Consider the following 121896-nt stretch of genomic DNA (forward strand, 5'->3'; position numbering starts at 1 on the left):
TTCTTTATATGAATACTAAAAAAAACGTAAATATGTATTATTTAGTACTTTTTTGGAATTTTAAAATAAGTTATCATGAATCTATTAATATATAACAAAAAAAAAAAAAAAAAATTTCTCCTAAATAAAATATCGATATAACAATGTAATATTATAAGTAAAATGTTCCATCATACGGGAAATTATACTTGTTCTAATTGTTAACATATAATTTCTGTATAAATGTTAACAAAAGTTATATAATTATATAGAAAAATTATTTTTTTCTATGCATAAATATGAATAGTATTTTATATTTATTTATTAATATAACTATTTCACTTTTTTAATAATTTTTATAAATAAATGCTTTTACTCATGAAAATTATATTCATTTTTAATTATAAACAACTGTTTAGTGCTTAAATGCATATTTATATACTCTTCTTTATTCATTATATTTTTTATTTATAATTGTTCTTTTTTTTATTTCCTTTATATATTTATTACGTATATATTTATCGTAAAAATATAATATTTTATTTTTACTGCTGATCTCTAGAATTCTATGCATCTTTGGGTATATTTGATTTATTATTATAATGTATATATAAAAAAATAAAAACATTAATTATATATGTAATAGTTAACATATATGTAATTAAGTAGCAAAGATTAAAATTATTGATACATTATGTACCTTTTTAAAGATGCTGATATTTATTTTTATATATAATATTTTTCTGCCATAACATATATTCTTTTTAATGAATAACCTTTAAAATTGAAATTATTTTATACCTATACTTTTGAATTATATTGCAAAGAGAAGTTATTTAACAGACTGTACTAAACATTGTATTATTTTTACAATATTTTATACGTTTTTTTGGTTGTTATACACATCATTTAATTTTTTTAAGTGAATTATATTATCACCCTATTTTTATTGTGTTTTTCCAAGAAAATTATGTGCTTTTTTTTAATGTTTCACAAAATAAATAATTAAGTTATTTTATTTCTTGGTATTATTATGATTATTTTTAGCTATTTAATTATATTTACGATTTGCATAATTTTTATTAAATCTTACAAGTACACACGAATTATGTTACAGTAAAATAAATTCTTAGTGGCATCGATGAAATACATTTATTGCAAAGTTGTTCTAATATTTTTTCTATTATAGTCTTTTTTAAATTTTCTCTTAAATTCTCAGTTTTACATAATAATAATACTTTATTCCTTTTTATGTATAAATTATAAATAAAATGTATTCATTCTATATATATTTTTGTTCTTAATAATCATTATTTCTTTTCATTTCCAATAATTTCCAATGTACTACCAAAAAGTTTTTAATTTAGAGAAACTTTGTCCTGTAAATTAACATTAAATATATAAAAGGATTTAAAATTTCTATTACAAAGATACATTTACAAATAGAGTAAAACTGTTCTTTGTTAATTTAATTTTTTTTTTTAAATTATATATTATTATTTTTAGATATTAATATTAAGTAGAAGAAAGAAGGAATAAATATTTGGGAATATATAATTGAAAATTGCGGTAATAAAATTTTTTATAATAAATAATAGTAATTCCCAATAAAAGTAATATAAATGTTATAAATGCAACTTTATTGTAAAACATACATTATACAAAATTAAATATTTATATTATCAATATAAATTACAAGAATGTTCTTATTTAATACCAAATATTAAAATAGTTATTTTTTTGGTGACAAATTTATTGTTTTCGAAGGAATTACTATTGATATAACTTAGAGTATTTATTTTATACCATATAATTAATTATATTGTACATATATTGTGTACGAATAAATAATAATAATAATCTATTAAATAATATATATTATATTTTTTTTATTGTAATACAATATAGTGTAATATGTTATGTATGGTTTTACTTTAAATTAAATAAAAATAGAAGATAAAAATATTTTTTTTACAGAAATATTTTTATGGTTCTAAAATGTAAACTATTATTCAAGTATAGTCGTTTTTAATTATTTGTAATGATAAATAATTTTTATATAATAAAAAGAAAAACAGTAACTATTTATCGATCATTATTTTTATAAATTTATAGTATTTTTCATCAAAATTATTTAAATTTTAAAAAAATATATTTAATTAAAGAAAATAAAAAAGAGTATTTTTATAAACACTAAAACAAAATATATATAATAATTAGAATTGTTTTATACTTGAACAATGTAACTATCATATGTACAAGAAGCATTAAATAAATGTAAGCAACATCTTTTAAATTTCAGAAAGATTATATAATAAATATTTTAGTATAAATTACATTTTACATCAGTTATGGTAATGTACTTTGTTTTATTATACATCTTTAATAATATTATTATTTGTAGGGTTTAAAAATTAATATAAAAAAAACAATTAAATTGTTTTATAATGTTAAATATTATATTGATTATAATATATAAAATATTAATTTTATTAATTTGAATATTAGAAATGTTTATCTTTGTGATATTCATGATATTATAATTATTATCATGCTCAAGTATAATTAGATAACGGTTTTTATAAATATATAATTACATAGTTTTATATTTTAACATTATAAATTTGGAAATGTGCTAACATACTATCTTCTTTTATTTCCTGATTATATATATTCTAAATAACTAAAATATCTATACTATTACATTTAATTCACACATATTATAATAGAGTGGAACAAATATAAAAAAGAATTGGTAAATGTTAAATATTTATTAGAAAAAAATTATTAATAAATTATTATGTTTATGTTAGGCAGTATCCCGAATATATTTAAAAAATTATTTTAAAAAATAATTTTTTTATTTGTGAAACTAGTTCTTTTTAATTTTTATTAATATGTTATAGGGCAATTAATTCAAAACATATAAAAATTTAATTAATTAGGGAAACCTTATTAAAAAGAAAAATATTGTAAAGTTTTCAATAATTAAGGAAATAATATGAGATATGTTAAAATTCACTCTAAGAAATCTGTAAAAATTTTAAAAGAAATAATTGAAATAAAGAATGTTGAATAATGTAGTATAAGAAGTTAACACTTCACGTGCTTATGGAATAATATTAGAACTTATTTTGAGATTCATGATCGCATGAATGATATTAATAAACTTTATATTATAAAAAATAATATTTATATAGGGAAACTGTATCGGTGGTCGTATTATTATTTGAATAATTTAAATTTAATACAAGCATAAATTGTTTTTCATAACAACTTTTTAAAAAATATAGAAGTATTAATAGTAAAAATATGTTTCATGAACATAATGATAATTAGTTCAAATATCGTGAATACAATGGTACACTATACCAAAAGAACATATTTAGTAAAGAACATTATTGATACCTTTCTATAATTCTAAGAATTACTATTTTAATTGTGATAATATATATATATCAAAAAAATTAATCATCAAACTAAACTGTTAAGATGAGTTATCCTTTGAAAAATCAATATATCTAATTGGATCTAAAATATATGAACAAGAGAAGTGTAAAGATTTAGAATCAGTTGATATTGATGAAGATTATTTAATATTTTGTAGTAAATATAAGAGTATAGGTATAATTGAGAGAACAGATGTTTGAATCACAAAATATACTTAAATAGTTTCTAAATCTTCCAAACGCCTTGATTTATTTTCTCATTCTACAACCACTATAGGATTAGCGACGAAACAGTTGTTTGCACATAATCTTTCATGAATACAGAACATAAAAATAGTACTTATACTTTCAATAATAATAAAAAATTTTACTTATACAATATCTAAATGTCTTTTACTAATTCATATTTGCATGTAAAAGAAAAAAATGAAAAATTAGTAGAGTTTATGCATATAGCAGCAGGAGTTGTAATTCCAAACCTGAAAATTTTGGAGAAAGTAAAATAGAAAGAGATGAAGAACATGATTATATGAAGATATTAACATCATATATATGTATGATACATTCCACTACAGAAACACAAAATATATATGTATTCCCCTCTAATGAGTTAGGAAAAGAATATAAGATAACCATAGATGATACATTATTATTTCTTAAAACTATAACAAGGAAGATTAAAATTATACCAGAACATCAACTTCTACTTCAACATTCTAAAAGGTTACTCAAATTAAATGTTAAGAAGATTAGTACTCTATAAACTTCTAAAATTTTGAGCTTTTCCTTCGTATCTCGTTTAACTGTTAGAATAATTTATACTCTTTTTAATTATTATATAGTTAACATAATTTTTATTTTAATATATAAATACTACATAACGATATATCTATATATTAATAAAATTAAAAACGTATAAACCAAAACTGAATACTTTATAAAATTTTCATTTTATTATTACGTATTTCATTTATGGCATTTTGCTATTTGGATGCACATAAAAATAATATAGAAAAAAAACCCTTTAAAATAATATTCCTAGGAAGTATATAAAGAAAAGCAAGTGAAATAAGAAAGCTCCGATACATATAGACTTGCATAACATACGGACCTATATGCTTTATCTAGTAGAATGAAAATACATATACTAAAAACAAAAAGAAAATGAACTGATTAAATATATTAATAATCAAAATAATAGGCATGTTGTTCTTTAATCAATTATATTTAATAACAAAAAGTAAAAATCTAAATAAAAAAAATATAAAAAACGAATTAAATTAATATAAAATCAGTATCAGAAACTTTATTAAATGTGTATTTCATATAAATGTAATAATACAGGAGAACTTGTGAAAGGTAAAATGATTATACTTAGGCTAATTTATGATATTTTATGTATTAAAAAAACTTAAATTAAATATGATATCAAAAACTAAAGGTTACCGAATGATATACTACAAATATATCATAATAAAATAATATATTTTATTAAAAAAGAAAGGAAAGAAATACTTATAATATTATATAAGAAGAAATATTAAACCATATAATATATAAATAGTTATGTATCAAAATATTATGGAATATGAAATTATTTTTGACAGTAGTATATCTGAAAACAATTATGAATCTAATTATGCTATTTAATAAATATTTTTTTTTTTCGTTTAACTTAACTATTTGACATTTGATTTTTGGTAATTTAAACGTATTATCTTGTATTATTACATTTTATTTACACTTTTTTTTTTCTTGTTTTGTTTTCTACTGTTTTATTCGTAAAATTTTACTTAATAATTTTTTTTTTATTATATAAATGTTTTATAAAACATGTTTATTAATATTTTCAAAGTTACCTTATTACTTCATAATGTCGTTAAACTATTATAAATATAATTACCTCACTACGTAAATAATAATATTTCTAATTATTATATACTTTATATTAGTATTTGCTATTTAATACAAAAAGAATATTTATGTTCGCAAAAAGATTCACAAATATAATATAAAATTATATTAAGCATAATGTGTAAAGATTAATTATACAATAATCAAAAGGATTATTAATTTACATTATAGATTAAGTCATTAATAAAATAATTATTCTTTCCAAAACTAAAATATATACATTAATACAAACCCAATTTTCATGGTATAAAATATAATGTAATTAAGAAAACATAAAATCTTATATTAATATTTTTATAACACTAATAATTAACTAGGGATGCATATATTCATTTACATATATTAAAAATTATAATTAATTTCCATTTTAATATATTTTTAAAAAATTTCTTTTTAAAAAAATTTTAGTAAAATATTAAATAAACTTATATTATTAATATATGATAATACTATATTAAAGAATACTAGTTATTATATATACTCCCTGAATTAATATATTTCAGTTAAAAAATATTAAAAAAAATGTAAGAATAATTATAGAACGTTTTTTTGGATTCTCTTTAAAACTTATTATAATAAGGTTTTCAAGTTATTACTTGGTATAACTTATATAAATGAAATAATAATGGATATTCAAAAATGGTTCAGTATAAGAAAAAACAAATTAAAGTATTATATTGATATATATATAATTGATGTATGTATATTTTTGTATTCGATATATAGCTTGCGGATGAAATAAATTCATTCCCCATTAAATTTACATGAATATTTTTTTATGTAGAATAGTTCAAAATTTTTTTTTTTATTCTTAACTTAACCTTACCAAAATAGTGAATTTTTGAAGTTTTCTAAAATAATTTTATTCCAAATAAACTAAAAGTAAAACTGATTTTATTTATGTATATACAACACGAGTTATTTTTCCTAACATATATATTACATTTTTACCTATGTAAAGTAGAATAAAATATAATTTCATTTTTCCAGAAGAATATTACAGAGAGCAGCACATCTATTTGTTTTAATAACTTAATAAATGAAATTGTTTATATTGAACAACTATAAATTATAATATATTTTTATTATCAAACACAATTTATATATTATTTATTACTTTTAAAAATTTATAATATTTTTCATTTAATATCTATAATTTTAAAATTCTAACGCCCGTTGATAAAAATATCATAAAATACATTATTCATTATTTTAACTACTAAAGCGAAGTAAATGTAATATATAAAACATATGTCTCAACGTTCGAATCTATTTCTTTACAATAAAAAATATTAAATATATATATGTATTTATATGAAGACGATTTTTTAAAAATGAATAATTATAATTTAATGAATACATTAATATAAATTGAGGTATATATACGGGTAATTTAAATTAAAATCTTTTTTTTTTAAGTATCCTTAAAAGAAATATTTAGCAATTTTATAAATTTAAATTTTACTCGATAATAAATTTCCATGTAATATTATATTTATTATGTGTACTATAATATTAATGTTCATTTTATTTCTTTAAAACTTGAGAGTATTAATTTTATGCTGTAGTTATATTATTATAATTATATATTCGACAAGTTGTAATTGAATAATCATACTCACTAATAAATATTTATGCACTTTCTATAATTAATATAAATTATAAATAATATATCAATATTTTACGTTCTATAATTCTATACATGTTATTAATATGCACATAAAACTGATCATTTAATTTAATTGAAATAAGTCAAATAGAAAGAGTACTTCAGTAGGCTTTGTTTTGGTCCATTTTTTATATTTATTAAAATAATTAATAATTATTTGTTTTAACACTTTCTACTTCCTCAAATATGAAATATTTATTTTTGATAAAAGAAAAAATTTAAATATATATATAGTTCATTTCTTGTGATTAATTTTTAGGAATATATAATAAAAAAGTTACCCAATTATAATAGATTTGATGAATTTAACAAAAGTTATTCTACAGCATCAAATGATAATTTCTGTAAATAATTACGTAAGTCCAAAATCCAATGTGGAGATGTAAAATAATTTTGTGGGGCGATTGTAAATAAATTAAATATGTTTGAAAAAAAAAAACTATAGTGAGAGAGAACATAAATATATTTGTTCTTATTTCATTTATTGGTTATGTGATGATATAATCAAAAACTTTAAAACTATTAGGGAAACTACTTTCGACACATGTTATAAATCTGGACTTAATGGTATTCTTCTTCAAGCGTACGAAGAAATAGTAGGAAGAAGTTGTATATTCTATTCTAATGACAGTTTTAATGAATGGAAAGAAAAAAAATACCTATATTATTATTATAAAGTATATGATTATATTATAAAGAATAGTTTTTCTAAAAAAGAAGAAGAAAGGTGCAGTAAATTTCTTGAAAATATAAAAAATTCGTGTGAAAAACATACTAAGAGTTGCTATAAATATTTTTTTCAGAAAGGTAATTATATGAATGAATATCCAAAATATTTTATATGTGAAAAAAAATATACTCCGAATCATCTCTTACCTAAATTAAAATATACATATAACTAACCCAGTAGATATCGGGGAAAATAATTTAAGAATTAACTATTAATAAAAATGTTTTAATTAAAAGTCAAATTTCATTTAAAAGATGAATTAAATGTTTATTAGATGATTCTTTCTACAAAGTAACAATATTCGGATTTATAGGACTTGCAAATATTTTTTGCATTATTCCTATTTTATAAAGTAAATAAAAGTTCCATCTTAAAATATAAAATTTGTTGCACACATCTATGCAATTGATATGACTTAAAAAATATATTGCACAACAAAAATTTTATTCTTTGTATATTTTTATTTTCATTTTAGACTTGTCTCTGCAGAAGAAATAAAAATAAATATAAATAATGGATCAAAATGGATGCTTAGGAAAATTTGATGATGCAAAACGTAGAAATGTAAATTGAGATGGTACAAAAATTAATTTATCATACTATGCTTTATGGAACAGTTCTAATTTCACATGTATTATAAAATATTTCATGGTAGTAATACTGAAATACATTTAAATCTTGTTCTGGAAGTAGATTAGTTTACTAAAACAAAAAAATATATAAATAAATGGTATAGAAATAGTTGTTCATTTGAAAATTATACATTTATTTTTATATTTGATATTTATTTTTTTTTTTTTTGATTTCAGTAGTTATAATAAAGGTACAAAATGATTTTAATTTGCATAACAATAAAACAATTTTTTGTTTAAAATTTAAATCTTATTTTAATGTACCATAAAATATAAAAACGTGATTATATATTTATTTTTCCTCAATTTGTTTATAGATTATACTATATTGTACTTACAAATATATATAGTCGAAATTGTAAAAATCATAATATATTATATATATTTATTTTACAGTATTATATGTACTTATATGTTAATTTAAAATTTACGTACAACTACAGATAACTATAATAAATTAATAATTTTTTAAAGTATAAAAATTAAAAATGTATAAAGGCCTATTATATGCAAGAAAATTATTATAATGATACATTAATTATATATTAAATTGATGCGCTAATATGCTCATAAAATTTTACATTTTGTATTTTATGTGATAAGAGCTAAGGGCATGTAGTTACATTATTTTGTATAATAATTGAATTGAATTATACCAATAATTTTTAATTCAAATTATTCATTTTGTATATCGAAGAATAAGTAAATATAAAATATTTGTTATATCAAAGAATGATGAAGTTTTATAATTATAACTATTGTAGAAAAGGAAAAACTGAAAAAAAATATTTTTAAAATATATATAGATAACTACTCTGTTAATTTTATTAGAAAAATTTAGTTAATTTTGAAAGAGAAATAATATTGACATTATGTTTACTCTTTCATTGTATATAAGTTATTTAAATTAATTATTTTTTTTATTTTCTTTTTTATATAATATTTGACTTTTATATATAACTATCAAATGAAAAATACTAAAGCTCATTTTTTTTTAGTTTAACATATAATAAAATTTTTACAAATAATAAAAAAATAAAGTAATTGTATTGTAAAAGCATTTCTTATTTAGCCATGCGGGACAACTATATTTATGTAAATTTTACTATAAACATATATGAAATATGATAGTATGTGTTAAACTATGTATTCTTTTTTTTGAAATAGTTCATTTATTTTATTATAGTACATAATGTATTCCTTTGGAATTATTTATAACTTCAAAAAAAATAATATTTGATTAAAATATATTTTTACTACAGGCATAACATAATTCATAGTGTACCATGAATAAGTATAAATAACAAAGGCATTTTTGATAACTTAAAGGTAAACAATATGAACTATTAATTTTATATTGAAGATAAAAAGATATTTTAATATAGCACATTGTAATGTTATGTAAATAACATTATTATATAGTAAGTTTATGTGAATCAACATTTTGAATATTTAATAAGAAAATAATAGATATAATGGGCTGCGACAATTTAGTTCATATAATCTGTAGATAAATTTCTCATAATTTTAAGTAAGCTAGAGGAATATAATGTATCTTTTATGTTTTTGCACTTTTGGATTTTTAAATACTTTAAGTTACATCATATATTTCGGAAAAAATATTTAAAATTAAAAGAAATTATCAAATCCATTATTGAATTTGTTTTCATTGTTATTATCTTTTAAACATAACTATTAATAATATATTAGTATATTTTAATATTTTTAATTTTTCTATATAAATATTTTACTAAAAAAATAAATATACCTGTAATTAATTTTCTATGAATATTAATTTCATAATAGGTATAATATAAATTGTATATAAATATTATACCTTGGAACATGTATCAATATTTTCATATACACTCTTATAAAGAGAAACATTTGTTTTTGGAAATATATATTATCTAAAATAATGAAGAGGGTATAGTATTATTATTAAAATTTTGTGTACATATATTAAATCTCTTTTTATTGAAAATCTATTAAGCTTAAATTTTTTCATAAAAAAGGATAAGTTATACTACATATTTAAATTACACGCTCATTATCTTCATAAAATATTATGAATATATATATTAAATCTACTTATTAAAATGTGTCATTCAACATAACAAAAAATATAATGTTATTCTAAGAAAATAACACTAACTGTTGAATTATACAATTCAGCTGTTTTTAATATTCTGATTCGTTAAAATTATCCATGATTATTTTTTACGTAGAAATGTTGTTTTCTATTAAAACAGTAAATAACGTTTTATATTTCTAAAATTATTGTATTTTAATGAATTATTAAACAAAAAGTGTTAATAATATAAAGAACAGAAAAAAAAAAAAATAATAGTTAGAAGATAATAAAAGTTATAACTGTGAACATGTTTATACAAAATATTTATTGGTTCCTTAAGATTTCCAATATGATTACCTCGTTAATTATTTTATGTATTTATATAATGCTACTTTATTTATACAGAAAATATGTGAATTTAGAATTTATGTTTCTATACTATGACAAAATTTAACAGTTAACTAGAAAAACTAATTATTATCTAATATATTAAAAAAGTATTTATTTAATTTACATACATTAATACGATAATATATGTTAAAAAAAAAAAATAAAGACAAAAAAAATAATGAATTTTTAATTATTTGCTTATGTATATTAAAAATTCATCGTATATTATAAAAACAATAATTAAGAAAAATTTTTTTAGGAATATATTTAAAAATACTTAGATGGATTTATTCATCATAGTAAAAATATTCTAATATATATTATTTATGTAGTTTAACAGTACACATTATTTGAACTGTTCCTTTATATATATTTATATATACCTATTAAAACAGACCTTTTGTAACATTTATAATCAATAATTTTATTTTTATTTTCATTAAGAATATTTTTTAACACTAATATATATCTAAATTTTAAATGTTAAAATTCATGCATAACTGTTATTTAGGATTATATATAATTATTAATATCTGTTCTCCCTATAATAATATATATTCATATATTTACATTCGCTATTATAATAGTCTCTTCCATAATAATTATTACTTGATAAACATCATTTATTTAACTTTCTTTTATAAATTTATATATACATAATATCGTGTGATTAATCATTTATATATATATGTTACATATTTTATTTATAATTTCATTTGTAGTAGATTAAAAAAACTTTTTCTTACACATTTCCATTAATATATTTTGCGTTATTTTGACACATTCATATCTTTAACAGTTTGAATTGTTAATTTTTCATTTTTTTCTTATCTTTTAATAGTAATAATATTTTCATATACTTTATAAAATAATTATTTGAGTATTCCACTAATGACAATGTAATATATAATTTCTTTATCATACTTATGTTTTATTCATATAATAATCATGGTTTTCATAGTTGTAATAAGATATTAGGTTGTTTCATAGCTGTAACGTTTTCTTTTTTACTACATCGTTTTTCGTTTTTTTCTTATTAATGAAAATTTTAGTACATGTTACCTTCTTTAGTAATTGTTTACAATTTTTTTTTTTTGTATTATTAATTTATAATATTCTTAAAACTTCCATCATTCTCATCCTCAAATATTTATTAATATTTTCTTATATTTTTGTGTATTTATTTTAAAATTTATACCATTATTCTTCTAAAGGTAAATTCATTATATTCCATTTTTTTCACTGAAACATGTCTTATTTAGTGTACAATAAATCATAACAATTTTTGAATTTTTTTCTATTATATAAAATAGTAAGTGCTAAAATCTTAATTTTATATCCTGTGTAATTATTTTTTTTTCTTCTTTCTTTTTTATTATGTATATTTTTTAGTTTTTGCATATTGTATGTTAACGTTCCTTTCATTTTTTATAATTCCATTAGCTTTATCATTTTGCTTATTTACTGTTACTTTTAACTATGTTTGATTCATTTTCATACAATACATCAGACTGATGTAATAAAAGTTTATAGATAAAAATATATGGTACTGTTTTTGTATTTATTTTTTGCAGGGATACATTTTAGAACCAATAATCTCTGCGTTACTATTGATTTATCTTATAATTTTTTACTATGTTCTTCTTTCTTTTCATTTACGATGAAATTCATGTAATATTTTCCCTTTTTTTCATACAGAGGTATCCCTTTCACATTATCTAATAGTTGAGAGATTTACTCTTAGTCAATTCTACGTTATTTTCTTCTGTAAGATATCCTGATATATGTACTCCATTCTCATTGACTGATGAATTCAAATATGTGTAAACTTCTTTTATATATCCTCATTTCATTTTGTCTAATAAATATGTTTTATTATACTTATAAATTCCATTATTGTTTCCATTTTTCTAAAGGTCGTTATTCGTTTCTTCAGAAATTTTCATTATTTCTGAATTTTCTACTGAATTATTTGAACTATTAATTTCATCTATGATTATCTCTAGAAATAACTGTTTTTTTTGTAAAAACTGTTCGTTTTTATCTTCCTCTATATTCATCATAAATATTTGTATCAACAATTTTGTCATAAATATTTTCTTTTTATAGTTATATAATTCTTCGTAATTCAAGTTATCCCCTAAGTCTTCTGTATTTTTTTCTGTTACGTAATCTTTGTTTCTTAGATGTGCATATTCTACATATACATTCTTAAGATCTTCTATAAAACCCTGAAAGTATTCCTTTTCAGTGTTTTATGTCATAAGCATTCCGTACTTTTTTATTCACTGTTTCCATATATCTGTTTGTCATTCGGTTAAAGAGGTTTTTTTTTCTTTGTTTAAGACGTTTCTTTCTGACTTATCTATACCTTGTAAATTTTCTTGTTCTCTTTTTCATTTATCCTTCAATTAATTAAACCAATCTGCTTTGTTTAATTTCTCAAAAATATTTCTATGTCATTTTACACTTTTGTACCGTATAATTTTTTTCTTTTCTATGCCATTTTTATTTTTCATTATTAGTTCATCTGATATTAAACTCCGATACATTTCATTTTCTTCATTTATAAAATAGTTTAGGAATATTTGTAGAATATCCTCTTTGATTAATTCTTACTCTTCTTACTTTAATTCTTCTAGTATTGCCATATGAATTAGTATAATAGTTTCCCACTTCTCTTTATTTTGCTTCGATATATTTACATGTTTTATCATGCTAATATCATTTATTTGTATTTCTTTTATAACTTCGTCATCATTATATATTTCATCTTTATGTTATTTATCGAATGTTAAAAAGTTATTTTTTTTATTTTAACGTAAAGGTACCATTAATATTTTACATAATTCTAGCTGTTTTTTTTTTTTTTCTTCCTTTTATTTCTAAACATCCTCATTAAAGAGTAAGACATTACTATAAAAGTAGTTATATAAAGTAAATTATTAATATACTCAAAATGTTAGTAATGTTTTTAAGTTTTAATTATTATTTTGCTTTAATAAGGAGACAAGGGCTATATTAATGACCAAGATAACAATAATATTGAATGCATTTTTTAGATATATATCTTGCAGTTTTTTTACCAGAACTTTTAGGTAAGAATGTTTTTGTGTCTACAGAATTTTCACAGGTATCTGAAATTGTTCATAAAATAAATATGTTATATTATGTAATTACTTTAAAGGAGAACAACCTGTAATATTAATGGTTACTGGATTTTTAGGATGGATAAGAGGAAAAGTAGAATTCTGTTTAATACGTGAACAACCAACATTAGATAACAAGTTTCTAACAGTAGTATTGTTTTGTATAGAAGTTTGTGAATAGTTTGAATCATTTTTAGGTAGTAAATTTAATGAAGGATTAACTGATACTGAAAATGTTAATACAGTAGTTGTGAGCGAAGATATAAGTTGAGAAATTCGATGAGTTAAACGTATATTATCAACATAATTTGTTTAATTATCTGTAACTTTAAGAATAGTTGAGGTAACATTATTATGTTAAGAAGCCTTTTTTGAGGATTGAGATTATACATTTGATGCAGATGGTGAAGATGATGTATCTTCTTGAGTTTTTCGTGATAATATATATTCTGCTTGTGTTTTAGATGAATTATCCTCTATACCCTTTGAATGTGCTTTAATTGTTTCTTTTGTTGCAGGCAGTTCATCAGTATATACTCTTTCACCACTTCTAATGTCACCAGATTCAGTAAGTAATGAATTTTCTGGTACAAAATCAATATCCTCTGAATTGATGTAAGGTTGAAACGGAATGATATTTTCGGTAATAGAGTCATTTTAATTATCTGATTATTCATCAGAAGGAGATTCTATTTTTTAAGAAGATATTGCTCTATATCTTGGTCTTTTTCTGTTAACAATCTCCTTTCTGAGCATAGGATTAGGTTTTTTAATATGAATAAAATGCTAACGGCGAGAACACTTATCATCTTTCTTGTCAATTTGTTTATATAAAATACAAAATTTTTCATCACCTCCTGGGAATAATTTATTATTCCATCTACCAGTTGCTGTACTAGAATGAACTCCTATAAATTCTTCGTCATCAAATTCTTACATGTTCTTAAACTTTGATATATAAGTTATTAATAAACGGATTCATTTAGATATATATACTGCCATTATAATACTGAAACATTTATTTGGACCAATGTAACATCGATATATTACATTTAAGAAGGGTCAAATTGTTTTTTTATTAGAAATAACACATTATTTATTATATAGATGTCAGTTAAAATTTATAACACATTTTAAGAAATGTTCTAATATGTTTACTTATTTCACAAATAATTGCGTAAGAAATTATAATATCATTGATAATATACGCATTAATTTCAGAAGTTTTCAACATTATTTAAAATATATAAATACTTCATAATAATAAAAAAATAGCAGTAATTAGAATAAATTAAAATTGTAAAACATATTTTTCATAATGTTATAAAAGCAAAATTATATGACTAATAATACAATTAAAATGTAAAATAAAAATTAAAAAAAAGAAAAAATGTAAATTATTAATTTACTAAAAAAAATTAAGTATTGTTTTTCAAATATAATATTTTGCATGGTGTAATAAAAAATTATTTTTCTTATTTCTGATGAAAAAATACCTACATTAAATAGATATATATATTTAAATATTTCATTACTTTTTTAATATATTTATATATAAAAGAATACATTGTCAAAAAGATTAAAGATGTACACTCTTGTAACAGAATTCTTTACCTTTGTATTCATAATTAGATATTCTGTTAAAATTATCAGAGGTTTCATTAAGTATAAATTATATAAAGTAAAAAGAGATGCTATAAATGAAAATTATTATTTTGTTTACTTATTTAATAATTAATTTTATATATTTAGATTTTATTTAAATATCATTTTCAGAGCTAACTTAAATATAAGGGGAAACATTTAATTTTTCGTGTGTTTTTATTTTAATTTGTCCTTATTCCTACTTATTTTGAATAGGAATATTTTGTGGTTTGACTGCTTTATAATATATATAGGGCATTTCAATGATAAAATTAATTTGTAACACTAACATAAAGTATATCAAATATAATAATTCACATATATAACAATTTTAGAAATAATATCAATAAATTATTTATATAAAAATTGTAAAAAACGAAAAAACTCCAAGTATTTTATTTAATTTTTTCTTTCATAGGGGAGAAAAATCATGGTTCTCGTTAGGTAAAATAGAAACCATTTAACAATATATTTAATTAATAGAAATTAAATATTTGAATGAATAATATGTTTTTGGTAGATATTATAATATATAATAAACATAAATATAAAAATAATATTTTAAAAAAATATATATTATATTATATATATATATATATATAGTTTTATTTCTGCCTACTATACTAGTAAATAATATTATTTAAGAAATTTCAAAGAAATTTAATTAGGATATAGATTTTATTAATATATATATTTATTTATATACTTAAATATGAAAGCTCATCAATGAAACATATATTTACGAATAAGCAAATATTATGAATAGAAGATTAATTTAAATAGTTATAACGTATTTCTTTTTATTTTTTAAATATGCATAAAATGATAATATACGTAAATGTGTCCTACAGAAGCGTAGAAAGGTTATAATATGAAAGAATTATAAGTTAAAAAATTTCAGAAAAATGTATTTAATCATATTTTATACACAATTTAATTAACGTATTTTTATGAGGTAGAATTTTCTAAATAATATTATCATAAAAATTTTAATATATTTCTTACTGTTACATGATAATTATAAACGTAACTTATAAACTAATTTATTTGGTAGTTCTTATAATGGGAAATCAGAATAAACGAAAGTATCAACAATAATTAAGAATATAGTCTTACTATATTCCACACTAGTATAATTAAAATTTTCTATGCTGAATTAAAAATGAAGGATTTTTCTTTTTTACACTTTTATTTATGTTTATTCCTTTTACTTATAATATTAATTTAATTTCCTTTTTTTAGGATATATATTCTTTATTATTTTCAATAATTTATTTTTTTTTTTCTTTAAATTAACTCGTAATTAAGCACTGTTCTCGAATAAGAAGATTATAATTTTAATTTAACGAAATTACTTCAAAATAGAAGTAACAAAGAATGAGTTTTAAAGGTCTCTAAATACTTTAGCTGTTGCATATTATATGGGATTATTAAAATATTGAATTTATTGTCTTACTTTTTACATCTTTTCGCTTTAAGAAGATTAGTAATAAATAACAATAATAATAATAATAATATATATCCCATAACTTGCTTTTCTTATATTACTCTTGAAACAGAACATTTCATTTTTTCTTTGATGTATTATGACCTAGAAGATAGTGAATTATTCATAATATATAAAACCAGTAAATCCCATTGTAAAAACTCTTTAATCATTCCCAAAGTTATATATATATTGGTATTACACAGAGATGATTACTAAATACTGAGCTTTTTTTATGTTACAACTATTCACGTGAATAATAAAACAAATAAAAATATACCTATGATAATATTATTAAATATTTGGATAAATATTAAACTATTATTTATAGAATGACTAAAAAAAGAGTTATTAACATTTATAATTGCTTTAATTTGGTAAATGAATTTAATCAATTACATGGAAACATACATAAATATTTGAGAGCGTAAAAGGGTATTCTGCTTAAAATTTATATTATAAATCTAGTATGAGGTATTCTTAAAATAAATGATTTTTCCTATAAATCTAAAATTACTTTTTGTTTTTTTTTTAAATATTATTTATTCATTCTAATATACTGATTTTTCATAATTTAAGTTCTTTTCTTTTTAGTAATTGGTAGAAATTTTGAATTATTAGTGTCAAATAATATTTTTCGGAAAACATTATATAACTAATTAGTTAAAATATTTCCAGGTTATAAAAACCATATACACGTGACGTTAATACATCAAACATCATTTTTATTTCTTGAAAGAAGAAATACTTTGTAGACGTAATACACTGAGTTGTAACAGTTAAATAATTATATAAGAATATATCCTATTTTTAATTATGCGAAAATATTAGTTTTCGACGCATATAACAATAAGTTAATGTATTAATCATTTTAATAATATAATTTTTACTCTGTTGATATTTTCAAAATTCAAGATTCTATTTTTTATATTTCATTATCCAATCTATTTTTAAGAGACATTTACCAACCCTTTTGTTCGTCATTAATTATAATGGGTTCTATGACATATTGTAATATTTATTTTCGTTATATCAAATAACTCTTTTATTTTTAATTCTATGGATGCATGTTTTATGTATTTTTCAAATTTCCGCACTTCGATTTTTTAAAAATAGTTTATACGTTCACTTATTAATTCTGAAAATACATTTTTTTCATTCTGTATTTACCATGCACTTCTGGGAGAAACATTACAACTTGTATATTTTCTCCAACATTAAGTATAAATATAATCACACGTTTTATAATAATTTTAAGATATTTTGTTAAATATCCATAATTCTTTATCGATTATATAGTAGAAAATTCTATATTTGCGGCTTACATAATCTGTAAAATTCGTAATAGGGTAACTAGATTTATATTTTTGAAAATAAAAAAATACAATTTAAGCTAATAATAAAAATACTCTTTTTTATATTATTCTTTAATTTATAAATAAAAGGTAATTTCTCTTTATAGTGCGTACCTAATTATATTAATTATATTGTTATATAAACTGAAAAGCATTTCTAATTTTATTTGCTATAGTGTATATTTTTTTGAGCACATAAGTAAAACATATTAAAACATAGACATTATAAGGAATGTTAATAGTTCACATAAAAGAGTTTGAAGTTACTACTATGATGTACTAGCTTTTACCTAATGTTGTTTTTTACTTAATATTTTCATCAATTCCTTTCTCAATAAGCTCTTAGTTACTGTGAAATTCAATTATTATATAATCTTATAATTAGTTATGTATTACAAAATTCTTTTTAGAGTGTTATAATAATATACCTTTATGAAGGAGAGTTATAGTGAAATATTCGTTAATAATTTAATATAAACTTAAGATCTAAGAATAAGAATTAATTATATATTACAAGAGGTATAAGTATATTTATTTTGTATGAATTATAAATCATAAATCTTTATAGTTTCCCCCTTTTTTTTTCATGTAAGAATCAATGAATTTAAAACTTTCATTAAAATTTTCTCATTAAAAAAAGCATCAAAAAACTTTAATTAATTTGAATTCATTTAAGTTCTATTCAAATGTCTCCGGCATTTTCTTTTTAGCTATTCTACATTTTTAAGAGTATAAGTGATCATACAGTTAGAATTATAAATATAAGGCATTAAAAAAAAAAATACTAAGTCGATGAATTTACAAACATTTCATTTAGAAATAATGATTTAAATAAAACTTAATTAAAAATTAATATTTTTAAAAGCATATAAATGCAATTAAAAAATAATTGCCTATTATTTGTAGGATATATATTTTATTATTCATTATGTATTATGCTATAAATTCGATTTTTAAAATATATTATATATCATAAAAGAATTTGTATTTTTACATAGTAAATAAGGCTATAGTAGCAAATAATATAATACGAATATTGTACATAATTTTGTGTTCTTCATTTATTATTACTATTATTATTATTATTATAATTAATATTTTGTAAGCAATAATCATTTTCTCAAAATTATAATGTGTTTAAAATTAAAAGTATCATAAATATATTATTAAAATTAGTGATTATACTCTTAATATATATAACAATGAATTCTCTATATTCTATAAATTCTGTATTCTATATTATTTCAATGTTTTAAAATATTAAGGAATTATACCTATTATTTTCCAATTTAATTTAACAAAAAAACAAAAATATATTTAATTAATTTGCTATATAAAATAAATAATTTATAAATACTGAATATTCATTAATGAATTAGAAATGTATTATAAGACTAAAAGTTAATTTTTTACAAATATCATTAATATTAAAACTTTTATAATTATACTTAAAGTTATTTTTCGTAGTCTATGTTATAAAAAGCATCATAGATATATACATTTTATCATTTATTTATGAAAAAATAAAAATAAATAGAAAAAAAAGATTAAATATATAAATATAGTATAATTTATCATTAGAAATATATTATATTATTGTTAATTTATTCTTTACTCTATATATTTCAACATTAATAATCTATATATTGGAACAAAAGATTAAGTTACCATATTTATTAAAATTGCATAATTTATCTTTTTAAATTGGATATATTATTTTAGGAATTTTTTAGTGTGATATAATTATATAAGGACGTTTCTATAATTCATATTATTAGTATTTTACTTTTATTTTGCTGTTTTATTTAACAAAATTTTTTATACTTATAAACAATAAACACTTACTTTGTTTTCTTAGAATAAATTTAACAGATACTTAGGTAAGACTCATACTGTTCATGTGCAATTAGATACAAGAACATATCAAATACTAGTAAAAGGTAAACATCATAAGCATTCAAATATTTTATTGTTAAAAGTAGAAATATAAAATTATGGATTATGATATGGTAAAAATATAACTAAGTGTGAAAAAGAGATCACTATAAAAATGAAACAGTCAAATGGAACTTCATCGAAGAATTCGGGGATAATAAACATGATAAGGAAAATAAACCTTGTGTATTTGAAACAATAATATATTCAAAGATTAATTATATAGTTTTTCTTAAAAATAACAGGACCATTAGTGATGAGATTTATATAAAAGTAATACGTAAAAAATTAACATTAGTAATCGCTTCACCTTTTGAATTATTTCCTTTATCTTTAACAGTACCTATAGTAGAATTTTTTGAGCGTTATTGTATTGTATATGGATTATATGAATTATCAAAGGCGATCACTTGTCAGGAATTTTTGGGTGAATTCCATAAATCGTTAATAAGTGATACTTTAAATTTATTTTTTCAACGTTCATCATAGTCGAATGCTATAACAAGGAAAATGCTCTATTTATTAATTAATTTATTTGGTATTCTAATGTATTTCATTCATTTTATAACATTATGTGTTACTATTATTTCTGTAGTTGTTTATTGCCATAAAAAAGTTAAAAAATATGAAAATTTTAATTTCAGGAAAAGGTAAATTAAATAAAATGGAATAAGTCTCATTCTTTAAAGGTATATATATTATGAAATAATAATAGTAATCTTTTTAGTAATATTTTTATTAAACATATTTTTTAATTCCATAAGTTTTATAAGAATAACTCCATAAATGTGATATTTTGATATATAACTATAAAGGAAGATATACTTATTTTTTTGTGAATTTTAATGTTTTATTGTACTTAAATTTGTATTATAAAATATTTTTTATCATATATAAATATCATGATCATATATATATATCTGTGTATTAAAATATATTTTCATGGAAATTATATATTTTTTTGTTAAAATTAATTTATTATAACTCAATACATATAATTTTATTAATGTATGATAATTTATATTTGCCACAAAAGAATATATTTAATTTATAAATGTTTTTTTTGAAAATTAATCATTTTTTAAACAATTGAAGAAAAGGAATAATATTGTTAAAATGTAATATGTCTTGTTTTGTATATTATGAATTGAAATGAAGTTATTTCGTTTAATTGATATATATGTATATTAAAAAATTTTTCCTTATGTAAAAATTTATATTTTATTGTATAAAAAGTGCTGTGTGAAAAATATGTAAAACAAACACGTTTATAGTAATAATATTTATAACAGATATTTACTTATTAATATTTTTTTTTTTATAATGTATGAATGGGTACTTATATTTATTAATATGACATCATTTTAAAATGTTGCTTAACTATTCCTTTTTAGTGAAATATGTATTCTAAAGTGTTTGAATTAAATGAACTGTTTAAACAGTTATTATTTTCCTTTTATAGTCAATTAGGTATTATTTCAATTTGGTACAGATTATTTAAATATATATTATATTGACAATATATAAATAAATATACATAGTATATTTATTTTTTAATTATATATATATATATATATATATATGATTAAATTAATAAATTTAATTTAATCCGTTATTATTATGTAATTAGTTGAATATTTTTTTATATATTATTTCTTTTTGTGTTTTCATAATGCTAATATTCTAAAAATGTATTATTTACATAGATAAATATTCTTTAAATGTAATGAAATTAATGTATTCTTTTAAGCAATAATATAATTATATATATATAAATATTTGTATGCGTGCTCTATTTTTTATGCTTGTATATAAATATGTTAAGTAAAAATTTAATATTATTTTACAAATGTATAAAAATATATATTTTTTATATTAACAATTAGCAATTTCTTCGAAAAAATAGTGAACAATTTTTAAATAACAATAAGAAAAAATAATTTGTTCTTTATATATTATTTATAGATATGTGCCATATTTTTTTTCTTTTTTTTGTTAGATAAGTTTTAATTAGTTTTAATTAAAAAATCTATCTATCTATTTTTTTTTTTTTTTTATTTATAGCGTTTAATTAAATAATTACAATGTAAATGATTTTACATGAAAAAATTTTGATAGTTTGTTTCATTATTAATTTTCATTTAATATATTTATTATGTTATAAATTTACATGAATATTATATTATAATATAATATTAATATGTGCTTTAGTTATGACATAAGCATAAAATTTGAAAGGTATTCCTTAATCAGTGAAATAATCCATGTATAATTTTTTCTTTGTAAAAGTGTAATTATGCCCTATGAACGGGATATTCGAATATATGGCTAATTCTTCATAATGAAATTAAAAATATTCCTCATATAAATTTTAATTATATAATTAATTATTATCATATTATTTTATTTTATTTTTAGTTAATATTCTGTATTAGCATAATTTTTCAAAATCTTTTAATCCATGTAAAAAAATATGCATATGCATAGGTATTTGAAATAATTATTTCTATAATAATATATCTTTTTTTGTTCTTTTATTTCTCTTATATTAATGTTACTATACTAAATATATATAATTAATTAAAAAAAAAGTAAAATAATTATATAAATAAATTTGTTAATGTTACACTTAGAATTAATATTATAAATTAAGCTTAATTAAAAAATATAATTTTATAAGATTATGATATAAATATCTTCCTTTATGTATCTTTAAAATAAGCATTTCTTCATACATTAGACATTATGTTTTAAATTCCATATTGTTGGTATATTATCGTTTAAAAAATGTTATATGTGTTTCAGGAGGTTCTAAAGCATTTGTTATAATTAATATGATACTATATGTTATTTTTAAGTTCAGTACTAATGTAATAATTAATATATTTTAATAATAATATTAAGTTCTTTTAAAATATAATATTCATAAAATTAAAATTATTAATAATATAATATTCTTAAAGGTAATTATTATCCATATAATAAGATGAGGAATTTATTATATGTATACTGTATACATTTTATATTGTATAAAAACTCAATATTATAATATAATAAGAAATCACATATATTTTTTTATTTTTTTCTTAAAGAGCTTAATAAAATATTATCCAATTAGTGCATTACTTTAAATAATATAATTATATATTTTTATTAAATAAGAATGAATAGAAAATATTTTAATTAATGAATATTATTAGTTTTTTCTTGTATATAACAGTAAGATAAAAATTACATATTGTATATTTAAAAGTAATTTTATTTGTATTTGTTGTATAATGTATTATATTTTTAAATATTTTTTAAATATTTTTGAAGCAATAATAAAAAAAAGATTTTTAAATGAATATGAAGCCCTTTAAAATAAAAGTAGTATGTTATATTATTATTAATTTTATCCTTATTGCATATATTATAATAATATAATCCATATAATGGAACAAAAAATTAAGAAAACTTTATTTATTTAATTTCTTGGTTTTATCCTTTTAGTTTTGATATATAATTTTTATAATGATTAGATATGATATTATTATTTGAAGATATTTTCATTATTCATATTTTTCATGTTTTATTTTTATAAATAAAGTTTTAACCCCTTTAGATTAAATATTGTAATAAATAACAAATATTTACTTTATTTCTTTTTGAGTACTATTAATGAATCATGGTATAAGACTTGAAAATTTTGTATAAGTTTAGATACAAGAAACTATCGATTACTAGCAAAGAATAAAAAAAAAAAGGATTCAAAAATTATAGGTTTAAAAAAGTTATATAACTTAATTGAGGTAAGTACAAACGAAAATAAAATAATATAGGAGATGTACATTAAATAAAGATTGATATTATACAGAATTATGGATTATAACTATAGAATGCTTAATGGAATACATTTCCATCCTGAAAAAAAATTAATAAAAAAAATATAACGATAATTTTATTAAAGAAAACAGAAAATTTTTGTGATATAAATTTAAAAAAAAAAATAAAATTTAAATATTACAATATCGATGTTAATATATTTTTTGAATTCTTCGTGATGATATTAGAATTATACATAATACAAGGATATGGATTGTTGAAATTTCAGGTCATTAAGTCTCCACTAAAATTGAAAACTGTATAAAAAGCTGTATAACGGTTACTAGGTGAAGCAAAAAATTATTTTTTTAAAATAAATATTGGTATAATTATCTATATATTAACTGTCATACTTCTAATATGCATTCCTAAGGTCTTAAAAAATAATGAAAAATATAAAAAAATTAAATTCATGACTAAACAATCAACATGCATACTTTCTCAAGGATTTATTACTATGAAGTAACATCTGTAATATCTTTATTTTTATATTTTTATAAAAATATTTATAATTGCTATAATATTACAATGTCACGGGTGTATGCATGCCCTTTTTTATATATATCAGCAAAAAATTATGTTCTTCGATTATTCGTGAATACGAACGTTTTAAAATTTTTGAATTTGCATTTTAAATTATCATTTAAGTTTAATTAAATATTTTTTAACTAATATGTATAATTATGCAATAATGTGTATTTCTACGAAATATATATATTTACTTGTTCAAAAGAGCATATAATAGGAAAATTCTCATAATTTTATACAACTGTATTAATTTATATCTCTACTGAAATTTATTAATTTATATTTGTATACTCTTCTAGTCTAAAATTAACAACCGTTCATATTATTAAAAAAATTTAATATTATTTATAAATTAATAATATAACTTAATATGTATTTAATAAAAAGTTGCCAATATATTTTCTTGAATTCACATGTATATGTAGAATTTTTTACTTATCAATTAACTTAATAATCATTCTATAGATATGCTTTATGAGAAATATGTTACATAACGTAATTATTATAAGAAAATTTTTTAAATTAATTTAGTTTTTCTTTCATGATATAAATATTAAGTTATATACATATAATAATGTCCTTTAAAATTATGCATTATTAATAATAGTTTACTAACTGCTGAATTCTAAATATTTACAATTAAATTAAGAGTTAAATAGACATTTTGTTTTATTATTTAGCTTAATTGTGGTGTTTAGTGAATTTTGAAAAAATAATTAAATATATGTTATATGGAAAATTTATAAATAAATAAACTATTTATATTTAATTTTCATATTATTAAAAGACCAAATTATTGAATCAAATGTTATTATTTATTAATGGAATATACGAATATATTCTTCTTTTTTCTTTTAGGTAATACTAAAATTATAAATATTTAATTGTGTGTTTAAAAAGCTAAGTTTCCTAAAGGATAATAAAAATAAATATATGGTATCTTCAATTGTACAATAATGTGTTTGTTTTTATTTATTTTTTCTCCCATATTTCTTTGTACTTAAATCCATTAAATAAATTATTAATATTATGTTAATGTTTATATAAAATTTATATTGACAATTATTAATCATTTCTTTTTTATAACACTCATTTTTTAAGTAAGATAAATATAAAAACAAAAAATTATATTCAAAGGTTATTCTTGGATACGTAACAACATTTTCATTAGATCTATAAATTTTTAATAAGGTATATTTATTAATTTAATCTATTTTTTATACACTGTTTAATTAGATAAGTGTAATGAAAAAAGTTTCTATGCAATAATTTTACGAGTAATTTTCATTTATGAAATTTGATATTTTATATATACAAAAATGAAATTATAATATAATATTTATATAATTTTTAATTACTGTTACCATATATACTTTTAAAAATACTCTTTAGTTAATGAAATAACATACGTATATATTTTTATTGGTAGAAGCATAAATGAGGCACAGAGAAAATGAAATTAGTATATAATGGAAATTCTGTGTGCAGAGAATAAAAATATTACTAATAAGAATTTTAATAAAAAATATTTTCCCTTTACTTTTTTCCTTTATATTTTAATGAAATATATATATTTAGAAGAAATATTAGCATAATAAAAAAATAAAACAAAATAAAATCAAAAAAATATAAAAATTGTTACTATTAAGGAGATTCAGTCTTTATGTATATCTCTCCAAATAAGAATAACAGTTTGTACATCCTTTTACCATATTTTTGAAAAAAATATAGAATACGTAAGTTTCATGACTTGAGCATTACATATTCAACGGTACAAATTGTATGATTAATAAATAAAATATTAATCTATTTTTTACATTTTAATTTAAATTTGTTGAAGAATAGTTTAAAAAAGTTATTGTTTAATTGTATTAAAAGCTCAAGTATAAATTGCATCAAGTACCATATGAATATCAGTTAATCATTTATTTCCTTTATATAAAATATAGCTTAATGTTTCAATTAAAATATTTTAGTACATATAGTATTAATAAAAGGATAATAACAGTTTTATAAACTAACTTATAACATATATTTTCAATTACTTACATTTATATTATAGATAAGATTGTTGGAAAAAAAAAAAAATAGTAGTCATTAATTTAAGTTATTTATACTTTTGTGTTTATTGAACAAGTGATTACTGTTCTAGTAAATACATGTGCGGAGTAATAGTGTAAAGTAGCAAAAGTGTAAAAATAATTATCTTTATATAATAATGTCACTGTGAGAAATATATTTATCCATAAAATTTATATAAAATATGTTTGAGGGATATTTGAATTTAATTAAAAATATATTTCTCATTTATACTATGTAGTTAATATTTAAGATAGATGAACATGAATATTTGTTAATTAATAATGATTTAATATCAGAAAATAAATGTTCAAAAAATACATTCGTTTCAATCGTCAAAAAAAAAAAGAAATATAATTCTATTTATTTATGGATCTGTAAGTAATATCTATAAAACAGATTTATATCTAATAATTACATACGTTAATGAATAAATAAAAAATGATCACTAGGTCCTTAATTCAGTAATAAATCTTTATTAATTTATTTATTCTAAAATTAGTAATGATATATTAATAATTCTTTCTTAAAACAAATATTATATTATTACGTGCTGATAGTTTCACAATTAATATGTGAAGGAAATCTAAAAATCTATTATAAATATTCTTATGTGAAATATATTTTGAAATACATATTTCTCAAAATATTTTTTTCCTAAATATTATATGTTAAGTATACATATAAATAAAAAGTTCATAAGAAAAAAAAAAAAGAAAAACCAATACCAATTAATTCATATAAAAATGTATATATATCAAAATAACATTGATGTAATTATATATTTGTTGAATTTTTCCAAGAATAATAATGTTTATAATTTTGGTAACTATATATTTTATTATAGTTATTTAAGTAATTTCTATAAAATACAACCGCATCAAAATTTCTCTAAATTTAATAATTATAAACTAAATCTTCTCATCCTTACATTTACAAAAACAAATTATTATAGTAATAAGTATACAAAATTTATATACAATTCTGCAAAAAAAATTTTAACTAATCATAATATATTGAATTATCAATTATTTTAGAAAAATTGTAATACCTCAACTTTAATCTCTATATATAAAACATAAATTTCGAATAAAGGGAAATCTTAAATTACAAGTCTACATCTTCTATAATATTACATTGAAAGGATAAATAAAATTAGAAAAAAGTACTTTATATAATAAAAATTCTAATTTGCAAAAAAAAACTAAAAGAAATAAAAAAGTCATTTTTTTATTACTTATGATACTGTAGTTAAAATACATATATATGTATGTATAAAATTAATTCATTATTATTGTAATGGCTAACTTCCCATTTTTCTTCCCTTTTTTTTAAAATACAAAAATTTATGTTTTTTCTAAAATTTACCTTTTGTTAATAAATTAAAATTGTACGCCTATATATTTATATGAAAATTGTAGTTATTTTATTGTTTATAATCATCTTTGTAAAGTGATAATACATAACAAATATGAGTTTTTATTTAATTTTTATCAAAAAAAAAAAAATCTTACCAACATATTACAATTTTTTAATGAACAATTTGTTTTTTTTTTTATTATGTACATCTATATTTATTTTATATTTTACATTTTTTGTATTTTTCCATTTAACTACCCTACATACCCTTATTTGCGCAGGTATATATTTATATATAAAAAATTTATTGTATCAGAAGTAAGTTCTAAAGGTAAAAGAAGACTAAGTCAGATATATCATTACAGCATTTCAATCTAATTTCTTCTCTTTTTATTATTTTTATTTTTTAAAGCACATAAATAAAAATTATTATTTTTTAATTTCAGTTTTTATTAAACTAAATATATTTTTTTAATATTAAATGAAAAAAAAAAAAATATAGTAATTTAGCTATATATATTATTTCACCTTGGAAGGTTATTTTTACATGTTTTTATCTATTTTTTTCATCTTGAAAAATTTAAATTTTCAATAGTTCTTTAAAATTTAGTTGAGATCTAATGTAAATAATATCTCTTTTTTTTTTTTAATAAGATTATATATTTTTGTGCACATAAAATAAAAGAATATTAATATTTATTATTTTTATTTTTACTATAAATTGTACAAAATAACAAATTAAAAAATTTTTAGAAAAAAAAATTATTTCAAAAAAAATACATATATAAAATGGTACTTTCCGAGGAAAAATTTTTTAATTTATATATACATTTGGGCACAAATAACAATGGAAATGTTTAAAAATGAAAAAAAAAATCCAAGAACAGAAAACAAGGAGATCATTCTTTTAGGAAGCTTACTGTAATAACAGTTCTCTACTTACATATATTTTTAATGGTAAATAAACAGTATAGAATACAGAAAAATGATGAAAATACTACACAATTCTGTTTAACACTTTTTTATATATGTATTGATTTATCTGAAAATTATATATATATAATAGATATATTATATATATGTATGAGTTGTATATGTACATATGTATACTTATTTATATACTCTTTAAACAAGAATTATATTGCTTTTTATAGTATGGTGCTGAATTCGGAGATTGCTATGATTCAAAAGTACAATTTAATGAAAAGTACCTAAGAAATTTAACAGAAATAAGTGAAAATTTAAAAAATGATAAAAATAAACAAGAAATAAATGATGGGAATATGGTGTTGACCGAAGAGGATAATACAATAATATATGAAATTCCAAATGATGAAACTCCATTTCATGAGGAAGATATAGAACAACATGAATATAATGATGACATATATATAGTAGATATTAAAAACACACCGCAAGACAGATACATAAATTATATTTTAGAGGATTCCAATAAACAAGCTGCAAGGAGTGATATATATGATTACGAATATGATAATAATTATGATATGAGTAAAAAAACAGAGGCTGTAAAAAGTAAGATATTAACTCTTGATGATTATAAGAAAGCGGCTCAAGAAAACTTAAAAAAGTAGGATTGTAATAAGGAAAAAAAAAAAAATGATGCACTATTAAGTGATATAGATGATTACTTGTCCAGAAATATGGTGCAATTTATTCAGAAAAAAAGAGGTACTAATCAAAACGGAGAACAAGAAAAAGCTTCAGGTGTGAATTACTTAGATTATATTATAGAAGACAACATTGATCTTTCAAAGTATAAAAAGAAAGATCCCTTAAAATATATTATAAAAGATGGCCCAGAGTAAAACGCTCTTATTAATGTATTACATATTATACAAGATAATGAAGATGATAGTTTAAAGGAAGAATTAATGCTTTCCCAAAAGAATATTTTTAGAGATAAATTCGAGAAAAGGTCCGAAGAAAAGACAGAAAACAAAACGGAAGAAAAATTTTTTGAAAATGATATGGGAAATGAAAAAAACATATATTATGATATAAAGGATATTGGTGACAATGGCAATGTATATTTTTCTTGTTTAAGATGTCAAAAAAAGAAAAAAAAAAAATTTGTAAAATGCAAAAAAGAGTAAATCGTTATGAAGTGTTAGCAAAGTATTTTGGAAAATCACTGAGAAATGATATTGAAGGTAATGTAGAGGACACAAATGAAATGAACAAACTATTATTTGGAGATATTGATTATAACAGTAATGTTGGGGGATACACTACAAGTACTTTTTACTATGATATGTCTGTTTGTGATGAAAGATTAAGAGACTCAAAAATAAATGAAAATCTGGAAACATTGGATCAAATTACATCTAAGGGTACTTTGATCCACTTATGGTAGCAAGTGTTCAGAAATGAGAGATATAAATATTTTACTGTCAAAGATTATTTTAAAAAAATTGCTAATGATATGAAGAAAGATGGTGAGATAGCAGATTTTGCTCTTAATATAAGATGGAATCAGAGCGAAGCATTCCTTGACAATAAATTTAAAAATCAGTATGAACTAACAAAAAAAATGTTTTACGAAATGATGAACACTTATAATTTAACTTCTAATACGTTTAAAGAGTATGTAGAAAAATTCAGAAGTTCATGGAAATATCTTGCTGAAAATGTGAAGGAAGAATGTGAAAATATTTTGAAAGCTCCTTTTACTAAATTAAGAGAAATACCAAAGAATGCTAAAAGGATAAAGTATTGGACGAATTTTTTCTTTAAAAACCCGCTTTAAGAAAAAAAAAAATAACAATTATATAGGTAAAAATCTCGTAAAGTTCGAAATAACATATAGAACAATACATAATATATCAATGAAATTAATGATTTTTTTTTTTATATATAGTTAATTGAACACATAAAATAATGATATTTTCTTTTATTTTATTCCAAAGGAAAATAGAAAACATAAATGAAATAGATATGTTATATTTTTATATTTTATAAAAAAGTTATTAATTACTTATGATTTAAATGACTTATTTACTAAAATATAATGAAAATCTGTTCTTTAAGAATAAAATTATTTCTGCTTAATTATAAGAAAAAAAATTTAGAGAAATCTCCATTGAGCAATGTATATAATAATTTGAATAAAATTGTCAATTGAATATAGTACTATAAATGTTATAAAGGATTCAGTATCAAAGAAAAGAATTATAACAAGAGCATTTATGTACTTTATAAAAATGTTGCAATGAAATCGGAGAATTTATCAAAACTAAATAATATAAGCGCATACAATTATAATTGTTTATATCGTATATACTCGATATATCATTAATAAAATGAAATTTTAAGTTTAAATTTGAAAATGATATATTAAATTATGTTATTAAAAACTTTTTTGAAGCGAGAAGGTATGCCAGTGAGACTTATAGTGATTATTTTTGTAAATACGTGCCCCAAAAAAATTCTTTACATTGATTCAATGATAGCATAGAAAAGAATTATTTGTTTGATTATTTTGAAAATTATTATATCAATAAAATGTGTACTGCTTATCAACGTGTTATATTTGAAATATATAAGGAATATATTTCTTATATTAGTGAATTATATATTAATCTTAGATATTAGTAGTAATACTGTAAAGATATATTTTGTAATGGTTCCCAAGATTAAAGTTCCAGAATGTTTTTAATCCTAATATATAACTTTCTTGATTAAACTCAAATGGATATGATAACTATAATAACTTAAACAAATGAGAAAAACTTCGACATCCAGTAGTCTAACAAGATGTGGGAGTCCTAAATAGATTATATGGATTCAATTTTTTTTTTTATATGTGTACAGATGTTACAGATGACATTCCTGAAGTTGAAATATCTTAAGGTAGAATATTTAAATGTCACTTATTTCAACCATCTCATATATCTCTTATTAATAGAAATAAACCTTATAATAAACATTCTAATCATGTTCCACATATATCCGGTATACCAAAAGAAACATCAAAGATTAACGAATTAGGAAGTGAAAACACAGAATCTGGGGAAGATAAAGACAAACGAATGAATCCCCTCCATTAGTTTCTACAAACGATGTACAAAGTAATATGAGGGGAATGACAGAAATATTCATAAAATATAATACATTGAGTAAGCAACCATTATCCATTAAAAATCATTAGATTAAAAAAAAAAAGCTAAGAGATTTGGAAAATAATTACATTTTTAAGAAAATTGTTTAGTAAAATATTCGTCGTGATTTTTCACATATGTAAATATACTTAACACTCAAATGATTAAAGTAGGAATCAAATTAACCCAAATTAACTGCAGCTAAAATATAATTCAATAATAATTCTATTTCTTCTAATATTTCGGATAAGAAATCTGATAAATTCAACAACAATATTTTCCTCGTACATAAGGTACTTCAGTGACAGTGAGAATAATTTACGCTATTTTCCCTTATAAAATAATTTCAAATTCCTGAAAAATATTGAAAATATATGATATTTCTACTTTTGCGTTGTGCAATATTTTGTAATTATAAATTAAATATATTATGTATTTATATTATTCTAAACCCTATATACGATAGTTACGTAAAAATTTATTAAGAAAAAAAGGAATTTACGAAAATACTCCAGAATTATATATGTAGAAAATACCATCTTATGTTACAAAATAGGTAAATACATGTAATTGGAATATGAAATTAAGTTTCCTTATTATTCTACATGATACATTATTTTTTTACTTAAAATAATGGGAAAAATGTTTTAGAAAGAGAATAATGGAAAGATCACCTGGAAATTGTACTTGCATTTACATTTAGTAAGGGAAAATATAAATAAACAAATCAGTTAAATACACTTAGAACAAAAAATAAACATAAATAATGTACAATACATAAATGAAAAAATATCGTACTATAGTATTTATATATATTATAACAATTTTCTAGAGATTATAAAAATTAAAAATAATTTATCACGGAAATTTTCTATAAATTTATATATAATATAAAACGCACAAAAATATATGAAAACTCATTTAACACAAATATGGAAAATGATAATGGTTTCACATTAAAAAAAAAAAAAAAAAAAAAATATTTATATCAATCAATTTATAGAAAAGAATAGAAAAATATAAGTAAAATTTGAGAAGTTAAAATATTTTAAAATACATAGAATTAAATATAAGAACTACTATACTATTTGCAAATATACAAAGATCTCGTCATAATGAAAATGTGGAAAATATAAAAATGCAAATATAAATGTGAAAATATATAATCAGATTATTTGAAGGAAGAATAACGAGAGAAACAAACATTTTAATCTAAAGGAGGATAAATATCTGCTTTGTAATATTACAAAGAAATATATTTAATGAACATAAATATTCTTAAAAATTATGTTTCTGTTTTTATTATTTTTTCTCATGTATTCTTTTTTATAATTTAAATATAATAATTAAAATTTATTAGCTTAATTTATTACTTGTTATTTTTTTTTTATTTCCTTTTTACTTTGTGTTTTTTTTATTTATATGCTACATTTAAAGTAAAACATATCATATTATGGATATTATTAATATTTTTATAGTTATATTATAGCTGCAGAAATAAAATAAATTATTTTGAATTGTATTAACGTAATATAAATAATAATAACATTAAAATTAAATATTTTATTTAAGTGAATAATAATATAATATATTATGTGTAACTTCTTTCATTTGTCAGAATAACCACAATTTTTATATTAAATAGCATAATACAAAACGAATTATTATTTAATTATAAATAATATAGAAAAGGGAATTATTAATTAACAAGGTTAACTACAGAATTCCACGAATCATTATTTCATAATGTAAATAATAAATACTAATGAAATATAAAATTGAATATCCGTATTACTTATAAGATATATCCATATGTTGATTAAATTTAGTACATTAAAAATAGTAATATATTACATAATTTATTAGGTAAATAAAACGTGCAAAATGTTTTATTAAAAATATGATGTTAAAAACATTTTATAGGGAATTAAAGTTATTTTAATCATTAAAATATTATAACTTCATTAATTTTTATTCACATCAGTTAACATAAAACTATACAGAAAAATTTTTACAGAAAATATTTATCTTCAAAATATATGGGAATTAATCGCTTCTTCATCTATCAAACATTTATATAATATATTCATTTTTTAGTGTAATTACTATGAAATAAAATAATATAAAAAAATATTGTAAAACATATATTAATCGAATAATATAACACTATCTTACTTAACTATTTCAGTAGATACAATTAATAAAAATGATATTATTAATATAAATTATATCAGATAATTCTAATATCATTAAGAAGTTTTATTTTGACATTGTTACAAATATAAAAATATTTGTCTGATTTTCTTTTTACCATTTGATTATATTAAATTTAAATTTTTAATAAAAACATTTTTTCTAAATAATTTAAGGCGTTAATTTTTTATTTTTTTTTATTTGCATGTGTTATGTTTTTTGAATAAAAAAAAAAAGTACATAGTATTTGTAGATAGCCTTTATTTATAATTCAATTAATTACTAGGATATTATTGTTCAAATGCTGGAAAAATTTAATTAATTTTTTTGTATTAATAAATTCGTCTACAAAACTTTTTAAGTATGACTATAATGAATAATAACTTTTTTATGATCATAATTATTTTATCATAATTTAAAAGTTTTTATTTTTCAAAAATTATATTTACACTTAATATCTTTATTTAATTTATATAAATTAAAAAAATTATTGTATGGAATAAATTAACGTTGATAAAATATATATTTTTTAACTCTTAATAAAATTTTCATAGAATAACATTATTGTATAGTTCTAAATATAAAATTCTAATAAATAACCTTAAGATATAAAACTTTATTATATACAAATATACCTAAGAAATATATGATAAAAAAGAAAAAATAAAATAAATAGTAATAATATATAGATATTGTTACATGTTTGAAAACAATTACTACGCAGTTTACTGCATGCTCTTCCGTATATTTGGCCACGTGTTTTCACATATTCACCCGTTATTATAACTTTATTAAATAGTACATATTTCATATGTGTAAGCAATATATTAGAATAAAACGATTTTAATATATAATATCATAAAACATTGTAAGTCACTTTTATTTATATTCCCCATTATATTCTTATTAAGCAACATGATTTAAGAAGAAATAGAATAGAAAAAAATGGGTTAAAATAAAAATATAGGAATAAAATAAAAAACAAAAATACTGTATAAAACTAAATTCAAAAAATAAAAATACATGTATCCAATAATTATTTTATATAAAAGAATGATTAAAAATACTTATAATAACTTATTTCTTCGTGAGAAATAATTATTTATAAAGATTTATTATGAATTAATAAATTTTTTTTTTATCTTTCTCACCATTCTCTATCTCCTATTATCAAGTTTCAAATTATTCACTAAAATTAGATATATTATATTTACACTATAATATAATAACCTATACCGTTTGTAATACGTATAAAATATTATAAAATTTCATTTACTAATTCATGTCTTAAAAAGTATTAAAATATAATACAATAAATTTATCACTTTTCATAGCATAATAATTTGTATTGATACTGTTAAAAAAATGATTTCTTTAGGTTACCAAATTCTGAAAAAAGGAAAAATAACAAAAATCTCTTTAATCTAGCAATTAATGTATATCTATGAATAATTACAAAGCTTAAATATATTTTGTGTGGTCAAATGTAATACATTGTCACATTTACGTGTAATTATAATATTATTAATTTTTATTACAAGTAAAACATCATACTTTTTTTATGTACATATAGCATAATTAATTTTCCTATAATTATATCCTAATAATTTTTGTTTTTTGTGGATTATTCAAAGTTGTTTCCTTAAATTGATGTACCTCAATATCTACTTAATTAATTAAAACGTAGTACAAGCTAATTTAATAATATCCTTATGTGGTAATATACATATACAGAATAACATATATATATATATATATAATAAAATATACAATTCCAAAACTATTCGTTGATTTAATACATATATTATATGATTAAACCGTATGTAAATTATATATATAACATGAAGTTTCATATATATATTTTAACGATAATTAATTTACGTAACTATAGCAACAATGTAATATAATTCATATAATATTAATTTTCATCTTTATATACAACGTAGTAAATATGAAAATGTATTAACAAAATAATTGTAACACTTTAATTGCTTATAAAATAAACAAATAAATAACAAAAATTATAGAATAAAAAAGAAACATTCTAACAGTACTTATGATTATTTAGTTAAAAAACTGTTTAATTATGGTGAAAAATCAGAATACAAGAATTATTTACATAAATAAAGTAATAATAGTTATATGTGTGCTCATGTATTAAGATAAAAAAAGAAGCTATATATATATTAGGTATTATTTTAAATAATAACTTTTAAAATACTTATTAATGTTAATTGTATGAAATTTTTTATTATTAGTTTTTTTTTTCTTTATAAAGGGTATTTAAATTATATATATATATATTTAACTGTGATTAAGTATCAAAATATGTTAGTATATATCTCCAGGTTTAGTATATTTATTTAATATAATAACAAATAATAAACATATAAAATAGATATAGATGTATTCAATCATTTTATGTTTCTCACATAAATAACTATATAGTTGATAATTTTAAAATTCCTGTTAATTTATATACAATAATTTTAAAATTACATTATTAAAGATATAAATTTGCATTTTTCCTTCAAACTATTATTTACAACAAATTATAATGCTAATATAGAACAATTAAGGAAAAATACTTTTACATAGTAATATTCCTTGTTTTCTAATATAATCAAATTTATTCATAAATTATTTATTTATTACAAATAAACTAATAAAGCAACTAACGTAAAAATTAATGCTTATATAACTCTTAATTATTCTTTTGAATCTAGAAATTGAGGACTCTAGTTACTTATGTACTCAGATAATACATGAAATCAGAATTTGGAAGGACTAAACAACATGTAAAAGAGAAAACAAGTTCCTTATGTTATGAAAAAAGTAAAGGCAATTTTAGGGAATAATATATATCATTCTCAGATTATGTAATTAGTGTTAAAATTGAATCTACACATTAAAATCAAAACAAATGGAAAGTAACACAAAAAGGATTAAATAAAATCTCACTACACCCCGCTTACTAAATGTGGAGGATGAATTCCTATTTTAGATAATAATGATAAAAAAATTTTACAAATATATTATGAGGAAGAATATTTCTGTAATTAAAACAAAAAAAAAAGGGAAGAAATATAATGCCCTAAAGAACGACATACAATTTCAAATGATTCCTATAAACGATGTTCAAATAAAGTTCGTGAAAATAATGTAAGGATTAAAAATAAAAAGGAGTGTTTTAAGAATAAGAAAGGATTCAATTAAAGTAAATCCAAAAAAACATCACCCCAATTTCCAATAAAAGAATACAACATGCTGCCTATTAAAATGTTTAATACGTTTCCAAAATGCATATCCAGGTATCCATTAGCACTTTATAAATCTATATCTAAAGAAAAAAAATATGATACAACAAAAAATAGATAAAAATACAGATAAGAGTCAATATAAACCAATAGTTCAACCGGAAGAAGACGGTAAATTTGCACTAGAACAGTAAGTACAACCTCAACAAGAAGAATAAGGAGAACTACAATATCAACTTCAAGAACAATCATCACCTGAAGCTTCTAGTGATAAATTCATTAGTAAATAAAATCAATATAAACAACCTTAGCATGCTAAAACATCAGAGGCTTCAACACATATACAAAATGAAGAGTAATTATTATGAGAAAGTGCTACATAAAAATCTCCAATTAGTAAACAATCATAAACACAACATAACACAAAAAAAGCTTCTTTATATTGTGAAAGATCATCTGATAATTTTATTTCTCTTGTTTCTCATACATCCATCAAATGTTTAGGTAACACTAATGCTAAGCATTTTTCTATATTTGATATTATTACACTAAATAATATATATATTAAGAATGCAGTTGCAGGTTCAGCAGAAAATCCCAATAACACATATATATCATCACTATTAATAATTTATCTAACTATTATTATATTTTTCCCATTATTATTGTAAAATAAAATATATATATCAACAATATGATAAACATTTAATTATTATAATTTATTTTATAAATCCACTTTTTTTTTTTAATTGTACCACTGTTCAGAACAAATATTAAAAAAAAAAAAGATAAAAAAAAGGAAACTAAAATTGCTTCGAATACTAATGCCTTCACATTTCAACAAAAAAGAGCTTATCAAAAACAGGCTAAGTTAGAACACCTAATATGCGATGACGAATAAATTATAAAAAAATTAAAAATAAATGAACGTAATACTATAAAATATGTAAATACGTTAAAGTTAACAAAGAACAGCTCCAAAACTATTGTAGAAGTACATGTGGAAGTACTTGAAGAATTCATAAATTAAGAACAGGAATTTAGTAAAGGATAATTTTTAGAAATATGCCTAGAAATGTTCTCAAGTTAGAAATATAGAACATATGCTAATTTTAAAAATGATGAAATAATAAGGAAAAAATGAAGGTAGCAAAGACACTGAAAAAAAAATTTTTTTTTGGAATAAATGAGAAGAAAAATACATAAATATTCTTAAAAAATTGAAAAAAAAAGATTGGTTTTATTATTTAAAAAATAAATGAAAAAAAGAAAAAGATTATATAAAAGACATTGAAGAATTAATTAAAAAATCTCTGAATAAAATTCAAAAAGTTTCATTTTTAAAAAGAGAAAAAGATACATTGAGACAGTGCATATCAAAAAATTGTATGATTATCAACCAATATTTGGAATCGGGGTGCCTTAAGGAATGGACAAAGGAATTGTGCAATATATTAGATGAATACGATAATGAAGGAACTAATAATAAATCACTCTTAAATATAGAAGAGCTGTAGAAATAAGGAAGTTATAGAAAATTACATAAATATATAAAAAAAAATTACTAACACTATGGTGTATACTAATTCTTACGAAGATATTAGAAAAGTATAAAAAAGAGGGGAATACAGAAAATAGGAAATCACACTTGGATATTCCCACAAATAAATAGAAAAGAAAATATAATTCATAGGGGAAAACAAAAATTTCAGAAAGGTTTATTTAAAAGACCACGAACATTTCGAAAAATAGTTAATGTAAGGAAATAAATGATTATATAGAGAAAGAATTCTTTAGATATTAGTTAAAAGATTCAATAAGATAAGACATCACATGTATAATTTCCGTAAAAAAAGTGAATGGTGTAAACAAATCCGATGAAATATAAAATAATATAAACTAGATATTGTTAAGTATACATTAAGAATATATTAGAAAGATATTCAAGTTAAGTAAGAAGATATAGTTGTGATTTATTTTACTTTTTGTTTCGTTATAACGAGATAGAAAAGAAAAAGAAGAATACAAAGTAATGGATAATATAAAAGAGAAAAGAAGGTGAGAAGCAACAAGTATGAAATGGAGATATTTAAAAAATATTCCAACTATATATAATATTTTTTTATTTCTATAAAAATATACATAAATAAGTTGCCTCAATAAGTGATTCTATAAAAATAAGATGATTTTAATGAATATATATATAAAATATTAATGTATATATATATAAAATATTAATGTATTATATATAAAATATTAATGTATATATATATAAAATATTAATGTATTATATATAAAATATTAATGTATATATAATAAAAATTCCATATATTAATATATTAATTTTTAAGTCGCACTTTCTGTTTTTTCCTTAATAATTTTTTTCTTTCAATGAAAGTATTAGATCTATTTTATTTATAAATTGAATTTTTTAAATATTTACAATTTTTACACATAGAAGCTAGAGTGTTACATTATATAATATTAGGAACCCATTTTTCACAATATTATTCTTAAAGCTCAGATTAAGACCCTTCCTAATTATTTTTTTGTATATATATTATGTTATTTTTCGATTTTTTTCCAGTTTACCAACATAATTAATATATTGAAAATGATATTTAATATTGAAATTTTACTATTTTATAAAAGAACAATATTATATTTCACTTAAGTAGAGTTATTTTTTTATATGTATAACAATAATAACACTATTAATGCACCATAATAAAAATATATTTAAAACTTTTATTAAAATTTAATTTTCTTTTATATTAAGATATTAAGTTATATTTTACGTTAAAAAGTATTTTTTTATATATATAAACTTTTGCAAAGATAAATGAAATTGTTATTAACCTAAAATGTAAATTAACAAATTTAATAAAATTATTCATTGCTTAATAAGAAATATAGGAATAATACCCATATAATGAATAAATATATAATGCAAAAGCATAATAATATTAATAATAATTTATTAAATTTCTTAATTTAAAGATATCAGATTTGTAAAAATTAAAAAAATAAAATAAATAAATAAATATATTCCTAGGGCATACCTTCTTATTTCATATATAACATATGATGATATATCAAATGAAAGATTAAAATGTCCTGAAATATTTGGAGAACATGATTAACGTTGTTAAATAAATTTTAAAAAACAATTATAAAAATGAGATAACTTTAATATTCATAATTAAATATTTATAAATATTCATATATAGAAATAAAATATTTAATTTATTCGTAAGTGTATATGCTCTAAATATAGAATATTTTTACATATATACTATATTATTTATTGATTTTATGTAATATAATATTAACAGTATTAAAATTTTAAGAATTAAAAAGTAATATATTTTACGTTGTAATTTCTTAATTTATTTCTTTACAACTTATTTTTGTTTTTTAATTAAAATTATTTTTAAATCTATAGAACATATTATTAGATTGTTTTCTATGTTTTATTTTATTTCTTTTTCTGTTATAAAATACAATTCAAGGAAAAAAAAAATAAAAAGCATTCTTAAATTACATTATATATATAAATATAATTATTACGTAGAAAATTGGAAAAAACCTAAACCTAATTTCTCTGATGTTTTTTATTAACCAAAATTAAAACAATTTCATGCATTATATTAACATAAGTAAAATAAAGTACAGTATTATCATGCCTTAAATATATCTGTATAAATTGTTGTATCTGTGTAATCATTTTTACTTTTTTTTTCTTTACATATTTTACACTTTGCAAGAATTCATAATAAACAGCAATTTCGTTAATTATATAACATATTTCTAATAAATGAAACTTAATCATATAGTATAAAGGTTATTTATATTATCATTATAAGATAATTAATATGTGATAAATGAACCTATTAACACTGGTCGAGAATATCATGCCATAGGTTTTATATATTTCTCCAAATAGTTATTTTTTAGTGTCTTTTTTTATATGTTTCATAAAAAATTTTGAAAAAATATTTATAAGTAAATTTATCTTAATATTCCACGAATAATAATATTTAAAAGATAAAATATTAACATTATAATTCTATATTTTTTTTATATTTTTTATTTTTTAAAAAGTTCATTTCATATAAATTTTTATCACATTCAGAGTTGTTTTAATATTTAATAATTTTTTAATAGATTCTATATTCAGATGCATCACGAATAAAAATCAACATGAAGTTAAAAAATTCATTCTACATGTTCTAATATATTATAATTAATATTTTATAAAGTTCATCAATAATTTATTTTTTTTAATATATAATTCAGCCACATTGACGATTTAATATATAAGACCAAGGTTAGGAACCGTGAATGATAACGCAAATTGTCACTTGTTGTTTAGTGATAATTATATTGACTGTAAGCTGAAAATTAAAATTATGCAGAACTATTGCAGCACATGTAAATATATTTTAAATAGTTAACTTTATCTGTAAAAAAATTTATGAACCATGTTTTTACAAAGTACTGTATTTTATTGTTTTTTAATACTAAAAATTTTTTAATTTTATATTAAATGAATTACCATTTATAAGGAAGTTCTGAAAAAAATCATAAATTTATTAATTGAAGTACTATGAAGGTATTTATTATTGAGATTTACATATAAAGGATAATTCCACGAAATATTTAGATATATGCTATTACATGATAACTATAATTATATATACAAAAAAAGGATATTAGTATTGCTATAAATTTATTAAATATTTAATAAATGTTAATTAAAAAATAACATAATGATACTACTTTATAAATATCATTTTATAATATAATTAACTATCCACATATAAAAAAATATATATTTTTTAACAGCTTATACATACATATATATATACATATATATATATATATATATATATATATATTTCTATGTATAAATGAACAGCATATATAAACATTTTTGTGTATGGTTTTAATAAATTCTTTAAATGTATAAGATAATTTAATTTATTTAATATTAATTTTTTATAAATCAAAAATATGTTTATTTCAAGAAATATAGTTAAACCATAGTAACATGAATAATCATCGAAAACAATTTAACTTATTAACGTTCTATTGTAAAAATATTTTATGTATTTTTAAATAAAATTTTATTAATTACTCGTATTGCGCATTCTTTTTTTTTTTTTTTATTTATATGATGATCTTGATATTGTTTTAACGTATTTTAATGAACCCATATTTATATAATGTTATGAAATATTTTATTATTATTTAAAATAAAATATATAATAGCTCCCATATTAAAATATAAAAGTATCAAATACTTAGTATATATAATTCTTTATGATATTTTTAAAATATATAAATTTACTATTTTTTATTAATTATTATTAAATTTGTTGTTTTTTTTAATTTATTTTCTTATACTAACGACAAAAAATTTTGAAAGAAATTAGTACTTGTTCAAATTTTTAATTTTAAAATTAACTTATATATTATATTTAAATTTTTCAATTAATATTAAAGATCCTTAAAGCACTCACTATAAAATAAAATTATGTTTTATATTTTGTTTAAAAAAATAAAACTTTAATTTATACTATATAATATAATATTAAATATTAACTCATTTGGATAATTTATATATTATCGTTAAAAGTATACTGAACATTTTCCATAAAAATATAAGTAATTAATATTCTATACATTTCATGCAAATTAAATTATATTAAATGAATATTATTATGTATATTGTTGTTATAATATTATGCTTATTACAAATTATTTAAAAAAAAAATTTCTTATATAAATCTTTTAGCTAACTTCACACTATTTTTCATTAATTTAATCGTAGTAGAGTAATATATATTTATATTTTTTCAACTACTAATATAAATTATTATCATGTAAGTTTATTACTTTTTATCTCTTTTCATAAACAAATTTAGAAAGCTGGTTAATAATATGTGTAGAAACATATATAAATAAATTTTTTAGATCTTTTCTAATTGGAACTATTATAAAAATAATTAAATGTTTAAAAAAATCCCATTATATTTAATATTATTTTAATAGGAATATTTTTACATAGAAAATTTTACTAAAATATTTTTATTTAATACATTTTTTGTTTATTTACTTTTGGATACAAGCTTCATTATATATAAAAATAAGAATTCGTAAATTTTTAAATGACAGAAAACAATAAAGAAAAACTATAACATATATAGTACTTATTGTTTATTGCCGAAAAAATTATATAGATAGAAATTGTATAATCGCCAAATATTAGTATCTATAAATAAATTCAACATGATGGTACAAACAAATAAATTATTTTTTATTAACTCTGTCTCATTTACTATTTTAACATGGATATATCAGCGCTCATATTGGGTAAGATAACCATTATAATCAATAACATTTGTATATTTTTTATAATATTGAATTTTCATTTTAAAACTAATATTTTATTTATATGGAAATAGTGATATTTTTTAAATATTAAATATTTACTCCACTTCTTTGTTATATGCCTCAGGAAAATTATGCAATAAGAAAATTAACTTAAATAACACACAAGATATAAGAGTAAGCAGGATATTAAAGGGAGAACAAAATGTAAATTCCCAACAGAATTATTCATCTTTAAAATAAAAAGCAATGAATATACTAGGTGAAGAGGATTATGTTTTTGTAAATAAATTAAATTCATTAATAACAAATGGCAATTTTCTAGAAAAGTATAAAACAGCAATGTTTAATAGCAATTTTCAAAATACATCCAATTCATTACGATATAATTTTTGATATTGAAACATTGTATGATCATACATGAATATTTGATAGTAGATTGAAAACATAAACAGTATATCTAGATTTGATAAAAATACTGAAGAATCCAAAAATTCATCAAATTATGATTATAATCATAATGATTATAATAACGAAACAAGATATGGAAAATTGGAAGGAGAATTGATTCGAAAAAAAGATATGAAACAAAAGTATATAAAAAATCATCATCGTTAAGTAAATATTTAAAGAAGTTAGATTCAAAATATGAAGAAGTAGTAAAACTATTGAATACGGGATATAAAAGGTCAAATAAATGCATAGGTATATCTAAAGTAAATATTATTAAAAACATACTTAAGGTCTTTATTTCATTTATGTCATCCGCTTTTATCATGTGCATTAGTATAATATACAATTCGGCAGCTACTGATATTTTAGCAACTTTAATATATATTTTATCTATATATTATGTTTTCTATAAATATCTTAAACTTAACAGTATGTAAAATCGTAAAAAGTATATTATGTCCAGGTGAAATTCTGTATTCTCAGTACAATCATACTAAAAAAGTTTGGAAAACTTTAAATATAATATAATAATTTTAATATACATATAAATTTATTAACTTAAGAAAATACATAAACTTTTATTATACACATGATTTTTGAGTTATATTCTTTTCAACTTTTAGTTAAAAACATTGTTTAATTTTATTCATATTACATATAATATAAATAGGTCATTTTAATTTTTTGTGTTTATACAATTAATTTTGTTGTTAATATTATAAGAAAATGAAAATTTTTAATTTATTCATTTTTTCTATTATTTTTTTTTTTTTTATTTATATATGTAAGAAAATAGACTTTATATTTGTGTTTTAGTTATTTTTCCAAAGTTATATTTTGACTATTTGTTTCATTTAGTTTGTTACTCATAATAATTTGTTTATTTTTCGTTAGTATTTCAAAATAAAATGTAATCATTTAAAGATATAACAACATAAAATTTTTGACTTTTACTCTTTGTGTAAATTCATTTATCGAATATGTATATATGTTCATTACACCTTAATTAGTACAATTTAGTTAAGAAAAACAACATAGTAAGTGTTAAAGTCTTTAGATTTAATATAAATATTAATTTCATAATAATTTTTACATAATAAAAATATTCTTTATGTGAAATTTTTAATTTTTCAGATGATTTATCTTGATAGTGAAATAAATGAATATATCACTGAATTACTTTTCATATTATAAAAAAAAAATTATATTATTTTCATTTATTAAATGTCTTTATTTATATGAACTCAAATATTGTTTTATTTTTATTTTTTTTTTTTTTTTGTTAATATTTTATATTATGCTATTTCATTCGTAAATTTTCATTTTATTTATTTTGTTAAGTCTTACAGTGTAAGTTCCTTCTTTTCTTTACCACAAAAGTGTATAGTATTAATATATAATATAGTTAATTAGATGCTATATACATGTAATTTAATTATCATATGTTTTTTTTTTTTTATTTTTATTAAATTAATAATTCATGAAATTGAATGTACATAAAGAAATTGTATCTGAGTTTAACATATTAGAATGTTTACTAAAAATATAATATGTGAAATAAAATAAGATCCATCAATAAGGTATTCTTTGAAAGAAATAAATATGTATTAATGCAAATGTAATTTTTCCATTATAGCTAATATGCTACAAATAATATCTTTTGGATATAAATTTTAATTCTCAGTAAAAAAAAAAAAAAAAAGTAAAGACTAATTTTCAAAAAATAATAATAAAACAGTAAATATGTAATTTTCCATAACGTAATTCTACTATGTGAGTTTATCTTCTATTTTGTTAAACTTTCATTTGATATAGTATATATGTTTAAGTATTAAGCATTAAATTGAACTATATATGAATTAATATACAAAAACAAATCATGTCATATTATAGTAACTCATTAAAAGAATTATATATTACATCCACGTTAAATATATTATCTTAATTATTACTAATATAGCTTTAAGTATTTGTAAATTTAAATACATTAACCCTTTTGTATACACAGAAGAAATTAGATAACACCAAAGATATTTAAAAAGCATGTTATTATATAATAAAATATTTATTTTACTAAAAATTATTCATATTTTATATAAGATATAAACGTTCACACTCTTGGAGAAATTTTTAAAAAGTTCTAGAAATCCACCAATGCTTCGTTATATCCATTAGCTATTTATATTTTTATATATCATTTTAATATGATACAACGTTTATTAATTATTTGAATTATATAACACCTACGAATTTATAGATTATATTTTATAATATATAATGTTTTATTTATTATTTATACTTTCATGATTATTATTATTTATTATCTACATAATTAATTTATTCTGACAATTAAAATTGCTAAAAAGAGATTTTTGTACCTAAGCTAAATTATGAGATTTATCAAATGAAATTAAAAATACAAGCACCTAACATAAAAACTTAAAAGAAAAACTTAAGCAAAAGGGAATACACAGAAAAAGGGTAATGAATTTAAATTAAAAAAAACTTATTAACGTAAATTTAGTAAAATTTTACTTCGGCGCATTTACTCTGTATTTGTTTTTTTGTTTTTTTTATTATTACACTAACCGTTCTATATCCATTATATATATATATTTCTTATGAAGTATGAAAATTAATAATTACGTTGTAGCATTATAATAAAAAGAATCAATGTTGTTGGTAATACTTATAAATTGTTCTGTAATTTCATTTTCCAATTCGTTTCTTAAAAAGTATTATAAAATAAAACATAAACTTTTTTGTTTTTAATAGAAAAATAATATTTATTGATAGTACTTACAAGGTAATCTAATACACAAAAAAAAAAAAAAAAAAAGTACAAAACTTTTCTATACATCCTAATGTAATTCTACCTAGGAAATCAGTCACTAAAGAAATTATGGTCTGAGTAAAGCTGATTATATATTAATACTTTTTTAACACAGTAAAATGAAAGTATTATATTCAAAGAAGAGTCACATTCAAAAATTTGGTAATTTATAAATGATAATTATAAGAATATATTATTTATGATATATAAAAAGTAATTAATAAGTATAATATCATTTAGACAATTATATAAAATAAATCTTTATTTTATTACATTATACCTCGACGATTATTTTTATTTAAGGAAAAAATTTATATTTTGTTAATATATAATATATTATATTTTATCAATGGATTAGTATTCTTTATGATTAATATATTTTGTAATTACGTAATATCACCTTTTATTAAAAAATATACATTTTTTATCTAAAAATATATATACTTATGTTACAATACATAATTCATTATCATCAATATCTATAATTATAAAATATATATACTTTATATGTTTTATATTTTTGACTTAAAAATATGTTCACTCCTTTAGAGTACTACTTACATAAGAGAATATGTAAGAAAAAAAAAAATTAGAAACAACCTTTATAAAAGACCTACTAAACAATTATTATCAAACTATTCAGAACATTTATATATAAATATAACTAACGTAACAATTCGTGCGTTCCATTAAGCATGTCATATTATACCAACTGGATTATAACATATCTATTTAAAAAGGTACAAATTATAATATATCTGTTCTTCTATTTGAAATATAAGAAAGGAAATAATAAAAAATAATATAATTAAAAAGCATTTATATATCCTATGAAAATTTTACTATAATTTGTATTTTTCGTTTTTTTTTTTTGGTTCTTTAAAAATTAAAGCTAATAATATATATATTTATTCTTGTATTATATTATTTTAACTATTATTAGAATAATGTTTATACTTTATATTTATGTTAGTTTCCTATAAGAATAATACTATTGACATTCGGTGCTTTTGTTAAAATTAGGGAATTTGTTAATGAATTTTGACTCTTATTTTTTGAGAGGAACAATTTATTTATATAATTAAACACTCCATATTAATGATTATTAAAAATAGGGTTTTTTGAATCTTTAGAGATTATCAAATAGTACTATAATAAAGACAATGCAAAATGAACAATACATACTTATTATTCTAATACTTATACATTTCCTTTAAATTTTTTTTAAGTGAAGTTCTGATTACTCTAATTCATTATTTCTCCCTCATGACAATATTGCTACCTTAGTATATCAAAAATAATATTATTGTCGATGTCTTATCAAAGTCTTAACACAGTTATTATTTGACCTAAAAATACTTTTATAGTATGCATATTTTTCTCATTAATTATTTTAAAAATCTTAAACTTCATTCATTCAATACTAATCAAATTAGTTAACTTTTTTTCAAGGTTCAACGTTCTTTTCAGAATACTTTCATTTTTTGTTCTATCATAAGAATATATCTTAAGATGATAATGATAGTTCATTAGCCTTTTGTTAAATGGTTACTATGATATAGAGGAATTCCTTTATTTTAATATTTTGTATATATGTTAACTACATTACTTTACTCATAATATGAGGAAAAGAGGATAACCCTTAAAAATCAATATACATAAGAATTTAACAATTCTTAATGATTTTGTAAAAATATTAATATTTTCCTTTTATATGTAATGAATTATTACAAAGGAATTTAATTAAAGAAAAAAAACATGTTTAAAGTGAAAAGGTGATTATTTTCATGATAAAAAAATTAGAATTTGCCTTAATAAATGCACTAACATCTTTTTGACACAGTAAAAGAATATATATATGATTAGATTATATATAAAAAAGAATATATTTACATTTTTACTGTGTTTAAAATTATATATAATTATTTGAAACATTTTTATGGAAGAGTAAGTTAGGGTAATGTACAAATAAAAAAAAGTGTATATCTATTTTTTAAATTTAAAAAAGTCCTAAACAATATATTAAGTATATATTAATAGAATAATAAAGTTTAATTTTTATGCTGTATTCATGTGTAACAAGTTATGTTGTGATTTCGGGATCCTATTTCATCCAACTCACATTATACGTTAACAATTTTTATGAAATATATTAATGAAAATTTATTATCATTTAAATGTCGCATTTTACCTATAGTACATACATAAATCATTCCATACGTTTATGAATGGATAATTGTATCATGGTGTACTACGAAGAAACGAAATAAACAGTATAAAACGAATAATATTGTTTAAATATAAACAAATTTCTAAATTAAATGGTATATGTACGTAGCGCCAATAAAACATAAATTATATTAAAAAAATAATATTTACAAATATTGATTATAAATAAATTATACCCTGTTCATATAATTAATGTGAAACAGAAATATAAGTATTAAATAGGTTACTTATTTAATATATATAGATATATAGTTCATGAATATTAAGTACTTTCTTCATTAAAATAATATGAAAAAAAAAAAAAAAAAAAAACGTAAGCTATAACTCTTATGCTAGAACTATAAGTACCTATTTTTATGTGCATTAACATAAATTTTTTTTCAGTAAACGCGTAAATTAAAGTTTTACCAGTTTATTTTTCTTTCTTTTTCATTATATATTATTACATAATTAAATATTATTTTATTTTTTATCGTATTAATAATGTCCACTAATAATTAAAGTTGTTAGACTATATTAAAATATTCAATTATGAAAATTAAGTAAATATATTTTTTTAAAAGAATATTACAAAGACTTGAAATTAGAATTAAACATATAAAATACATCAATAATATGCATATTGCATTTTCCAAAATTTTGTTGTTAACTGCGAATTAATTCCAATCTTTAGCTTAATATATATATATTCGTTCATTGATGTGCTTCCTAAATGACAAAAGTAGCAAATTATAATTTACAATATTATTTAATCATTTACTTTTCTTTTAACTGAATAATTTATTTATTATTCATCAATGATAAATGTATATTTCCCTAAAATATAAATATATATTTTAATATATTTTGCTTCTTTTTAATTTCCAGATACAAAAATTGTCTCAATTACATTCTTTTTAAATTTACAATAAATTAAATAGTGATGTGACTAAATATAAATATGATAACTTTTTCGAGAAGGCAGAAAATACTGATAATAATCACCTTTTGGTTTAGGATGTTTTTCTCAAACATCAAAGAAACTTGTAAAAAATTTACAATAATACGCGAAATAAGACGCATATTAAGAACCCTTATTATTTTAATTACTATTTACATGATGAAGTTTGTAAACATCCTAATAGTAGGAATCAAAATCAAGTTCTTAAAGAAATTATTTCTGAACTTTAATATACATATGAAAAAATCATTCAAGACTAATACAACACCAAAACAAATTCATATCTTCCTGATACAAATCTATATTATGCAGCTTATATGAAAGAAATGAAATACTTTTTTGATTACAATTCATATTTTAATTTCATTTGAAAGAAAATTTCTCCAGTATAGTAGTGAGCTTGCAATAGATATATTGATTATCTTAAAAGTAGTGTTTCATTATATTTTATATATAAACAAATGACCGAAATATAGACAACTTATGTACAGAATATAATAAATATTATTATAAGTGTAGTCAAAAAGAGGCTATATATATAATATTAAACAAAATTCCATTTGTATGGTTTCAAACATTTATCAATACTTACTATATAAGAAATATTAATCCATTAAAAGAAAACAATAATTCAGCCCATAAAGTCTTAACCAATAATCGAAGAATCAGATAATATAAAAAAAAACTATAAGAAAAATGGTTTACACCATAAATGAATCTGAAGATGTTATGGAAAAAACTAGAATTGACTCAGTTAAACATGGAAATGATGCAACATAGCTATCAAGTGCAATAGAATTTTTGAGTATCACATTATTACTTCAAAAAAAATTACTGTTGAACATGTTTTTCTTAATACTTTATTATCCTGAATAAAATAAACAAAAACTATAACTTTTAATGCGTTCATATTAGTATTTTTTTGTTCTTAATATTTTTTATTTTTTTAATTTTGTTTAAGGTAAATAAAAAATCTAATAAAAATTACAAAATTCGTGCACTATTATCTATATTTATTTTAATAAAGAATTCATAAATATAAAATAAAAGTATTTTTTATATATCACACTTCATTTTTTTGTTAGTATTCTACAGTACACTGATATATTCCTTGTGCACACAATAAATCAAAAAAAATAAAATTCATACTAATATTAATCATGAAAAAATTCAGAAATTTTAAGATGAAAGTTTAGAATCTACAGATAGTAGGTCTGGGAATAATCAATTTTATATACTTTTTCACCAAATAACAAGAACCAAAATAGTACAGCATATCAGTTTAAATACCTCTAATCATTATTAAGCAAATAAAATACATAAACTGTATCTCCGAATGTAATTATAAATAAGGGAGAAAAAAAAAAAAGGAGGATTTCTTGTTAAATATGTAAAAACCAAAAAAATATTAATTTATATAATGTAATACTTTTACCTGAATTCACTTTCTTCATATAATGGTAAAACATATTTTAAAGCATTTACTATATTAGTAGTGACTACCATTTATTTTATTTTTCTTCCCTGAATTATAACATAATGTAAATTTAAATATTATTCACATAATAAACTTCACGCTAACTTCCACTGTGGTAATTCCATAACTTGAGCTACTTCTATTTGACACCTACTAAATAAATCTTCTCTTAATTCCTTAACCACATTTCTATACTCTTCAACAAAAGCCTTATACTCTTCTCTTGTCAATGATTTCTCATTAATGTAATTATTAAGACGTTCATTATAGTATGCCTCAGTGCACGGTAGTTCTTTAATAACATTATTATAATTTTCCCATATATTTTTTCTAAAACTTCCTTTTTTTACATGATATTTGTGTTTTATACTACAATATAAAGAAAAAAAATGATTTATAAGTTCAAGGAATTTATAATTCTCGTACCTGCATACAAGTCTCCATATATTTAGAAGATCACTCTTCGATGGTATAGGCTTTAAAGAATTGATCATTACATCTATTTCTTCTTCATTTAACTGACATTCGTAATCGTATAATTCTTCTCCTAATTCAGACAATCTACAACTATATAAACTCACATCTGACATACGGTCTACATCCATGTTGTTATGTAATAATATGCCATTTACCTGATGTCTATCAAATGCTTTTAATGAGTCAGAAATATTACTAAATGAATCAAATACTAAATCTTCTGAAGTTTCTTTATTATTATTACTACCTATATATTCCTTCTCACTTGTACATAACTCGTATAAATTCCTTGAATACCTGTAATTTAGCTCAAATGGTGAAACATCCATGCTTTGACATGCTGATATATTCTATATAAAAATTTTAAAAGTTTTCAAAAATATATTTAGAAATTTATAGTTTTTTTTAAATTCTATTAAATATAATATGGTAATCCAAGTATGTAGTCTACTTTAAAAATTGCTTTATATTTTACCGGTAAAAACATTATTTCAACAAGAAATACAAATACAAAAGAATATGTAAGAATCAAAAAGCTTGTAAAATTTCTTATATAAAAATTCATTTTCACCAAAATAAATTGATAAACAAAAAATATTTTATTTAATTTATATATTATCGCTATTAAATAATATTATCTAGAATAAAATAGAAGTACAGCAATTACGAAAAACACTATTTTGTAACTATATATTTAAATATAAAAAAAAATAATACTTTTTGTCAATAGAACTTAATGATTTTTCTTTTTCTGTTACATTTTTTGAGAAAAGAACAATTTATTCATATAGTATATAAAGTAAAATACGCAGCAAAAAAAAAAAAAAGTAAAATTAAATAAACTATTAAAACAAAAAAAAATACATAGAACTGTTAACATAAAATTTGTTTATATACAATAGGATATTTTGAAACAAATATTTTACCAAATTTTTATGTGATTTTAAATATTTATATACAAAAATATACCTTCTAAAAATAAAGAATTTTTAGTAATTCTATAGTATTTCTTCAATATACTAAAAAAATTACCGAAACTAGAAATATTACATTATTTTGTTTTTAAAAAAAATGAAAAAAATGTTCTAATTTTCTTCGTAATTATAAGTTTTTATTGAAAATTTATTATTATAAAAAATATTTTTTTTTCTTTCTTAAAATTCAGTTTATTTCTATATTTATCTAAATATTGCTCATTCATGAAATCAATCATTTAAACTTAAAGTGTATATAAAATTAAATAATATATTTTGTGTGTTCCATATATAAACCGCATTAATATTTTATTTTTAGCATTAATATATTTTTCTAGTATATAATATTATTACCTAGTAATACAATTTTTAAAATTAAATAAATTTATTTTTAACCATTTATTATAATAAATATTAATCTAATGAAACAATTAAAAAGAATACTCTTTATTACATTTCCTACTATATATTGTGTAATATCTAATTTTTTCTTTTTTTCTTTAGAAAATGAAATTAATACTTTTGAATTATATCTTAAAGAATAAAAACTTATATCTGAATTTTGTTTTTTCTGTGTTTTTCTTTGAAATTTTTATCTATTTACATCATTCAACACAAATTTTTATTATCACCTATTTGAATTGTTTTTAGATTAAATAATATTTATGTCATCTTTATGTAATTACAAAAAAATAAATTCAAATAAATTAAGAACTATATGGAAAAATAGTTTAATAAGTAAAAATTATTTATTTTTAATGATTTTATTTCAAAAAAAAAAAAAAAAGGTTTATAAAAAGAAATGTTATTTAAAAGTACAGCTTCAATCCATATTGTATCTTTTGCATAGGATTAAATGGACACGCAAACATTCAAGAATTCCGCAAAAGCTTTAAACAAAAGACTTAAAATTTATTTGTACAAGTATACTTTATTTAAAACGTAAAATACAATATTAACAAAAATATTTGTTTTAAGTGTTCTTTATTTTTGGCCTTTTTTTTTGTTTTTTATTTTACATGCTTGTATAATTATTTTTACACATTCAAAGTTTATTAGTTGCGTAGTATTTATTTTTATCAATTATAATTACACATTTGCAATTTATTTTGTTAAATTATGTTGTGAATTATGTAAACTCACAAATAAAATTTTTTTGCAAGTATAAACATCCAAAATAAATTTTTTATTTACCATGCATTATGATACGTTGTTTTCATGTTTTTGCACGTAATATTTTTATAGGTAAAATAATGATTATTACATTTTGTAGTTTACTTACTACTATATGCAGTTAACATTTAATATATATAAAAATGTTTGTGAAACCATATATTTAATGTTTAAATAGAAAAATAATAGAAGAATTTATATTTTATTAATAATATAGCATACAAAATCTTGATATATAAGAAAAAAATAAATATATATAAAAAAAGAAAAGTATTATGGTAATATACCAATTACTTTACACTTTTGTTTGCGAATTATTTTATAAGAAAAAAGAAAAAAAAGATTTAATTTTGGATACACCATGTATGTTTTAGTATCAAAATAAAGGTTAACCCATAAATTAGAAGTATAATCTTATAAAATATAGGTATTATATACATTTTTATCAAGAATTAATTATTAGATTAAAATTATTAGATGAAGTAATAAATCATTATTTTTTTTCTATTATTAAATATGTATATATATATATATATATATATATATATATTCATTTTTCTTATATCTTTTTACACCGAAAAACTTTTGCTTCGAATAAGTGTTTAGTAATAATGTTACAAAACAAACGTTTATATTTTTCTATGTAATATAATATCCTTTCTCTTTGGTTTTCTCATTTCCTCTTAATAAGTTACTTTGTAAAGAGCGTATCCTTATAATTAAAAATCTATGAAAACATAATATATTTCTTAATTATTTTATTTTATGGCACTTTGGTAAAGAGATATATACTTTTGAATATAAATTTATTTCCCCTCTTTAATCTTCAAACTAAGCTAATTTATGCTAATCTATATGTAAGCTAATTATTCCTTTTTATTTTATAAAGAAATTCTTTTGATCAATAATCCATTTTAGCTATTTATTCCTTTTATTGTTCATGAATGTACAAACCTTAAAGTGTAGTTAATTCAATTATTCCCCCTTTTCCATATTAATCTATTCCTTCCATTTGAACAATTTCCACCTTTCTGTTATATATATATATATATATATATAACCCTTCTACTAATGTGTTAAGATTCAATATTACCAAGTAAAAACCTATTTTATATATCTATTTTCTTTCTAGGCATTTTATGATTATGCCACTTTTCCAATGAATTCATTTTTTCAAATATGCTGCATTCTAAAATAGTGCTTTCCTATTAATTGAATATTCTTATTCTATTATTATCCAATCTTCCTATTGAGAATAATATCATGGTAGTGATGTTCTTAATGTAGAAGATTTATATTCATTGGGCATATATTTCTTATAACACATCCATTTACTTTCCGTTTATTTTATTCGTTATTTCCATTCCTTTTTTTTTCCTTTAACTAGTTTGTTTTTCCGAACGTTCTTTGCATCTTTGAATCTTTTAAAATTCTTCTCTAGTTTTCCCATATAAACTTCTTTTATTTATCTTTTTATTCCCCTATAGACTGAATGCATTTTTCCTAGAGCTGTTCTAATGTGGGTGGAACATTTACTAATGGTATCATTTTCATTTCCTGATCCTGTCAAAACGATAAAAAAAATATATGTATTATTATGTTTAAGTTGAATTATAAATTTCGATTCATAAAGAATCAATAAAGTATTTTATATAATTTAAAATTTATTTTTTATGTCTTATAGTTGGAGAAACATAATTTAAAAAAAAATCAGAAGAAAAGAATAAATAAAGGAACAGATATGCTTGAAATATTGTAGAACCCGTTCACTTTTGATAGTATTATAGTAACTTTTTATTTTTCATTGTAAAATTTCGAAAAAAAGTTTTCATTTATAATTATAATATAAATGATATATTCTTAATAATTTTCCTCTTTTTTTACATTTTAGTAAAGGTCAGCAGTAAATGGGAACTAGGGGTTAAAAAAAAATATTTCGTCTTGTTCTAAAAAATATTTATATAAAATTCAAAATAGAATTTATATAAGAATTTAAAGGTTCCATATTTTATCATATCCCTCGTTAAAAAAGAAAATTCATCTATATCTATAAAATAGATTATTGTAAAACAATGAAATAAACAAAATAAAATTAGAAAATAGTATGAAAAAAAAATTAAATTAGTTTTTTTATTATGACCATTCAAAAAAAAAAAAAAACATAAATATATGCAAAAAGTTAAAGAGTGTGCAAATTAAACCCTAAAAAATATTGAATTCATAAAAAAGCCAAGTTCATTTTTTTTTTTTTCAGAATTAGGTTTTGGGTTACTTTAATTTAAAAAATTTATAGACATTATATTTATTTTTATGATGTGTTTTTATTTTAACAGTAATCTTTTTTAATAGTATCCAGATTAATTTCCCCGATTTTTAGTTTTAAAAATATTTTCTTCTAAAAAAAAAAATATAATAGTTTTCTCTGCTATAGTTATATATATATTGGTTAAAAATACATTAATTCATTACTCATTTATTTTATAATTCATTTTATGATTATTAATATTTTAATGTAAAGGTATATATTATTTATTTTTGAACATTTTTTATTAACAATTTAATTTTATAAATTTATTTGTTTACGGAAACGTGCTATTTGTAATTATAAAAGATCTGTCTTTATTTTATTTTCTCTTTCTTTTTTTTTTTTTTATAATTATAATTAAATTTTTTTGTATAAAATAGCCCAATTGTATTTATGTCATTTTGTCGTTTACGCAACATAAACTAATTACAAGTTTTAAAATTATACTATTTATTAAATTTAAATTATTATTTTATTGTAAACATGTAAAATGGATATTATAACATACATAAAAAATTTCATGTAAAATTTAATATAAATAACTATTTTTACGTTTTAAGTATTTTTTTTTTTTTTTTCAATTAACAACGTTGTTAGAATAAATCTTATTTTTTTGTCCTTTTTTTGTTACCTTGTATTATTTATTTTTGCAATATTATGTAATTTGTTTAGTTAAAGGAGAATTATTTGGTATATACTTTTTTGTTTTTACAAATTAATTTTTATCGACTTTTAATATATTACTTTATTTTTTTCATTTATGTGTATTACTCTATTATTTTACTTCTTTACTTTTCGTATTTATTTATTTACATTTTTTTTTTTTTTGAATAAAATTGTTCCTATTAAGGTTTAAAAAAAAAAAAAAAAAAAAAATTCAAAACATTGTTAAAAAATATATTTATTTTTCGTTTTCGTCTGTTTAATGTATTTAAAACAAGCAAACTAACATAAAAATTTTATTTTTTTTAGAAAAATATTAAATGTATCGTATTTTTATAATAATAAAATCATATGTACGTTTTTTATATGTTGTTAAAATAACAAATGTGTAAAAGTAAAATTACGTAATGGTATTTAAAACAGAATGCCAATTAATTTACATTTATAGCAAAATAAAAATAAAAAAAATAATGGTACAAAAAAAAACTGTTAATAAACAAAATGGGAAAAAGGATATCGTCTCATAAAATTTTTTAAAAAAATTAAAAATGGAATAATCGCAATTTAATGAAAATTAATATATTAAATAGAACCATTGTTGTTATATATTTTTTGTAATGATTTAATTGTTTTGTAACATTTATAACATAAAAAAAAATTTGGTGTGGATTTTTTAATCATTATATTTTTGAATAATATTTAATTAAAATAACATTATGAAAATGATAATTCTAAGCAATTATTATAAATATAAAATAAAAACATTCAAAATAGATGTATTTTTGATATATAATTTAAGTAAAAGAAAAAAAAAAAAAAAAAAAAAAAGAGTTCCTATTATATTTATGTGATACTCTTTATTCTAAAATAATGTATACAAAAACAGTAAAAAGTTAAAGTATTTTACAACAGTATGTTGTACCCTTATATAATATATATACATATATATATATATTTATTTATTTATATAAAAGGAGTTAATATAGGGTAGCTAAAAGACAAAATAAATAGCAAGCAGTAAACAAATACCAATGTCGTCACACTTGTACGTTTACAAATTATTTTTTAGAAAAAAAAATAAGGCTATTTAGTTCATATTATTATCTATTTTGAAATGGTAAAATCATTTTTTCCATGAATAGGTACTTTTTAAAGGTAAAATAACAAATAATTCTTTATATAATAAAGTAAAAATTATTTTGTTTTATTGAATAATGATAAAACATATATTTTTATGAAGTAATTATTCTATTTTATTAAAATGTAAAATGTGCTTGGTATATTAGATGTTTTAACGTTACACAATTTCATTATAACAGTATTATATTTTTAATTTTATGTCATCTTTTCCTTTTATTTAAAAATATATTATTTTGTTCTTTAAGAATTGTATTAAAACATAAAATAATTACAAAATGAAAAAAAATAAATAATTATTTACAAACATGCTAATTAACAAATTAATAAATCATTTAAAAGAAAAAAAATGATATTTATTTTTATGTTGTACAATGTGCATGATGTTTACCATGTTAAGATACAATGCACAATTATTGTTAGTGTTATTCGCATTGATATATTAGACGTTTCACTTTTTAAATAAAATAGTACAAATGAAAAAAATGGTAGGAATAATTATAAGAATTACTTAAATATATGACCAAGATTTAGGAGAAAAATTAATTTAATATATAAAAAAAATAAATGTACTATAAAAATTTTAATAAATAAGTAAAATGTGTTTATTATAACAACTGATTTTGAATACATATTAATCCATCTGAAAAAAATACATATAATGTATATAAAATAAATATGTCTAAAATATTGGTTAAATTTTGAACGGTACTATCTCGAAATGAAAAACTAGCACATGTGACAAAGAAGTAGGAACAATAGTTATCTTTTTATACAAGTTGGGAAAAACAACAAATATACAATTTTTAATAATATCCAAGTTAACAGATTACAAGAGACGAAAGATATTTGTTTAAACTTTTATAAATAAGTAATAATCGTATTGTTCGAAAAAAAGAATTTATAAAAAGATTAAAAATTCTAAATAATATAAGAATGAAAATATACGAAACTTTGTGGCAAGCTCATTATTTATTTTACAAAAAAATAAAATAAAATAATAAAGTTAAACATAATTTAGCGAATATTAATTAGTACAATCCTAAAAATTAACGGCAACAATAAAAAGGTATGGAAATATAAAAAAACACAAAATATTTTAAATTCCAAATTTATGGTTGCGATCCTATACATATTATGAAATCAAAAACCAAAAAAGTAATATCAAAAAGTTTAACTTATTTATAAAATAATCATATATAATTTTTTAATGTAATGAGTTTTTTTTTTTTTTTTTTTTTTTTTTTTTTTTTTAAAAAACATTATATTATGTTATGTTATTCTAATAAAGACAATGGTTGTAATTTTGTAAGTTCTAAAACAAATTAAAAATGAAAAAAATAACATTTTTATAGAACTCAAGCTACTATATTATGAAGATATGCAAATCTAACTATATTATAAAAAATAGATAATAAATATAGTCTAATAATGAAAAATCCCTAAATGAAATTCCATTTCAATACCTAATTTTTATATTTAAGTACAAACAAAGTAATTATTTTAAAATATATTTGATTTTCTTCAATAATTAAAGAAAGACATATATATATATATATATCAATCTAGTGGATGTAAAACGCATTCTATATAATTAAAAATGGTATATTCAAAATAAATTATTTATAATAGATATTTCCCAAATTATATTTCGTATTTTGTAACACATCTTCCATATTGTTAAATATATTTTCAATTTGTTTACCTTTTCGAATATAAACATCTAATATTCATATATTTTATAATTTTTTAGTGATTTTTTTTTTAATACAAATACTGTTTAAAAAGAATTTATATGGGACAAATTAATATATATAAGACAGAAAGTGTGAGGTTTCTACTTTTTTACTTTTTCTATTATTAATTTTTATTTCCAATTTTTAATTTGCAAGTTTCCAAGTGATCTAAGATATACAAAGAGATAGAAAATTGAAATAACTCATTCTCAATAATTATATATATCACATTAAAAAAAAACTAACTCATTTTGTAAGAATATTTTTTTTTTAATTAGAATGATTACTTCCGCTATCATCTTCATCTGTCTATACTTCCTTTTTACTATGTAGTACGTCTTTTTGCCATACATTCCACTGTTTGCTTTCTAACCATGTTTTAGCAAAAACTTTTTTCCATTTTTTATATTTATTTTTCGTTTTTTTTTCCCATTTATCTATATATACTTTAATTTTATTAGTATTATCTTTTTCCTTTTTATTAATATAATTGTACCATTTTTTTAATCTTCCAGATTTCTGTCTTGCTTCCCATACACTATCATTAAGATAAAGCCTTCTTTCTGACACCCATTTTCTCCATTCATTCATTACCCAAAAAGATAATTGTTTTCTATTATAATCCAACCATTTTTGGAACTGACCATCTAAAAATTTCAATCCGTCCTTTTTAAACCATGTAATCCAATCTTTATCAGTCCATCTGTTAGTGCTCCACAAAAAGCCAGTTTTACAATTTTTATCTATGTTTCCATTAAAATGCATCCATCTACCTTCTAAGTATAACAAAAAATTTTCCAATTCATTATTTTTTTCACTCTTCCATTTTTGTTTCTGTGTATCAACAGCTGTCTTGTAAACTTTCATACCATCTCCCTTAGTATACCTCAGCCAATCATCCCAATGTTTATACTTAAATACTGGTTTATTAATATCGTTGACGCCGTCTAAGAGAGAAGCTTCTAAAGAATTGTTATCAAGGGGGTCACCTAACTCTCCATCATGTTCATTAAACGTATCATCATCTTCTTCTTCTTCTTCTTCTTCTTCTTGTTCTTGTTCTTGTTCTTCTTCATATTCCATATCATTTTCATCGCAAATTCCTTCGTTTTCTTCCGTAAGTTCAAGTGCATCTCCATCATCAACTAGGTCATGTTCTCCTGGAGTCTAAATGTTAAATTTTAAAAAATTAAAAAAATGTTTTTCTCCCTTTTTAAGTTAAAAATTAATAAATAAAATGAATTTAAACTATTCTCATTTATATATATCATATAATAATATATATTATTTTTATTTGTAATTTCTATCTTACTACAGCAGAAACATATTTTATAATAACATTAGGAGTTAAAATAATATAAAAGGTTCCAGATATAAAAAAGAATGCTGATATTACTCTCATTTTGGGTAATTTTTATATATAATTCTTATTTATATATTCTTGGAATGTAATATTTTAAAATATAATAAAAAATTATGGTTGTTTAGTATTTTTTTATATTTTAATTTAAAAAAAAAATATATAGTCCCCCCCTATTGTTAAAGAATAATGACACTCTAAAACTAATAAAACGAATAAATTAGGGGAGTATCAACGTTTTTCTTTAAATATTACTTTATTGTAGTTCTTTTTATTGAAAATAATATATTTTATTATTATAATTATTTACATAATAGAATAATATACATAAATACCATAAAATAAAAAAAAAATATAAACAATTAACAAAAAATTTTAATTTATAAAAAAATTTTATTTTAATATATATTTTATTTTTATCTTAATTTTTTTAAAATATGCATGAAAAAAAAAAAAAAAAAAAAACATACCTCCGAAATAAAAAATATTTAAATACAACAAATTTTAATTCTTTTCTAAAAAAATTTAAGATCAACTTTTTAAAATCTATAGAAAATTCATTATTTATTTTATATATATGAATTACTATTTATTTTTTGTAAATTTCTTTAAATAATTAATAAAATATTTAACTAAAATATTTTTTTTTTTTGTTTTAAAGTTAACATAAAAAAACTAAAAAAATATATATATTAAATATAAAAAGATATTGCGGGAATTCAATTCAAAAATTTTTTTTTAATGTTATATCTTCCATAAAATTAAGTTAGAAGGTTTATAATTGTTATTACTTCTCTTTTTCCTTTTTAACAGTTTCTATTATAATATATATATATATATATATATATATATATATATATTATGATTATGTTATTACTAAATGGTTGCAGAGAATTATAATGTCTCTTTATTGAGAAACAAATCTTTTTTATTTTGATAAGTTTTTCATTATAAATATATATATAACTTAATAAATGCAACATTCCTTAAAAGTATATTACGAATATATATATATTTTTTATATTTACGTGAATTATATATATGGGGTTTGTAATAATTATTATATATAAACAAAAATGGTGCATTTATAAAAATGGATTCCAAAAAAGAATCAGATAATAATAAAAAAGATTTAAATAATTACAATATATATTTTATTATACTCTAGAGCCTTTTTTACTATCTCTATTTCTACTAATCTCTTTTTGGTAATTTTTAAATCTTTTAAAAAATAATTAAGGTAAATGGGGATATTTAGATAATATATAATTATATAAAATTACTTTTATATTACATATAAAATGATTCACTGTTTTTTATTTTTTTATTATAAACGTAAATTATCTAAATTAATAGTGAATTCATCTAATTTGAAGCACAAGCTTTATTTTATAATTTAAAATATATATATAAAAAGAGCGAAAATTTTCTTAAATATGTTAAATATTAAATAGAAGTTTTCTGTTGAATTATTTCTTAAATATTATATATATACAAATAGAAAAATGCTTTTTTCATTTATTTATTTTATTTTTTTTAAAGTATTTATATATATTAAAAAAATATATTTTAGGATTAAAATGTAAATATTCTAAAAGAATATTTGTTTTATTTTAATTACATCAAAACAATCCTAGAATTTTAGTTAATAATATATGTAAAATATATATATATAATATTATTATTCACGGAATATTACATACACAAATTCGAAATGTGTTTTCCTATTTTATAATTTATTTCCTTTGTGTATAATAGGAAAATAATATATATTTTTTTTTTTGAAGAAATAATTATTATATTATAAAATTCATAAGGAACGTCATATAACATGCATTTTGTTTAATACAAATAATTGAAAGAAAAAAGTAAAATTATAGAGAATGCTAATAATAGAAAAAAAAAATTTATGATATGTAAGGTAACTGTTTTCTAAAATATACATATAAAAAAAATATATAACTGTTATCACCTTTTATAACCAAATATTGGTAAAATTTATGAAATCATTTATTTATCTTAAAATTTATAATCATTAAGTATTAACTTAATGATTTTCTATTATTTTTTGGAAAATTTTTAAATAACAATGATAGTTATTCTTTACGTAAAAGAGCTAATGGATTTTTTTTTATAATAGTATTTTAAAATGTTATTATATTTTATAGTATTAAAATTTACAAATAATAAATGAAAAAGTTAAGAATAAAAACAATAAAAATTTTGAATGTAACTGATAGGGCTAATGAACTTCATATTTATTATGTACTTAAGTAAAATGTAAAATTAAGAGAGGCTTAGGATGAAATAGTTAATTCGTTAAACGAAAGAAATGTTTTTATTCATTAAATAAAAAATATCTAAGAGATATTTAATAAATGAAAAAACTATATACATATAGGATACTAATGATCTTTTGTGTATGAAAATTCATTTATTGAAAAACAATTGAAAAGAAATATCAATAAATGTGCTGCTATTAACGTTTATAATTATATATTGAGAAAGAAAATACATTTCTTGAAAAAATAAAAGAATACTGTTCCATATAGAATTTATATAACACCTATGCTTATATATTAAAAATAATAGTAGTGATATGACAATTATTCTAGAACTGATGGATTGATCATTTTTAAATTTATTATTGTATTTTGTATTTTTGTTTATTTCTAATATAATTTTTAATATATGCAAATTTATCAAAATTTTTATATAAGACGATACTATTAAAGTATGATTCCTTTCATATTTTACTTAAAGGGGTTTTCCATTTCACACATAACAACACTAAATATAGATTTTGTTCTGTTTTTTTATTTTTGTTCATAATGTTTTCTATTACATTTTATTGTAAAAAAAATAATTATATAATTTTATGAATTATAAATTTTTTTATTAGTAGTTGAACAAAGGTAGTTATTTATAATTAAAAAACATGATATATTATTACATATAAAATATTAATAAATTAAGCGATAATAAATTATAAATTACTTAATTATTTGCTATTTTTATATTAATAATATAGATTTAGAGTTTTCAGATTTTTTTATGTAGAATTTTTGAATAAAAACAAAAATTAGTAATTTTGGGGTGCTGTAACATTCAAATTATATTTGTGAATCATTTACCTTTTATAATTTACACACATAAATGTTTATATCTTTTAAATATAGAATAAATGTATTTTACTAATGAATAATATGTCGTATATTATATAAAATAATTGTTGAATTATATTAAATATAGTAAAAACAACTGTCAAAACATTGAATACCACCGCTAAACCAAAAAGTTTATAATTTTCCCAAAAGTTTGTTTTTCTATATTTACGTCTATTATCTATGTTACATTACATAATATCATTGTCAAATGAAAAAAAATTAACATAACTGATGCATATATTACATCAATTTTTTTTTTTTTTTAAATTTACATAGTGATAATAATTACATATTTGGTATTGTCTTTGTTATTAGATTTTTACTTTTTAAGCAGTTTTCGTATTAATACCTTATTTTGCATATATAATTATCATTATATTTTAATAATATATCGAGTAGTTATCCAAAATTATCAATATAATCTTTTAGTATATCAAATCATTTTGCTAATTTATTATTCATTTGATCTAATAATTCTAATAACTTTTGATTCACATACACATACTTTTGTTACTGATGAGTATCTATTTTCTTTAATAAACTGCTATATTTTATATATTATGTATCATATTGTGCCAATATACTTGTTCCATCATTTTCCAAGGAAGATTTACTAAAAGTTAATACAAATCACGATATTAAAAAAAAGAAAAATACTTACTTATATATTAATTAAATTTTTATTTTAAGAAAGAGTTATAAAAAAATAGATTAATTATCAAGTACAATTATTATTCTACTTCATAAGATCATTCACACTTGAATATTATAAAGGTTAATGGTTGTAGACTTTTAAGAAACGATAACTTGATTATTTTTTCTCTTATCCTGCAATTTTTTTAAGTTTTTATATTATTTGCATTAAAAAACATATTAACCATAAGATTTTTTATTTTGTTTTTTTATAATATTCAATAATGATTAAATCGAAGTGTTATTTTTTATTACTTTTTATTTAAAAAAAAATATGTGTACTTCCTTTAATTATATGTAATTATATAATATAGGGAATCAATAAGGATAAAAAAAATCAATTAAATAAAAATATTATTGTGAATTTTTTACACTATACTGTTTTAAAAAATACTGTTAATTTTAATTAAATAAATTTATAAAGGCTTAATATTTATTATAATATAGAACAACTATCACTATAAACATGTTATAAAAAATTTTTATCAAAATAAAAAAAAAAAATATATATGAAATTTTATTAAAATTGCTTTATTAATTTTCGTATCACATTGAACAAATTAAACATACATAACTGCGTAAATTTTTTTACAAATATATTGCATCATGGAAATTCATAATGAAAATATTCATTATCTGCAGTAAAATAATACAAGCTTTTTAAAATTTGTTGGTTGTTATAGAAATCTTAATGGTTCTTAAAATTAATTGTATCAGCATAGTAATATAAGAAGCAAAAAAAAATATGTGTGTGCATTATATTTTTGGAAACTATTATAGATTATTAATATGCTCACATACTTATATATATAATGTTAGATTAACATATTGTAAATTTTAAGCTAAAATAATTAAAAAACTGTTAATTATAAAATATAAAATGCTTAAATGACGTTACTTTTGTGGTTATATTTTGCAGACATAAAAAAAAGATTTTTTTTTTTCTTTTCTTTAAAAGTCTAGAAACTTAAACTGAAAGCCTTCTGTCGTCTGCATTTATAATTTAAGCAGAAGAATTACAATAATACGATGCTAAAAAAATTCACAAAATAAAAATTTGAACAGCTTCAAATTTTCTTTTGTAAATGTTCTTACTCCTTTTACTCACTAAATATGCATACAAAAGAATATTAAGAAATGTACATATATATATATATATATACAAATGTATAAAACTGTAAAATTATATTAAGATATGCATTTTTTCCTTATAATTAGGTTATTAAGTATAAAACTACCATTTTACATTATATAATAAATATATAAATAAAACCAAAATTTAATTTACTAACGAATATGTTAGGGGCAAAAAAAAACATAAATTTTAGTTTAACACATAAAAATTAATGACATGTAATTTATTGAATAACTACAGTTTAATATTATATGTAAGCATATAGTAACTCAATATTAATAAAATTTGTAAATATTTTTTTTTAACTATTCGTTAATGTGACATTTTCCAATATTTCTTGAAATAAATATTAGTGCAGTTCTAACTTACACAATATTTTTGGTAAATAAAGAAACATTAATGAATAATTAAAACTCTTTATAAATTGATTGCAAGTTCTTTTAATCATATTTTAATAAGTACCCTTACTTTATTTATGTTTATATATAAATATATATATATATATATATATATATATATATATATATATATATATATATATATATATATATATATATTAAAAAGGTTAAATTTAAATAACACACGAATTGTAAACTGTACAATACAAATTAAAATATAAAGTACAGTTGCAGGCAAAAAAAAGTTCATGAAAATGCGGGAAATGTAATTTATATAAAAAAGAAATATCTATAACTATAAAAACATTTTCATATGAAAATCAAAAAGGAGGCCTTTATGAATTATTATTATATAATATTTCTTATACTGTAAGCTAGAAAAAAAAATTGAAGTTAGGACAGATTTTTAAAAATGGATTAATGGAAATAAAATAATATATCTTAGGAAAAAAATAATATAAAGTAAAAATATGATATAGTCTTTTTTCATAAAATCTTTACAACAGTATAAAATGGCAAATATTTGTATGAAAAAAAACCTTATTGAAGAAAAACAAAAGAATTCTCAATGAACATTTTGCTTAAAATTGGCAATGCAATGTGTATAAAAAAGTCTTGATAAAAAAAAAAAATTTGTACTATTAATAAAGGAAAATGCAGGCATTATGGCAAGATGGTTTAATGTTATGCAAAACAATAGTTATATTAATATTATTCAGCATAGTAAATAGCTGATTTCAAACACTTATTATATTCATAAAGAGATATTAATATATATTCCATAAATGGCAATAAATGGTTTTTAAAAATACACAATTTAATGAAAATTTTAGGATTAATCATGAAAGTTAAAGGAATACAACTAAATGGAAAATTTGTGCCTTTTATGCTTAAATTTTAATATATTCAAATAAGTAAAAGAACTATAATAAAGCATATATCTATTAGAGCATATTAATTAACATAATATATTTACGAAGTTTTAAATAAGCGAATAAATATTACAAAAAAAAAATAAATATTTATAGAACTAATAGTGAAACAATTATAAAGATATACGTAACAAATTATGTAAATTATATGATATAAATTTCTAATAAGTAAAAGAAAAAAAACTAAAAAAAAACTTTTTTAAATATATATAATATTTATTTACGTGTAATCCTAAATAAACTTAACTGAGTTTTATTTAGTAATACGGGTTATCATTTTAAAAATTATTTTTTCAAAATATTTTTACTTGTATTTATAAATTTTCGGTGTTCCTCTTTTCCATTTATTTTGTTTTATTATTATTATATTTTAACACATTCTATCCATAATGGATATAGTGCATTAAAATATATCTACATATAAAAATAGACGTTTTACGTTTTATAATCCTTCTTTACTGTATTTATTCATTCCTTTTCTTCAGTTTTTCTTTAAAGAATACAACTGTAACGAAATAGAGTAAGAAACAATAGTATTTTCTTCTTATATTTACTTCATGATTTAATTATTTTATAAGTTTATTATAATTTTTTATAATATAAACCTAGTTATTTGTTAGTCCACATATTCCAATGTTCCTCTTGTATCCAAGTGTTCGTCAAGGATTCTATCCATGTATTAAATAATTTAGTTTTTTCATTTTTCCATTTTGTCCATTGACTTGTCTCCCTATTATATATATCATATTCTATCTTTTCTATCAATTGATTCCACTGTTCCGTTTCTCTCTCATTTCTTTCTTTCCAATTTTTCCACTTTACATTATATATCAAACGTTTAGAAAACTGGATGATTTTATTAGGTATCCATGTGTCCCAAAACTCATCTTCTTCAACTTTCCATTTTTTCATTTTCCATTCCTCAAATTTTTTATTTTTCCAATTAATAAAATTTTCATGGATCCAATTATTTATTATATATTTTTCTTCGTTAAGCCATCTTTCCCAATCTTTTTCCATAGCTTGTCTTACTGGTGTATTAATCCATTCTATCCATTGTTCCGTTGTCCATGTTATATTATTTCGGAAAACATTAAGTACATAATCTCCATCAATATTTTCAATAGGAAACGTGGATTTTGTTTTCATGTTTGTTATCCATTTTTCCCACTTATCATCTGTCCAATTTAAAGATTTTTTAAAATAATAAAGTGTGCTTGCGTCATCCATATTTTCGTTATAATACGTCCATTTATCTTCCATGGCTCTTAGCCATGCTTCCCATTCATCTTTCTTGTTTTTAAACCATTTACCCGTCAATTTCTCGAGGTACGAATTCTGAATTATCCAACTTTTCTCTATCTGCTTTATCCAAATATCCCATTCTCGTTCTTTCCATTTTTCTGATTTTTCAGTGTCTTTTGTCTTCAAATTACAAGATTCACTTGGATATTCTTCTTCATTCTTAGTACGTTTCTGAAAAAGCTAAAAAATTTGAATTAAAAAAAAAATATTTAAATTTATATACAATGTGTTAATATAAGACGCTAAAAAGAATCATAAATATTTTTAATATTTTTACATGTTATTTTTACCTTACAAAAACCACATATAAATTCACAAGCAGACGACAAAATAAATGAAACCCCAGCTATATATGAAAGAATGAATATTATTTTCATTGTTCGTTACATCTGATTCTTAGTATTCAATGTTCTATTTGTTGAAATTTTGAGATGTATAAAAATACATATTTTTATTTATTTATTTATTTGCTTATTATTATTATTATATTTTTTTTTTTTTCTGTATTGTTTATTCCACTAAAAATAAAGATTCCTTTTTCATTAAAAAGGACTTTCTTCAAATGTTAGTATATCTAATAATGTATATACGTACGTCTTAAGAACACTGCACATGCCAACTTTGTGAAATAGGAAAAATTAATTATTAATAATAAAAGGTATAAAATAATAAATTAAAACATAAAAGTGTAAGAAATGAACTACAATAATGTTTAACTTATTACACACAAAAAAATATTACAAAAAATTTAACTAATAATTAAATAACAATTTCTAAATTTAAAAGTGATTGTGATTTTTTTCTACAAAGAATTTATTTTGTGCGATTTAATCTAAAAACTTAAACATAAATTATACTTATATGCATTATTTCAAATAAATATAAAAAAAATTTCAACCATATATAATTCATAGATTTTTTTTTTTCTTTTATTTTAAGATAATGTAATAAATATAAAATATATTAGATGTACGGATGGGCATTTTCAAAATATATATATTTATGTTTGTAAATGTAATGCTTAACAGTTGTACGACTTAACATTTGTTCCTTTTTTAAGATTCAGTATTAATTTTTATAAATACAAATATAAATAAATAAATATATATATATATATACATATACACCGATAAGGGAATATTTACAGTTATGAAGAAAAATGGATTTTTGTAATAATAGTTTATTTATGAATACAAAATTTATACTTAAAATTGTTGTTGAAATATTAAAAGTTAAAATAAGAATTAAATATGAAAGCTGAAGATTTAAATATATATCCTGAAAATAAACCAGGAAAAAAAAAAAAGTAAAACAAAAATTTATATATAAAAACTAATAATATTAAAAAAAATAAAACAAAATAATTATTATATTCAAAATACAATTTTTTCTAATTTTACTACCTTTTTTTTTTTTTTTTTCAAATATTAATAATGTGTGAAAAATTAAATCCTTATAGGGATTAATTCTAAGCATTTTTCTTAAAATATTTTTAAATTTAACATAATTATTGTTTTATTTGATTATATAGTACTTTCTTTTTTATTTTTAATTATATATTTATTAAATTTTTTTCGTACAAATTATATTTTTTTTAAAAATAAAAATAAAAGTATAAATTTTTCATATAAAAATAATGTAAAAAATTTTTATTTAACCTGAATGAACATAAATTTAGTACGAACACATCAGAATAATTTTTATTTTACTGTTCTTATTACAACGTACTATATGACTGTATAAAGTTCTCTTCAAAGAAGAAATTTTCATGTTTACTTAAATTTTATTAGAAAACATAATTAAAAATTATTCAATTTTATTTGTTTAAAAATAATCGTAAGAGCATTTTTTTTTTTTTTGGGGAGATAAATTGATTATATATAATAATTTTCTATAATGTTTTATAATATAATTGGGTGTACAAGACGAACTGGAAAAAATAAGGCAGAAGGATTTTTATAAAAAATTATAAAAGTGGGAAAAAATGAACACAAAATGTTGCAGGAAATATAATTTTTAAAAATACACATGAAAAGTTAAATTACGACATGTTAATGATAAACATATATATTATACTGATTATATACTTTTTGTTCTAATATAAATATTAAGCATTAAATCATTGTGCTCAGCAAAATTTATGGCTGTTTATTTTTGATTACCATTTTATAATTTAATGATAATATGTATGTTAAACTTTAGATATTATAAAATGTACTTTTAAGGAAAATTGAAATAGTGTATAGGATTAATTTTAAAATAAAAAAGGGGTTATTACGTGGAACTTTTTAATATATGATTAGTAGAAATAAGAGCAGCAAAATATCTTATTATTTTGCTTTATGGTGTGCTTTTTTACATATAATAAAGATAAATATTATTGAAAAAGAATATCAGCACAAAGAAAATGATAAAAAAAACATATGTACTCGTAATTTCCCCTTATGTTAAAAACCTTTTAGGAAAAAAGAAAAACAAAAAAAATTTATTGGTTTATTTTCTTTCACAAATATACAATTTTATATTAAAATATAATTTTTTACAGTTTTAAGGTGTATTTTTCTATGCATAAAATTTATTTATGCTTTTGTTAAAAAGTTATATACAAATAAAATAAAAATGGTACGACTATGTATGTCAAAATATTATATATAGTTTTACGTGAAATACTTTTTTTCCTTGATAAAATGTTACAATCAAGGTAGAATAAACTTTGAAAGTACAATATAATTTATTTAATTTAATTTATTGTATGATATCAAATTGTGAATTTAACTTTATTATTATTACTTAATATTATAGTATGTGTAATCTTATTTAATAATTAAAAGAATATTAAATAAATAGTGAATCATTAGTTAATGTGTTAAATAGAAACTTGATAAAGTATAAATAGAATTTGTATGGTATAGAAGTTATTTAAAAAGAGAATTAAATAACTTACAATATATTACACATATATGATACTTTCACATATATTATTCACGACAGCCTATTAATCTAATTTTTACATAGTTAAATACATATGAAAGGGATAAATTATATATTTTATTTAAATATTAAGCTTTAAGAGAAAAAAAAAAAAAAAAAAATTAGAGATTAAACGATATAAATCTTACGATATTTAAATGTTAAGAAAAAGTTTTAATTTTGTTATGATAATAACAAAATAATACAAATAAATATCAATTCAGGTAAAGTAGTAATACAAGGTAAAAAATATCATAAAGAATAAAGGTTTAATTAACATTTTAGGATAAATAAATTCCTATTCAATAGGTAATACAATTAAAAAAAAATGTGAAAACAGATTTTATCTTACAAAAGTGAATGAATATAATTGTAAAATATTTGACAGCATTCGACAAATATGGTAGATGTAAAATATATTAATATAAACATTCTCATATTATATAATTGCCTAAAGTATATTAATAAAATTTTTATTTTTTTCAAATTTTTTATATTTATTGTACATCATAAATACAGATTCCTTATTTTTTCACACACCCAAATTTGTCGAGCATCTTCCTTTAAATAGTTGAACCATCTTTATATTATTACAATCTAAAGAACTATAACAAAGTTTTCCTTTGGGATTCATTTTTATAATCCAAGTATGGCAGCATATATTTATATTTGATATAAAATCACCAGTTGCTATTTTCCATATAAGCCTTATATATATACCTCTTATAATTAGAATATTTCTTCAAGATGCATATTATGCGTGCGAAAAAAAATTGAAAATTTTTATTATTCATTAAATATCCATATAATAATAAGAAACTATAATATTATGAATTTTTTTTAATAAGTATATATTGTAAAAATGTTAAAGTATATACATTCATCATAAATTTAAAAGAACAAATAGGTAATAGCTAAAAGAAAAAATGTGTACTGGAACCAATAATTTAAGAAGTTGCACATATTATTTGTTGCTAATATATAAAGAAGTTAAAATAATAATAATAATAATACACCAATTTTAATAACAGTAGAATGGTCAACAATATTTAAGATGTAATTATAATTAGAAAAAATGATATTAATAATACCTTAGCTATAAATGAATGAAAAACATTATAGCGAAAAGATACAGAACAAATTAATTTAAGTGAAATATTGCATAAAAAAGTAATTAAGAAAAAATTTCTAAAAAAAAAAATAAAACGTATTAAAATATTTTAATAAAAATTGTAGAACTTGTATTGTAGTATATTTTAGAATAATTCAAATTATTATTTATTAAAAAAAAACATTTGTTAATATATTTTTGTTTCAAGAGGTACTTCTTCAAAAATGTTCATTATAAATGCATTTTTATCAAAAAGATTGTTATTACAAAAGTTCAATAACAATAATTGATAAGTTCTATATCATGAGAGTTCCCAATAAAACAAGAAAGACACAATGAGTTATATGATACACTGATCATATTAAAAATTAAAGTCCTACTAATAATAAATTTTAATGTATAAAATCTATAAGATACTACACATTTGTTCGTATTTTGAATGATAAAAGTAGATAAAATAAAATACCTCTTTTATTATAAAGCAAAAATGAAAATTGCATATAATTGCCTTGTATTTTGTAATTTTTCAGTTGTTTCGCCTTAATGTAAATGGGTCAAATGAAAATTTTTTCAAATATATTAAGTAATGTTTTTCATAGTAATTTATATATGATATTATAATTTCGTAATATTGCATCTGTATCATGGAGAATAACGAAATAATCAAAGTAATATCCAAAGAATTGTTAAGATAACATTTCACACGTGCAAGAACGGTCTTTCATATAAAGAATAACTAACAATTAGCTGTTTTTTTAAATTTAAATTAGTTTTTATTCTAATTTATTAACAAATAATGTTTTGTTGAATAATTAATTATACCTATTTTACATTTTTTCGAAATGACTCATTACATTTTAAAAATTACCCTTTATATGAAATATAATATTCGAATAACATTAACTTTATATTTCATTGTTTTTTTTTTTCTAAAGAACATTAGAAAATTTTCGAAGATATTGATATAGATATGTATGGCAAGAAAACTAACACATTGTTTTACTATATATATACATGTTCTCAATGAAGTTTCTTTACTCAGTAAATATTATATAGAACTTAATATTCTCAAAAATATGTCCATTTTTACCATATAATTTTTTTTTTTGTGGATATGTAAATGCATGTACCAAAAAAGTAACATAGGTAAATAATATAAAAATTAATACTTTTACTTTTTTTTCAAAATACTCTCCCTTTCCATTCAGAAGGTTTATATATTAGAATTAAATTTAAATAATATAGTGAGAGTTTATTTCTTATAAGCTCTAAATTTTTCTAAAGCCCACAAAATATTGTAATTAATTGATTATAAGCTATAAATATAATTTATATTTTTAATAATTGAGAAAATATATTAATTTTTTTTTCCTTTTTTTTTATGAACATATTACTTGTCCCTTGTTTCTAATTGCATAGACCTAAAAATAAAAAAGAAATTGAAAAAAATTGCTAATAAATAAAAAAAGGAAGGAATATTTAAGACTACATTTTTATAAGTAGTTACGGAGATAAATTTGAAAAATATATAAAAGGAATTGGTGTATTAACATCTGATAAATTCATAATTTGATGAGTTAAACACCTCTTGAAATAGAATGAATGTTATAAATACAAAATGTTAAATGAGCAGAAATATAGACTTAAAACTATAGAAAATGAAGATTATACTGAAATACTAATAAAAACTCTATGTATATATTAATGTTATGCAACTCTTATAAAGAAAGGGGAAAAAGTATTGTAGTTTTGATAAAAATATTCTTATATGTCAGAATTAAAAGAAACATTATATAAAGAAAGAATAACTGAATAAAAGCGAATTAAAACTTTATTTTACATACTTTTAATAATAAACAACAGTAAATGACAAATATGACATGGATCATAAATTATTTATTGCTTCATTGAAATGCATAAAAAGGTGGAAAAAATTTATGTCGATAAAATTTTGTAATAAATAATTATATAATAATTTAAGGAAATATTAACATATATTATTAATTAATTAATAGCTAAAATATATTCTTAAAATGGAAAATAACAATACATTTTTTTTAAAAAGACACAAAAACTATATTAACGCAAATATAAAATTTTTCCTATCATTTATTGATTAAAAGAAAAAAACTATTACTTTTCATAAAAATATATGTAAAAAATCAAGAAAAGAATATTTTTTTAAAAAACATTTTTCATGGCTATCAAAAGTGTAATTATTTAATTTAAATAAAAACTGAAGTACGAATGACTTATATATGTTAGGGGAATATAGAATTATATATATACTCTTAGAAAAAACTTTTTTTTGACAATAAAAAAAATAATCAGAATAAATAAATTTTTTGTATATATTTATGTTCTTAAACAATATATTATTATTTATGTACAATCATATTATTTTGCCGAATATGAAGATATATAAAAAATATTTTCTTAGGATTCTAGATTTTTGTGAATTTACTATTTCTCATTAAAATTTTTACAAATTTTCATAATTTTATTGTATTTCTTATGTTAACTCCGATAATTTATTCCCATAAAAAAGTTAAGAACAGAATTATATTAAATAAAAAAATATAAAAACAAACTCAAAGTTCAGGAACTATTGATTATTCCAACAATAAGACATGGTAATAAACGCATAACCATAATCGGCTCATATAAAAAAGGAAAAAAATATTCTATATTTTTTTATATTATAAGAAAATGTCCTATATATGCATGCAAGTTGATTTTTTATGAAAATATGATTACAGTTATATTTAAATTTCAAAAAATTTAGCAATTCTACATTAAACTTGGAATTTTTTTTTTTTAAATTTATTATGCTTAATATCGTGTTATTCTTTAATTTAATATCATCTGTCAAACTGTTTTTAGAATTTTTATTTTATATATTATATCCTTCTTCTAAATGATTATATTTTCTGTCATATCATTTGTATCTATACGTCTAAAATTATATATTAATGCATCAAATATTTTGTATAAGCTGTTATCATTATTTAGTCCAATACATATTTTTTCAAAATTATTATCAAGCATCAATATATTAAATGATTTTTGAAGTTTCTAGCCATTAACCAATTTATTTGTTTGTTTTCGAGAATTATCGTAATTCATTAATGTGTTTAATTGTTTAGAAAAATAAATTATTAACTTCCTCTAGTATTTCTATTACTTTTTAGTTAAAAGATTTATTTTTTTGTTCTTCAATTATTTCCCTTTCTTCAAATGATAATCATGGAGCTCTTATATCTATTGATTTGTTTCTGTCTAAATTAACATTCTTTTATTTACCGAAGGTAATGGTATAAAAATTAAGATAAATAGTCAATATTTAAAAAAATGCATTTCCAAAATTAATCAAATATTCGTTTTAAAATAGAAATATAAAATAGCTAAAAAGTACAAAATATTCTTAAAATTGATTATTTTTCTACTTCTTAAATATGTTATCCCTTGTATATTAAAAGAGTAAGGTTATAACACTTTTAACGACTAAATACAACGTATTTGGTTTTTTCTTCATAATAAATAATACTTTAAAGTTTCTAAACTATTTAAGTAATAGTAGAAATTTTTAACTATATTATAATATTTGGTATAATATTCAATAGAATAATTTGTTTTGGACAGATTTTTACCATTTACCACTTTTTCTAATTTTTCATAGTTCAAAATATTTAACCTTTTTTTAAATATATATTGAATTAAGGTAGATAAAAAAATGCCACAAATAAAAATATTTTTTAATAAACATTTTACGTAAAAAAATTTTATTAAATTAATATAAAATGAATAAAGAGAATCAATTTGCATGAAAAAAAGGAATATTCTTTTATATATATATATCAAGAGCGCTGAATAAATTTCTATTAATTAGGTGGATTAAACGAATAAAATAATATTATATTTCATTACATATTAATTTATACTATAACACATTTTAAATCCATCAAATTAACTAAAATAATCAAACTTCTTAAAAAACATATAGATCTTATTGGTATATATATGTGATTCTTTTAAATTCATTTTAGTCATTAAGTGTAAAAATAAAAAATGTATAGATAGGAGTTACAAATATACATATTATAAATACATATAGACAATGTAATATATACAAAGTAACATTTCTTTTATAATCTAAAAAAATACTGTTTAAGGATGCAAACAATATTTGAAGGACGATAATTTTATTTTCATTCTTATTTCTTATAAAGTATTGATTTTATATTTTTACGAAACATGTATTAAGATTAATTCTGATTTATGAATTATATTTAATTTATAAAGGAAGCACTGAAAAATAATTTAAATTTATTCCTAATGCATTTACAGTACTTCGAAGCAATAGTATATATTTCAAACTTAAAATATCTTATTATATATTAATTTATTAATATTACCGTTTCTATAAACCTTAAACAATTAACTTTAACCTTATATTTCGTTCATTATTTTTCTCTTACAGGTTTGTTATTTATTTTTATTAAATACCATTATAAATGTTATAATATATTGTTTTAATATTTTTGTTTTAAAAAACTATTTTAGAACAAAATATATGTAGTTTATTCAAGTTCTTATAATAATGGAAATATAATTCAAATATATAAGGTTATAATATATATATATATTAATAATATTATTATTTAGAAATATGTAAATATTCGGGAAATAAGATATAAATGTAACCAGAAAATTTATGTCTGTGTAGAAAACTACTTTATCTATTTAAGATAAATTTGATTTATACATTTGATATATTTTTACAAAAGTTTTAAACTGTAAATTAACAGTTAAAATTTATAAATAATATTTATATATAGTCATATAAATATTATTTATAAATTTTAACACATTCCTGACTTCTACATTATAAAATATTATGTGGATCTCATATGACATAATAATATTCCTTTATTTATAAATATCAAGGATATAAACTAATTCATATTTTAAATTAAGCAAAAAAAATGTAAATGGTTTAATCCATATTTCTAATAATGATCTATTTAAAACATAAAAATAATAATATATTCAACACATATTAAAAAAAATAACAAGTATAAATCATAAAAATTCGTTTTCCATATCCCTTTAAAATATGAAATAATTTATATGCATATATCTTTTACAAGTATTATGTTAAAAAGTGAATTTATTTGCAAAAAATTTCATTTAATGTATTTGTTGTATAACCTAACAACGTACTTCATGTTACATAAATATGGAAAAAATATATCCCTTGTAGTTAATTTTTAAGATGCTTTTGCTTGTATATATATTTATATATATATATAGGTAAATTCTTAATAATTATCATGGTAATAAATACAAAATAATCATTTTTCTTTATTTAAAAAACGGGATATAAATTTAACTATGATATTATACATATAACAATGTTCCTAATAATTGGGGATTCAAGTAAATTATAAAATGAGCTATCAATAACAAAGCCAGAAATACCTAAAATGTACGTCACAAAAAATAGAATATAAATAACGCTAACAAAAATATTATAATTTTTTTTCACTGATTTTCATGTGATAATATAAATTTTTTTTTAAAATTAAAAAATAAAATATTTAAAGTAATATTAGAAATAAGGTCTTCATTTTATCCGTAATAAAGATATTAATCCCTTAAAAAGAATTATCAAAATGATTTGTGCGTTTCCTGTATTTTTACTATAAAAATTAAAAAGAGCTAAAATAAGTAAAATATGAATAGTATGTCTTAAACGTTATAACAAGTATGGTGAAGAATGAAAATAAAAAATGAAATAAAAAATTTAAATGTAATTACTTTTTTTTTCCTAATTTTTAAACATTTAAATCATCATCTAATATATTATACAAAAATAGGAAGTTTAGTTTTACTAATAGACTTACATTTGTTTCATTAACGCTTAGGAGAAATTAGAACATTGTGTAAATGTATAATTATATATATATATATATATATATATACATATTTCTATCTATAAAATGTTCTCAAAAGCGCATTCATTCTTTTAAGATCCCATTACAAGTTGAGAACAGGAGGGAATAAAGTAATATAAACAAAAAAGTAATATTCATTTAAAATGAATTATTTTAGTAATATGTATAAAGGTAATTTATATTTAAAATGCTTTTTTTTTATCTTTTTAAATCATGGGATAACGTTCCAGAAAATGATAAAATATAATAATACCTAATAATCCAGAAGAAGCAAAAAAGCGCTATTATATAATAAAACTAAAAAAATAAAAAATAAATTCAAATAAAAGTCAATTTCTTATGTTACATAATTCCGTAAAAAATAATCAATAACAAATAATTACAACATAAATAAATTTTTGTACAACTATTAGAGGTGATGACAAAATTATATGGAATATCATTCAATTAATAAGAAAAACATAAAACACTGATATCTACAAAATGAGATTTATAAAAAAAATATTTTTAATAAATATAATATGTATAAATAAATATCTTATGTAGCGAAAAAACTGATACATACATTTACTAAGTTAATACAACGATGAAATTCATTAATAAAGGAATAAAAAGGAAATACGAAGTTAAAGGTCAAATAAATTATATAATAATATAAGTTATTGATAATAAATAACAAATAATAATATGCTAATTGAAAATTAGAGATATGTATATACACTGATCCAGGATGAACATACATAATATAGTATAGATACATATAATGAGTCTATCAATGCTATAAGCATATTTAATAATATGATAAAAGAGAAAAATGAATAAATGGATATATATATATAGACAACTACATTGACTTGAAAAACTATAATATGCATTATATAACAGTTGAATCTTAAAAAAAATTAAATTTTATAAAAAAGTTTCAAAATTTTTCTATCATAAAAAAATTGATAAATACTGTGTACATGGAAACAGAAGAAAAATTGTAAAATAAACCATCTTAAAATTCAAAGATTATTTCTAAAATAATAGTATATCATATAAAATAAAATACTTATATTATAAAAGTTTATGTAATAATGTGAATAATATGATGTATTATCGCGCAACAAGAACATAAGAATTTCGTCATAAGGAAGAATTGGTAAAACGTTATTTATGGTATAGCAAAATAATATAAGAGAATAAAAGGAATTTTCATGTATATTACTTATTATTCTATATCTATGTATTAACGTAAAAATAAATACAATTTGAGAAAAGATAATTTACAAAATAACATTTTTTTCAAGTATTTTTTGTGGTATGTAGCTACAAAAAAAGTTTACAACCAAAAGAAAAATTAATATGATTATGATCAGATAATAAACCATATATAAAAAGTACTCCTATTTGTATGGTATTGTTTAATCTAGCATTTATTCCTAAAATTATTTGTTTCAATAAACTGTACTATTAAATAAAAATGAATAAATTATAACATTCCTATTTACATAATATTTACTTATATATAATTTAATCAAACGCAATAATAAGAAATTTAAAAATAGTCTAAAAATAAACTAAAAAAATTTCAAACTTCTACAATAAAAAGGACAGATTAATTTAAATATATGATGCCAAAAACGTAAAGCAAAAATTATTTTTATGAGAAAATATCAAACCACATATCAAACCTTAAAATTATATACAAATATAATTGTGTCTTTAATAGTATTATAAGTATATTATAATAAATTTATAATTATAATTCCATAAATTAATACAAATTTATAATGATCATATTTTAATAAAATCACTATTTTATTTTTTATATAAATATTCTTTAACATACCCATTTAAACATTTAAAAAGCATTATAAAGTATATATATAATATTGTAAGCAAAAAAAACTATTTTTTCTTATAATAAATATAAAATTTTAAAAACAGATCAATATTAATTAAATTAATTATATATATAAGTTACCTTTTATAAACAAACCAAAATGAATAGGCGCACTCTAAATTTTTAATACATGAAATCTTATTTTAATATTGAATTAAGCTATTTGGAACAGTGATCTTCATATTTGCAATGAAACATTATTTTAAATAATATTATTGTGTAACATAAATATTTGAGTATGGATCCGAAAAGGTTGAATTGTTCAAAATTAGTTAGTTTTCTAAAAATAAATTTGTAAAATGGTTTTTTCGAATAATAATTCAAATTTAAAATGTTAATTAAAACTTCTACTAATTAATGTGAAGGTAAGAATATAAGCTTTTTAACATTAGTGTATAACCATCGTTATTAAATTTTTTATATTTATAATTTTATTTTATAATTTAAATTAAAATGTTTAAACTTTTTATAAATAAACCGGAGGTAAAAATGTACACTTTCTAATCTGAATGTATAACCATAGCTATTAAATTTGTTATGTATGTAATTTTATAATTTAAATAGTGAATGTTCAATCGAACGAATGTTTTAAGAAAAATTAATATATATCTACTGATATATTGTTATATATATATATTTTTACATAGAGAAAAACTTAAATTTAGTTTAAGAAAATATTAATTTTTTTTTTATAATAATTCTATTAAATACATACATATTATTAAAATATTATAATCATAGTTTTATTTTTATTTTATTGTTTTTTTTTTGTTTGATCTAATAATTCGTTATATATGAAAAAATGAATTTTTTATATAAATAGCTATTATCTATTTTTTTATTGTTATAATGCATATTGTAAAAATTTTTAATAATGCTGAATTATATATTAATGCATTATGGCTAGAAACATTAATTACTTTAAATATTACAAATATATCAATTTATGTTTTCGTGTAATGTAATGGATTAATTTCTTTTTTTAATAAATATTATTTTAAAATTATTCTAGGTAATAATAATTATTATAAATAATTATTTAATACTAAGATGTTTTACTATAATGCATTATAATAATATTATAAAAAAGTTATTATAGAAAAAAAGTATTTGCCTATTAAAATAAACAATAACATAATAATAAATTATACATTTAATAAGATAAAAAGTGACAAATATTTTTCGTAGAGAAGGAGATTTAATAATAAAAGCGCAAAATTCTTAAAAAAATTTCAAATATATGGGTACAGTAGTTATAAAATAGTACTAATTTATTGTATTTTCGTAATTTTTAAAGTTTCTGCAAATAATTATCACACACTTTAATTCTAAAATCTTATATTCGGATATAAATAATGGAAATTTCTTCAAAACAAGCATTTACAATGTTAAATTATAAACATTTAACATTATAAGTTACATTAAAATATTAGTAAGTGTACTTCATTTAACTAATGTCGAACTTGCATTCGTTGTATATAATGTATTTGAGAAAAAATCTATTCATAAAAAATTTATTTCGCATATATTAAACACTAAAAATTATATATATATTACCTTTTTTCTAAAGTATTAGTAAAAAAAAAAAAAAAAGCGATTGAATACTTTTATATTTATAATATAATAGAAATATAACTCCATATAATATTTAAATAAACCTACGATAAAATGAAATATTTATTGCAATATATTTATTTATTCTTTTAAAGGATAATAAAATAACTGTGGAATGTGGCATTTATAATATATTGTTACAAATATAAATACTCTTTTTATATTTGTTTTATATAATTCTATTTCTTAGTAATTATAAATAAAAATATATAAATTATATTAAAATAAAATAAAGAATAATTATAATAATAGTACAAGATAGAAGTTTGAGATAAAATGTAAACTCTTTTAATTTATACAATGCTATTCATTATAACTCCATTATCATATTTTAATACTTCATCTTAAATTTTGACATTCTTATTGAGTAAGTTATAAAGGTAAAAGTTTGTAACATTTAGATATGAATAGAAAATATTTATAGGTATATATAAAAAATATAATAATAATTTTTTATAAAAAATTTTGTTTTAAATATATTAAATTATTAAATATTAGAAAAAAAAAAAAATAATAAAATAAAATATGTGAATATTTTTTTTCTTTGCCATTTACATATTATTACATATATGTATATCATATTATCATTAATTTAAATAGAATAAAAATATATTTAACTTAAACTTTAGTAAGAACTAAGTACATGGTGGTAATTGTATTTGCTTTGTAGATGAATGGTTGATTTACCAAATTAGTTTTGTACAAAAAAAAAAATTCCTTTTATTGGAAAATATATATATAAATCATTTAAATAAATATTTTTTTATTATATTCTTCGTAAAATTTGAGATGAATATTATTGTGCTTTTTAAAAATTAGGTGGTAATAGTACAAATATGTAAACGAATTTATTTTTTAAGGAACCATAATTTAGCATCTTTTGTAATAAATATATTATTCATATAAAATTGATATATATTATTATTTTAAAAAAAAAAATTAAGAAATATCATTACAAGTAATATATATAAAATCCCAATTTGATATGACATAAATATTTTTATTACATTATATTATTATTATAAAATAAAAATAATGTTAAAATTTTATATGTAGTCTATTTTTATTTCTAATAATCAATTTTATAGAACATTATAAGTATATATTAAATAATACTAATACAAAAAAGATATTTTTTTTGTTAACTATTATAATATTAAATAAAATTAAACTTGATATTATCTACAAGTAAAATGGACAAAAAAAAAAAAAAAATAATAAACTTTTAGTCTTTTAAGATTTAGTATTTTTCATAAATTATATGCTACTACTGTTAATATAAAATTTCCCAAAAAATAAGCTTTATATAACGTAATAGTATTGTATACAATGTATTTTATTTATATTTTTAAATTATTTCATCTTTCATTTATTAAAATTTTTATTATTCTCGTAGTTTCTATTTATTTATATGTAACCATAATTTATGTATATAACTACAATGCCTGAGGGCACTAAATAATACAATGCAACTAGCAGATTGCAGACATAAAAATAAAATGAAATTTATAAAAAATTTAAGTGCAAATTAAACTTAATTTTGATAAATCATATTTAAGTATATAGCTGATAGCGTAAATTAATACCATCTATTATTTTACTTTATTTCTGCCTTAATAACCACGTTCATTGTTCAAAATATGTTTTAAAAAGTTATTGAAGTAGCTATATTTTTAATTTGGAACGAATGTACTTAAATTTCACAATAAATTTACATAATTACTATAATTTATTTAATGTAGTACTAAAAATTTGCATTTGGAGAAAAAAATTTGAAATTATAGCTAACCATGTTAATACAATTTAAAATATATTATATATCTAAATCATATTAAATAAATAAAATATATACGTTTAAATGATTGAAAATTAATTCTGAATGAGTTAATGCATCAAACTTTTTAAACAATATTAGTAATAAAAATAAACATAATTAAATAAAAAACATAACAACTTATTTCTATTAATTTTATTATAACATTTTTAATAATATATACTTTTAGCAAATTTACCTTTTAGTAATACAGCTGTAACTTTTTATAAATTTGAAAGAGTCAAAAAATTGATTAGCCATTTTAATAAACTTTAAAACATCCACATCAAGCAAAACATATTTTCATATATTACATAATATAATTTAATAATGTTTTCATTTATATTTATGTATGTATTAGAGTAAAATCTTGAATATATTAAAAAGTGCTAATTATATTCTATTATTCAATATATTAAATATTATAAGATTATTAGGGAAACAGATAAAAGGGAGACATATTTAAAAAATAGCGTAAATATTAAAAGAAATAACACTAAAATATGAAAAATAAAATAATAATAAAAATATATATATAAATTATAATTATTTTTTTTTATAAATATATATATATATTATAGTATTTGTATATATTTAATAGTTGTCTTCATAAGGATTTCATTCGAAACGTAAAATTGAGAAAAAAAAATTATCTTTATCTGCTTAATACATAATGAAAAGGGAAATCAATACCACACATGTATTAATAAAAACATATATTTTTTTTTTGATTAAATAATTTTTAGTGAAATATATTTTTTAAAATCAATATTATTAAATTTGTTAAAATAAAATAATAATGTAATTAAGTTGAACCATATATATTATGTTCACTATTGCTTAATTTATTTCATTGGACAAGCATATATAAAAACGAATATAAAAAAATTATTTATAATTTTTGTTTTTCTCTCTCGTAATATACTTTTATATAATTAAAAATTTATAGCTTACTTTATATTTCTCATAATAATTGTTATAGATATATTTTTTTATTCAATTAATTTGAAAAGATAATGAAAAGTATTCTATACAAAATATCTTGTGTTTACTGAAGTTAAGGCTATCTCGTACAAAGTATATTTTAAGTAATTTGTATATAATTCTGTGTTTACACATATTTTCTTGTTATATCTTATTTTTTTATGGTAGAAACAAAGATTAAAAAGAAGAACAATACGAAGTATATAAAAAAGGAAACATTAAGAAAAACATATTCTTTGTGATAGTGCAAACATGATTAATCCAAATTGTCAAAAGTATACTAAGAATAACATAACTTATAAATAAGTTTTTTTCTCTTCATATTAGAACAACAGAATAAAAAAAGATCTCCAAAATGAAAACATAATTTAAGTAGCTATATGCTCTATTTATTTATTTTTTTTTTTTTTTAATTCTTTTTGCTTAATTACCTCCCAACATTATATATAACGAAAGCGTAAATTTATGTTTTCAATGAACATTTTTCGTAAACCTAACAAATATTTCTGTCACATAATTTTTTTCATTAAAATATGTATCATTTCTCCTAATTTAAATATTATAATTTAGACCTTCATTATAATTATTTAATATAATATTTTAAAAGAAATGCCTGATCAGACAAAAGGCATGAAATTTTATGCAGAATATCATAAAGGATAATTTACAATACTATTTCTAATACAGAAAACTTATTCAGTATATTACGATTTATTGATATATCAATTAAATATTTGTACTGTTTGAAGCTTTTAATTTTAGTTTTTTTATTGTAAGTTTCTATTTCATGAAACAGATATTCAAATAAGTACAAAATTTTCAACATTCTTGCAATATTTTCATTTAATGAAACAAATATTTGTTAAGCGCTTCCCTCTAATTTTTCTAGTCACATTAGAATTAACGAGTTATTATAAATCAATATAAGGCACTAGTCTAGAAAATTTGGATTCATCTTGAACATATTTTAATTTATAATAAAAAACTTATGTATATAGTGCGGCATTATTTATATATATCAAAATAATAGAAAAAAGAAATCAACGTTTATGTGATTATATTCTAGAATGTAGATCATTCAATAATAAAATTTGAAAACACTAAAATTAATGGGGGAAATAAAAAACATTTCAATAAATATGAAAGTACTTCTATCATTTTATTTGGTATTTTATTAGTTTACATATAATATATATATATAAGAATTATTTGAATAAACTTAATTTTTTCCTGTGCATCATAAGTATAAAAGTTAAATTATTACATAAACTATTAATGTTTTGCTTATTTGTCGTATTTTAAAATGATATGAAAATAAAAATGAACAAGCATTAAACATATATATGTACTATACAATTTACCTTTAAATGGGCATTTAATAATACGCAAAAATAACTTATTTTTATACAAAAATTAAATAATACAGGCAATGAAATAATGAAATTCAAAATAATAATCATAAAAAATATACAGTTGTACTATATATACTTCATGTTTATATATGCAATTATTTTCATTATAAATTTTATTTTATGATTGTTATTATTTTTAATAAATACGTAAAGCATTATTGTTATAGACATATATTTTAAATTTTGTTTCTTTTCTGTAATGGATCATACATAAAAATTGCTGTTTAAAAATTTAATGCTTTCTCAATGATGAACCAGTTTGTACTTTTACCTTTATTAAATTAAAATTTCATAAATAAGAGGATAGAGGGTATGTATCTATAATTAAATATAATTCCATACAATATACTATTATGATAGTATTATGTAAATTAATATAAAATTGTAAAAAATAAAATATAAAATTACACTCACAAAATATTCAAAGAAAAATTAAAAAATCAAGTATAATATTAAAGACGATAGGTAGAAATGGTCAGTGTATGTTATAAAATACGTATATATAGATCCTCAAAAGAACAGATTAAATTTAAATTATTATTGCACAAAAGCTCCCTTGCTATATTGTTATGTGAAATATAAAAAAAAATCGCAATAATATGATGAAGTAGAATATAAATTCAGTTGAATGAATAAAAAAAACATACATGTACAAAATTAATAAAATAAAAAGTATAACGAAATACAACTGATGCGAAATATATATAGAGAATTTGTATAGTTAATGAACTCAATCTGATACAAATACATTGTTTATACAGATAAAAAAAAAATTGTAGATATAGTAAAGAAAAAAAAATTATAAATTGAATTATGGTTATATTTTTTTCTAGAGCACATTACATTCATATAAAAGTTAAAAACTCATATTAACTATTATAATAATAATGAAAAAGGATAAAATAATACACTTCAGATATATAATATAAAAAAAAGAAAAAAAGCATATAGTCATGTCAATTAAAAGGTATAAATGAATTAATATGTAATATGAAAACGTAAACAAGATATAATATTTTAACATATAACAAAATTTATGTTATAATTACGGTTGTATGAACAAAAAATTTTAGAGTTAGTTATTATAAAAAAAAAAAAATACTACAAAAACATTAAACAAATAAAACTTGATTAATTAAATTATATAAATCTATTCATATCATTGAAATTGTTCTAATTTTATGATAAGCAATCTAAGGACTACATGAAAAAAAATATTTATAAAATTTCTTTTATGTATAACCCGTAATGAAAAATAAGGTCTAATTAACATGCATATAATAATAAAACATTAATTTATTATAATACACTAAAATGTATAAATATACAATAAATTCAGATTTTAAAATAATAGTATTATTATTTAATAATAATGGGTATAATTTTATATTTATAAAAATATATATACTTGCTTTATTTAATATATTCTATATCTGTGCTATAACTGCATGAAACTAAAAGAATTATCCTTTATCATTTTTTTATTATGATTAATATATATTATTCATTAATTTTTACATTATGTGCAAAAGAAAAAACAGAAATATTAATTAAAATGTATAAATTGTGTAATATGATAAAAAACTTATTTTTTATAATTTTTTTCGTATATACGAAAAATAAAATATTATTTAAACATTTGCCCAAATTTAATAAATGTTATCTAGAGTTCATAATTTAGTTTCTCCATAAATTTGTCATTACATTTTTATATTTTAATAAAAATAATAAAATATTATAATCCCTTTTTACCCTTTTAATATAATGCATTTTAATAATCCTTATAAGATATTTTATTTAAAATATAATATCTCATATATTTATTTTATGTGTTTATATATAGTGTTTTTAATTATTGAAAATAAATCTTTTACATAATGCCAATTCTAATATGTAAGGGAAAAATAATTCGTCTTTTTTATATTATGATGGAGGGAAATAGTTGAAATAGTTTTTCCGTAATTTTATGTGGGTCATTTTTTTTTTTTATTAATGTTATTTTTATATATAGAACTTTTTTACAATAAATATTACCTTTATACAACAAAATATTCTACATTTATCAAGTGCTATATATACCAAATTTTATAATACTTTTTTCATTTTATTTAAATATAAAGAGTATTATATATATATATTTTTCAATATGGTAGTGCATTACATAATATTATAGCTAATAGATGAAAGATAGCTAAAATAAATTTAATCGATTAGCTTAAATATTAAAAAAATATATTTATTGAAGAGTAACGTTTCTTTTTTATATAAAATTTTCTTTAATGCATGCTAAAGATGGAAAAAATGATATTTAAATAAAGATATCAGAAAAGAAATATTATAAGGACAGGAATTTTAAATATAGTATCTTTAATTTTTAAACATTAGCTGTGTTATTTAAAAATAGCATAAATTAGTATATTAAAAAACATTATTTTGATATATAATAATATATTTTACCCCCATATATACATTTTTAATTTTTACTTTAACTTAACCTAATTAAAAATATTCATTTCATATAATATAAATGTTGCTATTATAAGTTAGTTATAATCTATAATTTTATTTTTTATATGAAGCTATTTATATATACCCATACTGTATATATTAATTTAATTATTATTTTTTCTTGTATATTTTAATCCTTAAAATTTTCACAACATGAAGTTTGTACTGTTTATTATTTTAAAAAATCATAGACGGTTTATTATAAGAATTTACTATATCTATTGAAGTTTAATAAGAATTTAAATCTATCAAAAGAACAATATATATAGATATTATTATGTTGTTTTCTTTCCTTTTCAGGTTTCTTATTTTAAATTTGTATTTTCACTTATTATATATGTAGAATAAAATAAAAATTTGTTAACTGTAAAAATTGTGGTCATTAGTGTAGTAACGTTGAAATATATAATAAAAAGTTTCAACTTTTTAAAGATTTATGTATAATGATATCATAAGAACTAATAAGTTTATATAATATTTTGAAAAATGAGTATAACTTTCCATATTGTTGTTCATATTTAAATCGCAATAAATATAAGCTGTTATGAAATATATTTAATACGAATTCAAAATTTACTCTTTACGTTCATGTTAAAAACTATTTTAATAATATATATTGTAACATTAATAGTAGAAATCAGATAAAGAATAAATCCTGACACATTCATTTTTATTATAATTTACATAAAGGTAAATATTAGTAAGATTGGAAAGATTTACGTGATTACATTAAAACCTATAATACAGTTAACAATAAAATCACTTCTATTAATTATAAATATAAAATGTATTATAAATTTTTTACTTATTTAAATTTACCACGTTAAACATATAAAAAGGAATGTTGTTATAAATATTTCTTTTAGAATTCATGTTAATATTATTGCGAACGTGATAATAAGTGTAATAACAAAATTTTCATATATAAATTAATATTTAAATTTTGCATATATAGCAAAAGTCCGTTCCATACAAATTTTGGTGAACTAATTGAAAATAAATTGTATTCTCAAATATATAATCCACAATTTAGCACTTCACTTGTATATTTAAAATGAAGAAAAAGAGACTGCCGCACTTCTTAAATATCATGTGTATTGGTATTTATTAATAACGATTAGTAAGTTGACTACAAAAACGGATTTCTATATAAAATCCTGAAAAGTAAAGAATTACCTTTTAATTTTTATGATTCGTTTTAAATTATTGTGTTAATATATATCTCATTTGACATAATATAAATTGTATTTTTCTTTTAGTATGAATTAAATAATAATGAAATATAAAAATAAAAATACTATTTGGTGAAGTCATAATTTAATTTAATATAAATTTTATAATTATAAACCAATTTTATATATTTTTTTTAATTATTATACGTTCATTTGTTTATTTCCATTGAATTTTATACATATAAAGAGGCGTTAATGGGACAAAAAAAAAATTAAGCAGATAACTTAAGAAGATCATAATTATGAATTACGTACTGATGGCTAGTAGTGTTCCCACATAAATTTGAGCAAAACTATAAGTGATCTCATTTATAGTCATGCATAAATATTCCTACTACAAGGCCACATGTAACATTTAACAGTTAAAGACAACATCATTCAAATTATTGAGCAATGAGTGAAATTTTGAATTTTATTAAAATACAATGGAACAAATAATAATACAAATGTAAAACAAATCTAGTTATAAATAATATAAATTCTTTTTATTTTTTCGAATGTTTTTATTTTAAGATTTTCCTTTTTTTATTTATATAACAATATTACTAGTGTTGTTTTTAATGTTTTTGTTTCTTATTTTCTCTTTCTTTTTTTTCATTTTTGTAATAAACACTACATCATAATATTGTGTAAAAGGATCAGTATTATTACTTTATAATCTTGCGCTGTATAAATAAATTTTAAAATTATTTATTTTATATTATAAAGAAAATCTCACATGTAAGTGGATTTTTCTTCTATTTACTCGTACAGTAGTATTATATTTAACTTAACCTTTAGTTTGAATAATTCTTTTATTATTATATTTGAAACTTTTATTCACATGTTTTTGTTTCTTTATTTTATATTCATCTTATTTATTAGTGAATTTCCCCTTATGTGTAACATTTATTCTACTGAGTATTCGATTTTGTAATTAAACTAATATAAACTGTAATTTTTGTATTAAGCGTCTCCTTGAGGATAATAACCTATATTATGAAATCCTCGTTCATAATTTCTATCTTCTTCTTTTCTATGTTTTGTAAGAATTCTTTTGTCTCTTCTTCACGTTAGTTAAGTTCATTTATTTTTTTCCTTTGTAAACTATTACGTAATCAAGATTTCATTGGAGTAAACTACATGATAAAAAAAAATATGTGTATAAATGTACACAAAAATATTATTGTGTTGTTCTGGTAAATTACTATGAAAACGAATTATGCAAACTATGGTGCATTATTTACGCTATTAAGTATAATTTTCATTAACCTTATATAAAATGAATGAAGTATAAGATGTTATTAGTGCAACAACTATTGTTACACTGGAAACAAATACATAATCATTTTTCATGGATAATAAAAGTAATGCTAAACTTTGACAGCCAGTTCCTTTATAATATTTTTATTCATATACTTCCTTAATATTTTTTAACTCCAAATAGAAAGCGTTCTCACTCTTTCTGACGTTTCATGTAATTTTCATAATAAAACTTATAATATTTTCTATAATTTTCACAATTAATGCCATTATATTCATCTTCATGACTATTATAATTGTTAAAACGCATATATTAATAGTATACATCTGTAAGCTTTTTCAAAGTATTAGAACTAATTTTTTATATACTTTTTTGCTTATATATATTACTTTTCTTTAGAAAAAAATATCTTTAACCGTTAAACCAATTCCCGCTCTTACTATAAGCTTCATCACTATTTATCCAATAGTTCAAGCATTTACATGGTTTTTGTCCATCAGATAGACACTTATTTATACAACTTAAGTATGAAGCAAACTTTTAACATGGAAGGACGAAAATATTATAACTATTTAAGATATTTGAACATGTACCATTACAAACAGATAAATTACTACTTCTATCATAATTTGGGTCACCTCTATCAATTTCATCTTTATATTTAAGAAATTATTTCACAAAATTATTTTAAAAATAAAAAAAAATTATAATATATAAACACCAAAAATCATATTTTCTTGAAAAACAAATATTTATTTCATTTCTAGAACAGAGAATTTTTGAAATACCATAATATATATAATTATTAAAGGAAAAAAATAAAATGTGCATTCTCCTCTACAAGGTTGGATGATGCTATATTTTAATGCACGTGAATTAGATAAAGAAAATTAAATTCTTATCAATGTATTGTTTATATAAGTAAAAAAATAATATATAATATGGTGATATATGATATATTCCTTTTTTTCGAATATATAACTTAATAATAAATACCTTAACAAAATTTTCTCTTTAATTATTGTTCAATTTTTAAATAAGTTAGTATACTTTGTATATTATAAATTATACTTTTTTTAATGTAGATATAATAATATGAAAAAAAAATTCCTTTATTGTAATTAAAAATTGTTAAAGATAAAATTATTCTTTTCTATTATTTTCATTTATGCAAGGATTATATAGTTGTATTCATATGCTATAAGGAAAATTAAATTAATTTTAGTATGTTTTCGTTTAAATTGCATATCATATAGGAATATCTATTTAGTAATCCTTTTTGACCTTGCAATATATAATAAAGTGATTAATTTTATCTCTCTAAATAGCATGTAATATTCTTTTTTATTATTTTTTATTTGTTTTTAAGGTTAAAATAATACATTTCAATTTATTTCATTTAATTTTTATTATATTTTATAATAATACATGCATTACTTAAGAAGGTAAACTTCACGATTAATAATTAAATTAAAATCAGCGAAATAGAAATATAACTGAAACGTAAATATAAAATATAACAATATGTGATGTTTTTGTTAAATTAAAAATATGATTCTTCAAAAAATTAGTTTTTAATACAAATGCATTATTCTATAAATAGACTATATTTTATAATTATAAAATAATCTCTCAATATTCTCCATTATTTTACAAAGGGAAGTTAAAGTTTCATTCTCTCCTTTATCACATTTGACTTATTGTAATATATGTATTTATGATTGTATTATGAATATTTACACAAAAATTAGATATTACTGTACTGTAAATAGATTATATATATAAATTAAAAATAAAAATATCTTATAATTATTCTGAAGCCGTTAATAAATTTTAGTATTAAAACCTTTTTGAACATGCAGCATAATAAAAAAATATATTACTATATCAATCATAATTTATTATTATAATCTGCATAGTGTGCATCCTATTAGAATATATATTTATAAAACGTATTATATTTTCCATACATAATAAAATATTTGCGAAATATAGAATCATCATAATTTTCAGTTTTGTACACTTCACTGTTATTTCATTTATCACTCCTCTATATCGTGTGAGTTTTAATGTAACACAACATTTGTTCTAAAACTTTCATATAATATTAACAAATTATTTTTACTTTTTTTTATATATTGTATTGTTCTAAAATATCTTATGTTTATATATATTTAATATAACGTACAAGGAAAGAGGTATTATTGTATTTTAATTCCATTCATATAATTAACATAAAATAAAAATATATTTTGAAAAAAAATAGAAATGAAATAAAAAAATAAAATAAAAAAAATATACAAAACCTACAAACTTTATTACTTCTTATTTTTAACTAAGATAGAAAAAATGAATACTTTCTTTATCCGTGTGTTAATAATAATAATAATCTACATAAGAATGTATTATCAAAGATAATGTAATTAAGAATTAAATATCTATATATTATTAAAATATAATAATCCAATTATTCTATATAATTAATAAGTATAATAATTTAGAGCGACAAATTAGAATATTAAAAAAAAAAAAAAAAAAATTAAAATATCAGTATTTTTCTCTATCATCTTTAAATAAAATAGTATCATTTATAGTTCTATCAAAAGGAACATAAATAAATGAAACATATACATATATAAAATATAAAATACGATAATATACCTTCTTACATTATTATTGTATCTATTAAAAAAAAATTAATAGTATTAATATATTTCCATAACATACATGACATAAACCCAACATAAATTCCATCTTTATTTACATTATTTTTCTATTTGAAACATAATAAAAAAATTCTAAGCCATTAACTTTTAAAAAAAAATACTTCTTGTTAAATATATTATGATTACACAGCAAACGGATATATAACTTTTTAAAATATATATATGGCTAATATTATTATTTTAAAATAGTCTGCATACAAATTGTACTATTTTAAATACACAACATTATAAAATGTTCTATTTCTAGTAAATTAAAATATATACAAATAGAAAAAAGTACCATTTTATATATATAAAACATAAAGCATCAATTTAATAATACAATTATAATTAATAGGATTATGTGTTAATAAACATATTAGTTATAACAAAAATAGAATTTATTTGTAATGTATTTTAATTACCCATTTGTTATATTCCTTTTTGATATGCTCAGTTTTTTAAACTTCTGATATACACTTATCTATCGGTTATAAGTGCATTGTTCCTACAACTTCTAAATAAATACAATGTAATGATTAATTTTTTATTCATTACTATTTAAAAACGAAATTGTTATTCATAAATAGAAATATTTAATTTTTCTTTATACAAGTATTGTTATCTCTGAATAATATTTATAAATATAAAAATAAAATAAATCAAAGGATGGACTGATAAATAAATAATTCCAAATAAAAATCTCCGTTCATCCTAATTTATATTTAAAATAATTTTCTGAATTGTTAATTCAACTAATAGAATTATATAGTTCGTTTTTTATGTGAAAATTTTAAATAATAATTTTGTTTCTTGTTATTTTATATTTCAATTTCAATATTATATTTTTAATTTTTATTTTATATTTTTTCAAAATTAAATATCATTGTTCCATAAAATATTAATAGTACTATTCTAATATAATACTAAATGTTAATCGACGAAAAGATTAATTTAATCAATATTTACTTATTAAAATTTAAAAAAAAGCCCTGCATAGTGCATTAACATATTATGTACTTATATATTTTTATATATAGGTACTTATACTATCATATAATACATCATTTCATTTATTAAAATGTATCCAGAAGGTGAAGTTAACTTTTTAACACTGAAAAAACAAGTATATTTCAGTTCATTATTAAAAATAATTATATGTAACTTATTACGTAAATGGTATGATTCCCCTAAGTATAATGAAAAGTTTTCTTTTTGAAACAAAACCTTATGTGCATAAGTAATTTATTTTTTTCCTTTTATAGTACAGGGAAACAATTTACGTAAATTATCGTCGTGTAAAATAAATGAAATGTTGAGCGATAAACTGCATAAAACTTTCACAGTAGTAACTGAAAAATATTCAAATTGTCAGAATAATTTTACAGAGAATTTAATATAGACCCTTGTAACAAATTTTTACGAAATTTAAAGTATATATCAAAAATAGATAATATAAAAGGATATAATAACAGTTTCTTAAATTACGAATACATGATGTGTCTTCATTTAGGTGAAATGCTCTTAACTAAATAATAAAACTGTTCTGGACAAATTCTTATTAATTAATTGTTAAATATACAATATCCAATTAGTAATGAACCCAATGAATATCATTACTATTTTTATCTTCCCCATATACAACTATCAGAATGGAAAGAAAGAAATGAAAAGGAGAATTCTCACGATTATTTTAAAAATAGTTACAATATTAAAAATACTATTTCTTGCGCAGTGGGGAAATTAAATATACATAAGTACTGCCTCAATTAAATTAAAAAAATTTATGCAAAGCATAAAGTTGAAAGTAAATCTGTGATGAGTAATTGCTTATTTATAGTTCAGCTTATTTTAAATTTCTTATAGAGAATATTACAGATAAACTATAATCTTAATTGGTTTATTAATCTAGAAAATATTTCCATATCTTAAACATAATGTCATCCCTTGAAAATACTTGCTTAAAGGCGAATATAAGGGATTCATTATTGCAATATAGCAAGATATATTAAGTTAAGAAATTCTCCAAATTTTATGAATCCATGGAAGAAGGTATCATATTCTCATCGTGTTATAAAGATTTATTATTCTATAAATTTTATAATAAAATATACTAAAAACCAGATACAATCCAAAAACATAAACCTGAAGTTACATACTCAAAAAATAGCATTCCATAAGTTTCTAATACTTATATCCGTGATACAGCTGTATTTATAAATAACACGTTAAAATTCTTTCCAATTCTTATTGTTATTCAGTTGTTTTAGTACTTACAAAAATTATCCTTTTTTTTCTTTTTCTACAAAGAAAACATAAATTACTCTTTAAAATGTAATCAAATATTTTACTATCTATAATTTAATTTTTTCAAAATTATATAATTAATAAATAAATTTACAACAAGTACTTTACATTTTTTATATGTTCATTAGCTCATATCCTTTAGGTCCAAATTACGTGTAAAGATGATATGGAAAGAAATAAACAAAGACTTTCTTCAAATCGATGTTGAGAAGCAATTAAAGGCTTATTAATTATAGTGTGTCTATAATAATCTGAATAACAAGAAATTATATTTTTATTATCATCATTTATAAGAAGCTTTTTCTGATAACACATAGAATATAATCTTATTTAGAAGTGATATTTTAACACTGTTATTAAAAAATCATTATACTGTAAAGAAATTATTTATAAAGATAGGTAATGAAAAACTTTTTTAAGAAAACCTAATGAGGAAATTATATTTATAGACGCAATAAAAAATTAATTTTTATCTAACAAGAATGTAAAATGAGCATAATTATGGATTTGATGAATTAATTTATATAACATTGTTTTAAAATTTTCAAATGTTCTATATATAATAATTAATATTTATTACTTTATTTTAAGTTATTTTTTTATTTCATTTTTTTTTTTCTTCTCCAAAGATTTTATTATATTTCAATCATTACAATTTAAGAATGTAATATAATTAATATATGTATACCTATATGAGGTACTAATGAAAATTATAAAATATATTGTTGTTGTATTAATACAACATTTTCATTACATATTTTTTTATTAAATGGATTATATATTTTATATATAGTAAAGATTACTTTATCTTTTTAGAAAATAATACATAATTCACATACGAATTAATGTAAAATAAATAAATAATTAGTAACTTGATGAGTCAAAAAAAAAAAAAAAAAATTGTGGAACAGTTCATTTTGTGTGACTTTGTACTTGAACATATAATGTTCATTAAAATATAAAATTAATTGTTCATATTTATCTAATAAATTTACATTAAAGAAATATATATTCCTCTTATATTACCATATAAGTATATATATTCCGTATTTATTTTCTTGTTACTTTACTCATATTATGTTTTGGATTATTTAAAAAAAAAAAAAGCATCATAAATAGTTGTAGAATATTAAATTTATATAATTTTTACTTAGCAACTTTATATAAAATATTGTTTCTTTTTATTTTATATTATATAATAAATGAATGTGGATAAACAATTGTACTGGGTATTTAACTTAACGATAAAAAAAGAAGTGAAGCCTATTTTATTCAATTGGTAAAAAAGTTGAAACTTGAACTTGTATAATTAAAAATATACGTATGTTATAACCAGATAAATTATTTTATATATATATATATATATAGGTGATTATACAATAAACTTCGAAATAATGCTTGCATATGCTTGTTTGTAATGTATATATATATATATTTTTCTTTTATGAGGGCTTTCGTAAATAGAAAGAAAAATTGATCAATATAATTATTTCTAATATGTTTAATTTATTTATTATAAAATAATATTCTATAGGTGAATTACACATATGCATATGGGCGTTTATTTTATAGTAGATTAATTCTATATATGTATTAATTGCTTATCCATTTTTTTTTCTCCCTAAATAGATTTATTATATTAATATAAAATGTGTTTAATATTTAGTAAATCAAAATATATAACCTTAAGTATTATCAATCTTTTTTTTTATAAACCTTTTCGAAGACTTCTATAAAAATATATTTGCAAAATTATTACACATTATATTCTTCTTTGAACTGAAATAAATGCTAATTTGGTAGTTCTGTTATTGTAAAACATTTGTACAGTCATTAACCAATATAAAAAGAATTACATTATTTAAGTTATTACAAAATTATTTTTTTATAAAGGTGCCTCTTGTTTTATTTTAAGAAGTTGCTTCCACATCTTTATTGACGTTATAAATACTTGGAACGTTTTCTAGACTTTTCCCATAAATACATAATTTGAATTTCTAAATAATACAAGCAAATCGAGAAAATATTTATTTATTTACGAATAATCTATAGGTGGAATTTCGAAAATAAATATATATAATAATAATAATTCACTCTAAAAATATTATGCTCAGTTAAACACTATATATATACATGTATTATGTATAGAATTCACTTAATATACTAATGAAAATAGTAAGTCACAACTCAACCTAATTCACTAAACTCATATAATTAAGTCCACATTCAAAGAATCTCGACATTGAACCAATATAACTGAACAAATTACAAATATACAACCCTAAAAGCATGTAAAATAATAAATGTTTTACCAAGTGGAATATAATTTTTTCATCATTAGAGTTACAAAATTATTATGATTAAAATTACTAGTATTACTAAATATAAAATTTATTTTGTGTAGGTTATTTTATTTTTTCATTTTTTTGTTGTACTATAATAAGAAGCAAATTCATAAAAATAATATTTTTCCATATTTTATTAAGTATTCAGGCATAAAAAAATATAAATCAATCATACATAAATTTGATTGTTTTATAATATGTATCTCACAAATGTGTTAAATAATATATCAAAGTTAATCCCTTATTTAATCATCAATACATGGAACATCAAAATGAATTTGTTTTAATTATCAGTTACACATGTTTTTATCTCATAAAATATTTAGTGTGTTATGTAATGACATAATTAATATATTATTTGATTACATTGAATAGAATATTCCAAATATTCCTACAAATAATAATTGAAGGGGTAAAGTATGTAAAAAGTTATATCTGATAAGTACAAAAAAAAATATTTTAAGAGACAATACAAGTAAAAAAGTAAGAAACTAAAATGAGAATCTAATCCTAAAATAATGTTACATTTTTGTACAATTAAACTTTTTCCTTAACATTTAAATACTTAAAAAATATATTTAAATGGATAAACGTGATAAATTCTTTCCAAACTATATATATCTTAATTTGTATATTCATATATAATATATATTATTATCAATCTACTTATATTTTGTTCAGGAAAAAACGTTAAATATGAATATTTTTATTTACATAACATTGTTATTAACATGTTACTTAATAAACAATTCAAACAAAAGTGGCCAATTTTATTATTATAAAATAGAACAGAATTAACCCTGAAAATGTAAATTTATTCTGATATATATATTGCTTATCAATATGTGATTGAGTTTAGGAATTGAATTTACCTTGTAAAAAAAGAGTTTAATATAATAATGGAATATCTCATTTGTGGAATACTATAAAATTAAAATTTTATACTTTTTTGGAGTATTTAAAAGTAAAAATAAAGTATAACAATAAATAAAAATGTTCAATAGAAATATATATTTTAACTTTTTGTTTCTATATATGTAAAGATGTGATTAAAATCTTATAATTTTTATATGAAAAATTATTAAAAGAAATTTTACATGTGAATTATCCAAGGTTGTGTTAAACTTTGATTTCATTTATGGACCATTTGTTTATTATCATAATACAAAAAGCACAAACTTTTTTTTACATTTGTTAATTATATTTTATTATTCTTTATAAATAATGTTATGTTTATTTTATTTATAGAATACCTATTAAAATATAAAGCATAATTTAATTAATGAAGGGTTCAAATAATAAAAATTGTAGTATTATAATTTTTATGTATAAAAAAAGAAATGGAACTTAATTACAGTATGAGTAGTTCTTTTTTATTTTTATTGTGAATTCCATATATTACTGTTTTATGTTCTTTATAATATTAACATTATAAATAAGTTTACGTTTTGCTTATACAAACAAATTATTCAGTAAACTTAAAGTTTTTGCTTTTTTTCTTTTTAATTTATTTGTTTATAAATGTATGATAGTTATATCTATTATAAAGTAAAAAAAAAAAAATTTTTTTGCATGCGAGAACAAATTATTAGGTTGAATTATTCTTTCTATTATAACTTTTTACCCCTATGAATAATTAAATTAAAAGAAAGCATAAATTTTTTATAGTTATATATGACAATGAAGAATTTATACACTTTTAAATTTTTTTTAATTTATTTAGTTGTATAACCAAAAAAAAAAAAAAAAATGATAATATGTTAGTGTTATTATAAAGTTACAACTTAGTTTAAGCCTTTTGCATATTTAATTTTTTTTTTTTTTTTTTTTTTTTTGTTCTATGTAATTTTTACAACTAGTAAAAAATAGTGTTATATTTTTAGTTTAAAAATATACGGTTTTCCTTATAATATTGAGGTTATTTTATCTACATATTTAATATTTCGTTATTATCTTTTTATTCTAAAATTTATTTAAGTTTAAATATTTGTTATTTTGTTTTTTTCTTTTTTAAATAATGAAAAATTGGTATATATATGAGTAATATTAGAGAAACACATAATAAACATAAAAGAAATGGATAGTTCATGCTAAATGTAAAATTTACTCGTTAAAATGGTAATTAATGAATTACATTTTAGTTATGTTAATAAATAACCATTTTGAAATTGTTTTTAAATAATGTTTATGTGGAAATATTTTTAAAACAATTTACGATATTCTTGCAACCAATAATGGATTTTATGTATAATTTAAAATTTTTATTTTTTTTTCTATTTAGAAAAAATATAGAGGTGTGATCAATGTGAATTTATAATATCGATAATACTAGTGTTACAGACATTGGTAAAAATAAACAAGCGCCTAAATATATTGTTTCTGCAAAAAATAATATTTGAGGAAATGTGATAAACGAGAAAGTAGAAGAAAAATGTACCTTTCATTTATTAAAATTTTTACATTTATCCACCTGGTATATATATTACTTTGTTCTAAACATGTAATATTTTATAAACACTAAAAGTATTTTATTATATATGTTGATTATTTTTAATGTTCTATATATAAATATTATTTCATTAATTTAATAAAATCTTCTAATTTCTTACACTTTTTGATGTATAACTACATTTTTAGAGTTCTTTTGTTAACTTTCATAAAAAGAAAAAAAAGCAAAATTCTACACTTAGTTTTACTATCGGCAGAACACTAACATGTATTGACACGAGAGAAAATCCGTATTTGTTAAGACAACATGAAGAATTAAAAAAATTGAAGGAAAATTTTGCGTACAATGACAGCAAAAAAAGGATAACATTAAGAAGCAGACCAAATATTCGGTATGGTACTGATATGAAAAAACAAAATATGTTAAAAAATACCAGAAAAAATGGTTTACGTAGACCACAGTTAATAGATATGAAATTAGATAAATATGAAAATTTCCTGTTAGATGATAAACAAATTACAAAATATAAATTGGGAAAAGGAAATAAAAAAGATATTACTTCAGAAAGTAATCAACAAAATACAGTGAACACTTTAAAAATATTAAGAGAAAACTTGCTAAATAACCCATTTATAAGAGAATTAATGATAAAAGAATTAGATAATGTTCTGTTAGGAAATGAGTTTAATGCAGAATATATATTAAAAGAATTAAACAACAATTTATTAGCTAATACAAAGTTAGGATTATCAGAATTAAAAACTCTAGAACAAGTTATATTATATAACAAACAAATTAAAGAAGCAAAAATAAAAGAGATAAAATCAATTCTGTTAAATAATAAGGCATTAAGTGAATCTCAACTAATTGAATTAAAATTAATGATTAGTGACATATTAAGTGATTATTCTAATTTAAAAGGTAATTCACAAACACGCTATATAGACTTTTTAAATAAATGTATCTTAAATAGCAATTATAGATTACCAAACATTACCGATGTCTTAAACAATGCACATTTAAGCAACAAAAATAAATTAACAAAAAAAGATTTTTCCATAAACAAAAGTGACACTATAAACAAAAATAATTTATCACATGAAGATATCTCTATTAAGGAAAGTTATATAATCAACAAAAAAGAGCAATTGAAAAGAAGGGAAACTATTAGAGAAAGCGATAAAATTAAGAAAAGTTTAATCCATGAAGATATCCTAACAAAAGAAACAGATAGCGTTGATAAAAACGAGTCATTACAGAAAGAGGATATTATCAATGTAAGTGATAAAATTAAGAAAAGTTTAACACATAAAGATGTCTCTATAAGGAAAACTGAAGAAACCGATAAAAAAGAGCATTTTCAAAAGAAGGATTCATTTAATGAAAGTGATATTACTAAAGAAAGTTTGTTACATAAAGAAATCCCTACAAATGAAATTGATGGAACCAATAAAAAAGAGATATTGCAAAAAAAGGATTTCATCAGTGTACGTGATGAAATTAAGAAAAATTTAATAAATTCATATGTCAATACAAAGGAAACCGATAGAATCAATCAGAGAGAGCTACTGCAGAAATGGCAATCCATTAGAACACGTGATAAAATTATGGAAAAATTATCAAATAAATATATACATACAAAGAAATATAGTGCAATACATGAAAAAGAGCCACTGCAAAAAAAGGATTCATTTAGTGAAAGTGATAAAATTACGGAAATTTTATCAAATAAAGAAATTCCTACAAATGAAATTGATGTAACCAATAAAAAAGAGAAATTGCAAAAAACAGATCCCATTAGTGAAAGTGATAAAAGTATAGAAAGTTTAATACATAAAGACGTCCTTACAAAGCAAATTGATGGAACTGATAAAAAGGAGTTATTCCAGGAAAAAGATTTCATTAGTGTAGATGACAGAATTGAGGAAAGTTTATTACCTAAGGATTTCTCTACAAAAGAAATTGATGAAACTAATAAAAAGGAACTATTGAACAAAAGGGATTTATTTAATGAAAGTGATAGATATAAAGAAGATGAGACTCTAAAAGATAAAAATCATGTTATAAATATGCATACAGGTGATAAAAAAAAGGAAGATAAATTATCAAAAGAAAAAAAACATATCATAAATATACATATGAGGGATAAAAACGAGCAAAATGAATTATCAAGAGAAAATATATATGTTATAGACATATATATGAGCGATAAAACAGAGGACGATGAATTATCAAAAGAAAAAAAATACATCATAGATACACATATTAGTGACATAAAAAAGCAAGATGAATTATCAAAAGAAAAAAAACACATCATAGATATACATATGAATAATAAGAATAAGAAAGGCGAATTATTACAAAAAATTTATAGTATAAATAAAGGTAACAAAACGAAGGAAAACCAGTTACCAAAAAAAAAAGAATGGAATATAGATATAATCATGAATGATAAAAAAAAAAAAAAAAAAAAGTTACTAAATGAAAAACCATGGAATATAAATACATATATGGATGATGAGTCTACAGAAACGGAATTATTTCAAGAAATAAATCCTATAAATGTAATTGACGTAGATACCAAAGATCCATTATATGAAGTACTACAGGACTCTCTTTTTGATAGCGTCCTTAACGTAGAAGTTAAGAAACCATCTAATAAATTAATAACTTTAAAAAAAGCATTTAAGTATGGTGTTCCTGTCTTAGCAGCGTGCATTGCACTACCACTTCTTATAGTATATTATACACCTACAACTGGTATAGAAGTATTTAAGGATGCTTTTTATGCAGGTGTAAAAGCAGGCGTTTCTACGATGACATCTTGTACAATTAAGTCTATAACTGATCACGTTATACCAGCATTACCTCACGTAACACAGGCAATCATTCCTACTGTTGCTGGGGTTGCAAATATTTTTGCTTCTTCCCTTGGCAGCTTTTTTGGAAGTGTCTTTTCAATTGCATCTGAAACCCTTAATGCCATTTCTCCAGCTACAAATATGCTTACTCATGGTGCAAATATAGTAGCAAGAAATATTGGCAACGGCATTAGGTCTATTGCATCATGTGCAGTTAGTACAGCTCCAGATGCAGCTTATTCTGCAGGTTTAGCAGTGGGGATACAAGCGGGTATCATGATTAGTATGTTTCCATCACTTATAGCTGTTAGCGTTTTAATAATTGTTTATGCTCTTTTTAAATTAATTTTATATCTAGATAAAAAGAGTAAGCTGAAAATCCTCCATAAATTAAAAAAAAGATTATTGCTCTCCTTAACTAAAATTAAACATCATAATCGATTAAAAAGAAGGAAAAAAAGGATCCAAAAATTATTGAATACATCTATTTCGTAAATTTTACATACATTATTATACCCATAAATACTAATATTATGAATTATTATATGTATGTATACTTTTATTTTAATTAAATTTTTTTTAAATACTGAATTTGATTTGATTATTTTTTTTTTTGTTGTATATAAACTAACATTTAATCAATATTAATATTCCCCAATATAATATATATATATTGCATTTTTTTATGCTATATTTTATGGAATTTTTTTTTAATTAACATTTCTTGTTTTAGTTTAATATATCCTTTTTAACTTTGTACATAAATATACAATACTGTTTAATGAAAATTTTAATATTTTTTATTTATTTACACCGCAAATAATTAAATCAAATAAATACCTTAATTTTATTTTTTGAATTATCTGTAGATAAATGAATCATTGAGTTCATTTATTTTAAATTTTTATTATCATTAACTTAATATTTTATTATTTATTTGAAATTAGATATGGAGATTTATTATGTGTTATTTAATAAATTTTTATTAACGTATTTTTTACTCCAGAATTGGTAAGTTAAAAATTTGTTCGTTCATTAAATATTTGAAAATAATTTTAAGAAATATATTAAAGGAATTCGTACTAAAAATATTGTTAATACGCTCAATTTTCATTACAATTCTTTATTTTTCTTTTTTTAATGTTTTTAGATTTAAAAATGTATTGATGTAATTAATAAAAGGTCTTTTAATCCTATTATACTTTTTTTATCATTATTATTTCAATAATTGCCACACGTTTTTATCATTTTGTTTTTGTTTTTCTGTTGTCTATTTTATAAAAGTATGTTATATTTGAAGCATTATTTTATTAATAATGAAACACTGTTATATATTTTATGAAAATAGTGCATATATATAATTAAATGATATAAAATATTCTAATATACCTATAATATTATAATACGGGCCAAATATTTATTATCATTGGGGTGAACTAACAATATAGTTGCTTTTATTCATGTTTTTATATATAATTTTACGAGCAGGTAGTATAATTCATAGTGATACGAACTGAATTACTGATAATGAAACTATCGAAATTATAAATTCATTTTATGAATAGAACCATATATTATTATCATATATATTAATTATATATAATATGCAAAAGTATAAAGTTTAAAACTAGTCAGACCTAGTAACATGATGATAAATTCACATTAATTATTCTTAGGAAATTAAAAAATACCTAACATAATTTATTTCATTGAAAATTATAAGTGTGTTATAAGTTCATTACGATTTAAGAGGATATATTTTAACTTCTAAATAATAAGAATAATAGGTCTCTTCAGTACATTATATTGAACATATATATTTAAGAATTAAAAATATTTAGATAATTAGAACGTTAAAGTATAATTAAGTTGTACGCACTATATTTAAAGTGAAACAATAGGCTTACTAAGTTTACTACAGAAATATGACTTCTGAAAATGTTCAAATTATTCTTTATTATACATATTTATACATTTGAATGATATGTTGTTATTTTGTATATTTTTGCTATGCAAAAAAATAGAAGAAAAGAAATGATGAATATAATTATCAAATTATACTATATATTGTTATATTGCTTTTTTTTCTATTTTTCTACGTGAAAAGAAAAAAAAATGATGTTATAGATTGCCATATTTTAATAATATATATTATGTGGTTTATATTAATCACTTTTCCCTTTTGTATGCAACTATATATTTATTATATTAGAAATGTAGAAATATTTTTATCTACATTTAATATTTTACCTTCATGAGATAAATTATATAGATATATTAAGTATATTTTACGAACAAATTTACTGTTTTTTTTAAATTTTATGTACTTATTTTTATAGATTCTTAAACCAGCAAACTTATGTTTTGTATGACTAAAACTGTAAAATAAACAGACTAATATTTTTAATACATATCTATCAAAATAAAATTGAAGATTTATTTTTAAATGATGAAATGTAGAACGTTTCACAAATAATAAAGTTATATTTAAAAAAAAAAGTATGCATAATAAACATTTTTTATCTAAGAGGATTCATTTTTCTGGTATTGTACATTCCTTAAATAATAATTTTCCTGTATATAAATAAAATTTACATTTTTTAAATGCATATTGTGCATACTAAGGTAAAAAACATATATAATTATAATTCCTAAAAAATTGTCTATAAAATAAATATGGCGGTATGCACCCAAGAGAGGTAAATCAAATAATTAATTATAAGAAAGAGGACTTCAGTATGTCTAAACTTAAGAGTTAACATATTATGTGGTTAAAAATGATAAATAAATATTTTTGTAAAAATTATAACTTGTACTTATGAATAACAAAAATTAAATTTTTCTATAATGTGTAACATACTAAAATAATCATACAATACATGTATAAATGGTTATAGAACAAAACTATATTTTATATTATAATATTATATTTTACCTGTTATATTATAATGAAAATTTTTATTTTCATCTTTTTACAGTTAAAACGTTCTGTAATATATTTTATGAACAGTTTTTCTATAAGTTAAACATATCAAAAATTAAGAGATAATCTTTCTAGGAAATATTTATTTATAATTTATAATTAATATAAAGATATACATAATACATGTAGTCTATCATATCCACACATTGTTCATTTCTAAAAAGATACATAATCAGAATCACTGTTAATTCATTTAATTAACATGTCTAAAGTTACAACAATCAAAAATTAAAAAATTATTACATATCTTTTGTGTACTTTTTTGCTAAAATAATTATTTATATCTTTATTTTTATTCAACGTTTTATTCCTCTTTAAAAAAAATGAAAATTTAATTTATGAAAGTATAAAAATAATCGTTCTATAAATTTTAGTTTCGCCTTGTGTTTTAAGTATTATTTTTCAAAAATTTATATATATATTTAGCTAGTGAATGTTATAAGGAAAAAATAACTAGTTTTCAAATATTTGTTCATTTTTGTGATAACAATAAATATAACACTAATGAATAGTACAATCAATATAATGAATTTTGTAAAAGATTTATAACATATATTTTTTGCTTGTCTCACAATGTGCATATTGAAGTTCCTGAAAGTAATATAAATATGGAATACTTAAACTTATGGTTAAACAGTAAATTAAGAAAAAACAGATAACGGGATATGTCTTTTATTGAGTTTTTTTACGATACGTTATATGAACGATTAGGTAGAAATAAAGAATATGATAAAGTAAAGGATAAAATATATGTCATTGAAGAATATTTTAATAAAATGCATTTATATTATAATTTATAGGATAAACAATCTCTCGTTAATGCTACAAAACCAAGAGGATTAAAATATAAGGATATATTCGTATAGGACAATAATAAATTTTGTTTGGAATTTAAAAAAGTTATAGATAACTCTCACAGCAATGATAGTTGTAACTTTTGCAAAGCTTTAAGTAATTTTAAAAAATTATATGAAAGTATTAAATGTATTCAATAACATGAGAATATATAGACATATTACCATTATTACCAGTTTTCAAATCGTCACTTGTGAAAAGGAAAAGTTTATAAACATGCTAAAACTGTAAATCCATGAAAAACTATATAAAGCTATACTTCAGATACTTCTCATATAGTGAGTAAATATATATATTTTCTTAGTTTTTTCAAAAATCATTTTTACAACCCTTTATCTGAACTTTATATTATTTATGAAAAACAAAAAGTTCTTTCATAAAATAACATATGGATGTCTGAAATAATTCATTTTTTCTTATAAATATTTAGGAATATGTATGAAAATAGTTGAACATAATTAATATAAAACATTGAATTAATGGGGGATCCGCACCAATATGAGTGTTGAACACTATAAACAAATTATTCCTTATAAAGCTAACTACCAAGGTGATAAAGTACTTCTTGACAAACTAGCAATTAATTCTAAAAATTTATCTAACAAGCTAATACATAAAACAACTCATTATAAGCGTTGTCCTTTTGAATTACTCGATATATAATAAAATTAGGAATGTACTATAAGCATATTTAAATAAATTTAATGACACCCTTACCATTATTGAGCTTAATGAAGTAGTGTTTCATGCTAACTGGAAATTATCAGATAATGCAAAAAAGTTTTATATATTTTTATGGTAATTTGGATATACGGAAAAACGAACAAAAACTGTATTATTTTAAAAATAGTAATAGACGGTATGCATAATTGTAATATTTCTCATAAGAATGGTTGCAAAAAGTATTGTGGTTACGCTAATTATGTTAATGAATTATGTTAAATTTATATGAACGAACATTATACTTACTACGAAGGCCCTTATTCACACAACTGTACACATTTTAATTGTGAACAAAATTATAATTTTTATAATACCTATTTAAATTTAAAATGTTTTAATTATACAATTTTTTTTTATATATTTTAATAATGTCCTTTATATAGAAGTTTTTCTTTTTTTTCTTTTTTTTTTTTTGGAATTACATCTTGAATATAAGCTGCCATTGCAATTTACATACATAATAATGAATTTTATTCCATATCATTTAATAATTTTTTGTTATTCTTATACAAATAGGGACAAAAAAAATTGTGTACGAAATGTATTCTCAATTATTATCATATAAAATGAATTAACATACTAAAGTCATTTTCTTCTGTGATAGTTTTTATATTTATAGTATTTATAACAGTAATAACTACTATAATTATAGATTCGATTCTGAATTTATCAAAATTTTTACGAAAAGGTAATATAACACAAATTAATACGTGAAAGCACACCTTAAAATGAAACGTTTTCATTACACACAAAATAAAAAAAATCATTCATAATTTATATTTTTTAAAAGGTATATATCGCTTTTAATTGTTATTATAAGTTATTTCAATACATAATAATTTTTGTATATGACTATCAAATTTATACATTTTAATATAGAAATAATATAAATAATATTCTTTAAATGATTATCTTTTTTATGTAAATGAAGAAAGGTTCATAAACTTTTGTTATGCTTTATCGTAAAAGACCACTACTAAATGCATTTTTTATTTGTTATATTAATGCGCAATATCTTACTTTTAATTTACATTATTTGAAATTATAAATTTTTTACCACTATTTTAAAGTGGTGAAATCAAAATTTTATGTAATCATAATGGGTAAAAATATCATAAGATATATAAGTCAATAAGTACAATTAACAACATATATAAAATAAGAAAAACGAAATGAGTTCAAAGAATTTATTAATGCTTTTAACTTATTTGTATGTATAAGGGCTCTTTTCACATAATTTTTATAATAAAATATTAATAGACAGTAATATACTATATTATAATAATATTTAGCTTTAAAAATAATATATACTATAATGAGAAAATGTTATTCAAAAAATATTTGATAAATTATAAAAATGAAGGAAGCGTATATTTTTTATAAAATAATGAATTATACTAAACATTATAAATATTGCGTATTGATGATGCATATATATATAAGTAGTAATAAACTGAATGTTGCGTCGATGTAATAGAACAAATTTATTAAAATTTTACCTTTTGGTGTTTATGGAATCTGGAATATGCTCTCAGAATTTCCATTTTTCTATAATAAATAAAATGGAAATTTATAGAATTCATTTCTTAAGGAGATCTATGAAAAATGTGTGTTCATAGTTTTTCTTAATTATATGATATATATATAATAACAGACTACATTAAATATATATATATTTTTTATTTATATAACTGTAATTATATTTAACTAGAAGCACTCTTTCGTAAATGTTTTACTAACTGTTCTTATTAAATACCTTTATATATGCGTATAATAGTATAATTTCTGAATTACAATTTTGCAGTAGGCTATTGAGGGATACTAAATGATAAATAAAAGGTTATGGGTAATAAGAAATCTATAAATCCTAGTATAGAAAAGAAAAATAATAACATTCTGCATAAAAAAAACAAAGAATTATACTTATTTTATCAGAAAAAAAAAGCAGATAAAAGGGACAAAAAGAATACTACCACTGACAACTTAAAAAAAGAACAATACAAAATAGTATGTTAGAATATTAGTATATAACAAATGTGAGCTATCCTAGGTTCTGAAAATTACAACTACAAAAATATGGTAAAATAATATAATATAAAGATAATATAACTCCTTACTATAGTAGTTATACTGATTTTTAAATAATTTCAGAATATGAATTAAAATAAAAGCTTTAATTTTTATAGTATGCAATATATTTACGGAATTTGTGTATTTCACGTAACTCTGTTTATATCTTTGGAAAAAAAGTACATTTTAAAGTGCTGCTTTATGTAAAATGTGTACAGATATAGAAATGATATATACCAAAGATATTTAAAATGAACATAAGGCGCATTATTTTTTTTTTTTAATTAAATATCGAAAAAGGATCTAAATAACGTTAAAAATCTACGCAATTCATATTATTAGGAATATGCTTAACATCGGAGTTGAATTTATATATAGAAAAACATATTCATGGAAGGTTTTTACAAAATTACTGTTTCATTTTCTAATTATATTTACAGGTTGAGAATTTAATAAAACATACATATAAAAATTGTAATGAAGTAGGTGGAATAAATAATGTAAATTTTTATTTTGATGTAAATTTAAAAAATGTCACTAAGAAAAATAAAAAAAGTTACACACATTGACTCAAACATAGCATTTTCCTTTCGCTCTTTCATCGTTAATGAATCTTTAAAATTACGTACTCTAACTTTAAAAATTAAACATAATATTAGTTGTATTAGTATAGGTACAGTAGTTTTTTAAGAAGGATTTTTTTTTAGTTTTTAAAATAAAATATCTTCAACACATTTTTGAAGTTTGAACATTTTTACTAAAATTTTATTTATATAGTTAAAAAAAATAAAAAAGTCTGCAACTTTTCCTTATTCAGTTAACATTTTATGTAAAATTGTGCTACAAACTTTAATTCATATATTTAACGTGTGAACGGTAAAAATTAATTTTGAAAAAAAATATATGTATGTTATATGCCTCTGGTGTGTTGAAGACACTTATTCATTATTGAAATGTATGTATATATATGTAATAATAATATGTGAAACTATCCCTAGATGCTCAACTATAATTACAATGTTGCACGTTCATAATTATTGCAGTAGTAACATATATTTAATATTTATATTACGATATATTAAATAATATAATGTTATTTAAAAAATAAATTTTGTGTAAACATATAAACATGAAAACCATTATACCAATATAGCATTTCATTTATTAAAAAAATGTACAAGCATATTTTTTTTTATATATCACGTAAAAATAATAAATTTAAATAAATTAAAAATTAGATGACAGTGCTCATCTGCGTATGCCAAAAATGGATGTGCTCACTAGAAAATGGAATTATATTTGCGTATATGAAATAATCCCTCTATATCATTAATGGGCATACACAATAAAACAAAATTAAAATAAGTGAAATTATGCCATAATATAAAATTTCATTTAAAATCATATTTTACAAGAATTAAATTATATAATTATCTTATTTATAATATAATTTGTTTTTAATATTATATTCACAATATTATTCATTTACTTATTTTACTTATTCATGAAGCTTTCGGAATTTTATTTATAACAATTACATTTTCAATATCCCATATGCTCTTTTGCCTAAATTGCTTTTTAAAATATATCTGTTATTTCAGAAAAGAATTGTACATCAAAATAGTTTATTAAAACTTTTATTTTCAATTCTTAAAAACAGGAAATAATACTAATTTATTTTTATATTTTGTAATAATAAAAAATAAAATAATGGAAAAAATAAAAAATACTCCGAATACACTAACCCCGAATTGTTCTATTAATATTTTTGCAGTAAGTTTTTATCGGTAATACAGTTAGTACCTACATTTGATATATGTGTGTAAAAATACTTATATTTTAGCATCTTAATTATTGTGTATTTAAAAAACAATATACTGAACTTTCATTTTATTGAATGCTTTTTCTTAGTTACTTTAAAATAACTTTTTAAAAAAATATTTCTCATGCAACAAAATTCTCTTAAAAATAAATTTCCAGTTATACTGTTACTTCATATATAAATAAAAAAAATAATATAATTATTTTTCAAAAAGTGTTTTGTTTAAAACTGATTATTATTCATGTTCATCAAAAATAATATTCCTTTTTTTTTTTTTATAATTTCACCGAAAAAAGAGAAAAATATGATTTTTAAAATTCTATCATTTTTTGTACAAATAATCCAATTATACTTGAGCATACTATTAAAACTTATTAAATTAAAATATATATGAATCAATATTTTTCATATTTTGAATTTAAAAAAAAATTATTTGTATTTCCACAATTAATAAATTTTGTATTTTTGTTTTCATACGAAAATGCTAATGTAACATATAATTATTGTTCTTTCCATGTTTTTATAAGGTAAATTAATTAATATGCATTTATTAAAATATAATGACCTCACGAGTATGAAATACAATGAGTTTCATACATTATTTTATGAAATTTCTTTTTTTTCGTAACTAGCAGATAACTTAAGTATTTTAATGAGAGGAAGCATATAATAAATTGCATTGTTACTTATTTACTGGAAATACGAAAAAACAAATTTAAGTAAGATTAACAAAAAATTTTTAACATTCGTGGATATTACCACTTCAATTTTTTTTTTTTTTGGAAGTATGATAAAAAATTTTAAATGTAATAAGCTTCACTATTTTGTTAATAAAAATATTTTGTCGAAACAATCATTAATAATCTTATTTTTATATTTATATTTGTTCTCTTAGGTTATACTCATATATGAAGATATTGAAATATAACTGCATAGATACAACTCTTCAGAAGGTGTTAAAATTGGAAAATTAAAAATAAAGGAAGTATTCCTCATTTGGAAAATTATAGAATATACTTTTTTCAGAAGTTACCATAAAGAATTGTGGGAAATAGGAACAATATGGAAAACAGGTTAACGAAAAAGGAGGATAATTCTGCATCAATTGATAATGCAATAAAATATAATGTTTCGTCAGAAAATGGAGCACCTGATACAGAGGAAGAGAAGGGTACTGATTATGATGCCTTAGAAAAAATATATCAGCAACTGCTGTCCGAGGATAAAAGTAAAGATGAATTACAAGGTAAAGTATACTGTAATGAAAACACACATCATGAAAGTATAGGACAACAGATATATGATAGAATGATGGCTTCTAACGATGGAGGAATAACTTATGATTGTAATGCTTCTGATTTGTGGAAAAAAATGAAAGATGGTGTATTTAATATGAATGATGCAATTTTATATGGTATTGTAGATTATAGAAATGCTTGTGTTGTATATAAACATTTTCATAAGCTTGAAAAAGAAAAATACATAGAGATTAGAGATCTCTTGTGGAAACTATGTGTAACTATTGAAACCTTGTATAATATACAAAAAGAAATTGTAGCGAAAGAATGGGATAATCTTTCTTCTTGTGTCTTAAGTGATATATTGAAAAGGGATCAGAGAGATTATAGTGATTTACATAATTTAATTTTAGGAGGAAACTGCACCACATTAAAATTTGTTGAATTTATATATAACAAAAGGCTTTCATGGTTGTACACTACGGATACAATATTTTATTTATGGGCTGAAGTTTTATCATTTAGATTAATACATCATGGTGAATAAAAATGTTGTCTTCTGGATTTAGGTGACAGAATTAATTCATTAATGAAAATGGGAAAATAGCAAAAAACATAAATATACATTTATATACATATACATATAATATATATCATCTAACCTGCATGTAGAATCTCTTATCCTCAGTCGTTAATTAGTCCATAAAATCACTTGATTTGGACAGTTGTAAAAATAAATTTTAATTTTATTATTTAAATATAAGTAGCTTTAAAATTTTAAACGTTATATGTCTTAAATACATTTTGCTGTTAATAGGTCTTTTGAACCCAGAATTTATATAACTAAAAAAAAAATACATTTATTTTTCTTATTCTTTTACCAATTCTATGTCCGAAAGGTTGATGCTTATTTGAATAATCTACACTTTCAATCTAAATATAAATATTAATGTAAAAAAATATACATTTGTTTATTACTCTTTTGTTTTCTAAAAATATTCTTACATTGTTTGAAAATATTATATATATAGGCAGCAGAGGATAAAAATGAACGTTATATATTTTAAAGAGCAGTTGATATTTTGTGAAGAAAATAAATTAAGAAGAAAATAAAAAATAGTACATAATATTTAAGTTTAAAAAAAAAAAATAAATAATGTAATGTACTAAAAACTATATTAAGGTAATATATCAGATAATTTAATTTTAAGAAAAAAAAATTACCATAAATAAAAAATTTAATATATATAATCATATGTAGCTTGAAATTAAAAATTAAATATAACTCATTGGGATGAAACAGGTGAACTCACAATTTTTTATGTATTACCTGAAAAAATGAAAAAGGATACATAATATGAACTGATAACATCTTAAATTTTACCAAGGAAAAAAAATTGTTTTTTTTAATAATTAAATATTAATTACAATTAATTTTTTTTTTTTATTTCAAAATTATAACAGCTAAATTGCTTAAGTAATGATTAAAATAAATAAAATATATTTTTAAATGAAGTATTTGATTATATATGCAAATATATTCACTATGATTTTTAGTAAAATTTAAAAAAATAATTATGGAGCAAAATATTTTAATCAAGGACAAAACATTCATAATTATATATATTATATGTGTATATATTGCCTTTTTTATAAATCTTGAGAGTTTTTTAGAATCTTAGGTGTTTTTTACACACATGTGAACAATCAGTGCGAACGGCTGAACTCATCTTAAAGGTAAAATCCTATTTCAGTGGTGAAAATAATAATGTTTCTTAACAATTATAATTAAATATTAATAAAATAATTTAGTTTTTTAAAATTTTAAATTAGAATATAAAAAATAGAATGTTACACATTATGGCATATTGTACTGTATTTTTTTAAGAAATTTAAATCTTCATTCAGATAAACATCCTTATGAATTAAGAAGTTATACAGGTTTATAGATACGTTACTACATACATATTTTAAAGAGGAAAGAAAAAGGTAAAAAATAAAAAATAGTGATAGTACTTTTTGATATATATAACATTTATACTGTTTTCATTTATTTTAATTATGATTTTATTGTATAATCATCTTAGTTTAATAAATAATTTTTCTTAATGTATGAGAAGATGATTAAAATTCTTTTGAAGACTATCTTGAAATTTTTTTTTTTTTATTTATCCTCTTCACTACTTTTAAAATGTATAAATTTTAATATGCTATAATATTTAAATAATACGTATTAGTTACTCACAAATAAATAATGATTTGCCACTAACATTTAATCTTTTACAATGTATTCTCATATTTAACAAAAAATACATAATTTTGAGTTTACTTTTTTGATTATATTGCTTCTGAAATTTCTATTATGTTCAAATCAAAAATTACAATTATATTTGTTTACTCTTTCCTAGTATGTAATTTTTCATTTTGTTTTATACCACTGTATGTAATGATATGAAAAAAGTGTTTGAACACACATTAAATTTTGTAGTATGCTTAAATATAAAATTATCGTTTTTTTAAAATAAAACTGAAAATGATATTCAAAAGCTAAAATTAATATAATCAAAACTTCATTACATTTGACATTATCTTACGCATAATTTTTTTTTTCATGGAAATATATTTTTTTTAATTTACTCTGTCAAACATAAGATAGCTCATAGAAATTAATAACAAATTAAGGATATTTTTAATCTTTTTTAATTCTATATTTAATAATATATCCGCTTTATATATAATAACTGCTCTTATATAAAAGGAACTATAATTATATGTTGTAAGTGATTATCATGCACATAAACTTTTACAGAAGTAATAAATATATGAGAACTTTCAAATTAAAATTACTATAATATAACTTATATATTTTTATATTATTTGAAAGATGGCATAGTTGGAATATATTAATAAAACATAGTAGACTAATCTGTTCATATTATGTCACACATTTTAAAATAATGTATTTTATTATCTCAAAATGTTGTTCAGTAGGATGTGATAGCTAAAACTACAAAAATACTAAATTAAGCATCGAGCTATCACTCCTAATTAGTTAAAAGATTCATAGTAAATTATGAAAATTAGTAAGATATATATTTAAAAAAATTAATAAGCATAAAATATTTAAAAACAGTTAAATACTTTAAATAATCATCAAAATTATCTATATGAATAGAAGTTGCTCGTAAGGCTACTAATGAAATAATAAAAATGTACACTTTTCAATAGTGAAACTACATATTGGAACATAAACACGCAATCCATTTATAATGAAATTAATTTTAACTATAAAATAACCGAGATATTATATTAATATTATACGGTTACTATTACAGTACCGTTAGATAATTCTTCAGAATCACAAAATATAAAAGTATTAATTCTATAAATCATTATAATTGTAATTTGTGTATTTTAATTTACATACATCCATTTATATAAATATTAATTATAAAGGACAGTTGAATTCGTTTTGCTTAAAAGAAATGTATAATGTCTCTATTCTTGTTTTCTAATAAATAATTACTAATACAATCTTTTTCCTGGCTCAGAAATATATAAGAAATTATTATATATATTAACATATTCACTAATAATGATCTGATTAAGGAAAATAAAACTAAAACAGAAAAAAAAAAGAAAATATAAACCTATATGAATATTATATTAAGGTTTTATTCCTTATATATTCATAGTTATCAAATTTTTTCTAATGATATATTCTGAAAAAAAAAAAAATATTGTGTTATTACATTTTATTTACCTTTTTTAATAACTTATGAAGAAAATATTTATTCAACATATTCACATTTAGCAATAATTATAATTATAAAAATTATTTTAAAAATGTGTTTGAATGTCATTAAGATGAACTAATTATAACAGTATTTTTATGTTGAACTTATAATGTGAGCATGCATAATTGTTTAAGTTAATTTGAAAAAATATATCAACAAAATTATACTGAAAATACTTCTATCCCATAAATATCTTTTTTAAATTAGTTTTTATTTAACCTTTATACTACTACTTAAATGGGATATAAAATAAATATCTAAAGAAACATAATTACGAAAATCTGATAATACTTTTTTTTTTCTCATAATTATTGTGGTATTCAAGGAAGATAATATTTTTATTTTATAAATATATTTCTTTATAGATATCATATGGTTTTAACCAATTCACACTTCACTGAATTTACAAATATATTTTTGTTGTATTTGAAATGTAGTTCACATCAACTTTTTCTTTGCCTTTTTAAAATAATTTTGTCATTCTATTAACTATATTTTTATTTTAATTAATTAAAGTATATATTCCTTTTTTATAGATATATATAATAATATTAAAATGAAAAAACTAAAAAATCTCAAAATTACATTATGACAATTATAAGACGCACAAAATAATATACGAGATTTCTTGTATGTTAAAATAAAAAGATATAGAGGAATTAAAAAGTCGGTAACTGTATCACGTTGGAAACCACTTAAATAAATCAGATATTAGTAATTTTTTTTAAATAAAATTTCTTATATATAATAAAATATCTTTTATTTATTATATATTATATTCACTCATATATTCTATGTTTCTTACATTTATTTAAAATTAAAATTTTTCTTTATAGATTTTTTTTAAAGGGGAAAAAGAATGTGTATTATAATTTTTAATTGATCCTAAATGGGATAATTAAAATTCCATATGTGATGCATTCAAAACTTAGTTTTTTTTGATCAAATAAAAATAATTTTTTTTTGTTTTTTTTTGATAAGTGGGAAGTTAATTGTCTATAAAAATTGTTTTAAAAATTAAAATTATATTATTAAATAAATATTTAAAGATAAATGAAAGCATAAATGTTTTAAAACAAAAAATAATTCTTTTTAATAAATATTTTTATTATATACAGTTTTATTTAATGGTTTAACAAAATAAAACTTTTTAAAATAGAAGTATATCATGCAATGTTACATTTTACATGGAGTATTATATTTATAATTCGCATATAATATTTTTTAATATTAAAAATATTCATTTTATTCTATGTTAGAAACTATAATAATATGACCCAAAACTTTAATTTAAGAATTATTTTTGCTATTAAATGTTTAATTTTTTTATAAAATTAACATAAAACTACAAATGATACATTAATATATTATGACTAGTTACTTTTTATATATAGACAAGTATGCAATTTCAGACATTTGAATTTCACTTAATTCCAGTATTTCAGAATAGAATGGATATTTTTGAATCTACCAATATAATATAATTTCATATATAATTTAAAAACTGATGAGTTGCTTATTATTTGGATATATAGTTGCTCATTCGTCGAAATAATAAGTTTCTTTCATTATAATTCAAATTAAATTCTGTATATAATTTATTTGTTTTAGTTATTTTTCATAAGGTTAATTTAAAGAATTTAATTATCATATCAATGATAAAGAATGTAATAACAACTCTAAAGATATATTTAATTCAGTGTATAACAAAAAAATAAAAGAAATTTGTTGCAAATTCGTTGCAAAATTGTTGTAAATTTGTAAAGGTTTTTAAAGATGTAACCATAATGTCGTATGTAAAAAACCGTGCACATCAAATCTCTTTTTTTTTTTTCGTAGTAATATAATTAATTAGGAAGAATATTAAGCACTAATTCGAAAAACATTAATATTTCAAATGTTCTTTAATAAATTTTATAAATATAGAAAGCATTATTAATAAAGAGATAAATATATATATATATTTTTTCTCTCATTATATTTTATTTGAATAGTTAAATGACTAGAAAGTAACAAAAGATTTGCACTGTTATTTTAAAAATTATAATAGATTTAATAAAAAAATCCCTTCTTTTAATGGAGATAAATGTTTGTTTCCTTATATATATATTAAATATATAGCGGCACCGTATGATAAGAACAGTTACTGTTTCTATGAGGATCGCTATTAATGTTTTAATTCTGACTAAATGCATAATCCGAGAAATCTATTAACTAAATTAAATAAATTTGATTCACATAATGTAAAGATTCAAAAATAAAGTTATATTATATAAATACGTTGAAACGATGTTTTCTCAGAATTCCAAATAAAAAGCTGAAAGGGAACAATTTGATTATATGTTAAAAAAAGTGCCTAAAAAGATTGTTTGATTAGAACAAGCTATTTATACAAGACCCAAATCAAAAAGTAAAACTACACTTAAACATTTTATTTTTAAAAATATTAATTATAATGGAATCTCATATTCATCATGTCAATTGATTCAAATGGTTGTGGAAGATTCTTGAAAAATATTAAAAAATCCAAACATATATCAAAAAAGGGATTTTAATAGTTCCGAAACATGAGTTAACAAATTATATAGGAGAAATTTTATTTCTTCAAGTATTTCACAAAAGACATAACAATTTCACTATCAATTTTCTCTATAGTACGATATTAGTTTCTTTAACGGTGGAAATTGTTTTTTCTTTTTTCATTTATTTCATATATAACAAAATGTTCATTTTAACATATAAATAACTTATGTTACTCTTAATACTTCATTGTGTTGCAAAATATACAATGAGGGAATAAATAAATTAAGAATTTTTTATATATTTCATTTGAATATTAGTTCATTATCTTGGGATTGCAGTTATGTTGAATAGTAAAAAGGAAAAAAAAATTTAATATAAACATCCAAAAAATGATTCTCAGGTATTTTTAGAGGATAACAAAACATATAAATATATTAATTCAAGTAGGTAGCAGTAGTGCGTATCTTATTGTCATGTATAAGACTCTTTAATCTAAGAATGAATAGAATATTATATCTAATTTACAAATGCAGTATTATGAAGCATATAAAGTAAGTTCTATATATAATTTTATTTAATAATTACGAAATAAAAGAAGAATGGAAAAACAAAAATAAAAAGAAAAAAAAAAAGAAATATTGAGCATACAAATAATCAATTCACTTGCACTACAACTAATTCCTATAAGTTAATTTACATTGTTAAATTATATACATATAAAAATGTGAAAGAGATCATTAAACATTAGCCATTGAAGTATATGAACTTCGTGGGAAATTGTTTATAATATAACATGCATATATATTATATAAATAATTAAAGTATGAAAAGGTATATATATACATACAATACTAAAAAAAGCAAAATAAATAAATTGAAGGAATAAAATAAAATTA

At 19.2% G+C, this 121896-nt stretch overlaps 13 protein-coding genes across 13 annotated transcripts in view; 7 read left to right on the forward strand and 6 right to left on the reverse strand.

Moving 5' to 3' along the window:
• The window catches only part of MKS88_004743 (uncharacterized protein), a gene marked incomplete at both ends in the record, with an annotated part of 1933 nt that extends 1498 nt beyond the window's left edge, over nt 1-435 (reverse strand). The window contains one exon of the mRNA XM_067217945.1: nt 356-435. Within this exon, the coding sequence (XP_067071126.1) occupies nt 356-435 (80 nt within the window). The remainder of the gene's footprint in view (nt 1-355) is intronic.
• A 2872-nt stretch (nt 436-3307) lies between these two features.
• On the forward strand, nt 3308-4191 carry MKS88_004744 (uncharacterized protein; the record flags this gene model as incomplete). Its single annotated transcript, XM_067217946.1, has 3 exons — nt 3308-3317; nt 3472-3603; nt 3872-4191. 3 exons carry the CDS (start codon nt 3308-3310, stop codon nt 4189-4191), a joined length of 462 nt encoding a protein of 153 aa, XP_067071127.1.
• A 3119-nt stretch (nt 4192-7310) lies between these two features.
• On the forward strand, nt 7311-7913 carry MKS88_004745 (PIR protein; the record flags this gene model as incomplete). Its single annotated transcript, XM_067217947.1, has 2 exons — nt 7311-7393; nt 7538-7913. 2 exons carry the CDS (start codon nt 7311-7313, stop codon nt 7911-7913), a joined length of 459 nt encoding a protein of 152 aa, XP_067071128.1.
• A 4834-nt stretch (nt 7914-12747) lies between these two features.
• Nucleotides 12748-15922, reverse strand: MKS88_004746 (STP1 protein; the record flags this gene model as incomplete). The annotated part of the gene is made up of 9 exons (XM_067217948.1): nt 12748-13068; nt 13209-13242; nt 13466-13610; nt 13924-13974; nt 14100-14213; nt 14469-14591; nt 14778-14894; nt 15601-15623; nt 15834-15922. The coding sequence occupies 9 exons, from the start codon at nt 15920-15922 to the stop codon at nt 12748-12750; spliced, it is 1017 nt and encodes a 338-aa protein (XP_067071129.1).
• A 1085-nt stretch (nt 15923-17007) lies between these two features.
• On the forward strand, nt 17008-20895 carry MKS88_004747 (fam-l protein; the record flags this gene model as incomplete). Its single annotated transcript, XM_067217949.1, has 4 exons — nt 17008-17020; nt 17118-17296; nt 20330-20411; nt 20510-20895. The coding sequence occupies 4 exons, from the start codon at nt 17008-17010 to the stop codon at nt 20893-20895; spliced, it is 660 nt and encodes a 219-aa protein (XP_067071130.1).
• Nucleotides 20896-29025: 8130 nt separating this feature from the next.
• MKS88_004748 (uncharacterized protein) lies at nt 29026-32306 on the forward strand (the record flags this gene model as incomplete). Its single annotated transcript, XM_067217950.1, has 7 exons — nt 29026-29028; nt 29391-29827; nt 29927-30061; nt 30158-30270; nt 30366-30590; nt 30657-30969; nt 32165-32306. The coding sequence occupies 7 exons, from the start codon at nt 29026-29028 to the stop codon at nt 32304-32306; spliced, it is 1368 nt and encodes a 455-aa protein (XP_067071131.1).
• Nucleotides 32307-37905: 5599 nt separating this feature from the next.
• On the forward strand, nt 37906-39324 carry MKS88_004749 (STP1 protein; the record flags this gene model as incomplete). Its single annotated transcript, XM_067217951.1, has 3 exons — nt 37906-37997; nt 38573-38677; nt 39156-39324. The coding sequence occupies 3 exons, from the start codon at nt 37906-37908 to the stop codon at nt 39322-39324; spliced, it is 366 nt and encodes a 121-aa protein (XP_067071132.1).
• Nucleotides 39325-52230: 12906 nt separating this feature from the next.
• On the reverse strand, nt 52231-52941 carry MKS88_004750 (uncharacterized protein; the record flags this gene model as incomplete). Its single annotated transcript, XM_067217952.1, has 1 exon — nt 52231-52941. The coding sequence occupies one exon, from the start codon at nt 52939-52941 to the stop codon at nt 52231-52233; it is 711 nt and encodes a 236-aa protein (XP_067071133.1).
• Nucleotides 52942-60909: 7968 nt separating this feature from the next.
• Nucleotides 60910-62002, reverse strand: MKS88_004751 (tryptophan-rich protein; the record flags this gene model as incomplete). The annotated part of the gene is made up of 2 exons (XM_067217953.1): nt 60910-61767; nt 61913-62002. The coding sequence occupies 2 exons, from the start codon at nt 62000-62002 to the stop codon at nt 60910-60912; spliced, it is 948 nt and encodes a 315-aa protein (XP_067071134.1).
• A 6892-nt stretch (nt 62003-68894) lies between these two features.
• On the reverse strand, nt 68895-69967 carry MKS88_004752 (tryptophan-rich protein; the record flags this gene model as incomplete). Its single annotated transcript, XM_067217954.1, has 2 exons — nt 68895-69770; nt 69881-69967. The coding sequence occupies 2 exons, from the start codon at nt 69965-69967 to the stop codon at nt 68895-68897; spliced, it is 963 nt and encodes a 320-aa protein (XP_067071135.1).
• A 6617-nt stretch (nt 69968-76584) lies between these two features.
• Nucleotides 76585-86753, reverse strand: MKS88_004753 (uncharacterized protein; the record flags this gene model as incomplete). The annotated part of the gene is made up of 2 exons (XM_067217956.1): nt 76585-76746; nt 86601-86753. The coding sequence occupies 2 exons, from the start codon at nt 86751-86753 to the stop codon at nt 76585-76587; spliced, it is 315 nt and encodes a 104-aa protein (XP_067071136.1).
• A 15357-nt stretch (nt 86754-102110) lies between these two features.
• On the forward strand, nt 102111-105484 carry MKS88_004754 (uncharacterized protein; the record flags this gene model as incomplete). Its single annotated transcript, XM_067217957.1, has 2 exons — nt 102111-102152; nt 102317-105484. 2 exons carry the CDS (start codon nt 102111-102113, stop codon nt 105482-105484), a joined length of 3210 nt encoding a protein of 1069 aa, XP_067071137.1.
• A 9020-nt stretch (nt 105485-114504) lies between these two features.
• MKS88_004755 (uncharacterized protein) lies at nt 114505-115227 on the forward strand (the record flags this gene model as incomplete). The annotated part of the gene is made up of 1 exon (XM_067217958.1): nt 114505-115227. The coding sequence occupies one exon, from the start codon at nt 114505-114507 to the stop codon at nt 115225-115227; it is 723 nt and encodes a 240-aa protein (XP_067071138.1).
• Between the last annotated feature and the right edge of the window lie 6669 nt (nt 115228-121896).

Source organism: Plasmodium brasilianum, chromosome 13, assembly GCF_023973825.1.
Source record: "Plasmodium brasilianum strain Bolivian I chromosome 13, whole genome shotgun sequence".
NCBI classification, from domain to species: Eukaryota; Apicomplexa; class Aconoidasida; order Haemosporida; family Plasmodiidae; genus Plasmodium; species Plasmodium brasilianum.